The sequence below is a fragment of the Arvicanthis niloticus genome, chromosome 14 (genome assembly GCF_011762505.2).
Source record: "Arvicanthis niloticus isolate mArvNil1 chromosome 14, mArvNil1.pat.X, whole genome shotgun sequence".
Lineage (NCBI taxonomy): Eukaryota > Metazoa > Chordata > Mammalia > Rodentia > Muridae > Arvicanthis > Arvicanthis niloticus.
Window position 1 is genome coordinate 33,476,637 of NC_047671.1, and position 144,179 is coordinate 33,620,815.

Below are 144,179 nucleotides of genomic sequence, written 5' to 3' on the forward strand. Positions count from 1 at the left end.
TTCTTTAAATGTGGGTGGGAAATAATAGAAATAATTTCTCATACACAGAGAACTGGCATGTGTGAATGCTCTCTAATTTGAAGAGGGAGACAGGAAGGAAAGGGTACAAACAGCAAAATAATAATAATAATTTTATCTGAGGCTGCAAATGATATAAATTCAAACAATGTCTTTTTTTTTTTTTCCAGAGTCTCCAGGCTTGTTACTATTCAATGTTTGCTGAGCTTTAGGGAAGGCTGAATCCCACCATGGCAAACTGCCATCTTTGTCAGAACAGAGAGCTGTTTACATTCAAGGCACATAATAAGCACCATGTGAAGGGAGAACCGTGTGAGCTCTATTATGCCTGATTAGCCCATTGTACACTGTTACAACTAACATCTTCCTTGTGCTAAAAATAGCGTGAAGTCACAGGACGGAAGCAGCATGATCCATACTGTACTCTTTCAGAAGATAGGTAACAAAGGCTGCCTCTAACTTCCTTAGAAAAAGAAAAGGGCGACTTATTCACTCCGGCGTCCCATAGCATACATAGTTTATCTGAACTCTTAGGCGACGCTTCGGAAAATGACAGAGAATGCACAGCTTCTAAAAAATACACCTGCCTTCTGGGAAATTTCCTTTTATGTAGACCAGATCTTTTCGTATGAACACTGTAATCATCTCTTGGTTGTGATTAAACTTGCATGGATAGTTCATCTTCGTCACAGCAGTGGTAGAATTTGTGCATATTAGTCCAAAATACACAAGTGTTTGAAATGTCAGAAATGGGAGGGAATGGTTGGAACAAATTCTGCGTCTTGGGTCATTTCATCTCAGAGTCAATAGCCCTTCTCCTGGAAGGAGGGCAAACAAACTGCTTTCTATTCTATTGAAAGCCTGCAAGAATTTGCACCACAGTAATCCTAAATCCAGAGGCAATCTATTAAGAACTCTGCATTACCAATCCTGAGACTCAACGGATAAAGCTCAGCCTCCTCCCATTAATCCTCTTAAAGATTCTGCTAGGAAATGAAAGGGTGCCATGAAAGAGGGCCCCCTTTTTATTACAACCATATAAACTGCTTGAGTAAATGTTTCATTAACAAACTGAGAGAGCACTGTTGAACGCCCTTTGCCTCCTCCGTCTGGTCCTCTGAGTTTGGTGCTCCTGGATATAGCACGGCTAAATGTGTGATTTACACATGTTTGAGAGAAACGTTCCCACACTCGAATGCTGTCCCATGACAAAGGGAGTGGAGGGCTGAAAGAGTGATGCTGAACCTATGTAGACATTTTAATTTACAATTCTCTCTTTTCATGGGCACTAGTCCCTGTGTTAAGTGCCTTGGCCAGGTCATTTGCAATTGGCCCTTTGGAAAATATAGTTAGATGCTTGTGATATCCTTTAAAAAAAAAAACAGAGGTACAAAGAACCCCTCTTTGACTAACAGAATGACCAAAACTTTATTAAATTGCTTAATGTTTAATGATTCCTGGTATTTTGTAGAAATATGCATCCTGGCCTTTGTTGTCACTTCATTATAATCTGATGTTTTGTGTGTTTTAATTAATTTAGTAAATCTTACAGAATGCCTGTGTAAATGGCTTCTAGTGAAGTAATCAATGTCCCGTAGAACAGATTCATGATGCTCACATAACTGACCTCAGTCACTTTACTACAGTTCCATAATCCCAGCAACACTTAAGGAGCAGAGGTAGGAGGATCTCCATCCAGTCCACGGCCAACCTGGGCTACCTTGTAAAACTCTCAAATTAACAAATAATCTCTTACCCTAAAATCAGTCTCCTGAGGGCTATTTAAACTAAGACTACAAGAGAAAACTAAATTGCCATATCCAAACAACATAATTGGGCCAAGTTCTTAGAAATTAGATTTACATTGATAGTCTGAGAGATTGCAAATTTGGGGGTTTGGCTACACAAGAAAAAAACAAATGCTGCATGCAGGCCACAGCCAGAGTTGCCCAGATGAGGAAAGAATTTTATTTGGGTCAGTGTATATAGTTTTATTTCTAGCCACAACTAAGGTCTGGTTTCAGAGTGAATAGATTCATTTGGGTCAACAATGCCCAGGGGATAAAGGCTTAAATGTATTCAACCTAAGGAAGAACTGAACACGTCAATACCTTCGTAAAGCCTCTTTGATTTGTATTGACTCCTGCCTGGCTGCTAATTCATATACATCATTGTTTGCTTCATGGAGCTTTTAACATGACTTTTGATTTATAGAAATAGTGATTCAATTTCTACCCAGAAGTGGTGAGCGCAGACTGCCCCTAGATCCTTCCCTTCTCTCTAGTGTGACAAAATTGAAAGAAAAATTCTCTTGTCACAGCCTAAATTGCTGTATAACTGTTCATGTGCATTTTTTTTTTTTAAACTTTCACGGTAGCAGGTAATAGCAAAATAGATCACCCAGAGAAGGAGAATCAATTATCTAAGCATGTTATTAACGTGTTCACAGCAAAACTACTGATTTACACTCAGGCAGTCTAGCAACTCATATTTCCCCCTTCTAAAGGTTCATGTGAAGCCACAATGGCTTAGTGCACAGCTCTGGGCAGCTCCAAGTTACTGGCACCCCTTGGGCATCTGGCAAAGTCTGTGAATATCATACTTGCCCCACAGGGAGGATATAAGTCACACTCTGTGGGTTTAGTTTGTTTGAGGCCCCATCAAATGAAGACTGAAAATTCCTTTCTACACTCGTATTTTATTTTAAGCAGCTAAAATAAAAATCAGAGCTCTTTGAAACCGAATTCAGTGAGCTGAAGTAACCAGAACTGGATTTCTGGTTTACCAAGTAAATCCCGAACATACATAAGGATTGAAATATTTTGAATGTTCACACATTGAAGTCTTATTCTGAGGTGCAGTGGGATGCAAGTGTTGATTTTATCAAGAAAGGTGTTCATTGCTCAAGGAGCTAGCTGCATAAATGTAAGGTTTAAGTAGACTCAGAATATAAAAGGACAGAGCGACAGCGTGATACCTCCAGCTACCTCTTTTCGAATCAGCATGAGCCTGAACGTGACATATCCATGGCCCAGGAAAATTCCACAGTTCTGATGCAGATAAACTTGGAAACCAGAGACAGCCCAGCATCTCACAGTTAATTAAAGACGTGAGTGAAGGCACCAAAGCTTGCTCCCTTCTGCTTGAATAATTCACTGCCTTTATCCATTATTAAAACCCGTGACTTCCCCACAATGATTCCCAGCTCGAGATGGATTGGTCTCAGAACCCAGAGATAAATTGTAACATGGCCTACAGCTATATTAATAAATTGAAATGAACATTTATTTGCTCATCTAATTAGAACTGTGGTTTTCCCAAATAGTGTAGCCATGCATTACAGTGACAGACAGCAGTGCCTACCTTCTGTGAGATAAAATGAATAGGAGGGCTTTGACCCAGATTTGGGTGTCTTGCCATAAGAAGGTCTTTGGTTGATGCTGTCTCCTTTACACCATTCATTCTGCCAGTCTGCTCTGCTGATTCCAGCTTGGCAGGGTAGATGGGAACTTAGCTGGTGAGGGACTTACTTCCTCAGAGGGGTACAGAGCCAGCTCCATATAGAGCACACATTCATCTTTGTCTCTTGTCTTTTTTAAGAGTTTCTGGGAGTGGTGATGGGAGAATTTGAACATTTACCCACACTCCCTTCCTCATCTCCATTTCCCTTCACTGGGACCACACGGTCTTATATGACTCAGATATTTAATGGCCGTGGGATCTGGTTGAGGCAGGCTTGATTCCTAGCTCAGTCCATAGCATCCATAGCCCCAGTCTCTTCTGCTACAAGCTAGAATTTGTAATTCTATGTGTTCAGGCTCCACATGCAGTTTGGAGAGAATGGCTGTACATTGGGGAATTTGTAGTGGGTTCTTCATCAGTGACAAGTGCTATTATTAGCCAGCAAATCTCGCTCTTTCCCTGTTTGCAAATTAGATTTTAAAAATCATTTGATCACATTAGCATGGAGAAGTCTATATAACACAGCTAGCACTCAATCCCTGAAGGGCTAAAGTGAATAATGTGGTGTTATGTCAACACAAAGCTTGTTCCTTGTGAATGATCTCCACAGCAAGAGAGACACCTGCCTCCGCAGCTAGATGCTGAAACACCCACACACAGCTTTCCTGTCTTCTGTCTCACCTCCAGTGGGCCTGGGACACTCAGGTCGAAGTGTAGCTCAGTGTGTTCACTTGGCTCACTTGCAATGGGCCTCAGACAGGCAGATGCAGGATAGCTGGGTTTGCACATCTGGTTCACCGCAGCGAGCCTGGGACACGCAGGTGGAGGGTAGCTGGGTTTGCTAACCAGAATATGTATATTTAACTTCCTGGGAAATAAACATTCAGGGAAAACATACAGGGGCCACAGAAGTTAACACCCTCCCTCCTACAGCATCCTATAGAGCCAACCAATTGCATGCTATTGTCTCTCCAGGCCGTTGTCACACAGTCTAAATGGACTTTCTTAACGTCTGCAGAAGTTGTATTTACCACATACTTATTTCACACCCAAATCTGTTTGATTTAACACTTTTCCCTTCATGAAATGGAAATTTAATTTTTTTTCTGGGTTGCCAGAATAAGCATCCAGTTCCTTAATCCACTGTTTGCCTTGCAGGGGAGATGTGGAGCTGCTGCCGATTTCTTCTCTGACAGATCTGGCAGAGACCTCGTCATTATCTGAAACGGTATTGGACTTGGCGAGAGAGTAAAAAAACTTCTCATTCCCTTCAGCCTCTTTCTACCATTGCTGAGAAGCATGAACTTTCATATTAAACAACTTTGAAATCCTTCCTGCAAGTTAAGTTTATAAGAGAGAAAATAATTTCCGAGGAATTAGATTCCTAAGAGATCTTATATTCTTTTGCAGTGGGTCTCCTTCCAGGGCAAGAGAATAGATTTTTAAAATAAATATCAGGTTACATGCTATTTAAGTAAATAATCAAATAGACAATACCTTTCTAAAATGGGCTCTTGATTAATAAAGAAATTAATAAAGAAATTAAGAAATTAATAAGAAATTAAGAGAGCCCTTCAGTGATTCCTCATACTGTATGCTGCTTGCATACCAGTTTTTAAAGACAGTATATACTGAAACTAAACTGCTTTTTATAGATTTCATTTTACCTTTCTTTACATTATTATTTTAGGTGTGAGCATTTCCTGCAAATACATATATGCATCACATGAGTGCCTGATGTGGAGGTCGGAAGAGGACATCAGATGCCCTGGGTAAGTCACCATGTAGGTGCTGGCACTTGAACGTGTGTCCCCTGCAAGAACAGCCAGTACTCTTAACCACTGAGCCATCTTGGAACCCCCCAGAACCATCTTTCCAGCTCCCTGGGTTTTGTTTGTTTGCTTGTTTGTTTTTATAGATTTTAGTCTTTCTTTTTCTATTTTAAACTAGCACAAATTTAAGGTAAGGCTATGGTTGGAGAAACAAGTCTCCAACTAAAACAGAGGCTATAAAGGAGGAGGCCAATGGGAACAAAGGCTACAAAGTACAAGTCTAGTCTTTGCTTCTTCACACCAGGAACCTTCCAGAAACTTCCAACTCTATGAAATTATACAGATATGCCACCATTCTCTTACCATTACACAAACAATCTTGACCCATACGTATTGCTATAATCATTTTAAACTTAATATTATGTCTTGGATACTTTGCAACATCTACCTCTTTTTAAGGATTTTTTTTTTTAAAAAAGAAATTCAATATTATATTGGATTTATATAACCATTCTTCTAGTTAAGATACTTGGCTCACCTGACAGTATGTAGAATTTCGATGAAAAACAAAACTTTTGATTTGTCTATAGAAGAGCTTACAGACTGGGTGAATTGAGATGGAAAGACCCATCCTAAATATAGGCAGTACCATGCCATGGGCTAGGGTCCTGGACTAAATAAACAGGAGAAGTAAGCTGCACACCAGCATTCCTGACTGTCTTCTAACCGCAAGTACAGCGTAACTAGTATCTTCATGTGTCCTCCACAATGCCTTCTCCATTGTAACTGTGTCTTCAAGCTGTGAATCAAAATAACCTCTTCCTACCTGAAAGCTGCTTATCAGGTGTTTTGTCAAAGTAACAGAAAAGTTACTGATAGTTTATTATACCATATTAATATATGTTAATATTATTGATAAACATTGTGTTCACATAATGATTGAGTGACTGTTTTATACAGTGTATAGTTATTAAAGAAAAAAATTATTGCCTATCTTTCCTCAAAATGAAGATTTAGGAAGAGTTTCCACTATTCAGATTGCTTCTTCAACTAAGAAATGTAATTAAAATCTACAAAGACACAAAACTATTCCCTTTTAATAATCAACAGTGAATTATAATCATTTGACAAGTGTTGTGTTCACTCCTTGATTACTGATTTAGCAAACCACTTCTTTTAAGACATAATAAAGGAACTAGTGAGATGCTTGCTCAGTGGTTAGGAACATTGGCTGCTCTTCTAGATCCAAGTTTAATTCAAAGCATTCACGTGGCAGCTCACAACCATATGTAATATAAAATATGCAACCTGTCATACATATTAAATAAATTAATAACTAAATAAAAATGAAAATAAAAATAACTAATAAACTCTCAGAGAGATGCCCCTTAGATCAGACAACACATTGATTCTCCTGGAATTCATTTTCATTGGTTCAGCTGACGTTTCTTTTCTAAAACAAAATGTCTGGAGTTAAATACTTTATCATCATTATCATCATTATTTAAAAAGGTTTATTTATCACACAGTTTTTGCAATCCAAGAGTATAAGGACAAATCCTGCATGGAGCTGGTAAGTGACTCACAGACACTTGGCTTGGCCATAACAGTGGCAGAACACAGTAGAGGAGCTGGAAGAGATTGGATGACAAGACCGTACACTAGAAAACAGAAGGGGCTGGTCTTACTGTTTGGTAGCAACTCAATGCCACAGAAACTAGCTGAGGTCCCAGAAGAACTAGAAAAATCGACTCCAAAGGCAGTATCACTAATAATTTTAATACAGAAAAAGCAAGGTGTCCTTGAGTCCCATGGAGGTTTTCCTTCTGTATTCAGGTGAGCTTTAACTGAGGAGTTAGGACTTTCGACACTCATGATTACACAAAACTTCCACTAAGTCTGTGGTCTCTGGGATTTTGTCTCATGAATTCAAAGAAGGATTCTCAGACAATGGAGGCATGAGTTAAGAGTGTAATGTTATTGTAGGTTCCAAGGCTGGGAGCTTAAGAGACAGGAAGCAGAGCTCCTGTGTATCAGGAGCAGGTCCCTAGAAATGGTATACCGCTGAGTGTCTCCATCTGGGAGTTAATAAGGCTTTCTGGTAGAGGGACAGAAAGGGGTGAACTGGTCAGTCAAGTTTCAGCCTAGTCCTCAACCCATGTAGATTCCAGACACAGGAACAGACATAAACACACACACACACACACACACTCACACACACACACACACACCAGTTTCCATGGCCACTAGTTAGGACAGAACCAAAGACATTTTGGCTTAAACACTTCTGACACCTCTGACCTTGGTTAAGGACAGATGCTGTACCCTGCTTTTGATCAAGGAAAGCCTGTTTACTTTCACTGTTCCCAACCCTGCCCTAAAATGACTTGCCCGTTTCTATCACCTGTTCTCACATAGCCTTTCACCTCCTGCTAGGTTCTGTAGTGGGATATTTTCCCACTACATTTGTATAAAGTTCTGCGATTGGGCTGTATGAGAGGTAGGCGGAGTGAGGAGGGGGAGGAGAAAAGGAAAGGAAGGAAAGAGGAAGAGAGAGGAGAGAAGATGGTGGTGGATGTCTGAGTGTCTCTAGCAGAGGTAGTTATTAACATCAAGGTTAGGTAATTGGTTTTACAATTCTGGTTGTGTGAGCATCTTATTGATTGAGCATTTGCAAATATATAAATATTGGATAATCTTTAAGCATTGAGAGTCTTCATTCTACCAGATACAGTGGGCATGGCAGGTACTGTCTGGGGTTCAATTGAGCTTTGTGGAGACAGCATGGAGGATGGGTCTGCCGATCCCCCACGCTGGCATCTGGTGGGTGTCAGGGCCGGCTACATAGCCGGAGCCCCGTTACAGAGCAGGAGCCGCAGGAAAATGGCAGTTGTCTTGGGAACAAGCTGGACCTGGTGCCGTTTTTTTAAAAATATTACCCGCAACAAAGTTCTACCTCTAAACGGTTCTGCCCTTCCCAACATTGTTTTTACGGGCAACCAAGATTTCAGGTTCTCAATACCATCACCATCCTTTGCTTTAATTACGTAAACATGAATGCAACATACTGTTATCTTATTAAAGTTGCTCTGTTTATTTATTTGAACACATGAAGTCAAAAATAATGCAAGAATGACATTTACAAGGTTAAATCACTAGACCAGAGAAGAAAAGCAAACGTGATTCCCTGATGGCAAAGGCCACTTTCCCTCCAAAGGACCAATGAATGAAGTCTCTGGAAAAAGCCTACAATAAGTGACCAGAGACAAGACTCTCAGGCATGTATACAGGGGCATCACAAGAATGGAAGACATTATCTTTATAGGAGGGTGCGGAATTTTAGAGGAAGTCAAACATTTGAAATAAAACTCATCTGAGCTCCGGGTTTGGGTCAACTCTAGTCCTGTTTACCTACAGATAAGTCTTTCCTGTCTGACGAGAATGGGCTCCTTTGAAAAGCAATTCCCTGAAAGAGATAAAAGACCTCAGAGAACATGCTTCACGAGAGACAGACACAATAAGAGAAGGGAGAAGGTCAGGTGGAGGTCCAGAACTGACATGTGGAAGTGACATACTTGACGACATCATTTCCAGGGTCCCAGTTATCCTAAATTTACAATGATGGCTAAGCATCTCTGCTAGGAGAGTAGTCAGTTTTAAACTCTGTAAGACAAAGTGTCCATTCCGTCCCACCTCCAACAATGCTAGAAGCTGTGACATCATTAACCTGCCTGAGATGTATGTAGAAATAATGTATTCAGTTTCTAGAATATGAACCTGATAAAAGAGTATTTCCCTCCCTCTCACTGCTCTGTCAGCTATAATGAATGTCCAAGGGCTAAAAGTCATCTTGGATCATGGTAGCATGAAGAACACTTTGGAGACTGAGAAGCAAGAAGATCCAAAGCCAACCTGAATCCCTGGGCTGGCCTTGTCCAGCTATATCTGCATCTAGAATGGTATTTAAGAGAAAACAAATTCCCCGGGTGGTGGTGGTACATGCTTTTAATCCCTGCACTCAGGAGACAGAGGTAGGTAGATATCTGGGTTTGAGGCCAGCCTGGTCTACAGAGTAAGTTCCAGGACAGCCAGGGGGTCCCTGTCTGAGAGAGAGAGAGAGAGAGAGAGAGGGAGAAAATAAACTATCTGCTCACTAACTCTGCATATTGAATCTTTTGAGTATTGTTTCAGATTCAAACATGTCCAGCTTATATAGGGTTCATAAAAGTCTCCAGATTTGGGAATTCTTATTTAATTTCAGTATAGGACTTATGTAACTTCAATGTAGGCTTAAGTCTCTTTTATAGCAGTATAATGTTTTCTTTCGCAACTGTTTATTAGTTGTGCATTTCGTGAATAGGCCCATCCTCCTTTTTTGCAGCTTTCTTCTTGAAATAGCAAGAAGTTCTAGCAAATGTAGGCACTCCGTATCTAAAAGTCAGTAGCCTGCTTTCCCAGAGTGCAACAATGATTTTCTCAGTTTAGTGCACATACTGGAGTGTGTGCCTTCACCCTCCCACTGATTCCATTAAGCAGATTCACATTTAATGTCCTTACTGGAAGCCCTTGTCTTCTACAGACCCATATTAATGTTGATACCATGTTGTAGTTTAGTTAAGAATTACACTGGGCACTAGGCACGGTGGTACATGCATTTAATCTGGCCCTTGGGATGCAAACTCACAGGCAGGTCTCTGTGAGTTTGGGATGGTCTACATAGTGAGTTCCAGAACAGCTTGGCTAATAGTGAGACCATATCTCAAAACAAAGAAGGAAGGAAGAAATGAAGGAAGGAAAGAAAGAGGGAAGAAAGGAAAGGAGGAAGGAAGGAAGAAAGGAAGGAGAAAATACAAAAACAAAAAGGTTTACATTCGGCTATGCAAAACATAGATAGAAAATCCATGGTATAAGTAGCGCACATGGTGGGTGCATCACTGGACGTTCACGTGATCGCTCTATTATATTATTCTCTTCAGTTTCTTTGGTCCATGGTAAAATGGCTAGAAGGTGCCAGTGACTATGAGGACAGACAAGACAGAACAAAATGAGCCACTAACCGCACCTCTCCTATTTTTAGTAGCTTTAAGTAACTTCCTCTTATGTGTCATTGGCCAGAAATGTGTTATGTGACCATATTAACGGCAAAGATGTCTGAGTCTGTGGTTTTCTTTTAATCTGAACCCTAAACCACTTCCACCAAACCAATGTTTTTGGAAGTCAAAATGGTTAAAGCCAAAGATGGGGTGGTGGCGACAGTCTAGGAGATGGCTCAGTGGGTAAAAGTGCTTTCTATATAAATAAGATCCTGAGTTTGAATCACCAGCACCTACATACAAAACTGTGTGTGAGCCCACTCACCTGTACCACCAGCACTCGTGAGGAGCAAACACAGGAGCCTTATTTAATGACTGCTTGCCTAGCTCCAGTTCAGCAAGAGGTCCTGTCTCAGGGGAATAAAACAGACAGTGATACAACATAACACCCCATGTCCTTCTCTGGCCTCAGTCTGTGTACCCACATAAATATGCACATATCACACACACACACACACAAAGAGAGAGAGAGAGAGAGAGAGAGAGAGAGAGAGAGAGAGTCAGTGACAGAGAGACAGAGACATACACAGAGAAAGACAGAATAGAAAGCAGCAGATAGTTTTATTTTACAGCAATCATGATCCATTCTAAAATACTAACATTGAGAGTTTAGCTTAGTTAATGATTTGTATCCTTCCATCTAAGAAAGAAAGAAAAAAAGAGGAAGAAAAATTCCCCTTACACACATTAAACCCATTAAAAATAGCCTAAATAATGTACTTTGGGCAGCAAAGTCTTTCACATGAGCATATGTTCCAGTAAATTCTAAAGAGGCAGACATCATCCAGGTATCTCAATTTGTTATCATGTTTCAAAGGTAATAATGTTGTGTTTAACAGAACCATCAGGATCTGGTGCTGCCATTGGGTGAACCTTCTCTACACTCTGAGAGATGTGATTCAAGAAAAATATAAAAGGAAAGTCAAACTACAAACACTTGTGCATCAGATATGTGAGGAGTGTCTGCTATAACAAGGAATTCTTCTGGGGACACCAAATGTGTATCCTATAACCCATTGATTCTGGTTACTGCCTATCCTTTGCACCTGGAGAGAGCATGTCAGGTCCTATAGGTCAGGGACCCAGTCCTGCAAGGCAGTTTCCCTACTTGCAATGCTGATGGGAAATCAGGATGCCCCCCCCCCCCCCCGTGTGTGTGTGTGTGTGTGTGTGTGTGTGTGTGTGTGTGTGTGTGTTGAAGAGTTCCCTGCCATATTTTTGATAAGACAGCACATAGCTGAGGGAAACATGTAATAATGTCTATTACATTGGATACAGATCAAGACACATGAAGAGATGAAAGAGTGAGGCCCAGCATGTGATTTTGGGGCAGGTGCAGCTTTCATGCCTTCTTTGGGAGAACCACCTTTTCTGTGTTTCCATGTGTTCAGAAACTGATCAAATCTTGCCATTCAAGAAGAAGCCTTAATATCATGTACTCTCCCTGCTCTCCCCTTCCCAGAGAACAAAGAGTGGGGCTGGAAGCTTCAGTATGCAGTGTTCTAATCACTTGCTCGTGCTGTTGACTGGACCCAGCCTGATACTGTCTTGGGATCTACGCTCAGTCATCTCATTAACATCCACTCAGGACTTATCAAAGATGCTTCTTCTGAACATCAATGGGTATTTCGAACACGGGGAGATTTTAAGTGCTTTATGACAGGAACCGGGGACAAAGATGCATCCTGCTTTCTCACAGTTGTCAAGCTGACTTCTAGAAACGAGAGAAGAGTAAGGCAGAACAAGGGATGTTAGGACTTCAGCTAGTGAGCTCATCTCATTCATTCCAAAATCCTAGAGTTGCAGTGAACAATTTGTTTAAAAATAAAATACTATGTTTGGCGCACATTATCAGTGATAAGCTATAACAGCTATAGTTTTTTTTTTTCTTTTTCTGGGAATTCAATCTGCACCCCATTATGCTATGGTCACCAATTGAAGAGTCTTAGTTTCCATCACGTCTCTGCCTTTGAAGCAGAGGGTCATTGCATTAGTACAAAGGGGGATGAATTCAATATGCCTGCTCACCAAGTAGGGTTGAATTCACTGAAAGGGAATGACCAGGCTTCCTATTCTGGGTTTCCATCTGGACAATCCGAAGCCTCCCTTATCCCAAACAAGAACTCCATTAATGAATATTCAACGGAAAGTATTACTTCATTGTCAGCGCTAATTGCTAGTTTTACCTTATTAGTAGAAGCTTTTCTGCGGCTGAGCCTGACATGCATTTGTTTGCACACTGTTATTAGCCAAGACTCGGTGAAGTCTTGCAATTAACACCTCTACATTATCTCATGCCGGGAAAGCAAAGACAGAACCAGATGACTCACTTTGTTTCAGCTTTGCTCTTGTTGTCTGATATAGAAGCACTTAAAGAGAAGTGTAAGCTCCTCAGAATGCCATATGGAGCCAACAGAGACCATAAAAGGCTTTTCAGGGAACGGAGCATGAAAGTTCATTACATCCGTCCGCAGCACCATGCTCAAATCCTGATTTAAACTCTACCCATCCTGCAGGTACACCTGTGTCCGTCTCAGCCAATGGTCCAGTTGCTGATGGAGGATCCACACTCCCAGGAAGCAGAGGAAATAACATTTTCTTCTCTAAACATTATGAAGTTAATGATTCACAGGACAGTTAAATAGCTTCCAGAACTCCTATCGCTTTAGAGATAAAGCAGACAAGGCAATAACTGTATTTTATTTATTTCTTAATGCTGCTCCAAACAGCCTATCACTGATATTTCTGTAAAGAATAGGGATGGAAAAATAGTTTTATTAGTTTTATATTTGGGAAGAGATCTTTCTCTCAGCACTTGGTCAAAGTCGTCATGGTTCCCCCCACCCCCACCCCCACCCCCAGGAAAAGACATCTGAAAAACAAAAACAGTGTCGCATTTTTCCTCCTTCAATTTTTGAATTCTTCCTATTTGGTCCTGTTTTGTGATTTTCAGTTTTTTGAGATAGGGTTTCATGCTGGGGGCCAAGTCAGCTTTAAAGTCAAAATTTTCTTCCTCTGTCAGCCAACTCCATGAGAGCTGAGACTACATGAATATACTACCAGGCCTGGCAATATATATATATATATATATATATATATATATATTAATATAAGTTCAGAAATTAAACACTACATTCTAAAAAAATGACTAAATTCATTTATTCACAAGTAATTCTAGATGTTCAATAAACAAGGGAAACAATAGTTCATTATTAATTAAAAACGAGCAACAAATATAACATTTATTTCTAGTTGTGAGTTCAGTGGTTAAAACAAAACATCTGTCTGTCATTCAAGAGATGAGAACCAAACATTCAAATATACTTTCAAGGAGAGTTGCAAATTGCAGAGCCTTTTGGAAAAACAATTAATTTTCTTTACAAATCTTTCACAGTTTTTCTTACATAATTTTGCTAGCAGTATATAAAGCATGTTTATCGCAATATAATTGAAAAATAAATGTCCAGAGAGAAGAACATTGCTTAAACAATATCCATTCAGCAGATGTCATAATGGTTCATAAGACTACTGTAAACCGATGTGTTCTGTGGACTGATTCAGGAAGAAGTATGGAAAGTTCTCCAAAGACAAGTTTAAAACAGTAACACTTTTGTCTTAGAAACACTAGACTTTAAAAAAAGAGAGAGATCATTAAATGAAATTCTGAAGTTAAATATGTGAAATCTACTACACTGTGAAAGGAGTCTTTGTTTCTCTCTTGTGAATTGTCATGTCTTCCAACGATACACACAAGAGAAAGACCAGCTACAATAAGAATAATAATAATAGACGCATGATGGTGCAGCGGCAACTATTGCCATAACAATAAAAAAATCTAGTTAAAGTAAAATCACTTTTACCCCAGAATTTGCCCTGGATAAATGACCAACTGAAAAACCTTATTTACAAGCGAAAATAAGGCCCATCCAATACTTTAAATGATCTCTGTCTACATGGAATTTTCAGTATTTCATAAGTACTCGTTAGAAAAAGCCAACCTAGAGTGTTCGTTTATCATCGGGCCCTTCTGGAGTCATCACTGGTGGCTTTGTCGCTGAGAATATCAGAAGGCTAAAGCCTTTTCACGTATGCATGTTTGGTAAGGAAGGGCGAGGAGGCCACGTGAGCACGCAGGTGCACAGAGGCCCAGGGGGAGTTGGATTCCTAGAAACTGAAGTTACAGGATCCTAGACATGTGCTGAGATCGGAATTCCTACGGGAGAGCATCAAGTGCTCTTATCTGCTGAGCCACTCTCTGCACCCTCATTGCATGATTTTTACATGTCCTGCTCTCCATTCATGTTGGGGCTGGTTTGATGATCAAGTCACACATATAACAGCATTGTGGTCTAATAAAATCATCAAACATTGCAGATTCCTTGTGGTAGACATGTCAGGGGTGCCGTAGCCCAACCTCAACAGAATTAGTGTAAACCAGCCAAGGTTTTTGGCAGGCAAAGCTTTGGCAGCTTATCTGCATTTGACCTCTGCCTAAAAATACTTTCATTAAAACATTTTCCCCTTCAGGCCGCTGTGTTTTGGCAATAGATAGCTGCCTAGCCCTGCCGGTCGAGTCCTGGCCTGAGGTTCAGGTTTCTGCATATCTATTGCACCAGAAGAAAGCCATCTGAAAATAGAAACAGGGGCTGTTTTGTCGCTGTTGAATGGGAAGGCTAATAATAGTGTTGCTTCATTGTTTGGCAGGGACTCAAGGCTACCTCGGCCAAGCAGCCGAACATGCTGTGCGGCGGTAACGAAATCATAAAATTCCTCCAGGGAACGGGGCAGCTATTCAGAACATGTTTTATATTCTGGGGTTGCTTGGGAAGGAAATAGTTCAGAAGTTGTTTTGACACAAATGTGGTTTGTTTCCAATTGAAGGAGGGGGGAGGGGCAGGGAGCCCAGTCAGGAGGTCAGTTGCAGAAGGGAGGCAAAAATGTCGTTAAGGACCTCCTGACAGGTGGTGATAGGGCTGTCGCTGTGAAGCCTGGGGCCTGGCGGGGAGTTTGTCTCTGCCAGGCTCCCAGGGTGCTCTCTGCTGCCTTTCACACTCCTATTATGTTTATTTCTGTTGAACTTAAAGCGTGACCTTTTCCAAACTGCCCCGCATTGTTGACCCACATGCATTTTTGAGACCTCATTTCCATGAATGCCTTGCTTCTTCCTGCAGCAAAGCACTGTAAATAGGAAGAGGCTGAGGCAAAAAGAGCCCTGGAATGGAAATCTTTCAGGCATTGAATTCTGCTTGCTATTAATAATTCAGAAGTGTTTTTAATGCCCTGATATGGAAGGAAGGTTTTTTGACACCAAAGGCATCTAAATATTAATTTCAGAGGAATTGGTTGTTACAAGCAGTTAACATCCATTTTGTTAGTTGACCTCCCCGGGAAGGTTAATGCACTAAAATCTGGTCATTAAGTATAGTAACGAATGTTTTTTCAGAAAGGTTATTACTATCATAAACTCTAATCCGTGGTTCACGGCAGCAGCCTCTAGTGTAGGGCTCTGACTAATGAAGAATTAACTATTTCTGAGCAGTTAATAAAGATTTTTTTTCTCTCCCACCAATCAACATACCCTACATGATCCTTATAATTACTGAAAGCATTAAGCCCCGGGTATGAGTGCCCACATGTCAGAGCAGACTTCTAGTCCCAATAAATGACAAATGGCAAACCTAATCCCATTTCACTTAATTTTTTTTTTTTGTAACATGGTCACCGAAATAAAAAATAATGAAAGTCCTAAGTATTTGAAAATGACAGTCTACTGCAAAGCATTTGCTGAGTATTTATTGATGAGGTCTTTAGTCACATTTTATTGCCATGGAAGATTCTATACTCTGGCTTAGAATATTGTTATACTACACAGGTTAATAGACCACCAACAAGGCTTTTTTTCCCCTCCCTTGTTTGTTTAGTTCTTCATTGCTAAAAAAACACACTCACTGGCAAGAATATAGGCAACATTTACACCTCCCTCTTAACAGCAGAGGGAAAAGGGACGCGCTAACCTTTCTAAGGAGCCTAGGGCAGTGTTTTGCTTCTCAATGGAAAGGTCTTCTTGAATTAATTAAAGTCACTTTCCTGCTGAGGACCAAGAATTAGCTTTGCTTTGAAGGCTCAAAGAAAAAAGTTGCTCGTACTGACTTCCTGGAGGTCCACGTTTAAGTCGAAAACAATGCATCAGGCTTTAAGGAGTAATCTCTTCTAGTAACCAAAAAATCTCAACAGTGACTACACTGGGGACCTAGACTGCTCTGAAGAGCTAGTCCAGCGATGGCGAGGAACCACAGAAGGGACAATCCCCTGGCTTCCCCTGAGGCAGCCTGCTTCTCATTCCAGTAAGAACAGTCTTTGTCATCCACATGCATCTCCCCTCCCCCCTTTTCTGTCATTTTCTGTCAGTGCAGCCATGCTACATTCTGTCTTTTTGGCAGCTGTCCCCTTACTTGAACACATAAGAGGAGAAAGCATAGTTAGCTGACACAAAAGAAGGGTCCCCTTAGCCTCCCCCTCTGCCCCAAAGTATTTTGTTATGTATGAAAACTTTAAGTGTGTGTGGTGAGGGTGGGGTGGGGTGGGAGGGGCTAAATATACTGACTGATTAGCTCACATTCTCAAAATAGCTTCTTTTTTTTTGTTTGGAAGATTCTCCACGTTTGCCTGCCCTACTAATCAATGGAGTTCACTAAGCACAGTCTTGCTGGGCTGAGCCTTCTTTTGGCTTAATTAGTTTCTCGTTTACTAGTGAGAGCAAGAGACTGTCTTTCTGGATGTATTTCCTCAAATGGAGAGTGATATTGTATATCTCTTTTGTAGAATAGTTATTTTTTAAAAAAAAAAAAACCCATAAGCCATGATATAAATCTGGCAATAGAATGGCTCAGAACGCACTAGTGTGAGGCAGCTGTATACAATGGCAAAGCTTTGGACATTTGACCTCACTTTATAAACGTGACTGGAATCTTAAATGCCTCTCCAAAACCTTTCGATCCTAAAGCTGGAATCAAAGGGGGCAGTGATATATTAGCCTCACTTCTGAGAACTGGAACTTTGGCTGAGTCCTGCTCATCCATCACGGCCCCATCGCCGGACACAAAGCCTTCCCTGTTGCCTCAGCCAAAAATAACCCCTCCAACTCCCGAATTCTCATTTGCCTTGTACATTTCTCATACAGTTCTTCACACCCAGTCTTTGCTCAGGGTTATTTGTAGCCAGACCTGGAATTTGTATTCTCAGCACTTGCTCCAATGTCCCCACTGCGCATGCTCAACCCGGCTGGTGAATCTCACTAACCACTCCTATGCCTCATCCGTGGGGAGGTGAGCAGATGGGTCCATGAATGACCTTGGCAATCATTAGTTCTTTGTTCAGTATTTTGTGATGTACCTCCCTTCCCAGATCCCCACATCTAATGGGAGTATCTAGAAGTGCCCCCTTCTTCTTCTTCCTCTTCCTCCTCCTTCCCCTCCCGAGCCTCACCATCTCCCCATAGGAGATCAGTTGGCAGGCAAAAATGTTTCTGAGTGGCTGGGCCATTTCTAAGGTAGGGGTTGTTCATCCGGGTTTTCCTGCACATTGACAGGGACTCTAAATGAATACAGTGAGCAGGCAGCTGCAGGATGAGAGCCTGGGAAGACAGATCAACTGCCTTTGGAAGTCCTTTTCCCGTATCTTCATTGTCGAAGCCCTCAATATAATCACAGAAGGGGGAGGGTTAACATGTCGCAACTACTGATAATCACCACGGATATACTCTTTAACCTCTTTGAATTTGGTTTTCTACCCATGGCAACATGTGAACTTACCCTGGCGACAACATAGGCTCAGTAAGCAAGCCCTTGAGATGAGGTGTGCAGAGAACTCCATCAGGGGCCTGAGGAGATGGTTCAGGGTTAAGGAGATGGTTAAGAACATTTGCTGTGCTTGGGGGGGGGGGGGCAGGTTTGGTTCCTGACACCCAACTGGCAGCTTTCAATTTCTTTTATCTTCACTTCCAGGGGGATCTGAACCCTCTTTGAACTGCCCCCAAGCTCCTGTGCAAATGTGGCACGTGCATATACACATAGATAAATTCATAAATATTTGAAAAGAAAGAAACACATCGCTGTGTACAGTGAATATGTGCCAATAACATTAAAAAGAATACTACCAGAGTCATTTCATAATGCTCTAAGTTACCTACCTTTGTGGTGAATATTCAGTAGGTTTGGAGAACAGGACACATCTGAGACACTGCCACATCAAAATGGTTTTTCTATTTTATTTCTGGCAAAAATTGAGGCTATTAATGTCATATCCACCCTTCCCCCTCCCAACACACACATTTGACTGTTACTTAACAGTAGGAAAATGGTTCCAGTGACTCTTAGCAAATGCTGAATATATATAATATCCATTCCTATCATCCATTTCTATAAAGGGGGGGGGGGTACTGGAGAGTAACTCATGCATTTAAATTCAGGGGTATCAGAGCACTGAGGACTCTCACTCTTCCCGCTCCAGAGGAAGATGGCTATAAATGCTTGAAAAACCACAGTTGGGAGAATAATTGGAAGTGGGTTCGATGTCTTCATCCTCTGAGAATGCGTGTACACGTGACTGCCTGAAATTGCTCTTTCATGAAATGTGTATGTGTCTGGATTTGAGCTTCCCTGGGCTGTGGATAAGTTTCGCAGAGGGGTTCCAACTTGCAAAGGTTAACTGCAAAAAAATCAAGGCTCTGTGCATTTCCTGCAAAGGTCATACTCGTCAGCAGATCCAGAAAGACTGCTAGACTAGCACATTGCACCCACTCTGCAGCTGAACCATGGCTCCAGGTTTTATTTCCCAAAGAAGACTACTCCATTCCATAGTTAGGTCACCAAGAGATAAAGAGGCCACTCGGTCACTTGAAATCCCTCTTGAAATTACTCACATGTAGCCTACCTTCGTGGTGTTTGACAATCACTTGCTTCCGTCTCTGCATGCCAAGTGCCTGAGCTCCAGGAAGCTGTTTAATACATGGGATAGTTTTTTGATTAATGTAGGAAGACAGAAATAGAACGTGATGTAATACGTACCTCAACAGGGATCAAAGACCAAATTAGATGGTTACAAGGGACTGTGCTGGACCAAATTGTTTTCTCCTAAGAAATGGAGCTCTGGTTTTTATAGCGCCTTGGTGGGGGGGGGCAGGTGTCAAACTGTAGCAGACATACATTCAGGGCTTGGAAACATGCCCTGTGGGTCTTTGGATAGCAGTAATACGTTGACCACACAAGAAACTCACGAGAAAGTTAGAAACTGGACATTGACTAGAAACTGGACATTGACTGGAGTCTAGGAAGGCTCTTCTCTCCCTCATTAGAAGCTGGTGTTATTTTAAAGACTAGAAACAGCAGCAGCTGATAAAAATGATAGCAGTAATATCCTGGCTGCATCTCTAAGGTCGGTTATTTAAATAACACATTTGGTTTCTTCTGAGGATCTGAAAGCCTCATGTTGCCCTATGCATAAAAGCACTAATTTAAACTTCTCAGTGGCTAAAATAATTGGAATTCAGATGGCTCTGTTCAGGCAAGATTCGTGAAAAGCAAAGCCCAACCCTTGTATGCCGAGGACCTTCTTACATTTGCTGATGAATAGTACAGTATGTAAAAGAAATTCGGGGTCATTTTTCCTAATTAAGTGAGCAATAATGAAAGGTTAAAACACACTCTGGTGTGTACTAAAAGGAAGAAATAAAAGAAACCAATTCACTGTTCTTAATGACTGTGTACTAACTCCATACTTTGTAAGTTGTTCAAAATCACTGTGGGTGATCAAAGTATACTATCCGTATATATGCATGCTCAGGGGTCAGAGGGAGCAGTGCCCTTACTGCAGATAAATATCAGTTTGTATGAAAAAAAAATTATTCATATGCGGGAGTTAGTCAGTGATAGAGTGGCTGGCATGTACTGGACCCTGGGTTCATTCTCCAGCATGGATGGGAGTGGGGTAGGATTATACATATGCATATTTTCCTACTGATAAATTTTATCTTTCTACAATAAGAATAGCCCCATGTTTTGGTTGCTATAAAGTTGTTGACTTTTTACATTGCCTGTGAGGGAAAGCCAAGATGCACATTTTGGGACTCAAGTAATTTTTTTTCCTAGAAAACTTACCTGTCAAATAAAACAAAAAAATTTCTCATAAGACGGGCAACTAATACAACCAAGGTCCAAGATCTCCGAAGAATTTGTTAGTTTTAAACTCAGCCAAACATCCCTAACCACTGACTCATTCTCCCTATACTGTTAGACATTGACAATGGCCATCAATTCACTCAGATGTCCAGCCTCACCAAACATTCTATTGTCTTTCTCTGACAAACAACAAATATAGCTGGATCTGGTTTTGAACAATCCCTTGGGCACTTTTATTCTTGAAAGAGCAGGGGAATTACAGTTAGTGTAAACATCCAGTGGAACAAGGTAAGTCCTAGAGACCTCCTGCACGGTGCATTGTGGGTATAATTGGAAATGCTACATCTCACATTTCAAAGTTTTTCTCACGGAGCCTGATACCATGTTTCCATTATTATAAAACATTATTATAAAAATAGACTTTACAGAGTGGGGTGTTATGACTTCTGGAAACTCTCAGCATAGCCTTGAAGGCAAAGGGGGTAGGTAGTTCAGCTAGGTGTTTTTCAGCTGTTATTACAGGTTAAAGTCTATCTATCTATCTATCTATCTATCTATCTATCTATCTACCTGTCCACTGATCCCTTTGAGGGTCCCATTCATGTTCATATCCTGGCCCATTCTATGCTAGACTTCTCGACTTAATGGAGCCAAGATCGGGGTACTAATTGCAGATGATTTGTATTACTTTCTTTAAGGTTGATTCTTAAGGGTGGGGTGGATTATTTACTGTATTAGCATATGCCTATTATCCCCATTTCTGTCTGAAAAACACTAGAAAGGTATGGTCTTGAATTCAGGTTTATGTTGAAGTTTCTATCAGTGTGATTGGATAGTGATAGACCATCGACCTACTATAGACAAGGTGCTCACCGAAGGCAACCCCACAAGCTGCACCTTCCCTGCTCCAAATCATCCTGCTAACTAGAAGTTTGAACAGTTGCATTTCAACACTCCTGGGGGAAAGGTGCATGGGTGCAATGTAGTTTTACAAGCTTGCTCTTTGATGCAAGCAAAACGAGCGTCGGTCATTTAAATGCCTGCCTGATGGTACAGGCCTACCAGAGCAATCCTGAACCAAAACTAATCGCTGTCACGATTCTCTGGCTTTGTGGGTTCAGTCAGAGAGATGTGTATTCAGATTTGATGGCCTTTGTGCTCACAAAGCTCTCCCTCTTTTTTTCTCTGTGCCCTGCAGAGCTGACCCTAACCTCTTTTGAAGTCTGTGATTACCCTGGATCTGATCAGATGTGCCAGAGTGAATTGGGTAAGAAAGAAGAAGGGCGGTCATTAACTGCTCAGTTTCAGACCATTTTCAGCGACTCACAAAGATTGCCAAAGGAGTTCCAACTCTCTGTTCCAAAGATATAGGTGCTAATATTTTGAGATATCCACTTTCTGTTGTAGTAACACAAGTGCCAATGTCCCGAGGCGGGGAGAAGCCTTTTCCAATGATTAAAAAATAATTGTGTCCATGAATGATATAGTCCCGAAATGTGTCACCGTATTTGCCTTTCAAGATCTTCTATTTATGACATTGCCGTGTATACATGGCACCACATTTCTGTGCGCCCTCCCCTGTCCTCAAGCTAGTGTGCCACAGTGCTTTGTGCTTGACCCATTCAAACATTGACAACTAGCTGTCTTCTATGTGCCAAGTTTTCAGATACTAGGAACTCAGATGAGAAATACAGTTATAGTGGGGGAGACAGAGAACAAATCTGAAGACAAATTAGAGCCTCAGAATGTACTTAGGACAAGAGAAGAAAAGATAAGACCACGGGCCGCACAACAAAAGTCAGCATTAACCTTACACAGGGGGGCCAAAAAAGGCCTCTGAGAGGGTACCATCTGGGCAGAGCATCCCAGAAAACAGCAATGCAGACCATGAGGGGGAAAAAGAAAAGCAAAAGGAAAGATCTTGAGGGGAAAAAAAAAGTTTTATTCTGTAATTATCTCTGTTTTCCATGCTCTGACAGAAAGCATGTTCTTTGCGAAGCAGTAATTATGTGTTTATAATAAAGTGTGCAAATGACAATTGAAAGAGCATTAATAGCTAACATCTGCTCTCAGCACATTCCGTAAAAGGGTTCGAAATGTTTTACCGTGTTAGGTGACTTAGTTTGCACAATGGACTCATGGAGTAGAAGACAAAAGTGAAGTTCTAGGTAGGAGATGAGCTGCCCAGGACTTCACAGCATACGGCTGGCCCAGAACTGGAACCTAAGCATTCTGGAGGCTAATGATAGTCACCAGTTATAAGCTGAATTTTGCAGCTCCAAGTGTTTTCTCTCTTTGTATTGCAGAATGGAGTCATGTATTCTGAGATATGATTTATGGCAATTGTTTTGTTGTTGTTGTCCTGATTTAAGACAGAGACTCACTAGGGAGCCCGGGCTTCCCTTGGTGCGAGCATCTTGACTCAGCCTCCCAAAGAAGGATAGCATGACAGGCATATACTGCCATCTTGGGCTGATCTAGACTTTTAAAAGCACACGGGGAATGCTGAAATTGTCCTAAGTAGTTTCCCACAAAGATCTTACAGAAATTAAAATGTACTCCAGCACACACACCACACATACAGACAGCACACTCCCACACACATGACATACCCCCACACATACAAGTGTATGTATGTGTATGAACACAAAACATAACTCAAATGTTCAAAGTTCGATATTCAAAACTCAAGAATTATAATGGTTTATAATCTATACTTGGGTCAGCTAATGAACTGGCCTTTCAACCTTTGCTTTTTTGCCTGCTCATTGAAAATGGATCTGAGCCCTTTATTTCCCTCTCCAAAAACAAAACAAAAAACAAAACAAAACAAAAAACCCACTGGGTACACAGCAAGAGAGTGGTTCCTGGTCCCAGTTCAGGAGTCCTTGCTGCTTCTGAGCAGACGCTTTCTCCAGACTTTATCAACTGTAGCAAAGGCCTCTTCATTTACTGAAGCAAAGACCTCTTCTCCAGCCCCTGTGATGAGAGTTCTCAGGCAATGCTCCAGCAGCGGCTTACTAGAACTCACTTCTGGAGATTTTGCATACAAGTATCCCCAGTGAGGCAGCTTTCCCTGAATCAGCAACTTAAGGCAGTGCCATGTTCAGGAATCGTCCTTAGTTTCTCAACTAGTCTTAGTGGCAGTGACTATCAGACATGACATCTTCAATCTATTTCTGTCTTTCTTCCCTCCCTCCCACCTCCCTCCCTCCCACCTCCCTCCCTCCCTCCCTTTCTTCTTTCCTTCCTTCCTTCCTTTTTTAAACTGTGGTTCTGAGATCAAATCAAGGGCGAACTAACTACATGGCCAGCAAGGGCTTTGCTACTGAACCACATACCCCGCCTTTTATATGGGCTATTGCTACTTTTTAAAGAGAGAATGCTTTGATTTAAACAAACAAACAAAACAAAAACAAAAAACAAAAAAAAACAAAAACAGGGCCTCAGAATATAGCCAAGGCTGTTCTCAAACTCCTAAGCCTTCTCCCCTGGCTTCCCCATCTGTAAGTGATAAGATTCTCAGTGCACACAACCATACACACTTCTTTAGAATGTTTTTGGTTCTGTCTACCCACACGTAAGTCCTGCTCCTTCTGTAATTAGTAATTCTTTATGGTTAATTTCCCATTTTCAAATTACTGTACCTCTTTTCTTCCACTTGAACCTTAGGTGATACAGTACTGAGCAATTTAAAATTTTGCTTGGCGTTCCAAGTTAGACTTTCGGAAAGTCGAACAGCATACTATGACATCACTTTTCGCTTCAAACCCATTAATAAGCCACCCTCTCCCATAATTATAATTGTCAGGGATGAGCACACTAAATGAGCACTTGAATACTGAGCTTTATATCACCCTAGTTTTACTTTTTATTTTGAGACAGGCTCTCCTTAAATTACCCTGGCTGGTATTGAGCTCACACTGTAGGCCCGGCAGGCCTTGAACTTGGGATTCTCCTGCCTCAGTTTCCCAAATTTACAGGCCTGTGCCACCAGGCCCAGTTTCTTTTTAGTCCTAACTAGTGTTTCTATCCTTTGTTTATTGTGGGCTGTTGCTTTATATTCTAGGACTATAAATCACACAAATACCACACATAATTATGCATAGCTATGCATTCATTGTATATCTATGTGCATGATACATGTATCTATGTATATGTCTGTGTGCATGAGTGTTTGTGTGTGTGGTATGTGTGGTGTTTATGTATGCATGCAGATGAGTATGGAGACCCAAAGTTTGTGTCTTAGGTTTGTATCTTCCCTTAACTTATCTCTTATTTTATTTTTATTATTTTTAAGTGTGTGTGTGTGTGTGTGTGTGTGTGTGTGTGTGATCTGTTCAAGGGCATGTGCATATGAGTGCCTGCAAAAGTCACTGGTGTCAGACTCCCCTGGAGCCAGAGTTACAAGTGCTTTGCTAGGAATTGAACCCAGCTCCTCTGGATTCAGACTCTTTTTGTTTTGTTTTGTTTTGTTTTGTTTTTCGAGACAGGGTTTCTCTGTGTAGTCCTGGCTGTCCTGGAACTCACTCTGTAGACCAGGCTGGCCTCGAACTCAGAAATCTGCCTGCCTCTGCCTCCCAAGTGCTGGGATTAAAGGCATGCGCCACCACTGCCAGGCGGATTCAGACTCTTAACTGCCAGGCCAATTCTCCAGCCTCTCTACCTTTATTTCTTGAGACTAGATCACTAAATGAACTAGAATGTCATAGGTTTGGCTAGGATGATCAGCTAAGGAAGCTAAGGAACTTCTAGGAGTCTCCTACCTCTACTGCCCACCCCCCAACCCCACTAGAGTTACAGAAGCCTGCTGCTACCCTAGGCTTTTTACATGGATTTTGGGGTCCTTCCTCATACCCGCATACTTGAGGAGCAACCATTGTACCACTTAGCCAGCTGTTAGCTCCATTCATTCCTCCTGAGTTTATTCATGGCTGAGCTTGCTTCAGTGCCAGTTATCCAGCTGTGGCTCTTCGCAGCTCTGGTGTCATGAGGCTCAGTGCTATCTATGTCTCTGCCAAAGGCCACTGGTTCTATTTCTACGTCGTTAACAATGGCTTGAATATGAAATCTCCTAGGGAAAAAAAAAGGATGTCAGTCCATTCCTGGATTGTCAAGTGTTGGTTGTGTTTCATCCTGAACTTATCAATCTCTCCCACCTTTCAGGATAAATTTATTCCACCGAGTCCAGGAAAAATGATATAAATTTTCATTAAAGAAAACACCATATTATGACAGCACTAAATGAATCATCTGCAGTCTCTTTTTAAAGGCTTGATTTATTTTCTGCACTTGGGAGACATGTTGTAAAAATATTTCCACTAACAAGCATGAAATATTGCAATACATATTTTTATACATACTATATTTGGCTATGTAATATTTTTCATCTTAGTGTGTATCTGCAGTGAAGTGTTTATCTGTTGTGGGGCTTTCAGGTAATTTCTTAATCACAGTTGCTTCCTTGATTAAAGAATAAAATCAAGAACAAATTGGCCAAAGAACCCAGATCAAATCCATCTAGCTGAAGGCAGTATTTTCCTGAAATGACTCACGCTTCCATTATTCTGCAGTCGGTGACGGTGACGCAGTGCAGTGTCAGTGATATGTGTAGGCTATTCCACTTAGCCTTGAGCAAACAAAGACTGAGCTGCGGGTGTGCTCGGTCCTATTTCCATCCAGAAGACATGGTTATGCATAAGAGGAGTGGGGTGAATCTAGAAAGCCGTTACCCTGTAAGAGCTGGGTTTGAAAACATGTTGTGCCACCAAGTGACTTGAATACCCAAATCCCTGGCAGAGAGTTTCTGAGCTAACTGACTTTGCAAAGAGATCAATGCTCCCCTCATTGATTTTGCTCAGTTACAAAGCCAGGATTACACACATTGTGAAGCTGTATGCCCTGGGTCGTCCAATCTGATTTCCTTGTAGGCTCTAAAAAGTCAGTGTTCAGCTGTAAAGTGGAGGTTATGAAAGTCAAACTGCATCATATCTGTCCTTCTACTAAGCCTGCATATTAAACACAAGTGCTGTCGCATACTCTTAGAGCCATGGAAGGGCGGCATGGGACAAGACAGACTGTTTGTGTGCAGCATCTAAATAGATGACAGAGATGCCAAAACTGAATCAGAGATGCCTTGTTCATATTTGCACATCTCCAAGACACTCCCAAATGAGCCAGGGCTTCACTTCACTTACTTGAGATGCAATGTAAGGAGATGGTTTCCTGCCCAACTAAAGGGTTTGGCTCTGACCCATGTGGATTTGAAACTGTCTTAGTATTTATCACTGGAGAGAGTGGGTAGTTGGAAGGCCATAAAAAATCAAGAATCTGACATTAAAAAAAAATCAAGGGTTTATTCTATTGGTGGGTGGTTTTATAGTGCAGTTAGCACAGAGTCTTGCCTTTCATAAAGTATTGGACTAACATGTAATTTAGCTTGGCACCATCACCCTGCAAACTGAAACACCCTCCAAAGGTAACTTTAGCTCTTTCAGTAGTTCAGCCTTTATATGCATACATGTCCGAGAATGGGTGCCTGAGTGCCTCTGTCTATCTGTCAGTCTAGAGTGTTACTGTGGTGACATGGATGAGAATGGCCCCTAGGGGCTCATGAACTTGAATGTCTGGTTCCCCATTGGTAGATGGTTTGAGAAGAAATGAGAGTTGTAGTCTTGTTGAAGGAAGTGTGTCACCAGGAGTAGACTTGGAGATATCAGAAACCAAGTCCATACCTTGTCTCACTTTCTTTCTGTCTTCTGTCTGTGCTTTGGGTTGTTAGCTCTTAGCTGCTACAACAGGGCCATGCCTTCTGCCAGGCTCCCTGCCATGATGATCATGAACCTTTAACCTTATGAAACTAAGGTTAAAGCTACTTACATGAAAAAGTATGCAAACCCCAGTTGAAGGCTCGGACATGGTGGTTCATGACAGCAGCAGAATGGTGACTAAGACAGAGAAGGACAGAAAAAGTCTTAGCACTAAAGATTCATACCTCCACTCCACTTATAGGATGGAGACCAGGTTGCAAGGTAACCTGGACTTCAGATTCATTCTTAAGAGGCTGGGGGCATAACCCAGTGCTGGAGCCCTTGCCAAGCCTGTTAGAGTCTCTGGATCAATCTTGATCTTGGGGAGAGATTTTGAAAAGATCATGTAAAGTAAGCCATTCATTTCCTACTAACACTAGATAAATGACCTCATAGCTCTAGGCCTTTCAAATACAATTTTTCCCCAAATCCAGGCTTGTCATATTACTCCTCTCAGTGTTAAGAATGCCCTTCTGTCTCCCTCTCACATATACTGAGCTAAGGCATTGCTTCTCACTGTGCCTTTTCTAAACACCATTTATGGTAATAAAGTCTCGGAGGCAAGAGAAAGCCACTCTATACCAAAGAATCATGGGCAGATAGAGACACTCAGGCTAAACTTTTTCCAGGTCCTAAGCTCACTGTGTAAATTAGTCTGTTGGATTTACTCTAGGAGCTAAGACATATAAACATGTTGCCCAGTTACCTACTCAGGGGACAGTTTCCTAGTGAAAGATTAGCCATGCTGGGATCAGTTTCTCCGGGGCTGAGGATGAAAAAGCACATTCTCTGTGAGATATTTCTCCAAATGACTTCCTACCTCCTTTGAGTCACTTCTATCAAATTAAAAAAAAATCAAATAGATATTACTTCCCACTATGAACTTCAAGATCAGTTGAGCTCAGTACAAGAGCAGTCACACCTTTGTTTCTATTTTTCTCTATGTAGCCAAAGACATTGAAGACACACATTTTCCTGGGACTCACTGGTAACTAAATATATTTTCCCAGTTAACCATGGCATAGCAAACGGAAGTATATTTCAAAGCATTAATTTACTTTCTATAAAACAACTTTTTTTTTCTCTCAAGTGTGTAGATCCCAAGATATTTGAAAATAAAACTGGAATTAATTCTTCTTGAATGTAAACCAATGCTGTCTTGACCCGGGCAGCTTGCCTCTTAGAACATTCTCTCTAAGAAAGACTTACTTCTGAGGAAGTTTTGTTTTTATAACTCTGTGCCTTTGATTCTGTGAGAGTCTAAGGAAATGTTCTGAAATAATCTAATGATGAGGAGTGGGAGGAGACACTGCTATTTAACCTCCACACTATGCTAATAAAGGGGTGGAGTGGACTCACCCTGGTGAGTTATGGAGCTGCTGTTCTGGCCCAGTGGGACTGTTTCCAAGGCATGGCTAAGCACTGATCCCAAGAGTGCTCTGGGGAGCCCACAGTATCTGGTTTCAGGGCATCTGTCAATGAGAATCAGAGTTTGGAAGAAAACCACATTTTCTGTTCTTTCAAATAAAAGAAAAAAAATCCCTGTATGTTGCTTTTGCCTGACTTGTTTTACCTAGGCAAAACAGAAGATGAATCTAAAAATAATAATAATTGTTAATTTAAAAAAAAGAGCTATGATGTGAAGAGAAGTTCATTCTGTTGAAATATGCACTTTAAAGGGACCATTTTCACACAGTAAGGAAAAAAAAATACGTGTTTTCTTCATAAAGCCTGGATGTGCTAAGAGATTATTATACACAACATAAAGTTAAGGCTGTTTGGACAGGGAAAATAGAAAGCATTGGTGGTCATTCAACCCTGAATACTTAGGGCATTTCATTTCTTTTTACAGCAACCATATTCAGTAATAAAAGATCAAATGCTTCTGGTTACTGGACTGAAAAGAATCAAATTCTCCGAACTTTTTAGCACTTCATGTTCCTTGAGTATTTGCTGTCAGCTGTAGCTCACTGAGTTTGCCTGATTCACCAGGGTCTATAAATTGCAACCAAAGCAAAGAGCTCCTGATATATTTTGTTTTAATATTTACTTTAAATGTGTGTGTGTTCTTTGCCTGTGTGCATATATGTGCACCAGATGCATGCCTGATGTCCAGGGAAACCAGCAGAGGATTTCAGATCCCCTGGAAATGGACATATAGTCTGATGGAAGCTGTCATCTAGGCCTGAGTACTGAACCTGGGTCCTTCATAAGAGCAACAAGTGCTCTTAACCACTTAGTCCAAAACTCCTGATTTTTTTTATTGTTGTTGTTTTATTATTTTTATTGTTGGTGGTGTTTTTTTTTTTTTTTTTTTTTTAAGTAAATCGCACCAAACTGAGACACACTGAGTTGTGGTTGTTTGTAAGTCTTCTTGCATATAGACATATTCTAAGTGACATATACTGTCACTGTTCTGCCAAGTTTTTGACAGTAATGTATTTAGTACTTTTGATACTGTTTGGTTGAAAGATGAAAGTTTTTTAACAAGCCGGAGCATGGCAAAGCCCGCTCCCACAGGTTTTGCCCTTTCCCTCTCCCCACCCCCACCCCCTGATAAACCATTAGATTACATTCCTAAAGCTCTCCTCCAAGGTCCATGTCCTTATTTGATGGCTGACTCACTCCAGAGACTCGTCACTATGGAAACACTGAGATACATCCAGCAATTTAATCAGGACTTACCAACTCATCCTCACACGGACCTCCCCCCTTTTCTCCTTAAAAACTCACTCCTGCAAAAACACCTGTTGTCTGCCTTTGCCTAACCCAGAGGCAGCCCTGCCTTTTGCTTGGCACTCTGGGGTTATAAATCTCCCTTGTGCTGAGACCTTGGTGTCTGGGTGTATTCTGTACTGACTCTGGGGAGACCCTTACAGAGGGTTCATGGACTGGAAGATTGGTCCCCAGTGTGATGATATTAACAATGTGTTCGGACCTTTAAGATGTGGGATCTAGAGGGGCATCAATAGGTACTGGGAGTATTACTTTGGAAAAGATTAATGTAATGCACAGGGACCCCAGTTTTTCTTTGAGAATAAAGTGGTTATAAAAGAGCAAACCTGCTCCATTCCTGTTCCCTGGGTTCTTATCCATGTGTATATGTATGTGTGTATGTGTGTGTGTATATGCATGCATATAGATATAGATATACATATAGATGTACATATAGGTGTACATATATACACATATAGATATGCATATAGATATGCATATAGATATACATATAGATATACATATATATCTGTTACATAAACTTCTGCCATGATGCTATCTTACATGAGTATCAGGCAGCAGCCAAGGCAACTCTCACCAGAGCCAGATGTTGGAAATGTGGTCCAGTACTGTGAAGTAAGTAAACTTTTTTTTTCAGGTTTCATTGAGCCTTGAGTATTTGATGGGCTGATTTTCTTTGGCATCACCATTGGAAATATGGTTACAAGGTGGTACTGAATGAGACTGAGAAAAGACAGAGCAAGTAGATCAAGTTAGAGGATTGAGCATTTGGGTAACAGCAAGACACATTTAGCTACAGGTTTTTATTAGATTTCCCTTATCTTGCTTAAGACAAAAATATAGTGTGTTAACAATTCTAGACACTTTACACACAGAATGTACAGACAACTGTAAATCACATATCCTTGTACTCAAGGTGACCACAGAACCTACAGAGCCAGGAAGCAGAGTTGAGCCTTGAAGCCAACGAATGTCAGCTTGGAGTTTACATACTTGTTTATTCCACTAACTACCTCTTTCTCCTTCCTAAGAAACGTTGAGTGGGGAGCTTCAGACTCAATGAAATGAGAGTGAATTGACCAAATGTGCTGTAGATATCCATGTGTTTCCAGTCTTCCTTATTATAATACAAGGTATTAGATAAAATAAAAATCTAGGGGTTGGGAGATGGCTGAGGTATAAAAGCGCCTGCTGCCCAAGCATGAGGACCCGAGTGTGGATCTCTAGAATATATGTTAAAAAAAAAAAAAAGGTGTATGTAATCACATACACATGTAACCCCAGCCCTGAGGGAGGGAAAGAGTCTGACACAGGAGGATCATTGTGAATTACTGGCCATTAGCCTAGTTCTAGGTTCAGTGAGGGACCCTGTCTCAAGGAAATGAAGCAGAGAGCAACAGAGTGAGCAGGACATCTGACATTCTCATTTGGTACTCGGGTACATGGACCTTCAAACAACATACATACTTAATTAATTGCTTAATTAAAAATGTAACAATTTCCACATTCTGGTTCCTGTGGAAGATGGATTCATTCATTCTTAAAGCAAATTTCTGTCTGAAAGGTGATACAGATAATAGTACCAATTTTCAGATTTGACTATTACTTGTTTATGTACTAAATTAGAGATCTTCAACAATTGTTGAGTCCAAACCAAGTCAAGAAAGCACCTCAATATCATCTATGCAACCCAGGCAGAGAGCATAACTGTGGTACTGTTTTAGAGTGATCCAGTTTTGCAACTTAAGGGAGAACAAGTTTATTATGACTCACAGTTGCAGGGGATACAGCTCATCATAGGGAGAAAGTAACATGTCAACAGAAATGTGAGTGGCTGATCACAGTCAGGAAGCATGGAGAGAGAAATGAATGGCAGCACTCACCATGCTTTCTCCTTTTTCTTTATACAAGAATCCTGGCCCCTGAAATGATGCTGAACACATATAGGGTTGATTTTTCCCACCTCAACTAAGCTAATCTAAAAACTTTCTCACAGATGTACCTACAGGTCTCTCTCCTAGGTAATTCTGAATGCTGTGAAGTTGACGCTTTTAGAGTTATCCATGAGATTATTGGGACAAAATTCCACTGGGGGAAAAAAAAAAACTTTAATCTAAGTAATTGTAGATCTGAAACACTTATCACAGAAAAGAGCAAGTTACCATAAAAGAGCAGTTGAGATCTGTTCTGCATCCCTGCCTTTATCTCCATGTGTGAACGTCATCTGTGTCTTTGGTAAAATTCATGTATTCAACAAATACCTCTTCAGAACTGAAGTTGTTAAAATGAGTTATACAACCCAGGAAAATCTCAGCCGACATCTTGCAGAAATTGACAATCAAGTCACAAAATTCATATGGAAACTCAAGAGACTTTAGGACAACAAAAATAATCATAAAAGAGAACAAAGTTGGAAGATGTCTTCATCTCAGTGACAAAAATCTACTAAAAAGCTTCAGTCATCAAGACAAGGTGGGAAGTCTGGAGAAATGGCTCAGTAATTATGAGCATGTGTGGCTGTGTGGCTGTTACCCCTAGTTCAGGTCTCAGAACTCATAGTGGGTATATAACAACCACCTGTAGTTCCAGTTTTAGGAAATCTGATGCCCTCCCTCCTCAGAGAAGAGAAGAGAAGAGAAGAGAGGAGAGGAGAGGGGAGGGGAGGGGAGGGGAGGGGAGGGGAGGGGAGGGGAGGGGAGGAGAGGAGAGGAGAGGAGAGGAGAGGAGAGGAGAGGAGAGGAGAGGAGAGGAGAGGAGAAAAGAGAAGAAAAGAGAAGAAAAGAGAAGAAAAGAGGCGAAGAGCCAGGTATGGTGGCATAGGCCTCTAATTCCAGTAATCAGAAGTCAGAGGAAAGTGGTTCTCTGTGAGCTGAAGGGCAGCCTGAACTATATAGCAAGTTTTAGGAATTAGAATTACAGATCAAATCCTGCCTCAAAAAGAAAAGGAAAGGGAGAGAAATGATGTGAATCATACACCTGAGAACTGACATGCCTAGAATGTGTATAAAAACCTTCTTCAAATCAATAATAGATAAGTAAATGACCTAATGCAAAAGCCAGAAAAAGATTGGAATAGTTATTTCTCCAGAAAAAGAAATAAAAATGGTCAATGCGCACAAGAAAAGATGTTTTGTGTGCTTATTCAGCAGGGAAATGAAAAACAAGCCCACTGTGAAATACCAGTATTTCACATCAGCAAAGTATTAGGATTGCTAAAAAAAAAAATTTAAATGTTGCTGAGGCTGTAGAGATACTGGAACCCTCAGTCAGCCTTTTACTGGGAAAGAAAAGAAATGTGTGTATTATCTTAAGAGTCACCTCAGGGTCACATGCATGGTAGACAAACAGTCTACCATTTAGCTATACTCCAGACTGTGAACATAAATTCTTATAACCACTGTGAAAAATGACATTTTGCTTTCTCAAATGATCAAGAATAGGATGACTATATAAAACGCAGAAACTGCACATCTATATGTCTACCTGTGGGAATTGAAAAGAATCACCCACACAGTGACTTGTACATAAATGTTCATGGCAATATTATTCATAATAGCCAAAAGAAAGGAAACCAGTGCAGGGCCTATAAAGTGATGAATAAACAAAGTATGGCATAAGCTATTATGGGATATTACTAGGTGACAAAATATCAATGCACACTATAGTATAGATGAACCCTAAGGCATAACAACAAATGGAAGGTGACAAAGGACCACATGCTGTGTTATTCCATTTACAGTAAATGTGTAAGTGATGGGCAAGGATAAACAGATACAAAGATGAGTGTTGCCAAAGGCTAGAGAGAACGGGGATGTGGGAGGTGATGGCAAAAAAGAAGAGCTTCTGTCTTTTTCTGTCTCTCTGTCTCTCTCCCTCTCTCCCTGTCTCTCTGTCTCTCTGTTTCTCATCTCTCTGTCTCTGTCTTTCTCTATACATATCTCTCTGTGTGTCTCCTCTGCTCCTGTGTGTGTGTGTGTGTGTGTGTGTGTGTGTGTGTGGACATTGTCTAGCTGTGTAACACAGGCAGTCCTCTAATATGTGATTGTCCTGTGTTACCCTTTTGGCAGAATTTCTCTTGTACACAATGACAGAATTATAAAGTTAGACTATAGCCATAGCTATGAAATTCTGTAACCATACTATAGTTATTGCACACGGCACTTAACTCTGTGAATTCTGACATATGATTTGCATCATAAGGCTGGTATTTTTTATAATAATACATCGTTCCTGTTCTCATAGTGTTTACCTTCTAGAAGGGGGTTCTGGTATATCGGGGAGCAGGGTATAGGTGCTACAAATAAAACTACATGGCAAACAGTGCTATACTGCTCCATAAACAAGGTGAGTGAGGGTGTTTCTAGGATGCTCAATTGAATCCATCATATGGTACATAGACTGTTATGAGGACTTTGGGTATTTTTGGTTTTGTTAGTTTTGTTTCCTTTTTTCTCTCCTGTAGACCTGGATGATCTCAGTCTCCCTGAGGAGGTAATGTTGGTTTAGCACTCCTGCTCTTCCTGTGTCTGCCTCTCAAGTGCTGGGATTACAGTCATGAGACACAACACCCCTCAGTTAGAACTTTATATTTTATCTGGAGTGAGATGAGACATTGGCGAAGGGGTCATAGCAAAACCCTGCAGCTATGATTTTTTTGTTCAAAAGGATCATACATCCTGCTTGGTTATAAGTAAGTGGTGGTGGGGGGTAGGTAGTGAGACTTAAAAATACACTAGGGACCTGGACCAAACATACAGCAAATGTGTCAGGATGAACTAGATCACTCAACACATGCATTCATCCTTTACTGAGATATTTCCTAAGTTTGGGGCTGGATTGAAATAATGCAAAACAGGGATAAAGAGACGGCTTGGGGTTTAAGAACACTAGTACGTTAAAAAAAAAAAAAAAAAAAAAAACAGGTTCATTTGCTATCATCCATGTGACCATTAATAGGTACTTTTAATGCTAATTTCAGGAAAACTGACACTGTCTTCTAATCTCTAGGGTACCAGACACCCAGATTGTACATGCCATAGATGCACACTAAATACTTCAACACCTAAAATTAAAAAGAAATAAACAAATTTTCATAAAAACAAAATGGAGGAAGGATCCAATTGAAATGATAAATTACACCAAAAAAATATGTCATAATCAAATAAAATACACAAGCATACCTGAAAAATTTCTATTCCAAAAGAAATCCAATCCCTGCCAAGGGAGAAAAGCAGTCAATAGTCCTTCCTACTCAGCATTTAAAGCCTTGAACTATGACAATGATAAGCACAGCAGATATACAACAGGGTACAGTGGTGGCACTCATATCTTGGCAGTAGTCCCCAACTATCTAATAGGATTTAAGAACAATTCAGGAAGAAAGTTTTGCCTCCTAAGGTAAACCTAGGCAATTACCAGTGGCTGGTAAGGTCATAGACCCTAAAGGAATACCCACTACTGCTAGTCTCCCTAGCCAGTGTAATTTGCAACTTCATTCTAAATACCTATCCTTTAATGCACAGGTAAGTGTAGCTCTTATCCTTTAGGGAAGATCCTGGCTTTTGAAATAGAGTAATTACAGAAAAACACAACAGGTCAAAATGCCAAGAACAACTGATAGTGTAGTATTCAATGAAAAATTGATACATTCACAACACAACCAAGGCACTGAAGGCTCAGGGGAAATCACAGAAAAAGGGACAGAAAAATGGTAAGAGCCGAAAGAGCAAGATAATTGCTGCTACACTGCGCTTCTAGACATATCAGAGAAGCTGCGCTAATGGAATCTCAACAATCTGGCTATGTAAACAAGACCTGAACAGTGATCACTCCAGTACACATGGCAATGTGGACACAGGAAATTTTATGGAGCCTCAGTCTGAGATTAATGGGGTGGGGCAACTAATGTCTGTTGAGAGAGGAAGAACTAGTCTTCTCCAGGCATGAGACCCTTGATAGATTATCCAATAGCAAGTACTCAATCTCTATATATATATACATATATATATATATGTATATATATATATATATGTATATATATATATATATATATCATATATATATATATATATATATATATATATATATATATATATATATATCATATGTATATATATATATATATATATATATCATATATTCTCAAAACACAGGAGGCAGGTCTCTGAGTTTGAGGTCAGCCTGGTCTGCAGAGCTAATTCCAAGATAGCCAGGACAACACAGACCTGTAAACCCTGTCTAAATAAATAAATAAATAAATAAGATGATAATGAATAAAAATAAAATAGGAATGGAACTGATACACAGCTTAAATGTATCCAAAAATGTGTATATATACACATACATGTGTGTGTGTGTGTGTAAAAAATCAGAAGCAAGAAATATAACCAAACACAATGGAAAGTCCATGACCAAACACACTTGTTTTCTCAACAAATGAGAACAGATTATATTAGTATTTCCTCAAAAATTAAAAGTAAATAAAGAGGAAAATGCTTTTTTTTATTTTATTTGAGACAAAAATCTCACTTATGTGGGCTTGGCTGGCATGGAACTTGCTATGCAGACCAAGCTGGCCTCAAACTCACAAAAATTCTCCTGACTCTGCCTCCTGAGTACTGGGATTAAAGGCGAGCACTACCACACTGAAACAATTATTAAATTCTGTCTGTCTGTTTGTCTGTCTGTCTGTCTATGTATGTGTGCATGTGCAAGTGAGTATAAGTGATCACAGCATCCAGAATAGAAAGTTGGACCCCCTGGAGTTGGAGTTGCAGACAGTTGGGAGCCACCGTGTGAGTGCTGAGAACCAAACTGGCTCCCCAGCTCCGTATTCTGACAACTTGCAACCTAGCAAGAAATCAATTCTTTAACCTCTTTTCTGGTGTGTCAGTCTTTTCATTTATGTATTTATTTACTTGAAGGGAGGAATGACCATGTTAGGTATCAAATCAAGAGTCTTGTACATGCTAGGTAAGCCATAGACTACTAGCCTATGTGCCCAGTTCTATTTTTATTTTTATTTTTATTTTTATTTTTTTTTTTGCTTTAAGCTTTTTTTTCATTCATGAATCTATTTTGTGGAGATGAGGGTGGGATATACGTGTGCTATGCACTGTGTTTCCATCTGACAACTTGCAGGAGTCACTTCTCTGCTTTCATGATGTGCTTCTAAGAGATTGAACTCAGGTGCTCAACCTTGGTGGAAAGCTCCTTTGTGTCTCACCAGCCTAATCTTGAGTAGTCTGGTTTTTGTAGTACTTTTAGAAAATATAGGGTTGCCACATATCCCTTATTCTCAAATACCCAACATCAATCAATCAATCAATCAATATCAATCAATATTGAATATGAATGAACCACCTAATGTAGCACTTTCATTACCACTGATGAACTTAACATACTAGAAACTCACAGCCTCATCAGGGTTTATTATTGATATTGAATATTCTGTTTTGGTTTAGGTTTCAGTTTGAAGACTTTAGAGACAGAGTCTATCCATGAGGGTTACACTGACCTGAGACTTGTTACATAGTTAAGACAGGCTTCAAATACCAGATCCCCCTGCATCATCCTTCCAAGTGCTAGGATTACACCAACATCACTAGCCCAGATTTTTCTATGACTTTTGATAGCTGTACTAATGTCTAAAAGCTATCTTACTAAGATAGAGAATATTATCCTACCCCTAAAAATCTTCTGTGTTCTATCAATGGAGAATATCTCACCCCGGCCTATGACAGCCACTGATAAGTTTTTTTTTATTAGATATTTTATTTACACTTCAGATGGAATCCCCTATCCCCATTCCCCCCCCTTAGGAAACCCCTATCCCATGCCCCCTTTTCCTTTTTGCATTTATACATTTTTTTTAAAAAAAAATGTTAATCATAGGCTTTATAAGTTTGGAATTGTTCAATCAGAGGTATAACCCACTGACCGACCTAGATATAACAACTATCTTTGACTGGTGGAGATACATGAATATCTGCCTCCCTGTCTCCCCCCTCTTTCTCTCTTTCATCACCTAGCTTCTCCTCTCCTTCTTCTCCTCCTCTTCTTACTCCTTTTCTTCCTCTCAGTACTCCTCCTACCTTAGCTCCTCCTACACATCACCCTTCCTGTTAAAATGAAACTTTTCTCTCAAAATACAATTAGAGCATAATTATGCGATAAGTTTTTTTTAATTGCCTCAATAGTTTTCCTTCTCCAGGATACCATGTACTGGAATTGTGCATTGTGCAGCTTTTTAGATTAGTAATTAACATTACTCTACATTCTTTCTTTTTCTGAAACTTTTAAATATGCTTTTAATTAAAATAGTTATATCATTCTCCCTTGTCCCTCCATTCCCAGCTGCCATTCCTTGAACTCCTCCTATGTGCCTCCGCTCTAATACTGACAGCTTCCTTTTCTTTGATTATTATCATTACACACACGCATGTGTATGGATGCATATGTACAAAATAAATGTAAGTACAATCTGGTGAGTCCATTTTGTTGGTGGTGTATAAGTGGTCTGCACCAGGCTAACCAACAAGGAGGTTCATCCCTAGGAGAGGTTAATATTCTACTTTATAGCTTAATCTTCTTCTTTTTGTGCCCAAAATGTCTTGCAATATCATCTTATGCATCTATTGAAGGGTCTTTTGGGTTCTTCCAAGTTTTGACAATTATGAGCTCCTGCAATACCTGCGTGCAGGTTTGTTATCAGACTCAAGTTTTTAATCCATTTCATTAAATATCAAAGAGCATGACCACTGACTCCTGCAACTAGAACATCACTAGCTTTGAACAAAATGATCACACTGACCTCCAAGTGCTATATTCTTCAAGGGATGTACCACTTTGCTTTTCTATCAGTGGAAGAACACATACCATGCCATGAGCTCTTGGAGTTCTTCTTGTTGGATGTTATCAGGAGTTTAAGTTTTGGCCACTCTCCTGGGTGTATGCTGTCATATTATTGTTGGTTTGATTCATAAGTAGGTCTTCAGTATATATAACGATGTGTGTCTATTGCATATACATATTCATGCTCTCATTACACGTATTTTGGGATGACATATGGTCAGACCTGTTGCCCATTTCACTGTATGTGTTATGTTTTATATTCTAGTTGCTAAGTTCTAAGCAATCTTTAGGTTTGTAATTATAGGTGTGTTTGAGATGTCCTTTGTCGGGTTTGTCTTTTATAAACATGGCCTCTCAGTTTGTTTTCTTTTCCCACTTTCGTTGTAGCTCTTCATTTTTTTTTTTTTTTAAGCTTGAAGCATTGGTCCACTGACATGACACACAAATGGGAGAATTTAAATATTTTGCCATAAAGTGTGCTTTATCCCCTACACATTAATTGAAGCCATGCAAGTCCCAGTCACCATCTGGTACCTCAAATTTAATTCCTTCCAAGTACAGAGAGTGATTTTCACAGTCACCTCTTTACAAGTCTGGGTAACTAGATTTCCCTTAAAAAATAGGCTTGTTATATGCCGCCGTTTAAGTGCCAAATGCCTGGTGCAAACACTAAAGAAATCTCCTTACCCATTCCCCTGTATATGGTCTTTTTTTAATGTCCTTTTCTTGATCTGGTTTCCCATTTGCTCCAGCCATTTCGCCATTCCCCTGCAGAACTATAAAATAAAATATGTACCTTAATTTCACAACTGAGGTGGAAAAAGAATTGGATGCAGTTGCTTTCACATCAAATACAGTGCTGGAGCCAAAAGCAAAGCAAATTCGTTTGCTCATTCGTAAAATCATTTTCAAGTATTAGCATCTTCGTGTTAAGAAGTGAGTCGTGGAAGTTGATGAAAGGGAAGCTCACAGGGGGAAGTTTATTTAGACTTTCAAATAGCTTCAAAAATTAAAACCCGAGTCTAAGGCTCAGTGGGAAAGCTCTGCTTTCCAGGTGTGTCTGCAGAAATGATGAGACACATGGAATTACAAGGTCTCCTGCTTCTTCGGGTGTTCAAGGAAATCAAAGAACTGTGGAAACCATTACTGTCCAGGAAACAATGTTGTCTTTGAAAGCCTCATCACTGAAGACAGGACCCTGAAGCAGATGAGAAGGTCAACAACTATGGCATGGATGGTGAAATCCAGATGCTTCAGCATAAGGGAGAAAGACATGGTGTAAATGAAAATGACTAAAGGCGACCTGCTAAGAGACTGCGTTACAGCATCAAAGAATAATGTTCTCATTCAACAGACATGTCTACGTGCTCTATACTGGGTGAGTCAGTTCACAGAGCAAGACAACCACTCAGATGGAGACGTCACAGACAAGAGCAGCTACACGAAGGAAAGGGGCAAATGTAGTTGTATGAGTTCTTCAGCGGAAAAGGCCCTCCCCGACTAGTAGGTGTGGACAGCTAGGACTTATGGAAGTGAAGACGCTGAGTAGTGGACATAGGTAGAAAGGGTGGTTAGGATGGGAGGACATCCTGAGGAAAAAGGTGGATGTCAATGTTTGTGTCCTCTGGTGTTGTGTGAGGACAGATTGGGTGAAGTTCAGACATGACAGGATATGAGGAGATGTGGAGAAGTACATGGGTTCTGAGCATCCAGACCAACAGCTTCTTGCTCTCTACTGTTGTATAAAATATTACCCATAGCCTAACAGCTTCAGGCAACAAACAATCATCATTGTGTGGCAGTCTCTAAGGGACAGCAGTCCTGGTGCAGTTTTGTGGGTCTTCCCATTTTTCTCATAGGGCTACAGTCAAAATTTTCTAAGTCTGGCCTGCAGGGGTCTGAAGCTGAGGAGCTATTTCTAAACTCCAGGAGCTATCAGTCAAAGACCTCAGTTCACTCTCATTTGGGTCTCTCCATGGCAGGTGACTTCACCTACAGCTGAGGACGGGCTTGTGGGCAGAGGGAGAGAGAAGACCTGCCTTGTTTTTATAACCTAGTGCTGGCAGCAGCTCCTCATTGCTTCTGCCAAATTCTGTTCTCAGAGATGAATCCTCTTGCAATGTGGAGACACACAAAGGGTGTTGGGGGGATATTTAGGTCATCTTGGTGTCTAACTATTACAACATCCACTGTAGATGTATACATATGAGATACATGCATCTTGGAGTGTGTTGTTCGTGTTATAATCTAATCTAGTCTGAGCAGTAGCGTACAGAAACAAGAAAAGAAAACCTTATGTCTCACAGGTGTACTTAGTGGCATGTGAACATGTTTGTGATGAATGTCAGGAAGAAGAAGAAGCATCGGGGTGAACAGCTGGAAACATGGTATAGGTGCTCCTGAGAACTAGGGCAGCCTTCGCTAGCAGAATGGAGCCAGTGGGGTGGAGGAAGTAGGCCAGAAGCTCAAATCAACAGCACAAAACCTGGATAAACAGAACCTACTATTCATCTCCAGACTAGTTCAAGCAGAGATCACATATTTTCTTTCTTTCTCCAAACATCGAAGTACCTCCTCTATGTCGGGCACTTTACCAGGGATGAGGCACAAGAACTGGCAAAAAAAGTTTCCATTCTATTTGGGGAATGATAAGTAAACAGAAGTTGACATTGCAGGCAATAAGTAGTAGGTTCTTGGGGAACAGAAAAACATGTGTACACCGAACTGGGAACCTAAGGGTTGGCATTTTAGTAGGTGGACTTTAACATAGAGGGAAAAACCTCACTGAGTCAGGCAGGACAATAGGAAGATAAACTCTGAGAACTTCACAAGCAGAGACAATATTTCTGCTCATAGACGCAGAGCTCACCAGTAAGGCTGAGATTTTTCTAGGGAGCACATGTTATGGGAAGAAAAGGACAAGAGACAAAAGACAAAAGATACCAGCTGGCATGCAATTAGACAAAAAGTAATCGAGACAACGGCAGAGATTTGGAGAGATGGAAAAAGCGATGACAGGGTAAGAGACATGTTGGAGCTGAGAATCAAAGACTGGAAACAGGAGTTCTGCAGAGGCTGAAATGTGTCAGAAAGGAGAATGGAGATAAGCACTAGAAGATATCTGCTGAGTTTAGTCATGGAGCTGTTTGCTGCTACATTGGCAAAAACAGACACCATCCCTAGCATAGTGAGTTGCAAACAACCATAAGGCGAGAGAGTACAGCCATTCATCAAAGAATGTGACAACGGGAGGAAGGAAACAGAAGGTGCCATAGCTGGAGAGGATGTGGGCCGGCTGGAAACTGCGGATACAGCAGAATGGATAATGTAAGAAGCAGTGTCTCTCCGAGATAAGGAATGGGCTCAGGACCTCATGCAGAAGACAGGCTCGAGTGTGTAAAGAGGAGAGAAGGAGAGAACAAGCCAAAAGTTACACTTCCGGGTGTAAAGAAGTGAGCCGCTTTGTGAAGGAGCTGCTCTAAAGGAGGAATTTGAAGCTGGTTGTGCTGTCGAGCTTTTGTAGTGCTGTTGCTGGCAGATTGAGGCAGGAAGGCTGAGGTTGAGACCAACCTGGGCTACAATGTGAGACTCTGGGTCAGAATAAATAAATCAGAAGCTCCAGACATCCCCTGTGTAGGGATGAAGAAGAAAGCATCCAGGGTCATTGAGGAAACGGATTAAAAAGCAGTACTGAGGGAACATCTGACCTTGTGATTCTATTATGCCATCAATTTGAGGTGACTTTTCACTTTGACTGATTCAGTAAAAGTTGATTGAATGCTTCCTATGACCTGAACAACGTTGGTGTTGGAGACTAAGGACTAATAAAAGATTCTAACAGGCACTCTGACAACACTCTTAGATACGCGTGTAAGGTAAAAGGTTCCATAAGGAATGAATCTGGAAACTGACACTCTGGGTGATGCTTTTCTCTTTCAGTAATAAAACACCCTAACCAGGGCAACTTATAAACAAAAGCATTTAATGTGGCTTATAGTGCCCAAGGGTTAGAGTCCATGATGGCAGGGAAGAAATAAGAAGAAGCAGGCAGCTGGAGCAGAGCAGCTGGAGCAGCAGCTGCTCGCACTTCTATTCATAAGCAGGAGGCAGAGACCACACTTGGAATGACACCAGTTATTTGAAACCGAAAAGCTGGCCACAGGCCACTTGACAATACCTCCTAATCCTTCCTAAACTGTTCCACCAACTGGAGACCAAGCATTCAAACACATTAGCCTTGGAGGGCTATTCTCTTTCAAACTACAGCATCAGGCAAAGGAGAGCCAAGAGCAGCAGAGCAAGCGCTATTGAAACTGCAGAGTTCGATTTGTTCAAATATGTGTCCCCACCCCCACCCCACGATGGTTACTATGATCATAGCTTGAGGAGTCGGCTCTCTCCACTTTCACCTCCATTGTTTCTACTCCATTTTCTAGGTTCTGTTTCTATTGTCTGGTTTGTGCTTCCACCAAACTCAGATTAAAATTAGGCAGGGGAAAGTATCTGTACTAAACAGGTATAGTATTTTCCTGCTCATAATTCCTCAAACAATACTGTGTAACAACGATTCAGGTAGCAATTATATCACATATCATGTTTTAAGGGGTTATCAGTGATTTAAAGAAAATATTCATAGGTTTATATATATATCATTTCATATAAGGCCTTTAGATATTCTCTGATCAATGGGATCAGCATTGTTTCTTAGAATCCCCTTCCAGATATTGAGGATGCTCTAATCAATCAGTTTTCTACTACAACTAACATGCTTGCTCTGTGAACATGAATATGTGAGAGGTGCTGAATAGTTAGTATTTAAGCAGTGGGTAGAAGGCACATCTTTCTATGGATTGAGGCAGTGACAGCACAGCTTCAAGAAACAACCATTATGAAGTCAAAGTTTTATTTCTAGTGGGTAACCTGGTCCCATAAAAGCCACAAAAATAAAGCATGGACTCCAGTGTGCTCTGTTGATTCTCTCTTTTCTGTATCAGCACCCTTTACTATCACCTGCCAGCAAGCCAAAGAGCCAGCAAACCAATAGGCCAGAACCCACACCTGCCATCCACTTCCACCCTTGGAAGACAGTCAGATAGCTGTTGAGACAGTGCACGTCATTTGAAAATACTAAGTAGGTCAAGTCGTCCAGGCTGCCGACTGCTTTATTAGTAAGAAGACCATTTATTTCCATTATTTATGTATTTAACATCTGTTTCTTGAGTTGGGGACCATTTGATGGAGATTTTGAGTCCTTCTATTATGAATCAGAGATACTTGCCTCTGGAGACCCACAAGTTATGGGAGAGAAAGACACAAGGATAGCCATGCAACATCAGTTCTGATATGCCCCAGCTCAAACAGTCCCTCCATGCGTTGTGCTTTTCCTATTGGTAGCAAAGTTCAAAAGTGGACAGGAAAAGAAAAAATCTTTTTCTGGGCCAGCATTTAGCTGCTCTGCTGGTTCATGACAGTATGCACAGTTTAGGTTTCACCCAGATCATGCTTTAAGAACTTTAAATGTTATGCACTTGTACATAGATGTGTGCTCACACACACAGTTGTGCCCATGGGGGGAAAAATAGCTAAGATTTAACTGGAATCACTGAAAATCATCCATTGATACACAGAGACAATCAAATAAAACTACCAAAATATATGGGGGAAGCAAGCAGAAGATCAGTAAACACACACACACACACACACACACACACACACACACACACACTGGCTAACAGCCAGAGATAGGTCAGTGTCACTTACAGGTTGTTCATGCTGCACATTGGAGATGCGAATGATAGTAGAAGCAGCTGAACATCACAGATCAGAGCTGCATGGGAGCAGGAAGTCAGTCAGCAGAGGCCATGCAGATGGAGATGCTCTCCAGGAAGAGAGCACCCCACTTGCTGCCCAAAGTCACAAAGAAAGATCCAGGCAAAGTCTAAAGGTAGCTTCACAAGCAGGGTAGGCAGGGAACATGCTAGTAGAAAAGTGTAAGAAATACAGTTGGGGTAGAAAACTTACATCGCATGGTTTTGTGGATGAGCCGAATAGGAAATACACCCAGAACCAGAACCTGTTCCTATGTGATGGCAGAATCACTGTCACCACCCAGTTAGTGTAGGCATTCCCAAAGCTAGCTATGTTGACACTGCTGTAGCACAGGTTTTGTGACTGTCCAATGTCTTGTATATGTCTCCTACCCAGACTAAAATCTCATGGAAATACTGATTCTTGCTCTATTTTCATTACTTAGTATAGAGCTTAGCAAATAGGTGCTGTTACATGTCTGCTAAATTAAACAAAGACTGAGAGTTTATTAGGGAGTCTGTTTATTTAGTTTTTTGTTTCATTTAGTTTTGTGGGGGGTTTTGTATGTATGTAGGATAACAGGCTGTTACCAGCAAAACATTAAGTTTGGAGGACTCTTCTGAATATTTATCATTTACCCTGCATCTTCAATCTCTTCCCTTTTCCAGTAAAGACTTCTCAGATTCCTTTCACTTTTGAATCAGAGAGAGGAACAAGAGAAAGTGAAAGTCTTTAAGTGGCAAAGAAAAAAAAAAGAAGGAGGGGTTAGTGGCAGGAGGTATACCAGCAACAGGGAATGGGGAGGAGGGGGAAGGAAGGTAGTGAGTTGTCAAACAAAAACAAAGTATATTGATACGTGCATGAGAATATCAGATGAAATCCTTAAAGGTAGAGCCAACTACTTTTCCAACATTCCTTGCAGTAGGGCATGGGCAATGGTTTGAAGCATCCATTACCTTGATTTTTAATCGGAAGCCCCTGATGCAGGAAGCCAAAGCAGGAAGCATCCCTTGAGCTGTGTGATACAGGTAGAAGTTGCAGAAACTAAGTACATGCAACACTAACACCATGTCTGCAGCAGAATCCTTGGCGATTGCTTCAGTGCTATCCATCTTGGGCAAGCACTGCAGTCCTTGTCCAACTAGTTGGGTAGCCATTTTTTGAGTACTAGTTCTATTGACAAGTTTCCCAGCCTGTTTCTGTTGCCCTTCTGGCAAGTCTGTCATTTGTATAATATCATCTTCTCAAATCCATTTTTTTCCTTTAAACCAACAAGAGGTTTTACTGTTGTTGTTATTATTTGTTTTGTTTTGTGTTTTGTAATTTGCAACTGGAAACCCTGACAATCTGTGGCTAAATCCTAGTGGACTAGATTAGAGCTTTCAAATATTATCTACAGGCAGCAGGGAAGCCATTAGTGGTTTTTTAAAGGGATTGTAATAATCTCAGAACTGAAAGAAGATTAAACTGGTAACAGCACACAGCTCCAACTGGAGGAAGATGGTTCCAGAAGCAGACAGACTAGGGAGGAAGCTTTTGTAGCAATATAGGTAGAAAGAGATACAGCAAAGAGGGGTGGAGGCAGGAGACTGGTAACTTCTGGGGTGGGAGGCATGCCGAGATACTTCTCTGGGATATCTGATTCTCATGTCTCACTGTCTTTGTACTATTTTATAATTCTAAACAGTCTAGAGAAGTGATAACATTGCAAAACCATTTCTGTCTATTGGCGTGTAGATCCTGTCCAGCAACGGTTCAGTTTTATTTCCCACTGTGAAAAAGGCCACTTTGGCCACCATTTCCTCATTAGTTTCAGTGTTTCCCAACATCCCTTGCAGTAGGTATGGGCAAAGAATTTTGATTCCTTGATTTTTAATAGGAAGCCCCTGATGCAAGAAGCCAGGGTAGAAAGCATCCCTTGAACTGTATGATGCATTTTATGAACAAAACTTTAAAAATAATCTTCTTCGAATCTTCATTCTGGTTGAAACATCAGTACAGTACAGTCATTAAAGAATTAACTCATCCAGCATAATAATAAATAAATATTTATATTTATGTGATATATACTTATGTTTTGTCTTCATTTCTTTATAAATGGTTTCATAAGAGAAAATCCGGAATACAATGGCTAGCTGCTATTTCTATTATCACAGAATGGATATAGAGGTATAAGTTTCTAAAACATGATGGAATTTACTCTTAAAGGGAGTTTAAAGAGAGTTTAGAGATGCGAAATGCTGGTCTTTCCTCTTCTATTTTGTGACCAAAGACTGTGAATTAAATTGATAAGTGACAGAGTCACTGGGGGGGGGGGGGTAATGTTGATTTCATAAGCACATGGAAGAGGCTAATAATATAAGGGGACAGTGGAAACTCTAAAGAGGCCCTTAGACCTGGAGACTCCCATACCACATAAACAGAGAGCAATAAAATGTGAAGAAAAGACAAAGCAAAGGCTGGAGCCTGGGCTTCTGTGAAGGCTAAATTGTAGGAGGGTGGGGAAGATGCATGTATAAATCTGTTGCTTCATAACCCTTGTTGTACATAATTGCATCCCCTTGAGTGATGTGTTATGTCCTGAGTCACTCTTCCTTCAGAGCACGGGAGGATCCATTTACAAGTGAACAATCCTAGCACAAATACAGACTTTCTCTAATAAAAGGGAAATCTATGTCCTGCTTTTATGCAGACCGGGGCAGTGCCAAGAATTCCTCGTGTTTACTTCAATTTACTAAGCATCTTCAGTTCAAAAGAATCTTTGTCTAAAGAGACATATCTCAAAGTAGTATATCTGATCCCCTTCAGCTGCCATGACAACATACAATGGGTGGCTTTCACAAAGCTACCCCATTCATGCATGAAGTATTTGTTACCAGTGTGTGAAATGTATAGGAGACCCAGGTGGAGGCATATGAGAGACTATAATGACAGCAGATCTGCTATGCAGATCTCAGTGTGTACAACAGATGGATGGCAACTATGTGTGTTGTGCACATCTTATGGTTGCATGCCAAGTGTCCTGTGATGAACTCCAAGCACATGACCCAATTCTTTAGTTATACTAGAACTTGATTATATGAAACGTTGCTTCAAAGAAGAAATCCATCCACTGAAAAATAAGAAGTCTTTCCATCCTGCAGTTGTTTTGGGTAAATAGGAATGGATTTGTACCAAAATCAGAGCAATATTCTAAACAGTACAAGTCACCCTCCTTTGGGCTGATGTCCTTTGTGTGTCAGTTTATTTTAGGTGATAACTAACACCCAGAAGTGTGCTCTTACCATGCATTGCAATGTGTTGTTTGGCAACATTACAGAAAAGAGTCTAATCTGCCGCAAAAAGAAAATCGGCATGAAAGTATCAACTAACTGCATGTTGCTCACAGTCTTCTGACTTGGCAGTTGAGTGAAGAAAACCACTTACTGAGGCAATCCCTCACTGTTAGGTTTGGCTTGTTGCTCTTGGCTCCAACACATAGCTGCCTTCAAAAGCAGGTGACAAAGTGACGGCTATAAAGGTTCGAGTATAAGGCCGCCCTTTGGGTCATTTGTTACTTCTGATTTCTATTTCTTAAAAAACACTTTGCAAAGCTAATAGATTCGTTTAAATTTCCTCGATCTTCCTGACTAGGACATCTCTCAGAAGGAAAACAGGAGTACAAGGACTGCAGAGCCACACTGCTGGGCTACAAATTATGTCTCTATCGTTTGGCTGTAAGCAAATTCCATATGCTTTCCCATATTTGGTTACTCACCTGTAAATCTCAGTCCTTCTGAAGACTAGATACATAAAACATTTAGAGTGAAGTCTGGTCTATATAAATATTTGCTGACATTATTAAGACTTACTTACAGTAATAAACAAACAAGTAAATAAATACAATTTAAAAGCTAGAGCTGCAGAATATTCAAATTTACTTCCAGTGCTCATGGCAGGTGACTCAAAACTACCTGTCATTCTAGTCCCAGGGTCTCTGCACACATCAGCACTCATATGCACTTAACACATGCAGGCATAGACACATAATTAAAAATAAAATAACTCTTTTAAATAGAAAAAAATCTGAGCATAGTGGCACACATTGTAACCATGGCACTCGGGCACACACGAGAAGTAAAGGCAGAAGGGTCAGGAGTTCAAGACCAGCCTCAGCCTAGGCTACATGGTAAATGTGAGGCCTGGACTCTGTGTGAACCTATCTCCACTAAAGGAAAGAAAGAAGGAAGGGAGGAGGGAAGGAGAGAAGAAGAGATGAGAGGAGAGGAGAGGAGAGGAGAGGAGAGGAGAGGAGAGGATAAGATAAATTTGGTTGAATTAAAAGCATTCTTACAAGCTAACTACTCAAGTCCAAGCTACTTTCTAGTACGTGGAAGACAGAATGTAATTCCCAGTTGCCAACAATTGGAAAAGACCAATATGTCTCTTGACCCCTTCATTCTCTATCTCCTCTGTCTCTTCTCCATTCACTACACTTCTTGGAAAAGCCCTTAGTGATGAACACACTTTGTTTGCCAGCATCTCTTATAAGATGTAGGAGAAATGTCACCCTCCATCAATGCCCATTCTTTAAGGAAATTTTCATTTTTGTTTTCCTCAATGGGGATAATGAAAACTTAGTCTGATAGGTTTTTTGGCTTATAGTTTTAGTCAATCTCATTCAAAGTTGCAATTATATGTGGGAGATACCTCATCTTCCATCCTCCTTGCTAAATAGCTAAGAATTCTGTGTGGTGCCTATACAGCCACTAGTTTGACTTCAAGATCTGTCTCAAAGAAAGGACTTCCTGCTCCAGAAAAAAAAAGGGGGGCGGGGGTAAGATATTCATGACTCCACTAGTGTGCTCTGCACAGAAATGGGCACCATCTACCAGGGTTTTGTTACTCTAAATGGGAGGAGTGAGGGAACTAGAGAGCTAGGTGGCATGGGCAGTATTCTTGCAGCGTGCATAGGTCACATAATTTTGTATAGCGTACATGCGAGATGAGAAAGAGACAGCTGGGTGGGAGAGGGAGGGAGGAAGGGAGAGAGAGTGAAAGAGAGAGAGAGAGAGAGAGAGAGAGAGAGAGATGGTGATACAGAGGGAGACAGAAGTAAGCTATGTTGAAGGCAACCTAAAGGTCAAAATTGTAATATTAAATAAATCTTACAAGATTTTATAAACCCTAATTTATTGTCTATGTGCAACTGACATTTTAGCTCTTGGTTTAATACCAGACACTTCAAAGAATTCTTGTAGAAGAATGGTTGATAACCCTCTTACACAGTATAATTGGAATTCTGCATGTTAGAACATTTGGTTTCTGAAAGATTTTTGTAAATGTTAATAGCTGTCTTTTAAAATGGTGTAAGTGTGAAATGCTATGAAAAGCAAAGGTTTAAATGTCACTCCGTCTATAATTTTCATATTGTAAAAACTAAGTTTTTCAAAATGGAAAACCCTCAAAGCTTGCTGCAAGCCAGAAGACATTAGTGCGTTCACTCTTCCTTCTTGAAATGGATATGACATTTGACTAAATGAGGCAAATTTAAAATTAAAAGTAATCTGTTTGTCCAAAACTTTACTATTGAACGTTGATCCCTAACTAAAAAGAAATTGTATTTCTCTGTCATGTCCAGCTATACTTGGTCCTAAAGACCTCAATGTGATTAGAGCTGCAAGGAAGTGAAACATACAAAAAAAGCTGAGGTCAGATGGGCTATGCTTTCTGTGCTGAAGCTGTACCAACTATCCAATATCAGAATCTCCTCACATTTATTAGATACGGTACAGAAAGAAGGAATTATATAGCATGATAGACAATTCTCTATAGTACAGTAGTTCTCAATTTATGGGTCTTGACTCCTTTGGGAGTCAAATGACCTTTACACAAGGGTCACCTGTTAGACATCCTGCATATCAGATATTTATACTACAATTTATAACAGTAATGAAGTTACAGTGATGAAGTAACAACAAAAATGATTTTATGGTTGGGGGAGGGGTCAGTCAACATAGCATGTGGCATCATATTAAAGGGTCTCAGCATTAGGAAGATTGAGAACCATTACTGTAGAGGAATAGTCTCAGGTTGTAGTCATCTTGAACCAAGAAGCTGTGGTTGCTAACATTTGCACACCCTGTCAACGTTCACACTCTGACCAGAGGAAGACTTTGCCAATTTCATTTGAGCCTCCCCCAGGGAGGCTACTCCCATGGGTCTGAGGCACTGGGGGCCTTGATATGGCTTTTGCCCATATCAAACAGTACACATTCACTCAAGATAGTCATGGCTCCCCACAGTTCTCTGCTTCTTACTACTTAATACAAGATAATGAGTTAATATCCATAGTTTTTAAATGTACCTGATGAACTAGTCAATGAGGTCAATGAGCAAGACTAAGAGACAGAGTGTTTGATATAACTGAAAAATTCTTATTAACCTTTCTACCGCCAGAGCTCAGGAAACATTGCAGAAGAAAAGGCAGAAAGAATAGAAGAGCCAACAGATGGGCAGGGATGCTCTGAAATGCTGTCCTCTGGATATGGCATGGCTAATTTAAGCATGAACTCACAGCAGCTATGGTTACCTGTACGATACCTACAGAAGATCAAGCCAGCCCAAATTCCATCCTACATGTAGTAGATGATTTCCAGGCTCCACCCAACACTACACGTTATTGGCAGTGGATACCTACTAAGGATGGGAGAATTATCATTATTAAAGATGTTGTCACTGGCATGTTTCCTTTGCTTGTGTGGATGCTTCCACATCCTTGCACATATGCACATCACTTAGACTTAATAAACTATATATATATATATATATATATATATAGTGTGTGTGTACATATATATGTGTATGCATATGTATATATATACATTTATATATACTTAATTTAATATGTGTATATGTATGTATTTATGTATGTATGTCATTATGTTGGGAGAATAATATGTTGGAAGAACATGGGGGAAATTGAAAGAAGAAAGTAGTAGTAGGTAAGATTATATTTTATTGTATGCATGATTGAAATTCTCAAAAATAAAGAAAAAATAAAAAAGAAATAATAAAAAAAAAAAGAAAAAGTTTTAAATATATCCAGTGAGCTAGCCAGGCAAACATGAGTATTCTTGTTTGAATTTTTATTCTGTACTCTGGGCAGTAGACAAGAGAAAGGGATTGAATGCTGCTGACTGACAAGTGATGGAGGCAATTTTCAAAGCATGGTTTGTAGTTTTCTTTAATCCTGCAAATTGAAACCAGTATTAAACCAAACAAATAGTAAAGGCAGACTAGAAAGAGACACTGTTGGCCAAATCTAATGTCGATATTGAGATACATTAGGAATGCAAACAAGGTAATCTTGTTTTTCCTTAATTTAAAATGGTATGACCCAGTAGATACTGTTGCCTCCTTTCTCTCCACGAACACAGGATGACTTGTTCAAAGGGACAGTTGCTGTTACTCATTTGGAACAGGGCAGTGGCTGTCAACCGGTAGAAAGTATCAGTCACCTGCAGTGACACTGAGTATAGAGTCTCCACCCAAGAGATCCTGGCTGGGAAGATCTAAGGTAGTACCAAGGGTGTGCATTTCTAGCGCATTCCCAGATGGAACTGAGCTTTCACTGCCCAGCCCTTGGCAGCCAGTGAGGAAGTCTGGTTTCTATTACTAATGCCAACAGTTTACTGGGTTAAAGTTAACCTTAAATGGAAAACTCACTAAGGTTCCCAGGTATGACTTTTACGTCTACCTTTGCCTAGTTTAATAGAAAGACCACACACACACACACACACACACACACACACACACACACACACACACACAGAGGAATTATACAAAGCCAGGCATTTTCTGCAGTGACGTGCCAAGGTGGCAGCCTAGCAAAACTGCTTAAAATTTTTCGCAAGTAAATTATTGTGAACATGATCTATTTGGAGCTTTGATTAAACATTCAATTATAATTTCTCCCTGAAAATGAAAAGCGAACAACTCCCACCTGCTCATCTCTTTTTCCAGCACTGCTGGGTGGTTTCCATGGGTTCACCTCATTCAGCCCTGCCTGCCATGAGGGAGGAAGTGCCATCATTCCCACCTGACAGAACTGAGGACATGGCTTGAGGAAATTAAAAGCACATTTGAAAATAAACACCTTCAGTATCCTCCAAGTTAATCTTGGAGTAAACAAGACTGTTCCAAAGAATTGTCACTAACTGGTTGGATCGTTTCTTTCCTGCTGTGAGACAATGGGCCACAGTGACAAAGAATCGACCCTGTAAGACATTTGCAACTTTCCTGTAAGAATGTGGTCAGGAGCATTATTTATTTCTTAGCAAAGTGTCTTCTCTGTGCTGGCAAACTACCCTCCTGTCTCGGTGCCAAGGAGAATTATGTTTTTCCTGAGCACTGGGTTCATTTCATGGGTGAATCACATAGCGAGGCACCGCGTAAGCCAGCAGTCTAGAGGACCTGGCTTTATTTACCCTCGTTTGTCATCCCTCAGTATCTCCGGGATAATATTGACTTTTAAACATAGTCTCAGTAATGGCACGACTAGACAATTTAAGGAAACTGATAATAAACTCGGTCTCACATTAATTAAACGGGTTTCCTGCAGGAAGACACCACTGTTCCTGCTAAACTGGAAGACAATAGACGGAAGTAGGAAAGAACCCTGTGGGAAGAATCTGATGCTGGAGGAGCTGGTATAGGCTGGGAAGATAAAGCCAAGCTGAAGCACGTGTACCATACCGGGACCTTGTAACCTGCCACGCCTCGAGCTTGCTATTCCCATTTCCTCCTTCTTATTTCATTCCTTATCCCCTTGAACATTTCTTTGCCTGCCTGTCATCTTCTCTTACAGTCAGGCTATGTGTGAAGACTATTCCTTGCTTGTTTTGTCAGGAAATAATTTGATTTTGGATAGGATGGTAGAGGAAAAAGGCTCTGCTTGATTCTGCCCAGGACTGAATGATACACAGTGTGAAAAAAAACTATAACTCCGTTATGTTTGATTTAGTCGAGATTTTTTTTTTTTTTTTAATTTTAACTCTTTAAGGAATCTTGAGTGAAGAAATGTTGCTCTAGGGTAGAGCACTTGCCTAGCAGGTGTGGGACCCCAAGCTTGATGCCCAGCATTGGAAAAAAATAACTAACAAAGTAAAATAGAAAGGGAAGGACATCGGTGTTGTCTACAATGGGCTTCCATGCTTCTGAATACTGATCTGAGAATGCCTCTTGAAATGCACTCATTAAATATGAAGGAGCAGTCAAAAACTTACCCATTTAGCTCTCTATCCTCCCCCATTCAAGGCCCCTAGTTCCACACAGTAACAAGGACACAAACACTACCTACCTTGTGTTATTAATGGGGGAAACATGCATCTTGAATCATGTTATAATAAAATGTCAGATAAACACAAACAGAAGAAGATACTACAAAATAAATGGCATACACTCTTGGAAACAACACCGTGAAAGACAAATGTTAAGGTTAAGAATCTTAACCATTGGTTTTCATGAAGAGAGTAAAGATCAAATATAATTTCAAATTCTCATTGAACTACTGAACACTTACTCTAAAGCGCATTATTTTGGAACATTGGTAAAATATGAATGAAGGTGAATGGTTGAATTTCAGCATTTTCATATTATCATGGTATCTCTGTGGAGTGGGCATCAGTAGCTTAGGGCATATACACCCAGGAAATAGAAAGAAAATGTGCCCATACTTTATGATTGAATCACTTATAAATATAATAATATTATAAAGATAGGACTCTCGATGTGGGTATATACTATGCTCACTGTGCATCAGAGGAAACACTGATACAGATGCAGGATGAAAGGGTGTATTCATATGTCGGTGGAAAGATAGTAAAGCAAATGAGTGAAAATGTAAAATAAAAAAACTGATGCAATTTTGTGAATTAGCATATAATAATTCTTTGTACTTCTAATACAGTGTTTCCTTCATGTTTGAAATTATCACAAATGTTAGTGCATGTGTGTGTTTGTGTGTTTGTGAGTTCTTTCTTTCTTTCTTTCTTTCTTTCTTTCTTTCTTTCTTTCCTTTAACAGAAACAGTCATAGAGCATTCCTTCCTTGTACTGAGTTCAGGAGATGAAGTGTGCCTGTGCTGTGGCAAAGAATGCAGCTACAAAACAAGGTCATTCACCTAACAAGCACTGCATACCAAACACCGCCATCTCAAGGGCACCATGTCTAGTTCTTCCCAGCACTCACTTAGCTAAACACTTAACAAAGCAAAACAACAACAACAAAACATTTAAAGCCCTAGCCATTTGCCATGGGCAAGGCAGAGTTCTCATGTAGTAGCAATGGCTAGCATATGAAGGTGTTTATATTGTAATATGACCTTTCTTCTAACCTATAGAAAACATCAAGACATACCAACACATTGCCAGTACCAGATGGAGGTTTATATTCTGTTTTCTGACAGGCTAGTGCCATTGTCCTCCAGGATGCCCAAGGAGATGTGTGGTAGGCATTAGCACTAATTTTTAGCATAGAGCAAAGCAAAAAAGAAGTTTTGTTCTGTTTCATCCCTAAGTGTTTTAATGTTGTGTGTCTCTCTCTCTGTCTGTGGGGCGCTCTCTCTCTCTCTCTCTCTGTGTGTGTGTGTGTGTGTGTGTGTGTGTGTGTGCGCATGTGTTTCTTTTCCTCAAAGAAATCATCCAGTGACCTTGAAATCTGCACTGGCATTTTGTTGGCAGGAAGAAAAGCTCTCTCTTCTCATTTGCAAAATGAATAACAATTTGATCATCCTTAAACTTCTAAAAGGTTAATTATGCTCTCTCTGTGAGTACCAAATGAAAACCTGTTTTATCTCTGCCCAAATGAAGCCCACAGGGCTCACCCTCCTTCTGACTCTGCCAGGAGACCAAGTCCTTCCGGCTGTCAATTACCCACTATCAACTCCAGATCTGTGAGAGCGGCAGTAGATTTTCTCATCCCCCAAACCATGACAGCCCTCATTTGCTAGAGCTGGGTGGTGGCTTTAAAATTTTCTCAGCAGGAAAGTGTTATCTGGCTTTGGGCATGATGGAAAGAAAAGGGAGCCGCCAGAGTGAGCAGGAGAAAGAGAGGAAAAGATGAAAGGGTGTCTGATGACTACAATTTCACTTCACTTCAAAGGTTTCCACACAGAAACAATAAAACAAAAACAACAGCAGCAACAAAAAAATGCTAGGATGACAATAATAAAAATCATTACCGTAAAGATTAAGAGCAAATTTAAAATATTAAAACTCTACCATACTGAGAAGCCTTAAATGTTTGCTGATGCAACAGCATCCTAAGCAGTTCTGTGCTCATAGCTGGGGAAGGGGCACCTTGTAAGGAAAAGTTTGGCCATCTACCCTTCCCCCTTTTGAAGCCCCTGAGCTGCTGCTATTTTGTCGTTATGCGTAGCCTCTTTAGCCATAGCCAGAAATCATTTCTTTAAAAGTGGGGTTGAGAGAGTTACATTTCATTTTTATTATAAGGAAACCACATCTTTCAAAGGAAAGTAATAGTGGTGAATGGCGGCTGTGGCGGGGGTGACCAGGGAATCTTGACTCTGCCTGATGTTCGTGGCTTCTTGATTTTTAATAACTTGTACAATCTCATGTGAGCCAATCAAACTTTATGTTATGTGGAAAGGAAAAACAGAAGAAAAATTGGAATGAATGAGCAATGTATTTTCTGCCCTGGAAAGAAATGTGCTGCTGCCATAGAGCAGGTCAGAGACTTCACAGTGATGAGGTTATCAAGACACCAAGTGGACCTGATCTCTGGTCTAGACTGGGGGTTGGGGGGCGGGGGGGGGGGGAAGAGCATGTTTCCTTTTACAGTAGCACAGTTGTAAGAAGACCCAACAAGGACAATTTTCCCATCATTCCATGAAATGCAAACTGGAGTCATTTAAAACAAAAAACACTAGAGATAGTTTATGCTTTTTGTTTCCCCTGTCTATGTGTATCTTCACATACTTGTAACATATGTAGAGACCAGCAGATGCTTTCATCAGCCTAGGCAGAAGCTCCAGCTAAACACTAACTCCCTGTGACCCTTCCCTCTAGGCCCCATTAATCTCTATTCTACTTCCTGTCTCTACAGACTCCAAAGTAGACCCTCATTGAAATGAAATCAATGTTTGTCCTGCTGCACCTTCCTCTTTTACTTAGCTAGTTGTTCCCAAGATTCAGCTGTGTTGTAGCCTGTACTGAAACTGCATTTCTCCTCTGAGATTGGCTATCCCCCTCACAGTGTGTTATCCACTCATCTGCTCATGGATATTTGTCTTGTTTTCACTCAATTATCATGAAGAATGGCGTTAGGACCACTGGTGCAAATGGATCTTTCTGCATCTCTACTTCCAATGCCTTGGTGTGTGTACTTAGAAGTGGAATTATCAAGCACTTGCTTTTTATGTACAACTTACTGTGACATGTGGGTTGTGACATATGAGTAAAAAAAATATTTTATTTAGTAAATATTGGGGAATAATTTTGTTTGGGTTATACTCTAAAATATTTTTTTCTTATTGTCATTGAGTTATTTGAACACTTGCAGAAAATTATTTAGTATTTATTTATTTATTTATTTATTTATTTATTCTGAATTTGTCTTATTTTAGTCAGAGTGCCATCCCCAAACCCCACATTTTAGAAAAGCTTGGCTGGGTGGTGTACAAAGGAGTCAAATGTAGGTAAACATCTGAGTATGGCTGTCCAGCCACCTAGCCCATTTCGTAAGTTCCAAGCCAGTGAGAGATACTGTCTCAGGAAATATGTAGCGGTCACAGGACAACTTAGAGGAGTTGGTTCTTCTCCTTCAACCATGTAGATCCAAGGGCTTGAGCTCCGGCTCTCAAGCTGAGTAGAAAGTCTTTTTACACACTGAGCCATGTCACTGGCCCAGAAAGGAGAATTTAGACAGAATAAATTCTGAAGCAAAGGGCAATGACTTTAATAAGAATGTTGTTAGGTAGAATTAGGTTTAGAGTGGACACGTCATTTAAAATCACACAATGTTAAAATTTTGGAAGGAAAAGAGAACGGAAGTAAAGGAGACAATAAAGAGACACTAAGACACATCATATGGATGGGTACAGACTCTGTGTGAGTTACAAATCTGTTGGTAAGAGGGGCCTGTGTTGCTGGTACCATTTCAAGGTCTTCCAATAAATTTCTACACCATCAGAAACTGAGTTGGGTTGCCTGAATTCTGTATCTGTTCCCTGAGGTGTTTTGTTCCCTGCCCTCCCACCCCCCACCCACTGCCTTGTTCTCATTCAGTGGAAGCTGGCTTGGATCTTACTACAAGGCTGAGGATGACCTTGAACTTGTGATCTTCTACCCCACCTCCCCAGTGCTGACATAATGAATATGTGCCTCCTCCCTTAGCTTTATGCCGTACCTTAGGTAAGGTAGCACTCTATCACCTTAATTCCATCTCAAGCTGTTTTGTTTGTTTTAAGTTATTTTAGATGTGTTTATGTATTTTATGTGTATGGAGGTCTTGCTTGAGTCTATGGGTGTGGAAAATATATGTAGCCAATTCCCTCAGAGGTCAGAAGAGCATGTTGGATCCCCTGGAACTGAAATTTTGGAGTCATCCTGTTGGTGTTGGGAACCAAACCTGGGTGCTCTGGAAAAGCAAATGATACCTTAACCATTGAGCCAACCTTTCAGCTCCCCAAACATTTTATAACTGAAAGCTCCTGCTGCTTTTTCTCCTACATCCACCTCCTCCAATATCCCTGTCTGTACTTCTGAGTTCCCTTCTTTTTTTTCTCCTTCCTTTTTTATGGCCCGATGTCTCAAACATACTGATAGGCCCATCCATATGGAAGATCTTGAAAAGCTCATGGGACTAAAACAGCACTTCTAAGTAGCAGCTTTATTAGAACGTGTTCCAGGCGTCACATTTATATTTGAAGTGCACAGTTCAGTGTTTCTTCACAGAACTGTGCAATCATCATAGCCATCTACTTTTGGAACATTTTCATTATCCTACAACAAAGCTCTTTACCCATGAGTAGTAAGTTCTCTATTCCTTCTTATTCTTCCTCCCAGGAAAACCACTTCCGTACTTTCCATCTCTGTAGAACTGTCTACCTAGATCTTTCACATATGCATAACTTGCAGAAGTATAACGAAGCAGGACAAACTGTTGTTTTGTTGTTGGTTTGTTTTCCCTGGATATGTTTTTGCTGTGCCAGGTGTGACATAGTCCATTTTACCACTGACAGGCTTTTATATGAACATATTTTTGTTTATTATTTGGTAGTTGGGTTGGTTCAAGTTTTAAAGATTGTGACTAATCCTTCTTGAACATTTATGTACAGGTGGCTTCTTTTCTTTTAAATATATTTATTTTAGCTGGGCATGGTGGCACACGCCTTTAGTCTCCAGCACTCAAGAATTCGAGACCAGCTTGGTCTACAGAGCAAGTTCCAGGACAGCCAGAGCTACACAGAGAAACTCTGTCTCCAAAAGAATCAAAACAAAATGTATTAATTTTATTTTAAAATGCATGTGTGTGTTTAGGGAGCAGGGTACAGCTGCCCACAGAGGCCTGGACATAGGAACACTCAGAACATTTGTGAGCTACCTAATGCGGGTACCTGGAAAAACAGTGTGCACTCAATGAGTGAGCCATCTCTCCAGCCCTGAGCAGTTCTTTCCTGAAGTGGGTTTTTCTTAGAATGCTGGAGAATCTCTTGGTTCTGGTGAGCTTAACTGAGGAGCTTAAGGTATCAGATAATCAAATGTCACCAAAGTCACCCCGAGTCACTGGCTTCTCAGTTCATTGTCTCAGGATCAATACGAAGAAGAAAGGTGGATAAGTAAGTAAGCAAGCACAGAAAAAAAAAGTTATTTTTATTCAGGAAAAACTCCCTCCCGAGGGAGAGTTGTCTCAAGACAGGGGATACTGGTTGGTGTTCTGCTTCTGGCCTTTGTGAGTCTTATGATAGGAATCTGATGGAGGCCATGGCATCTTTATTGAGCCTGATGGTTCTTTGATCACCATATTCTAGACTGACCCAGTGAGTGACTTGCACACACTTTGCTTTTCACCTTGACTCAACCAGAAAGATGACCATGTATTTATTCTCCAATCAGAGAAGTGGTCATATTTGTCCACTCTCCCCCAACTTCTAGATGTTTTGCAGACTACTGATGACATCACTTGTCTTTCTTGTTTCCGGGCTACATAGCTACCTTGTGATTTACCAGGGACGCTCATCATTACTGCCTGTGCAGAGTCAAGTCCTGTCTCACCAGGTATCTAGTCCCCTTGAAGATAAACCTAAAGCCTGAATTGCTAACCCTCTTGAGAGAAGGCAGCCTACTGAGCTTGCCCTCCTCACATTCTTCACTTTCTCTGTGTCCTGTGTGAACGGCTCTGCAGGCTTTGTTCCTGGCACTTGGGCATTCTTTTCCATGTTTTTCATCTTATTGTGTTTGCTTTTATTGTATTATTTGAGTTCATTTAAATGAAATCCCCCTAAGTTCCTTTCTTTGGTAGCTTTTGTGGCATACGTTTTATAATGCCTTTCTCTTTCTCCACCTCCCTTAAGCTTCAGCAAAGCCGAGAGAGGAAGGCTTCTGTGGAACATAATTGCATGAGTAGTTCTATGCGAAATGACTTGGGAAACAGAAGGGTGTAGTCAAGGGTGCACAGATGGAAGATTGTAACAGCTCAGATTTTAATGGCCATGCTGGTCAGATTTTCTCTGCTGTATTCAGCAAGTCTCACCAAGAGGCTTAATGGTGGTTTGTAGTCCCTTCCATCCATCCATCCATCCAAACAAAGCATAAATACAATGTGACTCACAGATAACGGCCACAGCTGCAGCTGCGGGGTATGTCACCCTCAGCAGCACTAACCCTTTGCCTCAGGCAGCATATGGACAGTGACAGGCTGATCACCCTGATGATGAAGAACTGGGTAGACGGAAGATGCCTTTGAGTTGTCTGGGCCCTGGTGCCTCCCATTCATTGGATGGCTTCTGTCTCCTTCACACCGTAAACTCAAGTCGGTTCCAAAGAGGTTCCAATTTTGCTCAGGGAGATTATTCATATTTTCGAACTTTTTTTGACAGCTGACCAATTAAAACCTAGATGATGCCATTAACAAGCTCTAAATAAGCCAGGATTTTGAGCAATAGAAAGCACCAAAGTCACTATAGTCGCACCACACGCAGCAGGAGCTCGAGAGAAATTCAAAGATAATTACAGTTGATGCTAGTAGCCTCAGGGGTACTGGGCAGGACTCAAATCATTAACTGTGGGGCAACAAATTCTGTGTTTTATACATATCTCCAGTGAGTCATTTATTTATCCACTTTAGGATTTTCTTTTTTGGTCCCCAAATCTCTGAGATTTTCTCCAATTCCAGTTAATGATGTACTCTCACCCAGTATTCCTAGCTTAGCTATCATCACCACTTTAATCCTTTTAATTATTATAGAATGTTTCACTCAGTCTGAGCCCCACGCCTGGGTGAGGAGGCAGGGTGGCCAATTTCACCTGTAACTTAGACAGCATAGTTGAGTCAATTTTCCGTCCGATCCCATTAACCTCTCGGGCCATGAGTGGTGAAGCCAGGCTACATGTGCAATGAGAAAGCCGCATGAACATATTCCTAAAATCCACTTAAGTCGCCATTTTGCCAAAGCTCTCGGAGCTTTCTCATGACTAAACGTGATATAAAGAGGCTTGAAGCTAACATGGCTTGCCATTTTTCTGAGCCCAATAATTCTGACGATGAACATGTTAAGTGCTTGGCCTTCTAGGAGCACAGTGGATGTGGATAACAATGGGGATGTTTTTATCTCTATGTGTGTGCTCTTAGTTAACTAAAATACAAAACTCATTTCTCATGAAGAGCACAAATCAAACAGCGTTTTTCTTTGTTTTTTTTTTTAATTTTGTTTTATTTTATTTTATTTTTCTCTCATATATTATATCCTAACCACAGTTTCCCATCTCTTTCCTCCCCACATACAGGGTTTTGAACTGGCAGTGCATCTTTACTTCTGAGCATGACATGTATCTGAACCAACCGGTGCTGGAGGCTGCTGGACTTCAGCATGGGGTGGGGGTTACTATTAAATAATGCATATTCAAGAGGTTTCCCATAGCACAGCATGCTGCAAATTGCTTCCATAAGCATCAAGCACATAACCACAAGGATCACAGCAGCAGTGCTCTGACTGGAGTTACCCTCGGGAGGACATAGCTGACGCATCCACAATGCTGGTAGCAACACACAGAGACCCAGCAATACACACCACGTGAGATCAATCAAGAAGCAGCTGCAAGGTTTCATGATAAGGGAAACTTGGGGATTTGGAGGCGAGGAGAGGAAATAGGTCTGTAAGCAACATTTTATTGTGTTCTTATCAGAAATGAGAAAGTCCATAAACTCTGTGTTAACAGGAAAATGACCCACAGGAAGAAGCCACACAAAGGCTACTACATCCGTTTCTTCTGCTGAAGAACTCTTTCCTTAATACTTCAGCTCTCTCTTCCCCCAAGAGCTTGCAGTGTTGAAATTAGAAAAGCCCCCAGAGTCATACCCTGCCAAAAAACACTGGGACAGCCCAAGTTTAAAGGATGCCAAACACGGAGAGTTTCCATCCAGCCCTGGCATTTTTACAGTCCCTGGAAAAATATCAAAAATAACTTCTGATTTATTTCAGGCTGTCATTTGAATCTAAGGCCTGGTGCAAGTCTCACATCCACCAGGAGCCAGTCATGGTACAAGACTTGCATCCACCAGGAGCCAGACACTACAGTCCAGATCCTCAGTGGGTGGGAAGGGCTCTTAACCTCTCCTTTCTCTCCACACAACAGTTTCCTGACATCTGCTCCCTTCACACTGAGACTCAAAGCCCTCACAATTGTGTAGCTCTGTTTTCCATTATTAATAGATATTTACTAAACACTCTCATGTGCCCCACACTGCCTGGGTGCTGGGGATAAACTGACTACAAAGCAAACATGAACCTTGCCCTTAAGTTATTAATATTTACTTATAGGGGGAAAGTAAGCGATATCGACCATGTTTCACTCAAAATTTACATTAAAAAATATGTAACTATCTTTATTCCTATCCTGAGCTCCCTGCAAATCTCTACAAAAAAAGAAGGAGTTGGAAATATAAGCAAAGAGGACTCAGGATGGAGCTAGCTCAGCAGACATTATGCTTGCTTAATATATGCACAGGGAACTGGGTTCAATCCCCAGTTCTTCATAAACCAGGGATGGGGATGCATGGCTGTTATCCCAGCACTGGAGATGTAGAGATGGGAGGATCAGAAGTCAGCCTGGAATATCAAGATCTCTCTCTCTCTCTCTCTCTCTCTCTCTCTCTCTCTCTCCCTCTCCCTCTCCCTCTCCCTCTCCCTCTCCCTCTCCCTCTCCCTCTCCCTCTCCCTCTCCCTCTCCCTCTCCCTCTCTCTCTCTCTCTCTCTCTGAAAAGCTCTAGCCCCTGCTCTCACTTTGGTACCTCAGCTGCACCCATCTCTCAGCCTGTACTCCAGAGACCAAGGCTCACCTCTCTTTAAGGTTTCCAGTCTATGGGATTCTTTCCAGAGAGCTCTTACTCAGAGGTCTGGAGGGCCCCATCTCTCAGTGCAGTCTACACTGAAATGTCACTTTATCTAATCCACTCTTCATAACAAGTTATTCTCCATGCACTCTTGTCTCTTTATTCTTTTGGAGCTTTATTCTTTCCCAGTGATGTTTATTATCTCCTGTCACATGACATATTGAGACTTATTTATGTGTTGTCTATTGTGATAGTTAATCCTAGTTGTCAACTCGATTGGAGTTAGAGGTACTTAGGAAATGATGAAGCACACCTCCGGGTGTGTCTGTGGAGGGGATTCCAGAGAGGATTAACCAAGAAAGGAATCCAGCATGTAAGTGTCTGACACTGTTTCATGGGTTAGTGACCTGCACAAGACAAAATGGAGACAGCAAAATAATGTCAATGGTGTGCCTGCATTCTCTTTTACCTTTGGTTCCATTGGCCAGAAAGTGAGCAGTTCTCTCAAGCCCATGACACCTGCCTCAACAGGTAGGGGCAAATGACCAGGGATCAAATCGGAGCCAAAATAGTTTTTTCCTTCCTTTCTTTTACATATTTTATTCATCGCAACAAAAAGTAACAAACACACATGGTTTTCTCCATTCACAGTCATACACGTAAAAACACACGCATTCATCTCCATTCACATCCACACATTCGAGAACAAAACACCCAGAGTTACCTGAGCTGGTGCTCTGGGAAAAGGTTAGGCAGAGAGAACAGCATCTGGGAATTCCAGAAACAGGACAAAGTTAGGTGTGCCAAACCACGGACAGTAAGATTGGTGGCTTATTCAATCTCACTAGGTAAATGCCACCTGGCATACAAGCAGAATCAATCCAAAAAGCATGAACATTTCCCAAGTCTTGAAGCAGAATCAAGGACAACAGAGGTGCAAGACTGAAGACTTTAAGGTGCAGAAGCAGGAAGCCAAGCCCTGTCAGCAAAGCCTCTGGTTGTTTTAAAAATCAGGTCAGAAAATCACCCCCAAATGTAGCATACTTTTCTCACAGATTTGTAGAGTGATTTTTCCTTTGGGGCAAGGCAGGTGGTGAAGGAGGCATCTAGATCAAAGATCATGAACTTCTACACTGGCTCTTTTCTTTGAAGTGCTGAAGATAGGACCCCATAGCATTGCCTAATTTAGGCAAGTGCTCTACCACTGAGCTACAGCCTAGACAGAATACCATCTAGTTACAGAAATTACACTCAACATCCATCTCATGTCTGTGGGCAAAATTCTTCTAGATTTCTAATATTTCTAATATCTAAGAATATTTCTAATATTCATAGTTGAATTCTCTGTACTTGGTCAAATTTCCTTAGAACATAGCTATGATGTCACATATTTCTAACACTTTTAAACTTAGTTTTCATCGAAACGAGTTCATTTTCAACTTGATTCTTTATTGGCTGCATAAATGTTAATTACATTTTATAATTGTGAGAGCAATTACAACCTGCATAATAAACAGGCTCAGGAAAAAAAAAAATGCAACTAGCTGCATGAAACATACAGCCTGTGGGAAGAGGATTGTTGAGGAACTCGGATTCCATTATTAGCTATGCCTCTGTGATATTTCCTCTCGACACTTGATGTCTGAGACACGAATCTAGGTTGACTCTGTTATCCAAAAGATGTAAGCAAGTTAATATGCACTCTTAAACTAGCTCTTAAACAACTGAACAAATAAATAGTTGTTCCTAACTATCGTCCTTAGCTGACATCCACTGGCTCTCTTGGAACTCATCATATGCAAAACTCCTGTGTCCATTGTCTCCATCCACCACAACATTTTATATCTGGCATGTTCATGGTTTGTTTACATTAGTTTCAACAGAAATATTTTTTAAAATGGATAAAAGGGGGCCAAGGATAATATTGACCTTAGTGATCTCTCCTAGGGTCTGGGGAGATGGCTCAGATGGTAAAGTGTTTGCTGAACGAGCATAAGAACCTAAGTTCAGATCCCTAGCACTTACTTAAAAATAAGGAGCAGTGGTAGATGCCTGTAATCCATGGGGAGATGGAGACAGGAAGATCCCTGAGGATTGCTGGCCAGCCAGTCCGGCACAATGAGTTCAAGGGGAGAACTTATCGGGGAAAAAATGAGGTGAAATTGTGGTAGAGGAAGACATTCAGTGTTGACTGCCAGCCTCCTCATACACATGCACACATGACCACAAGCACATACATGAAGACATACACACATATATATATACAACACACAGAAAGGACTTCATCGCTGAAGTTGTTCTCACAATCATCCTTAGCTGACTTCTGCTGCTGCCTATTTTGAGCACGGCATTATGCAAAAACACTTTCATCCACTGTCTCAATTCATCCTCATAGCATTTTCTTTTTCTTGAGAGACAATCACCAACCCTGTTATTTGTAGACAAATCAACTGAGGCTGAGACCTACTTAGTAACTATGACCAGCTAAAAGCTTTTGCTACCCCATTTCTTTATCCTCCAGACTGCCAGATAGCCTGGCTTCATTCCTGGCTGTGCCTCACTGAGCTCTTGTGATACTTTTTTACTATCACAACAGAAATGTTTTCTTAAATCACTCTCTCCACCCAAAGTAACTACAGAAATGAACAAGACTGAAGAATGAAGTTTTTTCAAGAACATACAGAATGGCTAGCATCATCCTAAAATCCCAAGCAAGGGATGAGTTGCAGGTACCACACATCAGCAGTCTTGAGGAAGTCTATTGGGCCATGGTGTGACCAAAGGACATTTTGTCTGAAAGCCATAATAAATTCAACTCTTCTTACTTTGGGACTAAAACTCAAATTTTATTACATCCATTGTACTTAATGGGACTTTTGAGTTTTCAAAAAAAAAAAAAAATTGAATAAAGAGAAAAAAATGAACAAGGTAAAACATTAAGAAGTGGCCATGAACAACTTCTAAGACATTGTTAATTCAATGCCCAGATTCATCAAAGGTTAAAAAATGTTATTCACTGTGCTTGTAGTTTTACAATAGATTAAATAATACGGTCATTATAAATTACTTCAGGGATACAGAAAAGCATGAGATAGAAGACGACAAAGAAGAAAAAGAAGAAGAAGGAAAAGGAGGAGGAGGAGGAGGGAGAGGAGGAGGACAGATGAAGAGGAGGAGGAAGAAAGCAGGAAAACAAAATCCCTTCCCCAGTGGAAAAAAACATTAATTTATATCTTATATTTGAAGTGCACAGATGAAGTTGTGATGTCATACTTATTTCTCTGTAAATAATAATCTCAGATTTCACCTTTGTAGAGGATGACGTACAGGTGCCAGGCATCATCTCCTGGGGGTGTTTCGGGAACACCTTCTGCAAATCCAATTAAAGTCAAGCAAACACTATGATGCAGGCTTAACTGCATCCCATTTCAAGCACCTTGGTATTTAAACAGCATGACTCATACTCTCCTCTTGTGAGCATCCGTATATACTTTCCCAATAGAAGCAGCTTCACTTTATGCTTCTACCATATAATTGATCAGGGTTTAATTAAATTGAATTTCATTGATTTATGGCAGTGTGCTAAATTGAGTTGAATTAAAGAAGAGTCATATGGGAATCACTGAGTGGTTGCTAACATCTCTCTATTCTGTGGCACTGCAGTGCCTTCAGCACCGTGGTCTTTACAATAGAACAGAAAGATTTATAATTGTTGGAGACAACAAATCCCTGCAAGTCTCTGTCCACAGTGGTGCTATTTCATCCAAATGTCCAAAGTAAACAAATTATGTTGCCACAGTTCTCTTGAAAGTTAAATCAGAGCAAAAGAACTCCCTTTTTATATGATAGGTAGGCATATATATATATATAGTTTTTATTTTGAGAATCATATCATAATCTGTGCCTGAAATCCCATTCTTCCTATGAATGGGACTTCGGAATAATAAATATTTTAAATAGGAGATCTCAAGAAGTTTCAACTAAGATTATCTAATTGTTAAGCCGTTATGACTTCTCACTAATGAGTTCTTGGGCATCACTGACAATCTTTTGTCATTCTGGTTCTTGAATGAAGAACAAAAAGATATTATTTTGTACTCTTTTGGAGAGTACAAAAAAAGATAGCATTATCCCAAATAACACAAAAAAAGGGTCCTGTCATGATAATCCCTAGAGTAGAACTGTTTATACAACAAAAAGTTTGAGAAGAACTTTGTGATTTTTTTTTCCTAACTACTTTCACAGCTGTGGAATTTTTAAAATTCTATCTCGAAACAGAAAGCACAGGTCTTTAATATGTGACATGATAAGGCAATCGGTCTGTGTTCTAAGGTGGGCTTTACACTTGAAACATAGCCTACTCTTCAAAAATAAACAAGGAAAGCCAGATGCGTCCTACTAGAAGGCAACTTCACTGCATAAAATGGGGTCTAGAAGCAAAATAAGATAAACCAAAGCCTGTTCTTTGTCCATAGAATTTAAAAAAAAAAAAAAAAAAAGCAGGAGAGAAATTATAAATCCCTATGGCTGGTAACTCGTCACCATCTGGCTCTCATAAACCCCCAGGAAGAGGAGAAAACAACTTCAGGTGCTAAATGGGACAAAGGTTATAGCCCATATGTCAGAAACCAGCACATTCACAAGTAGGCACGCCCTCTTTTACAGTTGTTTGCAGATGACAGCAGGCACAGTTCATTTGGGCTCCAGAGTCACTCTTCTTCCCTAGGATCAGAATCTTGAGTCTGTTTCAGGAGCCCAGACACAGGACTGTATTTCTCCGCCTCTCTTGAAGTTAGATGTGACCATGTGAAGATCTGGTTAATGACACAGAACCACATTGTTTGTAGTGTTTACTGAAGAGTTCCTTACAGGGCTGGGAATGAGTACCCCTTTCCCCTCTGACTTTGAACATGAAAACACAGACCCTCTCTTAGAGAAGGTAGATCAGAAAAATCAAGAAACTTGAAAGATTCCTGCTAGTCCTTTATTTCCCACCTAGTTTACTTAACAAAGAAATAAACTTTTTTTTTTTTTTTTTTACCATTTATACAACTGTTATCTGAGAGTACAATGCTGTTTTCAAGGAAGCTAATCTAAACTAATGTAGATTAAGAACAAAGACAGATTTATATAATGCCCCAGATGTATTGATCAGCCAACGTTTACACAGACTAATGAAAAATAGTGCCTAAAATTGATTGTGTAAATCAGCAAAAGAACAAGGCTGGGGGACAAGGAATACCAAGCAGAAGGTCATGAGAGGAATCAAATCCCTCTCCCTCCAGCAAGCCTGAACACAAATTCCAGAAACTTCTCAAACTAAGGACACCCTATCAGTTTTTTGGACCAAGCCCAATCTGAGACTTGATGCATGAAGTTTCAGCAAAAAATAAATATAATAATCATAATCATAATAACAACAACAACCTTTACTGTATCCTTCTTCTGATAAATGTAGAAAAGGCCCTTGCCCTTGAGACAGGAATATATTGTGAAGAATGGACGGTCAACTTCCTCAACTCTATATCCACTGAGACTAGATAGACTTGAACTTTTTCAGTTGCCCAGGTGCTGTGCATATATACATGAAGAGGCTCCCTTCTTTGTGTATAAAACCGCTGTCAGCCGCTCTTTTCTGCTTCAACAAATGGAACAGATGATACCCACAATGTGAACCACTCATGGGCTTGCCCACATTAAGAAAAATTCCTCAGCTTCTTAACCACAATTCTGTCATTTTTTTTATCCCCCTCACACAGGACTTAGAGTAGAAATGACATTATTATAAAAGATGTAATGAGGTGACAGCTTTGAGTTTGTTTTTCATAGATATTAAATAATCCTGAATCTTCATAAATAACTGTTTTTATTTGGAGTATTTGTTACAAATCTAAATAACTCTAATGTTCAGTAGCAGCTTGGAGAAAACTCATTCATTTCCTCAGTGATCTCCCAGCCTGGGAGAACCTTTCCTGCGTAGAAAGCCATTCACCAGGTAAACAGCTGAGCAGATTTCCTTGTGCAAATGAATACTGAATAAAAATCTCTTTAATGAGAATAATGAGGATGGTGATCAGAGCCAATTATTTCGAGCTTCATAATTTGTATATTAACTAAACATTCTCATAATTAAGCAAGTTAGCCCAGGGATATACCATTCATTACAAGCTCTACTTTTTTTTTTTTTTTTTTTTTTTTTTTTTTTTTTTTTTTTTTTTTGCTTCTGAAATTTCTGCTCTCAAACATTCCTATGAATGGGAAGCTGAAAAGGGGAAGTTTTAAGCAACTTCAGGCTACCATTAGTCTATTATCATAGTTATAAGCAGGAGTCTGGAGGTAAGCTAGCCAGAGTGAATGCTATATCTCCCCAGAACCGGGTAAGCTTTTCATCCCTGTGTTGTGTAAGGTGGGTTCATCTTCTTGGGATCCCAAGATGGCCACTCATTCTTGAGGGAGTTAAAGGGAAAGGCTGGAAGCAGAGAGAGTAACAAGTTGAGACACTTTCTAAAGCGTCAACAAGCTCTACTAGCACTTTTAAATTCTATAGCAGTATTCCTAAGTGTCCTGGGGTTACTTCCAGTTGCAAAAGATTATATAGAGAGGCTATAGAATCTTGAGAGCAAAGAGACAGGAGAGTGGAAATGAAAGAGTAGGCAAGCTGTCAACACACTTTGTATCTTCCAGGATGCAGAAGGGTAAACAAACACTCTAATTGACAAATTCTAGAAGTTTCTTTTGAAAACTCTGCATTCAGTTCTCCAGCAAGGTTCATCAAAACCCTATTTGAAAAACAACATGAAATAAAGACACATGCTTGGCATTGTGGACCAATGCAGTGACAAGTACCCATGTCTGTATAGAAGCACAAGCTGGACTCAGATGAACCTGAACAACAGACAGCTGCCTGAAGCAGGTTAATGGGGGGGTGAAGCCAAGGATCCTGTAAAAGATGAAAGAGGGTTGAAAGGTTGTTTCTACTATTTTAAATCATTCTGTTCCTTGTCTATACCTGTAGCATCATTGTTCAATTTACTTAACCTTCTGTTTTGTCACAGATCATAAGATTAAAAAAATAATAAAAAAAATAAAATAAAATAAAATAAAATAAAAGAGTCTGACAAAGGTATACCCCAGTGATTCTTTTCTCCTATCTTGTCAGGGCCTCCACTGCTCTGACCAGTATGGCTCTTCTTTATAAGGGCATTATATAGGTTATTTAGATATCAGATGTGGCTTGACATCTGGTGATCAGGCAATTCCTACCTCCCACATCAACAAGGACAGCAATCCTGGAATTAGCAGTTTGCTATCACTTTTGTGGATGATGTTTATGTTCCAAAAACACGCAGATTATCTCCAGGGCCAGCAACAGAAAATGTTGTTTTAACCTCAGATAGGAGTTTTAGATAGGTCATAAGTTCTTAATATTTGTGGAAAGAGTTGATGGAGTCCTAATTTATAATACCAAATGGTGAAAATCTAAATGTTAGTTTAATAAGAAATTTCTCAAAATATTTTTAAGCATTAGAAAAACATCAGAGGTAGGAGGAATGGCTCAGAAGTTAAGAACACTGGATGCTCTTCTAGAGGATACAGGTTTGGTTTCCTGCACCCACAAAGCTGCTCACAACTATCTGCAACCCCAGCTCCAGAGGATCTGATACCCTCTTCTGGACTCCATAGGCACCAGGCACCCACATGGCACACAGACATAGTACAGACAAAACACTCATATACATAAATAGACTGTTCAATTTAAAAAGAAAGAAAATGTCCAAAAATTATTTGTTCCACCCAAAGTAAAAATGACAATTTATTGATATTTATAATGATCTTCACAGTAACCCCAGGCAGAAATTATCTAGTTTTCAAGATGAACACTAGTTTAATAGTTTTTATTGCTTTTCTGTATAAAAAAAATGAATCACCCATGTTTATAGATTGATAGGTCAAGACAGCATATCATAAAAAAAAATTATTCTCTCAGCAGAACATAGTTTTAAGATTGAGATATTAGACTCCAGCTTTCCTGCTAGAATTCCTAAATGCTTATTTTCTATGGCAAACACCAGGATTCACCATTCTTTGCTTTGGGTAGTTGTTAACAGGTACCTTAACTATATTTGTCCAAAATGGAATTAGAGAAAGCATCTAGCTCTGGCAAGATCCTGTGTTCTTAAACTCTTACCTCATCTGTTCTCTGAAGTAAGTAAATACACTACCAACTTCTGCTTTTTTTTTTATCAAGTAGATTGATAAATCTGAAATGTGAAGCTACATGATGGAGCAAGTGTGTGTTCTACCTTCAGGTTACTTCATATGCTAAAACCATCATTTTCATGAAAATCTGCTATAAAGCATAGGGAGAGGGCTGAAGAGATGGCCCATCAGTTAAGAACACTGACTGCTCTTCCGGAGGTCCTGAGTTCAATTCCCAGCAACCACATGGTGGCTCACAACCATCTGTAATGAATTCTGATGCCCTCTTTCGGTATGTCTGAAGACAGTGACAGTGTACTCACATACAAAAAGACTAAAACAATGAAACAATTAGTCTTCAAACCTTCAGGGAAAACAGGTTTGTTTGTTTGTTTGTTTGTTTGTTTTCCATGCACAAAACCAAAACAGAATAGCACAGTGGTAAAGTAAACACAGAATACAATTTACCATCTTTTCTGGCCAATCTTGGTTGTCAACTTGATGGGGTTTGGAATTGCCTAGGAGATGTAGCTCTAGGAGGGTGTTTCAAGAGTGGCTTAATCAAAGAGTGAAAACCCAGGCTTGAAAGTAGGTCAGGTACAGTCCTGGAGTAAATGCAAAGAGGAAAAATTGCTTGTAAAAATTTATCACTGTTTTCTGGTCCAAGCAGGTATGAACAAGCAAACTACATATGTCTGTCTGTCTATCTGCACTCTTTCCCTACCATGATGCTCTAGGTCTTCAGACTGTGAATGGAAATAAACATTCCATTTAAAACTTTTTTAAAGTCATTTTGCATGGTGTTTTTATTGAAGAAATGAGCAAAACTATCAAATGTATCCTCTTAACTATTACCTAGCATCCCCCTCACCCACCTCCAAACCACTAGAGTGCTTTTACCTTCCCCACTCACTAAACAGCATCTTAGACTTGGCATCCCTGCCTTCTCCCCAGGATACACTTCTACTTCCTGTCTCTGTGAATTTGACTAGTCTGTAAGTGGAATCATATGGCTGGTATTTATCCTTTCCTGATTGATTTATTGAACTTAGCTTGCCTTCAAGGTTCGTGTGTGTTGTGGTGTACATTAGAAAGCCTTTTCTTTTAAAAGCTGAACATCCCACCGTGTGTGCCCACCACACTTTGTTTATTCACTGTTTATCTATAAGTACTTGAGTTGCTTCTCTTTTTTGACTCTTGGAAATCATGTTGCTAAGAGCAAGTGTGCACAAATACCTCTTTGAATCCTTGTTTTCAACTCTTCTGTTCCTGTGATTTTTTTTTTTTTTAGCAAGAAAGCTGAATGTGGGTGTTCATTTCATACGTAAGAGGAAAAAACTCCAGGAATAGTCGGAAAAACTTCATATAACTAAAAAGAACAGAGAGTGAGTGTGGGGCAATATAAAATATAGCTTTGTCTCTGGCTTCCAAGATTTCTATCCTACATGACTGGATTGCTTTCCAATTTCCTTATCTGTGAAACAAGGGCATTAATGATGTGATTATTGAGTCTAAGCACTAAGCAGCTGAGGACTGTGGCTTGCAAAGCTTAAACTATGACATTTATGCAGCTCCAGGACCGAATCCAAAATTGGAGGCACTGTTTTTAAAGTTCACTCTTCAAGGTGTGGATTTTTCCCAGTTGTAGAGAAGGAAAAATTAAAATTTATTTTTAAAAGCCTTAGGGTTTTTCAAAAGACATGGTGGAGAAGAAAATTCGGGCACCAATCCATCAATTCATCACAGGCAGTAAGCTTTCTAGAAGGAGAAACACATTCATCTGTACACTAGAGTGCTGGTCCTCAAGCTTGACTACCACCTTGTTCTTCTTAAAATAAAGCTTGACAGAGTCAGAGGGATGGATGAGCAATGAGAACACTGGCTGCAGAGCACTGGAATTCAGTTCCCAGCACCCACTTGGTGGCTCACAACTGATTATAACTCCAGTCCCAAGAGACCCAATGTCCTCTTTTGGTCTCTGTGGGCAGCACACATGTGCAAGGTGCACACAAAAAATACAAGTGGGCACACACACACACACACATAAGAATACATTTTACATATTTAAATAGAGTTTAACTGAAAGAACGTCAACATTACATTATTGAAATGAAGTTTTTCAGGGTGTGTGTGTGTGTGTGTGTGTGTGTGTGAGAGAGAGAGAGAGAGAGAGAGAGAGAGAGAGAGCAAGTGTGATAATGTTGGTGTCTAAATTTTGTAATAAATCTTCAACTTTCCCCCGCAGTTATTGGTTTATTTTACCAAATTTGGAAGACTACTCAGTTCAAATACATGAATAATTACAAACTTTCCTCTGTTTTCTGTAAAGAAAACAGTTTACTTACGTCTGTCATTCTATAATGTTATCAAGCCAACCCCCTGTTCAGGCATCAAGATCGGTGCTCCTGTACCTCTAGCCCCTGGAGGAACACCCAGTCTCCACTGTCAGGCTAGAGCAGCGAAATAGAGATTGAAACTGTGTTTCTCCACAATGAACCCTATGGCAAATTCCTCTAGCCTTCTACATTTTGCGACACCCCACAGGATGCAGGAAGGAATTGTTCTGGTTGCAGCTGTTACCCATGTGCCAACAACTGCACTTTTTATCTACAGCACTACCCATCTCATTCTGCTTCCATTCCTGGAAAATGTCCATAGCGAGCCTTTGAGCCACAGCCTGGGGATATCTTCTTAACCTCCATGTCTCAGTTTCCTCTTCTGTAGCAAGAGAGTCCAACAGCAGTGCCTTTGTGCATTCTGTAAGACAGTGATGTCGCTGGCTGTGTAAGTGGGTACTGGGAGTGTGTCAGTGATGACTGCCATTTCTGCACTCTGCACTCCTGACCCTGACCCTCTGTCAGAGCTTACCCCCACTATCTCTGCTGATGATAGAACCCACGTGTGTCTTCTAATTCTAAACCCCTTTTCTGGCTCCAGGCCCTTGAAGCTCGCCTAATGCATTCAGGCACTGATTACACAGTCTGATGGATTTCCAAACCAAGCACTGCCCTTTCTTATCACACTCTCCCAGGCCTCTGTCCTGCTTCCATGTCCAGCTGCCCAGCATGGCTCCAACACTAACACCATTTAAGGTTTGGGCTTCAAACGCTCTCTTTTTACAACCTGACCTGAGGAGACTGGCTGGGGCATGTGTGGCTTGGCTGCTGTCTGAAACCCCAAAAGACTGGAGCCGGTACAAACCCTAGCACCACTCCTCTCTCCCAGTCGGTTCTGTAATAATTTCAGGCTGAAGCCATGTCTCTTGCCCTGAATCACAGGAATTCAGCCACAGAGCCAGGAACTGGAGCCAGCTCTCGGCTTTCCCATGGTTCTGTTCTACCCAGTCAACAATAAAAGCCAAAAAGAAAAAAAAAAAAAAAAAAAAAAAAAAAGACTCAGACATTTCATCAAACCTGTCTCTTCTGTCAAATAGCATTATTCTCAGATTGTGTAAGACTTATGTAAACACTTTTGCTTCACACACGGGGTTCCATAAGTACATTATGCTATGTGTTTCTCACTCTGCAGGTTTCCTATGGATGGGTGTGTTAAAAAGTGCCAAGATTTCAGACTTAAGAAAACACTTACAGGGCAGCCGTCCAGTGGCATTACAGTCAGCTTGTGCCCAGAGGCACGGAGCAGATTGTAGCAGGACCTGCTGGGTGACACTCATTCACTCATTACCTACCGAGTAGCAGCGCTAACCTCTGGGCTGATTCACTGTCAGATTTTTGAGGTGCATTTTTGATGCTTCCCAGCTGCATATTTCTTCTTTCTGTCTCTCCTCATCACTTTGACTTTCTGCTCAGTCACTCATTCTTCACAATAGCCACTCTTTCTCCTATACTGCCCCCTCCTTTGGGTCCCTTCCTTCCTGTTAACTAACACTACTGCAGATTGGCAGATTTTTTTGAAATTCTGTCTAAGAGAGGGTATTCTCATTTCCAACTTCCCACCAACAGCCAAATCCCCGCACATGGAAGGAGTCTCCTTATATCTGATGGGCATTCATAATGTGGCTGGATTTGTATTGGATTTCATATTATTGTAAGTTGGGGTTTCCTCTGACTGTTATCAACTAATAATTATTAAATCAGCTTTCACTGCAGTAAAATGAAAGCATTAAGTTGATTATTAAACAATTTAAGGTAGGCTCACTATGACATATTGGTACAGATTAATAGGCTGTAGCACAAAAATGAAGATTCCAAATGCCTAACCCAGAGCAGCTTTAGAATGCAGCACCCATTGTTAAAATTTATATACACCACTCCAATTAAGACACTATGCTAGCCGGGCAGTGGTGGCACGCGCCTATAATCCCAGCACTTGGGAGGCAGAGGCAGGTGGATTTCTGAGTTCGAGGCCAGCCTGGTCTACAGAGTGAGTTCCAAGACAGCCAAGGCTATACAGAGAAACGCTATCTCAAAAAACAAAAACAAAACAACACAACAACAACAAAGACACTATGCTAAACAGACTTCCCAGCTTCCCAGTTATTTTCTACCCATTATATCTAACATGCAGTTCCCGTCTTCATCTTAATGTGACTTCCCATTCTTCAGGAAATGTGCAACTTAGTATAATTAAGAGCAAGAGTTCTTGGTGAACTTTAGTATAGGCTTCTGAAAACAACCTGGACCTCAGGCGGAAGGTCAAGGTGGAGCCTGAAAATTTGCATATGTAACAGGTTCTGCGTGGGACTGGCCAGTCTAGAGACCATACCTCATTAGGACCTTGAAGACTTTTCTTTTGAATGAGTCTCTCTGTGTTACCCTTCCTGAGAACCTCCTCTGAAGGTGAAAATCTTCTATTTGTTTTCTTAGGGATGTCTCATCTGTATTGAGATGGCATCTGCTGCTGAAACTGTATACCCACCCTTTCTCCATTTTGTGGATCATCCTGTAAGACCTGAAAATTTCTCCCATCTCTTGTTTTTGCTGGGTTTTTGGGTTTTTTTTTGTTTGTTTGGTTTTGTTTATTGTTTTGTTGTCTGCCATTAATTGCTCCTTTTCTATGCTACCTGTGTTATTACTTAATTATTCATAAATGTCAGAAATTGAGTTTAAAAAAGGTCTTCATCCAGGCTTATAGATAAACAGTAAAATAACTGTTTCATAATTTATTTTGGATGCTGATTTTGAAAGCCCTAAGAATGCTCACTCAAGGAGTCGAAGATTGTTCTGGTAGTACTTCAGAAAGCATCAAATTGTCCGTGTGGTGGATGAATCCACAAAACTCTCTGCTGAGTACTGAGAAAAGATCTTTTTCTAATACATCCTGAGGAATGGAAAGCTTTTCCACACCACAGTGCTTGCTCCATATAACACAATGAATCCCAGAAGCCATACACAAGCCAACCAGATTCTGATGAGAAGGTTACTTCAGCTTCCTGCGCCAGTTTTGCTATGTCTGGAGGTGGATTTACCATCTAAGTCCATCAGATTCATCCTCTACATCTGGATCAGGGAGTAACCCCAATGCCAAGCTTCTTTGGTCATTTCTCTTTGTAAGTCTTAGAAAAGGCAAAGAAAGAAAGAAAGAAAGAAAGAAAGAAAGAAAGAAAGAAAGAAAGAAAGAAAGGAGGGAGGGAGGGAGGGAGGGAGGGAGGGAGGGAAAGAAGGAATCATTTTCTTTAAAAGAAGCTACAAAACTATATGAACATCCAATCCTGGGTGACTTGGATCACGCCCTAGGGATGATCCATGTCTGTCTATGTAAAACAAGACGGGCAGGCAAGTCAGAAGAATGACAAACTCAGAAATGAATGATTACCCTTCCCCAGCTGTTGCTTTTTTTTTTTTAAATCTGAAAACACAACTCTAGAACTATTTAATCAAATGAGGACACAGGCTTTGCAATTGAAAAATTAACTGTCATCTTACTCTTTTCTGAAAATGCACAACATTAGTTTGTATGTCCATTGATTTTATGTGATTCATACTATAAATAACATTTCTCGAAACCAGGCCATGACAATTATAGTAGCAGTTACATTTGTAAATCAATGTGGATTTCTGATTGTTTGAGATGAAGTTCTTCCATTTATTGGAAGAACAACAGTAAAACTCTGAGGAGGACCTATAAGAAACATTTGAACAATTCCACATCATTAAAGAAGGACTCACAGAAAGAAAAAGCTCATATTTTTGTGACCAGACTGAAGAGCTACAATTCCTGGCCCAACCCACAATGTATCACTTGTTGGCTTAAGAAAAACATGGAGAGAAAGATGCAGCAGTAACGCACTGTCTAATTCTGCTTCCCTAGAAGACACAGGGATACAGCTTAGAAATGAGACTGAAGGTAGCTTAGGAGGCAAAGGTGCTTATTATCAAGCCACAAGGCCTGAATTCCAGAAATGACTCCTAGAAGCTGGGTTCTGATGTGTGCATCCATGCACACACCCAATAAATAGACAATAAACAATTTAATTTTGTTAAAAGAAAGAATGACCTAAAAGACAAAGCTGGCCCTTTGAAGTTTCTGGACAAAGAATGTGCTTTACAGATACTGGACTATATCTCGTGTTTACACAAATTTGTTTCAAAAACAAAAAGGAGTGTTTTCTTTCAAAGCCATGCCTTGTGAGCCATTTGTCATCACTGTGAGCTTCTGGTACTTGACCAATTCTTTCAGAAACTTGCTGTAAAACAAATGGCCATTAAACTCTTACAATGTCACAATAGAGAATTCTTATTATGACTCATTCTTAATGCAAAATTTGCTTAAATTACTATATTCATTGAGCGAGATTGCCAAACTCCATTTCATAAACAAAGTCATTTTCATAAGCAGTAAATCATAATTTAAATTTCTCTTCACTTTCATCAGATGCGTTTTTGCTTCCCATGTGTAAGATCTTAATTGTTTTCCTTCAAGCAGTAATTTTCATGAACAAAGATGTTCATTTTTAACCCTCATTCCTTGGGGAAGAAAAATGATGGAGATGAAGTGAAATTTACATTATTTGGTACATTAAAAATTAGGTATACCATTTTTAAAGCCAAGAAGCACAAGCTGTTAAAACTGGGCTTCAAGAATAGTATTTAGTAAAGCCATTACAGCTTAAGTTAAATATTTGAATTAAATAATAGCTGTGTGTTCAATCTTTGAAGCAGAGACACCATTCCATAAATGCTAGTTGAGTGAATGACAGTACATTCTAATGTCCAAAGGTTCCTTCTATGTTTTCTGCTAAGGAGATCAATAAGAAAAGACCCCTTTTCTTTCCACTAGTCTATGTAGCACTTTATTCTCTTGAGAGTAACGCTTACTTGAATTTAAAATGGGTACATGTCAGGGAAAGATCTTATTTATCTTGGGCTTCATAGAAACACAAACGTTGGCCCAGGTTAGGGCTACCAGGAAGGTAAGAAAGTATCGAGGCTAATATCTCTGAGCTGTGAGATCTAACAACCAGTTCCCCCAACATGAATTCCTGAGTTTCCCAGATGAGATACTGGTTTAGAAATAGGGATGACAGGTCTCCCTAATCCAGGCCTTCTGAATCAGAGCCCACCTTGAAACAAAACCCCCAGGTGGTCTTGCTAATACACTGAAATCTGTCTGAAAACAAAACAAAACAAAAACAAAAAAACCTGGCTGAAGGCAACAGAGTATGGTCCCATCCAGCGGGATTATTTATAGCTGACAGAAGTAGAGAAGCTGCAGGAACAAGAAATATCCCTTGGTGTTTGTTCCCTCTTCTGCCCTAAAACGTAGAGAATAAGTTTACCTTCGTGAAGATAGTCCCATCTTCTTACCAGGAAGGGGCAAACTCTTCAGACCAGAAACAACTCTGGAGTCACAAACTTGACTGAGCAAATCTTTCTAGCATGTATCTCCTAGTCATCTCCCCCCCCCCCCCCCGCCCCGTGTGCTCCCTTCTGAAGCTCAAAGCACCATCTTTCATCCTTTCTGAACAATTATTCAGCCTTTATGGAGTTGATATGTAAGCCCTTGTCATACATGGCTTGATTTTTTCAGAGCTTTCCTGTGAAGACCTTGTGCTTGCATGAACATAATAATTCAACAAGTCTCCTTTTACTTGCTTGTTTGCCATTTGCCATTTAATTTCCAGTTATCTTGAAAGAAGGGGGTTTTAGCTGGGCGTGGTTGGTGCATGCTTTTAGTTCCAGCACACAGGAGGCAGAAGCAGGCAGATCTCTGGGAGTTTGATCCCAGCCCGGACTCCAAGTGAGTTCCAGGACAGCAAGGGCTATACAGAAAACCCCTGCCTTGAAAAAACAAACTTAGGGGGCAATAGGGCCCAAAATGAAACCGAGAGAGAGAGAGACAGAGAGAGAGAGAGAGAGAGAGAGAGAGAGAGAGAGAGAGATACAGTTTTACCTCTCCAATGCTACTTTAGGATGAGTTTGTGATTTACAAAAGGGTCAACGAACAGAAAATAACTTTGGGTATTTAAACACTTAACACATTCATATAACACAAACTTGAGCCAATTAAAAGAACCCCCCCCCAAAAAAAATCACTTGCTTCTAACCCATATAGGATTATTTACATTAAATCCACCTCCCGTGCCTGAGTACATGGGGTCTCTAACTGAATGCTAGCATTTTATTCTCTAACTGAATTTTTAGTGTTTCATGAGGGGGTTGCACTCAAGGCTCCAGGAGCCACAAAAATGGCTGTGTTCAGCTCTGCACTGCCATGGTTTGCCATGCACAGACTCAAGCCAGCACAGATAGAAAACACTCAGGAAAAAGGATTTCATCTCTGTTTGAACATGCCCAAACTCTTTCTGTCAAAATACAATAGAGTGAGATAACTGTTTATACAGCATTTGCATTGTGTAAGGTATTCTAAATAACCTAGAAGTGACTTAAAGTATCTGGGAGGATGTGCATGAATTATATACAAACACTGCTGTTTTGTATAAGGAACTTGAATGTCAGCAGATGTGGGCACAAGAAAAATGGGGGAGGTTCCTGGAACTGGTCCCCTCCCACTCCCCACCTCTCGGGATATTGGAGAATGCCTGTAGTGGACTAGAGATTGCTTCTGAATTTAGAACAGAAGCTTCTGTCTTTTCTACTCTTCTAGACTTCCTGCTGGCTAAGAGTACCCCCTTGCCTCGAGGTATTGATTATAGCCAGAAATAAATCAGAAACTTCTGTGCCTGCTTGAGTTAAGAGAAATCAGACTTCCCACTCTTGACAGCTCTGCCTGGGCTGAGAGCTGCACCCAGCCAACACCAATCATCTATAAACAGAAATGAGAAAGCATTCTCCCAGCAAGGCCACAGCCATTGAAAGCATTAAGTGAAGGCAGGGCTCAGTCCCAGAATTAGCAACAGCGGCAGAGGCAGCAGCACTTGGCCACATCCAGACTTATTTAATCAGAAGAAACTTAGGGGGCAATAGGGCCCAGTAATCAGAGTGTTAGCCATGCTTCCAGCTGATTCTCATGCAAGCTAATCACTGAGCTAATGAAGGCTCTTCCTCCATGCACTGAGCCTGGCCCATGAACCTGACACATTTCTGAACCTCTTAAGTCATTCAAGCTTCCGAACCAACCCTACAAGGTAGAAACCATTTTAACCATTTTAAACCGGTTGACAGATGAAGACCAGTACAAAGCCAAGCATGAGGTATAGATCTATAACTCTAGTACGTGGGAGGCTGAGGCAGGAGAATCATAAATTGAGACCAAAGAAGGTTGGGTCTGGGGTTAAGATGATGGCCCAGCACCTACCACACAAGCCTGGAGACCTGGATTTGGTCCCAAGAATGCACATTGAAGGCTGGATATTGTGACACTCTAATTCCTTCACTTCTGCCAAAGCGTGGAGGCAGAAACAGCACAATGACCTAGAAAATCAAGGGTCAATAGCCTTGAGTATGCTGCAGAGGTAAGAGTCTTCCTGAACAAGGTCAAAGGCAAAAAGTAAAAGCAAATTCTAAAAGTTGTCCTCTGGTCTCCATAAGCCTACTATTGGTTATGATTTAAGCAGGAGGTACCTTGGCCGAGGGGAGCTAAGGAACACTGCAAAGTCACACCATCAACAGTCTCATGTGAGAGGATTACTGGGGGAGAGGGGGATACAGAGGCTGCCTTGGTCCCAGGGTGAAAAGTAAAGAGGATGGAAATGAGAAGGTACCGGCTCTGTATAAGAGCATACAGAGTGTGTCCATAGGGAGAATACAAAACTCATGGAGACAGTGGAAGTGTGTTACAGTTTCAAGGGTAATGATGACATGGCCTGCTGTCACTAGGTAAGTGAAAGTGGGCTTAGGGGTGGGGTTTTACAACAACTTTGGCTCACACTCCTGCACTTGTATACAACACACACACACACACAACCTTTTTAACCTTTTTTTTTTTTTTTTTTTTTTTTTTTGGAAAAGGAGTCAGATATGGTGGGACATGCCTTTAATCCCAGCACTTGGAACACTGATGCTGCTGGACTGGAGTTTGAGGCCAGCCCAGTCTACATTGCAAGTTCCAAGCAAAGATCCTATGTCAAAAACAAAAATAGGAAAAAAATATATAAATAGTGAAAATGGGAAAGGAGTCCAAGTCTTAGCGTTGTACAATCTGGGGCAGTTGGACTTGGTGGCCTGTGCTACTGAAACCTGCGGTGAGGAATTGCTAAGAACAAGATCAAACACACAAGAGAAGGTGGACGAGGCTCATTTGAATATGTAAAGATGAATGAGGCTCATTTGAATATGCAAAGAGGTAAGCTAAGCACTCAGAGTGCTACAAGGCTGCTTTCTCCTGTAGACAGCTGGATGATGCTGCAGCTGAGGAGAGCTCAGCTTCTCTTCACACAAGCTTCTTCATGAACGTCCCTGAGACATGGTAAACAATCCAGGGATGAAGGTAAACAAAGCCAGATTCCTTTCTCAGGCTTACAAGCAAGTGAAAATATAAAGAAAGAGACTATATCTTGGGTTCAGACTTCATCTTAGAAAACCTGACCTAAGGTTGAACTAGAATTAACTAACAAGCCAGCACCTAGTACACCTAGCACCAGTTCTAGGTTACTCCCCAGCAAGCCAGTGCCTAGCACCAGTTTGTAGGTTACTTCCCCACAAACCTACACTTCCGGGTTACAAGCCTGCCCCTGACACTTCACTTCCTAGCAACCACCCAATCGGGAGGAAAATAGAAGTTACGTTTATGATTTGGTTCCCAGCACCAGCCAATTATGTTAAAGGACAACAAAATTCTGTAATGGGCCACTAATCAGATGTGTACCAGTCTAGAAACCTCTTTGATTGCTTATCATTTCCTATAAAACCTTGTCCCACTGAGAGCTTGGGGCTTCACCCTCTTCCCCTGCTGACGAGTGTGGCCCCAGGCTCGAGCTTGTAAATAAAAGACTCTAGTGTGATTGCATTGGCTCCTTGATGCTTTTTGGGGTTCACAAACGAAGCACAAGGATACCCACTTGAATCTAATGTGGAGAAAATTTTAGTGTAAATACAGTACATATAAGAGACACAGTTTTACTAAAACAATGCCTCTGTTTCTGAAAATTTCAAATTAACTGAGCAGAGTAGATTACATTTGAGAGTCAACCTCTGAGCTGTTGGTTCAGAGGTCACAGGTCATCCTTGGTTTAAGACCCACTCTGCCCGGCTCTGGCTTGGTAAGAAGAATAGCCACATATGAGCACGAATAAATGAAGACCATAAAGCTGACTGAAGTTTAGAACATCAGATCTCTCTGCCTTGTCTCTAAAGTCTCTCTCTGGGGGTTCATTTAATTTTCCCTATCCTTCTCAGGAGGCAGAGCTATCCTTAACAATATAGGTAGTAATTATCAGAATATTATAGTATCAGAACACAAAGAATGAACAAAAGGAGAGGAATTATAAGATTTAAAAAAAACAATCAACAAGATCAGTGTTTGTGAATTCATGTGAGTGAATAATTATTAAAAATTGCATCTTTGCCTGCAATACGGCAGAAGGCTTCCAGCGTCAGCAGCCCTTGTCGTCTCTTCCTTTATGATTTTATTGATGACTGCTGTGGGGATTTTAATCAGCTTCTGTGTGAACATTCTTTTCCTTCCACCAAAAAATATTATGTAGCTTCCATTCTCAAGCCACCTAAATCATTATGAACCATTAACTTCTGACCTAATAGCATTGTTAAACGGAAGACTTTTAACATTTTGCAATATCAATAATAAGCTTGATGCATCATATTTTCCCAACAGTTTAGATTTTGGAAAGCAACAAAAAAGAAGTTGAAATGGAAATTTTAATTAATGTTTGCAAACTTTTCATCTCCTCTGAGACTTGCCATGCAGGTATTTTAACATGGCTTCCCGTGTCTCCTTGAATTTTATCCCGGCAATGTGCAACCCATAGACATCATTTTGGTTAAGGATTTTCAGAGAACAGGATTTAAATGCTTGTGTGACTCTGTCCAGTTGCACAAGGTGTCAGAGCAGGGGTAGGAAATAATTACTGAGTGTCCTAGTGGTTTGACAGTTGGGTAATAGGTCAAAAGAAAATGCTACAGCTTCCATCAAGCTATGCCAAAACCTCTAATTACAATGTACGTTTTGACAGGCTGACAAGAGGGCTGACTGGATAAGGATGCTTGGTACCAAGGATGATGACCTGACTTCAATCTTAGCACAATGACCTGACTTCAATCTTAGCACGCACACCCACACACACACTGCCCAAGGTGCTCCCCAAGGTGGGAGGACTGACTCCCACAAGTTGAAACTGTGAGCCAAAATAAACCCTTCTCAAATCTCCCTTATCAAATCAAAGCCTGGCAAAGTAGGTCATAAATACTTACTGGGACTTCTGAACCATAGGCTCACAGGTTGGGTTGCAGACTGTAATCCAGTCTGGCCGGTTAATTTAAATGTTGCAAAAACAAAGACAAAATTTAGTAAAAATTTTATCTCAAGGACGATTCTCACAAACTCTCCTCTGACTTCCTCATGCCATCACACACACACACATACACACTAAATTAATTGACCAATTGACTCATTTTTAATTTATATTTTGACACCCGACCTCCTGGAAAACTGTCCTTTATCTATTTTCTTCAATGAAACTGTATGTGTCCTCCATAACAACAACCACATAATCTGAATCCTTGCAAGAACCTGGAGACTCAGCTTTCTTACCCTCATTCTGTACTTGGGGAAAGTGATGCTCAGAAATGCAAATATCACTATTTGTACAGCCTTGAAGCTCACAGTTGTAGCATGACTCCTGGCACAGCATTTCCCTACCTCACCAGGTCTTTGTGAATCCAATGCTTGTGAGCTGGTTAGCACTAACTGTTTCTTTGTGGAACTGTGGCATGCCGATTTGCCTCTGCACCGCTTACTGATTCAATGAATTATGTCCCTGTTTTGTTTCATTTGCATCTCTGTGACAATTTAAGAGAAGAAGAACTTATTTTAGCTCCTAATTTTAGAGATTCGTTTCATAGCCAACTTACAGCATCCCTTTCAGGAATGTGATGAGAGGGGAATTCTGGATGGAGATAAGATGTATCTGTTCTTTAAAGGTGCACTTCCTGGTGATCAAACTCCTCCAATCAAGTTTACCCTCTTAGTATTTTCACCACCTCCCAATAATGTTCTTAATTATGGATCATCAGGGGCAGATGACCAGAACACTCCTCAAAGACCTCACCTCTGAGTATTGCTTGTATCATGGTCAAGCCTCCAATGCATTTGCCTTGCCTGGGTACTTTATAATGGGTACCTTATACTGAAACTGTAGCAGAATTAGAGACATAATTTCAGAATTTTTGAAATCCATTTGCTTTCAATAAAAAGTGGTTAAACATACCTGTAAATGCTTTTAAGCTGTTGTCAGAGGAAGATGGGTGATTGGGAATGGGTGTAGGCATTTCTGAGTTGTACTGTTGGTGATAGCCCAAGATAGCTGAACCCAACAATAGCCAATTCCAGGTTACTAAGGCAAAGCCTCTGAACACGGAAGTGGAAAGATATGATACAGTATACCATTTATATTAATATTTTTATCATGAAGTAGGTTCAAATAACCTCAAGAGTATAGGTAACAGGAAATAATTAAGAAGCAGGGAGGCTGATGTATTTTTCTTGTTTTAATAAAAATTTATTTAATTATAAGTTTGCATATTTTAATTTCTAAAACAAAATGACTGTTTAACTATTAACTTGCCACAATCCTAAAAAAATATAGCTAGTTCTTTCAAACAATTCTTTCTGCTTATTAGAATTTTTCTGGCTTGTGTCATGGCCCTCCAGATTTTTCCCACTGGAGAAATTACTAGTAAGTAACACGCCTCTAGAAAACCCTATCAGCATTCTGAGACTGAGAAAGAGAGAGAGAGGGAGGGAGAGAGGGGGAGAAAGATAGAGAGAGGGAGGGAGAGAGAGGGAGAATGAGAGAGAGAGAAAGAGAGAGAGAGAGAAAGAGAGAGAGAGAAAGAGAGAGAGATCAGAATGGTTCTACTTCTGCTATACAAAAAGATCAGGGCATATATTTCAGAGAAAAATATCAAAATCATTCAAGCCACATTGGATGATTTTAGAAACTTGGTGAGCAATTAAGATTTATGAAAATATTTCTGAGTTGGCTAAGTATCAAAAAAGGCAGTGGTGTTCCCTCATCCTTGTATGTATTTATTTTAATTGACAGATGAAAACAAACTCCAGCCAGTTTCCTGGAAAACATGATGGCGTAATTTAACCTATTTGTGATTATGGTATAAGAATTGAGTTCTAATTTTATTAAATTTGCATATTGAACTATAAATAGCTGAAAACATCCATTATGTTTATGATCTTCTGTTAGCTGAAATAAGTATTTCCTCAAATGAATTTTGTATAACAAGATAAATTCAAAATTAATAATAGGAGTCATTAGGAAAGTGACACACTATAAATGGACTTCCCTGATTCAAAGGAGGTTTTTGCATGTGCAGATAGCCCCTCAGCAACTGCTGGTTCCACATAGTGTCCTCCAACTGCACATGATATCCCAAACAAACAAGTGGCAAAACTGAGTTTGTACCAGATTCATACAATTGTTTTCTTGCCATTATTCCCTAGACACAGTGTTGGTTATTTATATGATATAGATACTTTATTAGATATTATTAATAATCTAGAGATAATTTAAAGTATACAGAAAGCCATGTACAGTTTCTATATAAACACTAAGGTATTTTATACAAGAGCCTAAAGCACCTGTCCATCTCTGTAACAGAAAGAAGGGAAGAGGAGCCCTGAACCCTATGAATACTCATGGATACTCAGGAACAATACCTCTCACTTTGTCAATCCATGGTTTCCAGTATGGTAAGATGTTGTTTTTGCTATTGTTTTATTGTTGAGTGAGACCAGGACTCCTATAGTTCAGCTTGGGTAGCCTTGAACTCCACTATATGGCCAGAACTTCTGATCGACCTGCCTGCACGTTCTGAGTGCTGAAATTCCAGGTGTGTGCTACCACACTGGATTTGTTGTTGTTTTGGAGCCTTGTTTTGCAATATAATTAACTCCAAAATTATCTGTTTGAATGAAACAGAAAGAAACCCCCAAAGCAATTATCCACTTCACAACAAAAGAATGCTTGAACAAGCAAGCTTTTCCAGGAGGGCTGGCTTTGCTTCTTGTTTTTTCCAAGCAGAAGGTAAAGTGTCCTTGTACTTTGTGAAGGTCATTATGTCATGGTTTTTATGCAAAAGAATTTGGGCTTCTAGAAAATCTTTTCTAGTACTTTCAGAATGAAAGAAGATCAAAAACATCCAGACCATCCTGAGACTGCCAATCCATGACAATAACACCAATACGCATAAAAACGTTTAGGGTCCTATCAAACAGGTGGCCCTGCACAACACTTTTAGCCAAAGAAGGAAAGAGAGCTCAAATGCTTCCATTGGGTTATGCCCCATCGATTAATAAGAGACCTTCATGTGCTCTATCGACAAGCACAAATGAATCCTACTGTGTGCCTGAAACTCTGTTGAGCACTAAGACTGAATACTTAGAATTCTAAATTACTTTCCATTGCTGTGAAAAAAAATCCATGATCAAAGCAAACAGGAAAGAAAAGGAAAAAAGAGGAGAGGAGAGGGGAGGGGAGGGGAGGGGAGGGGAGGGGAGGGGAGGGGGAGGGGGAGGGGAGGGGGAGGGGGAGGGGAGGGGGAGGGGAAGGAAAAGGCACAAAAAAAAAAAAAAAGAAAGAAAGAAAGAAAGAAAGAAAGAAAGAAAAAAGAAAAGAAAAGGGCTTATTTGGCATCATGTCCCAATCACACCACTGAGAAAGCCAAATTAAGGACTCAGGATAAGACCTTCAAGGTGAGAATTGAAGCAGAGGCTACCAAGAAATGCTGCATATTGGCCTTTCCCCATAGCTTGCCCAGTTTGCTTTTTCATTTACCCTAAATCCACCTTTCCAGAGCTGGCATCACCCACAATCTGAGTAGTCCCATAACTATCAGTCAAGGAAATGCCCCACCCCCTGCCTGCGAGCCGATCTGATGGAGGCATTTTCTCTTTTGAAGTTCCATCTCCTCAGATGACTCTAGCTAATGTCAAGTCGACAAAGTAAAACAACTAAGTAAAAGAACTGAAGTACCTCTCCTCACTGCAGGCTAGGGACATCATTCAACCTGACCAGGACTTAACATCGAGAAAGGGACTTACATGTTTACTTCCAGTAATGTCTGCAAATAATATACTCACAGGAATGTATTGACAAGCTTGCAGTCTTTTCTAAAGGTCAAGTGTACTGAGCTATGATTTGCATCATAGTAATTCACCTTTCTAAAGTGTAACATCAGATGAATACTGGCAAAAAAAAAAAAAAATGATTACTACCATCACAGAACTATAAGCTTGTCTTGTATAACTGATCATACTGTCTTGCCATTTTAAGCATTTTACCATTTAGTATTTTGCAAAGACAAGCTTTAAATTTGTCAGTCTAAGACTCTAAATATTTGTTAACGTTTCTATGCCTGCGTTAGTCATACTTCATCTTTAAGACCGTATCATACGCATCAAACAAGCCAGAGCATTTTGGTTTCTTATAATAAGAGATCTTATCACAATTATGTAGGTTTCATACATAGCCTTATTTTTAAAAGAAAAGGAGAAAACAATAAAAGGAGAGGGGCGTGCATGACACATTTTCTTTATTAATAATTAATTGTACTTTTCTTATTGTATGGCACCCAGTCTTCCCCAACATAAGTGTGGCAAGAAGTTAAATTGCATCATGGAGTATTGCTAGTAGCTCTGGACATTCTAAATGTAAAGACAATGGGAACGGCTTATCAGCAACCCCTCCCTGATCACATTCCCACGTTATGCTGCTGGAGAATGAGAGTTACTAAGGTCTTTTGGGTTTGGTTTTGGTTTTTTTTTTCCCCCCATTGAATGTTTACATCACAGCAATAGTCGACCTTAAAGAAACTGGTCTCAACATAGGGAGAAAGCATTGGTCACTGGGATGAATGGCCAGGCAGGATCCCATAAAAGCACTCAACAAAGATTTGCACCAATGACAGCAATGGAAGGTACATCTATTCAGAGAGTGTTTCCTCAGTTCCGTTCCCCATTCACTCAATGTGCATTGATGCTCTGTATTCTTCATTTTTCCATGATTATACATACTGATCTTTGAGATGAGTGCACAGAAGTATTCATCAGATGATATATATATAAATATATATATATATATTACAGATACTATACACACACATATATACACACACGTATATATAATATATGTATACACACACACACACACACACACATGAGTATAAAACTGAGGGTTTCTGGGAGAACTCAGTGAGTGACCTGATTATAAGCAGATCCCTTAGCTCCAAAAAGGTGTTTGATTATTTCAGTTCCTTCTATCCTCCATTTCTGAAAAATAAGTTTCAAAGCCATTCATAGCTATTAATATCCACATTTACCTCAAATGAATTTAGTGAGATCATCAATTATGCTGACCCTTCACAAGAGTATCGGGACATTCTAGAAAGATAGACGTATAGCCACCTCTCCAAGGATCTACTGCCTCATGGCTTCTTATCTCAAGCAAATAAAAGCTTTTTGTGGCAAATTCTCCCATGTGAGCTTGTCTTCCATCTAAAGCAAATCAGAAATGACTTAAGTGAAGGTAGGAACTTCGTGAATCATACACTGCTTCCTCAGCTAGCAGCTGTTGTGTGAGTCTGTATACAAATTTGACCATTTTTATTCAGTTGCCTTTTGACAGCCCTTTAAAGGGACTTAAGAGAACAAGATTTGACTACAGCCTTCAAAAATTCATCACTGAATATTTGTTAACCTTGCTCCCTGAGATGGCTAAAATGCTAAGATAATGTCCCTCAAATGGAGATGAATTACAGTCTTTCAAAAGATTATCACGGTCTTAATCAGGTTTGCTCCGGCAGCTGAACAGCCTGTGACCTTGTTAGCTACACAATACACAGAATTGATACTCTCTGGTCCTGTGGTGGGGGTGATGGGGTGGGGCTGGGGTGGGGGTGGGGGGACTGGCTTTAATCTACCTGCTTCTGCTTCAGCGTATGGAAGCAGATTTCCTTTAGTCAATGCTTCTGTAGGTGGTATGGAAGGTTCTCTCATTCTATATCAAGTTTTGTTGTTGTTGTTGTTGTTTTACAATGATAGAGATTTAATCAAGAGCCTTGTATGCATACTCTGCCACTGAGTTATATCCTCAGCCCTTGGCATATTTTAAAAGAACGTATAAAACAAGTTGGGATATGTATAATAAATTTTTAAGAGTGTTTTTCATGACCTAATTTCAGAATTACAGAGAAGCAGAAAAAGTTACACTCACATAAAGACTTGTTCAAATTCCCCAAATGTTAACATTTCATAGATAAAAAAATTTTAGTTATAATTACCTTTTATGGACGAAATGGAGGCACATAGAACAGTGGTAGAGAGAGCTCCTACTATGTGCAAAGCCCTAGATTCAATCCCCCAACTCAACCTAACAATAAGAATGATGATTCCAAAGAATATTAAAGAAAGCACATTATTAATCTCTTTGAAAGATATCAACAACTTAATAAAGTGTAGCTATGACTATTAAACTATATATTAGCAGATTTTAACATCTGGTCCAGTTTTTGAAAAATATAATTATGACAGCCCAATGAAGCTAAAAGTGCATTTATCTCAGATGTGATATTACAAGAGCCTGGGAATGTGAACATTGAGTGTTATAGAATGCCAGCACACCAGTGGTTGTACCACAGTGCCAACTTTCAAGAGAAGGGATTGAGAGCCTGAATGGTATTAATTATTAAGTGTTAACATTTAATCTTAGATCCTTATTATCTGTGCCAAGAGAAAACATCTGTGGATGCTTAGAATGGGCAGATCCAGAGCATCCACACAGACTCTTATTAGGTTTTCATGAAGCTTCCCAGGAAAGAAGATGATTTAAGACATTTACTCTCCCACTTACTCTAACAACTTCTCTGCAAGTAAATAACTGTAAGTTGCAGAAAGCGACTTAGGGACTCACCTCACAGGTCCAAGTAGAAAAGGAGAGGCTGCTTTCCCACTTCAGTCTGGCAGACATGAGCTTTGTGTCCATGAAGGGCACTCAGTATCACTGCACACTATTCCAGCCATCATCCCTAGGACAATAGCCACTCATTCTGCTCCTGACACCTTGGCCTCTCTGTTGTACTGTTCCTTTGTAAATGTTCCTGACATTTGTGTCTCTTTCTCCTAAACATTCTGCTAAGATTGTGTTTGGAAATGAATAAGGAAGAAAAGAAAAAAATCTTCCCCATTTTTCAAGTGTTAAATCTCCTGTAATGAACATAATTCAGTGCCAATTTCTAAACACTGAAGACTTTTCAAGACTCTAAAAATTCTTCCACTAACTTGATGGGAGAAAAAAAAAATTCAGAGCAGAGTTATAGATGCAAAAGCAGAAGACAGGGAAGACCTCTCATTATGAAATCAAAGTTTTAATTAATATTCTATTCTCTCTATTGGCAAGCAATGGTAAAGACATGGGAAATACATTTTTTTCTTTTAGCTCTTAAGTCTCTTGGTGTGTACATGTATTTCCTCCTGTGCTTTAAAAAAAGGTCTTTTTAAGGTAACTAAAGACTTGAAAAGATATCAATAATATTACTTTTGAGTGACAGGTCACAATTGTATATTTTGGAGGAATATTGTAGAGGTTGACATATGGATATAAGAAGGCATGGTCAAATCAAGCAAATTAGCACAATGACCAGAAACCCTCAGTTGTATACTCATGTGTGTGTGTGTATACATATATTATATATACGTGTGTGTATATGTGTGTGTGTATAGTATCTGTAATATATAATAAGCTCAATGACCTATTCTTTCTTTTAATTAGACTTCTGGAATCCACTCTTCTTTTGAAATGCACAATGCAGTGTTATTGATACAGCAATGGTTCAGGGCAAACCCCCAAGCTTACTTTACTGATCTAACAAGCTTTGCACCCTTGGTCAACCACATCCCATTTCTCTCCTTTTTGTCCAGTCTCCATAACTAAGCTTCTAGTCCAGACTTCTGGGGGATGAGTCTCTGAAGTGCTAGGTGCCAGCAGCATCGGCACGTGTTCATTATTTCAGGCTGAAAAGTGTTACCCATTTTAACAATGGATGTTGCATTGTAGGGCCCTCACATTCTGCGGTGAAAGCCTGCAAAAGGCTGCACTGTACCAAGAACAGTGCGTTTGTGGTGAGGCCAAAGAAAACACGTCTCACAGAAAAGCCAAAGTCAACTTTTAAATTTAGATTTAATTCACTGTTGTAAATCTGATTTCCCTGTTATCAGATTTCTGGCCCATGCTTTTCATTAGCTGGTGGGTAGATGTCCTGCGCCTTCCTCCATTTCTGACCTTCCTTTGATCTCTTCTTCAGATATTTGATTCAGTTTTTTTTTTTTTCCCTGATTGGGCAATACTTTAAAAATGAAAAACTTGTTGCTGAATAGCTAGAATATTTTCACTGGGTTCTATGTAGTGTGTTTATAACATTTATAAATCCATCAGCAAGACTTAAACACTTAAACCTGGTTTGCAGGTCAAGGCAAACAGTCAAAAAAAGGTAATTCCTGATCTTTATCTATGCCCTTCTTACATGCCTCAGAGCACCCAAGAATCTGGTACTCACTGCATCAACTAGATTTTTTGTTCTGTCTCTGGACTTTTGACATGCTCCCATCTGGTTGTCCCATTGGTGTCACTGTCATTGATCGATTCATAAGTTAACCTGTCTTAATAAGTTAGTGCAGTAAAGAGAGACCAAGACCATGCAACACTTATAAAAATAAATTTCATTAGTTGTGGCTAACAATTCAGAGGATTAGTCCATTATCATCATGGTAGGAAGCATGGTAACATGCAGGTAGACATAGTGCCTGAGAAGAAGCTGAGAGGTCTACATCTGGATCCTTGGGAAGTAGAAAGTGAGTTACCAGTCTGGCTTGAGCATCTGAAACCTCAAAGCCTGCCCCTGGTGACACACTTCTTCCAAGAAGGCCACACCTCCTAATAGTGCCACTCTTTGTGAACCAAAATGAAAGCCATTTTCTTTCAAATGACCACAATGTGGAGGACACATTTCTCCTGCTTTATTACTCTTGGTGAAAGTAATCACTGGATTTTTTTCACTTCTGCACTGCCAAACTGGCTAAGTGGAAAGCTCCAACTAGAGCCACATTAAGTACCTTTGTCTCTCACTCTCTTTCCTATGGCCATTAAGTCTTAGGACTCTGTGCAAAGTCCAAAGCTTTGAATCTTCAATGGCCATTTCTGAAATTGTGGTTAGGAAGAATTGGTGCCATTTAACTATGTGGCCTTATATAGACATATGCAAAATATCCTTGTCTTCTATAGAGGATTGAGTAGTATCCTCTGGCTGTCAGTGTCTGTCATAAATCTTAGAATGTTACCATGTAGTAATAATTTTGGTTTCAGAAAGAAAGGAAGGAAGGAAGGAAGGAAGGAAGGAAGGAAGGAAGGAAGGAAAAAGAAAAGAGAAGAGAAGAGAAGAACAGAACGGAAAAGAAAAGAAAAGAAAAGAAAAGAAAAGAAAAGAAAAGAAAAGAAAAGAAAAGAAGAGAAAAGTATTATAAGAATATGGTTTCCTTTTAACCCCAGGTATGAGATCTCGGGCTGCTTCTGCCCACAGCAGCTGCCTATGATTTATCTCGTGCTCTAGGAGGTGCATGATTTTGCTAGCTGCAGCTAGTTTCTGAGGTTGTATGATGTTTGGAATTCTGGAGACTTTTCAGAGGATATATAAATGTTGGTGCTCAAAAGAGATGGTGGTGGTAGTGGTAGTGGGTTATTGGTGCTGTTGATTGTTGTTGGTCTCAGTTTTGTTAAATAGTCATGCACAGAGAAATAAGAACAAAAATAAATTAGATACTCTGATAATGAAGATCACACTTACCCCACAGAACTTGACTTCCCTAATCAATAAGAAATAGTCTAATGATAATGTCTGCCCCTTTCCCCTATATCTCCCTTTCTCTCCTTTCTAGTGTTGGGGTGAAGGTGAAAAGGGGGTGGAGAAGGGTATAAGAAATAAGAATACATGAATTGGCGAAAGTCTGGCTATGTAATCTAATTTATAGAGAGACTCACCAGTTATAATTAAGAAACTACTGTGAGATCTTAGCAGATTAGAGTTGATATTGATCTAGTGAATATTCTTGGAGAAAAAGTAGACATGAGGATCCACAGGAGAAGAGTTTGTAAAGAAAAAACACTGGATTCTGAGCTATGCTGCTACAAGTCAAGGTGAGAACCCCAAGTGCCTCCACTAGTCAAAATATGCAGTCCAGCTTCTCCCCTGCATTCTTGCAAGGAGTCTGGCCCTAATGACATTTTGAATTTAGATTTTCGGCCTTCCACAGAACTTGCACACACTCACAGTTGTTTTCTAGATTCAATGTATATGAAGGAACCAGTGCATGACCAGGTTCTAGGCTCTACTTACTCACAAGAAGGACTACAATTCAACCTCACTGAGCATCATTATGTCACTTGTCAATATGAAAATCAGGGGAAATGGTTGTCCACTGCCCTGCACTGCAGGATTTCTGTGCTCGATTCATAAGCCAGAAAAATCTGACATACAAGGGAACATCAAATAAATGTAGGTATCTATGTCTTCCCCTCCTTTTACCAAATTTATGTGAAAGAGAACTATGATAACTTGGATAGTTCTTTCTTTTGAGGCAGGGTCATATATAATCTAGTCTGGCCTCAAATCACACAGTCAAGAATGACCTTGAACTTTTATTCTCCTCCCTTTACCTTCTGAGTGCTGGAATTACAAACATATGCCTCCACTCCCAGTTTATGTAGTGCTGCTCAGATAACCCAGGGCCTCATGCATTCTAAGTAAGCGCCCTACCAATTGAACTCCACCACCAGCCCCCAAAAATAATTACATCAATAACAAGAATGACCTGTTGCATGCACCAGTTCTAAAGAACTGGATTGTACTTTTGGATTGGAGCAACTGGAATTTATGAAGCTGTCGTCCTGTAAATATATTTCTCAGAAGTATAGATGTTGCCAATATTAAGACAAAGCAGGGTAGCTCCTTATACCCTGTATTAATCAGAATTAATTCATGGCCACTATGTCTCAAGATCTCCACGTCAAGGTCAGAAGCCTGTGTCTTCCAGCCTCAAGATCTGGATCACAGGTGTGCCCTCCATTTTTGTATTGTAGTTCATTCCAGATGTAGGCAGTTGACAACCAGGCATAGCCATTACCTACCCAAGCTTGACATGTCAGAGAGTACTACTGATGTGTTTTCCTTGGCATTGAGACACTTTCCAGTAAGAGTGGAGATGGATTACTTGGGAGAAAAAAACAAAGATATATGAAGTACCAAAACAAGATTATGGGTAATTGTGAACAATCTAATACATTTCAAAGATCTACAACATTGGAAGCTATGACCAAGGCTATAATTCCACACATTGGCCACAAAGACCACCCAAGTGTGGCAGGGGAATCAAACCAGGAAACTAGTGATAGGAAGCAGCCATTTATTCAGTGATCTTGTGTTTACTTCAGGCATGAGGATGGGAGGCATCTGGACATTATCATTGTCTTCCCAAGAGAATCTATGGAGAGATTGAAGCCATAAACCCTCAAAGCCAGAAGCTGTGAAGGCTACCAGCTGCTTGCCAAAGTCACAACCTAACAGGACTGCAAAAGTCCTAACGAGTTATCAGGAGTGCAGATACAAGGTTAAGTATGGTTCTGCTGGCTTTGGCTTTTGTACAGGCCTGAATGGCCTTAAGAAAAAGCTTTGGATGTCTCAACTATAATAAAGAGATAAATAAGTAAACAAACAAACAAACAAACAAACCCCTCCACTACAGTTTTTTTGTAAGACTTAACTGGTTGTATATGAAAGAACTCCGAGACAGAAGACAGAAGAACTTGATTCCTTTATTTGAGTTTCTATAAACTGGACTCCCCAAGGTAGAGAGGAGGAGGAGGAGGAAGAAGAAGAAGAAGAAGGAGGAGGAGGAGGAGGAGGAGGAGGAGGAGGAAGCTTTTTCTCATTCTATTAGCATCAAGATTCAAAAAGTCTTTCATTTCTCTAGAAATGGAACATTGGCGGTATCTCTTACAAACAGCTGGATTTTCAGAATGAGTGTCTGTACAAAGCTTCCTGTCTTTTTGCCAAACAAGAGCTAGGGTACACATGTTATACACACACACACACACACACACACACACACACACACACACACACACACTTTGGTGCTTCTGAATGCCAGTTTGCTACCCATCAAGAGTAGAGCGGAGAAATGATTTTTTTAAAATGGCAAATTAATAGGTACTAAGTTACCAGAGGGTCATAAAGCTTAGAAAAATAGAATAAAGAACGGCAAGGTCAAGAAGCTAATAAAAGGTACCTAAAATTTCGAGATGAATTAAGATTTTGAATGAGAGGTTTAGACTTAAAGAAGATGGATTATCGAGGTGGATTTCGGTTTCAAGTAACAGAAAATTCAGCTCCAAATTGCTCAAAGAGTAGATTTATTGGCTCGTATATCAGGGGACTCAGACTGAGGGCGACAGCATTGTTGTATGCTGAGCTCAATATATTGATGTGGGTCTCAGTTCTTTCACTCGTGGGTCACTGTTAGCTCAGGACAAAGGTTTTTTTCCACCTGAGTCACAAGACAGCCATAATGGTCATCATCATGATGCTTTTTGTCCATATTTGATGGGAGGAGAGTCTGCTGGTCATGCAGGAGTCAACCTCCCTTGAAGTATTCAGGCTGTGGGAGGTTCCTCGTATCTGATCTGAATCAGGCTTTTTTAGAAAGAAGCATAAACGGATCCAGAATTAGCTGTTGAGCTTTTTATACGCAAGAGTATTAGAAACGTAAGCTTTACTGATTTCATAGTGTTTCATAGCCCCCGTTTTCTCAAATGTGGAGCAATGGCACACAATGAGTAACTGAATAATGAAATCAAATCTAGATAGTTCCCTTAAGCTCAAGGTTGTAAGTTTGTTTTGTTCTTGTTAAACTATTTTATCTTAGATATACCTCACTGCAAGACTTCCTATAAGGTTAGACCTCGGGAGACCTCTGTAAACTAAAAATCTCCACATTGAAAATGTGTTGCTGACATATCTCCTGTCATGGCTCAGCCTCTTTCCCTGCCCTGCTGTTACGTACTGGCTGGTTTTATGTGTCAACTTGACAGGTGTTAGAGTCATCATCAAGAAAGGAGCCTTAGCTGAGAAAATGCCTCCATGTGATCAAGCTGTAAGGCATATTCTCATTTAGTGATCAATGGGGCAGGACCCAGCTAAAGGTAAGTGATGCCATTCCTGGACTGGTAGTGTTGAGCTTTATAAGAAAGCAGGCTGAGCAAGCCAGGAAGAACAGGAAAGTGAGCAGCACCCCTCCATGGCCTCTGCATCAGCTCCTGCCTCCAGGTTCCTGCCCTGTTTGAGCTCCTGCCCTAACTTTCTTTGATGATGAACAGCAATATGAATGTATGAATGAAATAAACCCTTCCATCCCCAACTTGCTGTTTGGTCATGGTACTTCATCGAAGTAAGAGAAACTCTAAGACACACTAGAACTCGTCTATTGCCCTACAGTTGTGCAAAGTCATCTTAACACATCCCTTCTTTTGAACGATTGAAAATTCCATGTAATTTACTGATGACAATATACTATTGAGTATGATATTTAGCTTGGTCCTGCTCCTCCTGCCTGAATAGCTGGCCAGGAGCTGAGACTAGCTGCAAACGCCCAATGATTGTAATACCGCCTTCAGTCTCCAAAGGAAGCTGAGCATTTTCTGTGGAAATCTTTTCCTTTTTATCAACAAGACACTGGTAGAGAACCTGGTGTAGCTCACCGGCAGAGTGTCTCTGCTTGTCATTATCTGGTACGGAGATCTTAAGGACAGAGACCAGTCACATACCTTAATGCTGCATACCTTAATGTGACTATGCATTGTGGGGGTAAGAGAGCACTTTGAAAAGTCTCTTTGAAGACATCAGAGGCCTTGTTCTTCCTTAACTTTATAACCCTAAGGGTCAGCAAGTTAAAGATATTACAAAGTCAAAGGTGTCTACCGTTCAAATGGAAGGTATTTTCAGGAGGGAATAACCGGTGCTCCTTCACAGTTCATTGTGGTCTGAAGGAACCACAACGGAAATTCAGTCCAACCTAACAGTCATTTCACAAGAATGAAGCAGACCATGTGTCAGCAGAGCATCTTATTGTGCTTCGCACAGGGTGCATTTTAAACAGCATGGAACTCGCCTGACAAACCCCTTCATGTGTCAGATACGCAGAGTAAGTTCCCCCTACAAGCCCCAAGGAACAATGATATTACAGTTATGTAATTATGAAGAATTTTGCTGTTGTTGTTTTTGACCATCGTTCTTGGCTCATTCTCCCTCAGCAAGGCAGGCCACATTGGCTAAATCTTCTCTTCTCCAGGTCATGTTATCAAAGCTCAAATCGTGCCTCACCCTTCTATCTTGGAGTTCCTGCCTGGCTGCCTAGCAGAGGACCACAAATCCTAAATGATAAGATCCTTATCTCAGAAGCAGGTCTTGGCTCAAGTCCAGAAGGAAGGAATGCTACACAGGACCTACAAGAATCAGGACAGACAGGCCCTTCTGAGTTTCTCATTTATACCTGTTTGCATTAGATCATAGCCCTTTAACCAGCTTCACTTCAGTCTAGTCATCCATGCTTTTTGGTGAAGGCTATAAAATAAGGAACCAAAAGCACAGAGCTCGAAAACCTTTGAGGAGCTGAAGTCTGATATAAGGATGGGGTAGTCCTGAAGGAGACAGACTTTATGAAGCTTCTCCTCTCTTTCCTCAGCCTGTATATCTCTTTATAAGAGCTTTCTGGGCTCTACAGTAAACTAGTAAATGTCTTTCGCTCCATTCTTTGAACTGCTCTTTGAGGGCATTATGGGATATCTCATGGATGGCTAGCCATATGTACAGATTTAAAACAATTATGGCTGGTACCTCAACCTAAGGAGCAGTTTGTCGGATGGGGTTCTGAGGCTGTACTCAGGTGCTCAGTGTCAGAACTTTAATTGCATTAGGGGACACCCCACGGGTATCTACTGCCACACCACAGAACTACTTACTAGATGGTAGAAAGAAATCCTCCTACCCTGTGATACCACAGAAGAGTTTTATGAGCTGAATACACCCATAAATAGTATCACAAAGTAACTCTACTCAGTAGTAAAACCATGCCATAGCTATTTCCTAGTAACAGTTATTTGGGATTCCCCAGGGAGGAAAAAGTCTTTCTTTTTTCTTAGTTTCCTGGCAATTACTGGTTTTTTTTTTTTTTTTTTTTTTTTTTTTTTTTTTTTTCTAGAATAGATCAGCCCTTTGCCTGGGTCCAGGCTTCCCAGCATGCCTTGCCTAGGATCTATGTTGCCTCTTCCAGTCTCCAAATTACATAGTCCAGAACTTGTACTCTTAATCAATCTGTTTATAAGAAAGTCATTGTGTTGAGATGTCATTGGAGGGAGCCTCAGCAAACAGTATATTCCATTACAAATCCCAGTCCCTTGAAACCAGGGATTCTCAAGTTGCTGACCAGTTGCTGAGGAAACAAACCCAGTATCCACTTATTGGCACTTTGTGGTTGAAGTGGCACGCTCAATCCCTTTTTCTGATATCTACAGCTTTTGGATTATTTCAGGATGCAAAATCATTAGTATTCTTAATTTAAAGAGGAAACCTTTGGACGACAGTCTGTGGCTATAAATCAATAATAAAGATTTACTCTGAATTATGATGTTTTTACCTGACTCTGAAATTGGATCTCTCCTCATCTTTTGTCTTTAAGCTTTTAAATTTGACTTAATGTCTGACTGTGTCAGGTTCCTGTGGTGAATTGATAATGAAATTAGAAGAGACAGGGTCCATTGACTCAGAAGACCTGTGCCATTAGTTAAGTCTTTCCACTGTTTCTGCAATTGGCCTGACACCTGCTTAGTCACTGTGGCTTTGCCACTTACCTGTGAAACTGACACTTCGGAGAGCAGGACCCAGAGTGGAGATTGGGAGGTAAATAGAAATGTTCTGGAAAAAAAAAAAATAGACAAAGGTGAAAAATCAATATTTCCATTAGCATTTAAAAGCAGACTTTCCAAAGAACACTCATTTGTTTAGCTGACAGTCATGTACCAAGAAAACCAGTTCCTTTAAAGACCAAAAATTCATGACAACAACTACAGTGAGACACATCTTTCTCTCCACATTTTGCTTAGAAATCTCATCAATGGAGTTCAGAGTTAAAAAGAAACATGCAAAAACCCTCCACCCTCCAAATATATCCACATAAAGGGTACATTTTCCAAGAAAGAAAATACAATAAAAGCCTATTGTATGTCAAAATTATTAGTAACATATCAACCCAAGAAACTGATCTCTTGAAGTTTACCGTAATGAGCATAAATTTGAATATCTCATACACACACAGACACACACAGACACACACAGACACACACAGACACACACACACACACACACACACACACACACACACACACGTTTCACGTTTCTCTGTGTTGCCTTAACTGTCCTGGAACTCACTCTGTAGACCAGGCTGGCCTTGAACTCAGAGGTCCACCTGCCTTTATATCCGGAGTGCTGGGAATAAAGGTGTTCTCCACCGCAGCTCAGCATGAGTATCTCATTTGTAAGTATCAGATGAGTCAGTTTGCTTTTCTGTTGCTGTGGAGCCCGAAGGCCACAGTACTGGGACCCCCTGAAGGAAACTCATGGAGACGAAATCGATGCGACTGCAAGAGGAGTTTACTGGACCAACACACTGGGGCCATTCACTCACGCAGAAGAAGAAGCGGAGGTGAACGCACTTGGACAGAAGCTTATACACAGTTTGAGCAGAGCAGTTTTTTAGCGATAAACTGGTTGGTTGACATCGGTGGGCTGTGGGGGACCCTCTAACGGTGAGCTATCTGCTGCCAGATGGCTCTACTCTTCTGATAACCCGTGGTTTCTCTTGAAACCATGTGTCTTCACCCTTCTTGGGAAGGGATGTATCCTGTAGTTTTTCTTTGGACCATGTGGCCTCACCCTTCTGGGAAGGGAGGGAGTCAGGAGGTAATTCTCCATTGACATGGACTTTACATGACATGGACTTTACATGGCTGTGATAAATGCTATGGCCAAAAGTAACATGGGGAGGAGAGGCTTTATTTCATTTTTCAATTTACATTCCAAGGGAAGTTAAGGCAGGAACCAAGAACAGAAATGGAAGCAGAGTCAATGAGGGATGCTGCCCACTGGCTGGTTTTCAGACTTCTGTTCAGTTTACCTATTCTTCTTGACATATCCTGGGACCACCACCCCCCCATCATGCCCAGGGGTGACCCTGCTCACAGAGGGTATGACATGTTTCATCAATTAGCAATCAAACTCTTGCCCCATAGACATGTTTCCAGACCAATCCAAGAGAGGCAATTCCTCAGCTGAGGGTCCCTCTTCCTAGGAATGTCTAGCTTTGTGTCAAGTTAGTAAAGTAGATGGATGAAATGCCTGTATTTCACTTGTTTACTTTTTATACTTACTTATTTTTATTTTACCTGTAAGTGTTTTACCTATACAAATGTGTGCACACCCTGTGCCTGGTGCCAACAGTGGCCTGAAGAAGGCATTGAAACTAGATTTATGAATGGTTATCAGCCATCATATGTTGTCTGAAAAAAACAAACAAACAAACAAAAAAAAACGAGGGTTCTTAAGTACTAAGTTATTTCTTTAACTCTGGTAATTTTATATATTTTTAATATTTTTGTTCTATTTTTATTGCCCTAAGTCTTCTCCTGGCACTGCAATGTTGAGAAACTGATTAATGTATCATTCAATTTTCCCCTATATTCCCACAGTATTAACAATAAGAAATGGTAAGTTGGCATAAGAGCTTAGCACAGGGCCTGGCTCACAGCACAGACTCCATACATAACATCTGCCACATACCTTCCTCTTTCTTTCTTGTTTTCAGGTTCCCCCATCTTGGTCTTTGTGCCCTCTGATCCATCAGGGGAATGCCTCTGGGTAAAGGAAACCACAAAAAGAGGGATGTTGGCATCGATCACTGGAATAAGAGTGACATGTAGCTTTCACCCCAATATCAGGAGACTGGGTACCTCTCCTGAGACCACCTGGTCCACTGGCATTTCTTGCTAGTGCCTATACAATCAGAACAATGCTCCGTGTGACCATCACTAAGTAATATAGGATTTGGGATCTCTCTGGTTTCTGAAACCAGAAGTCCAGGAGCAAATAAAGAAATGAAGCTTGTCAGCTTGGACATGTTTATTTTGAACTTGATTCAAAACTTCAAGAAAGAGCAGCTGTAGAACAAAGAAGGGCTAAGCTTGGAAGACAGAAGAGCATCATAAAATTCAAATGAGAAAATGGAGGTGTTGAGCTTCATTGCCCAAGCAATATAGAAAAACAAATTTTGAAAGTTCAAAAAAAATATGTTTGGTCCTAGTCCCAGGTCCAGAGGGTTTTTTTGTTTTTTGGTTTTTTTGTTTGTTTGTTTTGTTTTGTTTTATTTTTAAGAATCCGAAGAGGCCCAGAAGGAGGAGAAAATTAAATTCTAACGATACAATAAAAGTTATTAGAGATGAAAGGAAAACTAAAGAAATCAATATGGTTGCTTAGGGAACTCTCTTTGAGCTCAGCCTTTTTAAAAGCATGCTAGGAGCTCAAAGAACCTGCAGCCAAGAACAAAGCAATTCAATAACCCATCCCTAGAAGAATGGTGCCATAAAGAAATAAAGTTTTGCTCACCAACATGGCTGCCTAACCATGACCTGAACTCAGATGACACCAACAGACATTCTAACACAGAAGAAAGAAAACTCAGACAAAGATTGATAGGCAACTAAGGAATCTCAAGAGCAGGAGAAATAGTCTTGCCCAGGAGAGAGTATACTGACTGGTTATCTAATACTAAATAGGCAGGCCTGAAAACATACATACAAGTAATATTATACAGACAGAACAGGTTGTATATTTTATATTTAGGGTACACACATGCACATCCACACATGCATAAGCAAGCATGCACAGGGTAACAACAATTTTTTTTAAAAGGCCAAAAGGTGCATGGGAGAGTTTGAAGGATGGAAAGGGAAAGAAAAATGAAATAATTAGATAATAATCTCAAAGAAAGTATATAAACAAAAACAAGGCAAAGCAAGCTGAACAAGATTATAGGGAACAAGCCAGTAACCATGGCTTCTATTTCAGTTCCTACCCCTAGGTTCTTGTTCCAACTTCCTGCCCCAATGTTCTTTTATGATAGCCTGTGATTGCAAAATAACCCCATATACTCCCGTACCCCCTCCAAAAAAAAAATGTGTTCTGTTGTCATTGTTTTGCTTGGGTTTTATGTGTGTTGTTTGTTTGTTTGTTTGTTTATTTTTGAAAACTAAATGTGCCTTCACTTGGGAGGTAGAGACAGGAATTACAGAACGTGTTAGGATTATCTTTGACTACAAAGTGAGTTTAAATCCAGCCTGGACTACATAAGACCTAATCTGAAAATAAGCAAGCAAACAAAAAAATGAGGTAAAAAAATAAAGCAGGGGGATGTGTGGGTTGGGGAGTGGCTGGCAAGATGGCTCAGCAACTAAGGATGTTACTTCTCCTCCTGAGGAGTTCCCAGCATCCAAGTTAGGTAGCTCCAGAGGATCTGGTACCCTCTTCTGAACTCCATTGATATCTACACCCTTGTGACAAATTCACAAATGCACATATAAACAAACCATTCTTTGTTTAAAAAGTCAGTTTTGATGACTTTTTGATAAGGATTAAAAAAAGAAAATAGAATGCTTTACCTCTGACCTTGACTGACTTTGGACTATAAAAACAGATACGTGAAAGAGGAGCCTGACAGCTGAAGACAGACATGTTTTCTGGACCTCAGGGGGATTTCAAGCAGTTCTTCATGAGAGAATGCTGTTTGGCAGTGTGCGAGCTTATAGAGGTGGGAAACTCAAAACTAGAAACAGAGACTACCGTAATAACACATAGACCATGTAATGCAGGACAGAGGGAAGCCATGCTACAAGATATAGAGGGGTGAGTAGTGAGACTCAGAAAGTTGACTACAGAAACTTAGGATATGCTGTCTGAGGGGAGTCCAGAAGGAGAAAGGCAGCAAGACTATGGAGAAGGAAAGCTCAGAGCAACCACACCCAAACATGACAGAGATGGAGAGTTAGGTTGTTTTTCTCCCAATTTGGTCAGGGTTTAGTTTTGTATTGTGATTTTAAAATAAGACATATTAATTGTTGAAATTAATGAGTTTTATTGTAGCATTTGTATATAAGCAGCATTGCTCTCTGAGTATGTGCCCCTCTCTTCAGCTCTTTTGCCCTCTGCTCCTACACATGCCTTTAACCCCAGCCCTCAGGAGGCAGAGTATAGGGGATCTCTAATAGTGTCAGGCTATCCTGGTCTACATAGTGAGCTCTAGGCCAGGCAAGGCTACACAGTGAGACACTGTTTAAAAACTGAAACAAACAAGCAAAAAAGTCTACAACAAACATATGGAAGAGGTGTGTGTGTGTGTGTGTGTGTGTGTGTGTGTGTGTGTGTGTTAGAGGACATTTAAGGCACAGGGACTTAACACCAGACCTGACAAAATCACAAGATGTTAACCAAGGAATCAGCTGTGAGTAGAGAGGTGATAAAGAAAAGCTTAGCTCTAAGGTGCTTACCACCTGTCTTAAGGTCTATAACAAGGGCCCCACTCCTGGAAAAGTTCTAGAGGTGACTGGGGTTTTTGTTGTTGTTTGTTTTTTGTTTTGTTTTAACAAAGTTTTGCCATATCCCAATCTGATCTGGTACTGTGTGTGAATGCATGTGTGTGTGTGTGTATACGTGTGTGTGAATTTGACATGAGCTTGGGTCATCTGGAAAGAGGGAATCTCAGTTGAAAAGAATTCCTCTATCAGATTGACAAGTCTGTGGTGAGATTTTCTTGAGAAATGATTGACATGGAAGGACCCAGTCCACTGTAGGCAGTGCCAACCTTCAGCAGGGGCTCCTGAATAGTATAAAAAAGCAGGCTGAGCAAGCCATAAAAACTAAACTGGTAGGTAGCATCCGTCTATGGTCTCTGCTTCAGTTCATCCTTCTAGATTCTAACCCTTGAGTTCCTGCACTGACTTCCCACAGTGATGGACTGCAATTGCAATGTGTAAATCACAGAAATTCTCTCCTCCCCTAGTTGCCTTTGGCCATGGCCTTTGTCATAGCAAACTAGGGTAGGTCTAATGTAGGTGAAACACAGACTACATCTGGAAGAATTTGTGAATTTCTTTCAGCAATGTATAGGGATTAACTAGTTATAATCTATTAGTTAACAGTGAAACTACTACAAACGGCAATGCTAACCCTCTTTTCCCTATTAAAAGAGAAGAATCCAAAGTATTAATTATTCAATTGCAGGCTGTGAAAGTTACCAGCAGAGCTTATGCTGAAGCTTCTGGAGGTAGACTGGAGGTAAGGAAGGCTCTCTCAAGAAGTGACAGATGGTCTGAAAACTTGAAGATGAGTAGAACTTAGCCTGAAGCAACAGTGCAGGCATTGGAGTTAAGATCCATTCAGATCCAGCTGTCGAGCTTTAAGGAGACATATTGCCAAACTGGAGTTCCGTGATAAGAGAAACCAGAGACAGCTAGCTCGGAGTTACTGGCAGAGTAGAAGAACTGTTTCATCAGCTCTCTACAGCCTTACAGGAAGAATTCATTCAATTGTAAGGTACTCTGTCTCAGCAGGCAAGCTTAATAACCTGAGATTGATCCAACACACAGAGAGGTAGAAGGAGAGAACTAACCCCATTAAGTTGTCCTTGGTCCTTGCACACACACACACACACACACACACACACACACACACACACACTAATATATAAAATTAAATTTTAAATAAATGTTTCTCCAAACGCCAGGGTTGGGAAGCCAGATCCTGTGTGAATTGTATAACTTCTTAGGTATTATTTGTGCTTCCTAAGTAGTATTTGTCACTAGTGTGTTTCACACAGATTGTAGGGAGGGTGTTAAACACAGGGCTGGGATATTAGCTTACTTCTCATGGAGCTTGCCTAACATGAGGAAAGCCCTGGGTTCAGTCCCCAGCAGTGGGTAGGCTAGGAATGGTGGTACATACCTGTAATCCCAGCACTTAGGAGGTGAAAGCAAGAGGGGCCAGAACTCAAGGTCATTCTTGGCTCGAGTCTGAGGCCATCTTGAGCAATACTTTTGGTTTTAGCTAATGAATATAAAGAGTATACGTTGTCATAAAATAGCTGAGCATAATGAATGAAAATGAAAAGAAATAAAAAGAAAGGATATGACTGGTCCTGGGTTTCAACACCAAATGAATGAATAAAAGAAATAAAGAGAAAAGGACTGCTCTTAGGAATGCTGGAGGAGGAAGTTGATTGTAGATCTTTGGGAGAACACATCTAAAGGCAAGGACATCTTGGAAAGTCCAGAGTGGTCATGAATCTAAGCCATATGAGGAGAGCAGAGAGGGGAATGGGAAGGGAGAAAGAGGAACCAGGTACAGCATCCAGGAGGCCCAAATGTACAAAGATAGTAGGTAACCAAAATGGTTGGATTACATAGGGAAATGCAGCCCAGCCCCCTGAGCTGGGCAGATGAGGGTAGTGTGGCGGGTATGCCAGCCAGAGGGATGCAGGGAGAACCTGGTGGCCATCATTTGTTTAGGTATGTTAAATAGGTGCCTCAGCCATTTGTCCCAGGCCTGAAACCGAACACATATGTCATTGTATATCAAACTATGTTTTTGCAATTCAAGTTATTAAATGATGCAACTTAAAAACACCTGGAGGGGTTTGGAGACATAGCTCAGTGCTAGATGTCCTTGTATGAACAAGGCTCTAGGTTTGATATCCTAATAATACAAAACAAAAACAAAATAAAATTGAAAAAAAAAAAAAAGTTCCTGGTGTTTAGCCAGAGGTCACCTGGAAAAAAACAGCAGGTGTTAGCTGCTTTGGATAAGCTAACACATTGGGTGATCCAGCTTACTTACTTACAGACTCAATAACTTCACGGGGACTTTGATATGTTCCTTCTAGTAAATTATTTATCCAATGTCCTGAGGAACACCTCTTGGCAGGAAAAAGTATCTGTTTTATAGATTCACAGAACCGTGTGCCTTCAGTCACACCAAAGGCATATATTTAAATCTCTGTTGAGTCTAATCCTGGGAAAAACTACCTGTACAGTTTATAAGGTCAAGACCACAGCATTGAGCTTTCAATAAGCCTTCATCCAAAATGTTTGATGAAAGAGTTTTAATTTACTACCAAAACCGCTGTGATCCTTTTTTAAAACACTTGTCATTGGTGAGCCGACTGTACTTCAGTTAACTTGCAATGAGAATCTGTTAGAACTCTAGCAGTTTCTTGTGTGTGTGTGTAGGTATGTATGTGCGTGTACATATATGTGTGCGAGTGTGTGAATGTATGTGTGTGTGCATATGTGTATGTGTGTGTGTGTACATATATGTGTGCAAGTGTGTGAATGTATGTGTGTGTGCATGTGTGCATATGTGTATGTGTGTGTGCGTGTGTATATGTATTTGTGTATAATGTGTACATATGTATAAATGTATGTATGTGCATTTGTGTATATGTGTCACATGTGTATATGTATTGTGTATATACGTGTACGTGTGGGTATATATGTGTGTGCTTGTGTGTATATTTGTATGCATGTGTACGTAAGTCTGTGTGTATGTAAGTGTGTGTGTGTGATTATTGTTGTTTGGGTTTGGGATGGCTTGGTGTTGTTTTTCAGGTTCCAGAAGATTTCTTCAAAATCCATGCTGTCAATGAGAGGCAATGATGAAATAGTTAGTGACTCATCTGGGCTCTCAAACACAAGAAGAATCCAGAGAGACCTTTACAGGAGTGTATTGGCCCAGTTTGCTAAGAATGCAGCCAGGCTGATTTGCTCAACGGTGAAAGAGTAACAGCAACTGCATTAACCACCAGAATGGTCAGTGCAATTAATGCAATTAAAGTAATTAGTCCTGGCAGCTGTAAGGTCAAACAGAGGTAGCTGTGTAGCAGCAATCTGCCACTGCAAAATTACTGACATTTCCAACCAAATTATATTCTCTAAATTGTTGCCTTAATGATAAATAAATAAAGTTATGCTAATGTAGGGACTGATTACAGATTGAAATTAGCACAATTGCTTGTTATACAGTCTGCTAGGGTTAACATTTTTTTAAAAACATAATTAATGGCCTTTGCTTACTGTCTCTGGTTATAGATCCTGCAGCTCATTTGCATTCTTTTGCAATATGCTGACAGAGCTAAATGTCTAAGAAGGGTCTCATCTGCAGGCAGAAAATGTGTTTCTCACGTCATCAAGCTGAAACTGGTTATGGCCTCAGAGCTGTGTCAGCCACAAAGATGACCAGAAAGGAAGCAGCTAAGAATGAGACTAGGATGCACTTTTTCTTTTCCGTCTTGTGATCCAAGCCTTTTCTGGAGTCCATGAGAAATGTAATTGCTCTTTTGACTCCTATCTTCCTTCCCTCTAGGTCTGGGGAAAAGCTACACTGGTTGATTATTGAAGGAATGAAAGGCACTTTGACCTTGTCGACCAAACGCCTTGCTGCTTTCAGCATTGCCCATTATACGGAGAGCAGGCAACTCCTGGAGAGAGGCAGAATCTAGAGCGAGCTGCTCCCGGGCAGCCTGCCAGAAAAGGCTTCATCTGCAGCAGTTGAGACAAGACCAAACAGCCCGGGCAGTGAAGGAAACAGCGTGGGGGGGGGGGGGGGGGGGAGGAGAAGCCTAGTATATCAAAATATTGTTAGCACACACCTCAAGGGCTCTCGGTGTGCTAAGACTGCCCTGCCTCAGGCCCCTGAGCTGAATTCTGGCCTGGAAATATTTGGTGGGGAAAAAAAGAGGATACATAATGTAAAGTACACCTACTGATTTGCTTAGATGGACGGTTGCTTTTGCAGAAGCCCTTATGGTGAAACTCTATGCAAATCAGAACATGGAGTGATTTTTTTTTTTTTCCTGGCAGAAAGTAGGTTCAGGTATTCACTTACAACAATTGCTCTAGATTCTAAATTATTCACTACTCACCTGCCTGGGCTATTTTTAGAATACGTGGTTGGAATAAAGGTTAGGCTACAACCAGTCAGGAAAGGAGCATGCTCCTCCCAAGTGCTACAGTCAAAGGAAGCTTTGTTTAAAATCAGCTAAGGTTCGTTTGCATAGCTAATTTAGCACCAATCAAGTCTATTCAATAAAATGTTATTAAGTATTTATTATGGGCTTAGGCATTGTGAGAAATATAAATGACTATATGAAGTACCCTACGTATTTAAGGAGACCAATCAGATGCATAAATTGTGCCATTCTTTTTATTGCCCCACTTTGTACCCAAGACAGCATGGTGTTGGGTAAGTCTGACAATTTTTAGATTTGTCTTGTAACCCCCACTTTCAAAGGCACAAATTTTTCTTTTAATTTTTTAATGATTTGTTTTTATTTTATGAACTTTGGCATTCTGCTTGTGTGTATGGGTGTGTGTATTAGATCCCCTAGAATCAGAGCTACAGACAGTTGTGTGTTGCCATGTGGTTGCTGAGAATTGAACTCAGGTCCTTTGGAACCTGAGAGCAGCCAGTGCTTTTAACCTCTGAGTCATCTCTGCAGCCCCTCAAAGGAGTAAGCGAATGGATTGCAGCGCTCTAGACTTTGACACCCTAAATTACTCTGGCTTGAGTTGTTATCTGTTTTAATCTGTTTTCTGTTGTTATATACTAAAGTCTAGGTAATTAAGAAGAAAATGTGTATTTTGCTTACTGTCCTAAAGGTGGAAAGTCTTTAATGGGGTGTCTGCCTCTGCTCAGCTCCTGCTGAGAATCACTGCCAAGGTCACTTGGGCACATGGTCCAGAGAAGGCAATTAAACTTGGTTTTTGTTGTTGTTGTTGTTGTTTTGTTGTTTGTTTGTTTCTTATAATCTCATACATGGATATACAAGAGTTATTTTTACCTTCAATTTCTTTCCCAGTGAAACCCTTGATCCCGACAAGCTCCATCCTACTTTTATGTGTGTTTGCTCCCACTGAGTGTAGGGGATGGCTGCACACAGAAGCATGAATGGTGGCTATTTACTGAAATAGAACAATTGATCAGTGGTACCTCCTGTCCCAGCCCCCATCATCTGCCTGTACTCCTTCAATGGGTGGGTGAGTTTCCCCAGCTCCTCTACCCTGCACCATGAAATGAGAATGTGCCTAACCTTGTAAGGGCCTTGGGTCGGTCACCCAAGCTGTAGTGAGTTCTTGTGTGCAATGGATGTGTCCTGTACAGACTGGCCATGAACTTTATGTAGTCAAAAAGAACTTTGAGCTTCTGAGCCTCCTGACACTACCTCTCCTCTCCACCTCCTTTCAGTGGAGATTATAAGCATGTGTCACCACATCCAAATAAGAATCTGTGCAAACTTTAAAATATTCTACATTTCTCTCATCTTTGATTAGCCTTGGTACTGTAATAAGAGGAGATCAGACGAACTTCAGGCATTTTCTGTCTTTATAGGTCCGTGGAAAACACTGTTTTGCAACCACATATTCCAGATTTTCTGGAACATTCTGACCCTTGTGTTGTGCACACATAAATGATAATCCTTGTCAACTATTAAGTTCAGAAAACCTAACTGCCCTACCTAAAAACATAGAGAATTACTACAGCTGATGAAAATGATAGGTAAAGGCTAAGGAGAAAGGTATTAAAAGATCATTTTTTTAAAAAGGGTAAAATCATGACCTTCCTACAGATATAAAAATGAACACATGTTCAAGATTTGCTTCTGGTCATTAATCAAAGAGGAGCCCAGGAGATACTGTCATGTCTTCAAGAAAATCAAAAGTGATGCTTGGAAAGACAGAAGCTTAAAATACGAATGGAGAGGAACAAAATACTGGGTTTCTCCTCGCCCTCATCTCCCAACCCCCACCCCCAGTGATAGAAGAGTGAAGTCAATTAAATCTTTACCAGACAGGGAAGATTTGCATGTCTATAAATTACCTACAGAGATGTAAAATAACTCCAAGGAAAGGGAAGACCAGCTTCCCAGACAGAATGGGCAAGGAATACAGAGATGCAGATTTTTCACCGCAGCAAGGAGTTCCCACGGAAGCCTGACTTCCTTTCTTTTGGAATGGAAAAGACATTATGGGATCAACGACACTCTAATTTGAAGCATGACACCTTGGCATACTAAGCATTTTAAGCCAAAGGAATTTGAGAAAATGGTGTTGGAAGGTCTTTCTTCTGAACCAAGTGAGAAGACCTAGGAAGGATTCCTCTACAGACCATAGGATCCTCACATGAGAGGAACTGTTCTGGCACCTTGGTGCAAGGAGCATCCTCACCTCTGAAGACTATAGAAATCCAAACTAACAAGTGTCTTGGTTACCACTGTTGTAATAAAATCCCCTGACAAAAGTGACTGAAGGGACCAAGGGCTTTCTTTTGACTTCAGGTGTAGAAGGATACAGCCTTTCGTACCTGGAAAGTCACAGCAGCAGGAAAGGAAAGACAAGGGGTAGCAGGGACAAGAGCCTGGCTGGTCACATGACAGCCACACTCAGGAAAGAGTCAACAGGAAAGTGGGGCCAGTCTGTAAAGCCCCAAGGCCCACTGTAGTGACCCACTTCCTCAGTGAAGCTACAATTTCCAAAGTTTCCACAACCTCATCAAACTGGCCAGTTGGTGACCAAATGTTTGACCACACTAGCTTTTAGGAGCACTTCACATTCAAACCAAAACAACAGGCCTGTCTGTGACCAGGAATCATCACCCATTCCTCCAATCTTATTTTACCACCACAGGGCATCCTTCTTTAAGTCTAAGCAAAAGACTCTGCAAGTTAATCTGCTTCTTCATTTCCTTATGAAGGCCTTTGGGGTCGCATAAAATATGTAGCAAATCAGTCACCTTGGGTTTTAAAAAACTCTTACTGTAACACAAGTGACAGACAATAGAAGGAAGTGTGTGTGTGTGTGTGTGATCCCTTCTACAAGTGACTCCTACACTGAAATACATCAACACAGAAGAGGGACACTGTTATCTTTACTAAATCCTTGAGACTAGGGATACCAGAAGAGGAAGAAAAGCACCATGCTTGTCTACATGACACAGCACAGATGGCCCTGTCAACTTCCGGTGGGCCTCACTCACTGTGTTTGCTAAGTCCAAAGGTTAAACAAACTAGCACCATGAAATAAATGTGAGTGAGGCCTGCATTAAGTCAAAGTTCCAGATAAATGTCCCATGTAATAGTTGCTTTGCTTTTCATTGTTTGAACCTCAGGGATTAAGAAAAATGCATCAATGTCAGGTTAGTTTTTTTTTTCTTTTTTCTTTTCTTTTCTTTCTTTCTTTTTCTTTTCTTTCTTTTTTTTTTTTTTTTTTTTTTTTTTTTTTTTTTTTTTTTTTTTTTTTTTTTTTTTGACAGTCTGTTGTTGTGTAGTTCCAGTTGGCCACAAACCTGTAGTCCTCTTGCCTCCAGGTCTCCAGTTGTGGTATTATAACTATAAGCCACAGTGACAGGCAAATCTCATATTTTAAAAACAAATAAACAAAAAAAATCTCGTGATAGCTATGTACCATATCCAAAAGAAAACAATAGTAATAAAAACATGTTAAGAGAAAAACTAAGGGTTGGGGGTAGGCACCCAGAAAGGGGCATCCCTTTTGAGAAGGGAAAGGTGGAATGGGAGGACTGATGCATGGGGGTGAATACTGGAAGGAGAGGAACCGCTGATATTGGGTTATAAAGTGAATAAATAAATTTAATTTTAAAAAAGAGAGAGAAACCAGTAAATCCATAGATGCTCCCCTCTAATATGGTTAGGGTTCAGGGTGTACTACCCCAAAATACAACACTGTAGTATGTGGACTATTTGAAAGTGAAGAGAGTTAGGTGAACTCCAGAACAAGACAATCTCTCTCACTTTCTCCATTTCTTCTCTGGACATGGTTACAAAGCCTGAGGAAGATTTTCTGACCTTCTGAAGCAGGTCCCAGGACATCAGCTGGGAAACACCCCCTGAACCGGAAAGAAAGAAACCTTCTTATTTCAGAGCAGAGTATCTTAGAGAAGAATCTCAAGGAACAGATCTAGTGAGTCAGTTTCTTATTATCATTAAGTTGTAGTCTGTGGTCTATCCATATTTCTCCAGAGCTACCCACGTCTTCCTCAAAACCAGAGCTAAAATGCTAAGAGCTACTTGGTTCTTTGGATCTTCATTTCCTTATAAGCTCCCATGTTCTGTTAAATCTATAATAAGTAAAGATGTGTACTCTGCCTTTCAGCTTCTAAAATGTTTCTAGTGGTAGGGGGCTGTGGTGGTGCATATGTTTGATCCCAGCACTAGGAAGGCAGAGGCAAGTGGATCTCTATGAGTCCAAGGAGAGCCTGATCTACATATTGAGTTACAGGCCAGCCGAGGTACATCGTGGTAGTCTGTACAAAAAATAAATGACAGGAAAAGGCATTGTCTTAGGATTTCTAAAACTACAATGAAACACCATGACCAAAAAGCAAGTTGGAGAGAAAAGGGTTCAGTTTAAATTTACATATTGCTGTTCATTATTGAAAGAAGTCAAGACAGGAAATCCAATAGGGAAGAAACCTGAAGGTAGGAGCTAATGAAGAGGCCATGGAGGAGTGATACTTGCTTACTTCCTAGAGGGTGGGGCCTTCTCCCTTCGGTCACTAATTAAGAAAATGCCTTACAGCTGGATCTTATGGAGGCGTTTTCCCAATTGAGGTTCCCTTCTCTCTGATGACTCTAGCTTGTGTCAGGCTGACATAAGAGTAGCCAGCACAGTCATTTTTCTTTCTCTAAATGGCATTACTTACAAAGGAACTTTGGAGTTAGTATTCTTCTAGTCTTCGCAAGAAGCTCTGAGATATAGAAGGTACACCAACATTGTGTTTCATCAAAATGTCATGTTTTAAATAGTAACATATACATGCCTTCTGAGTTTTCAAAAGCCCAGTAAATGTTTAAGTAAATGCAAGTTAGCAGAACGAGCAAAGAGCACATTTCTAAATTTAGCAACATAATTACTGTCATGTAAATGACCTCCTCTATAAAGTCTTAGAACAGGGCAATAAAGGGCTTATCTTGACAAAGCTGAGATAAGTAGAGAGGTGGACATGTTCTGAATGTCCATGATTTCTGTATTCATGATGTGGCATGGGGAAGCCCCCTTTCATTTCCTTTTTATGTGGGCAGCTCTGCATGATGTTAAGTTATTGAGATTATATGTCTATAGGATCAGATAAAGGTGAAATTGCTGATTACCCACCTGTAGGGCAAGAAGGCAAATGGGTTCTGCCTTCTCCCCATTAATCTACAGAGCTGTATTTCAAACCTCTCTGTTTCTTCTCATAATGAGGGAGGAGCTGTTTCCAAATTTTCATAAAGACATTGCAAATTGAGTCCCCCTGATTTCTTTTTCTAAAGTACCGTTCAAACAGGGAATTTGACATCCTCACAATGTCTGGTCAGTCTATTCTACCTATTACTTGAATGTACTTGTCATATAAAAACATTCAGGGCAGTTTAATTTAGTTATCACTACGTAGGTATTAGATATCTTCTCTGTGGTGTGGAAATAGTAAACAACATAAACTTCATTTAAAAAAAAAATTCTAAATAGAAAGGCAGAAAGTCAATCTAGGTTCCCTGGAGCCAGCCAGCCAGCTGGCTCAGGAAGCGAAAGAAAGATCAAGAGTTCAAGGTCCACATGGGCAATTCAGGAAGACTCTGCCTAAAAAATCAACTATACAGGGCCTGTAGAGATGGCTCAGAAGTTAAATGCCCATGAGTGCTCTTGCATAGGACCTATATTTGATTTCCAGCACCCACAATGGAATTCATAACTATCAGTAACTACAGTTTTAGGAGATCCAACACACACACACACACACACACATACACATACACACACACTATATATATATATATATATATATATATATATATATATATATATATCTAATATTATTATATTATATAATATATATATATATATATATATATATATATATATATATATATATCTCAAAAAATAACAGATAGGGATAAAGAGGTGGTTTAAAGCCATACTCCTCAATGACTGAATACTGAAGGGAGACTGGTAGGTGAGTGGTAAGTACAGAGACCTGTAGACTGAAGTTACAGAGTAGAGATCACTTCTGGTCTTGTATCATCTTTAGAGAAACGAAGGGATCTTCCCAGAGTCCTCAGAGGGCAACCATTTCCTACTCCCAAGTAGAATCCAAAGACTAGGAACCAGGTCTGAGCACTGAAGCTAGAACCCAGAGCAGGGATATAGGGAACTCAGGGATATAGAGACCAAAGAACCATTTTTTTTTCCTCTACTGATGTGTCAGTAACTGGATCTGCTGAAATAACATAGCAGGAGAGAAGGGATGCAAATGTATTACTGAATAATGTGAAAAGTAGCACACACAAAGAAACTGAAAGAGAGTTAGATACCTTCTTAGCTTCTGCAGACAGGAGGGTGAAAGGAGACTTGGGTGAGGGGAGAGAGAGAATATGTGAGGTTAGAGGAGTCCCGTGGACCTGAAGAAAGAGGGTATAACCTGGGAAAAATTTCTTTCAGCTCTAAGTGTAGCATCAACTCCACATGTCTTTAAGATACATGTCTGTCTCCTCTGCTAATGAATTGCCTTGGGAAGGAAGTCACAGCAATTGACTGTCTCCAGGACAATCTGTCCTCAGAGGCCCAGAAAGGAACTTCAGAGGAAGTCAATGCCTGCATCTACTGCTCTTCTTTTGAAGCTGACAGAGGTCAATTTTCAGAGATCATTTCCGAGCCTCAACAGAGGCTCTGACAGGCAAACTGGGCCACTGATTTCTTTCTTTCTTTCTTTCTTTCTTTCTTTCTTTCTTTCTTTCTTTCTTTTTCTTTTCTTACAAACTTTCAAAGTCTCCATAACGGGGAAATTGTGTGAGCACAGCAAAAGTACAGGGAATAAGCATCCCACAGTAAGGGGACTACAGTCATTAAGTACAGTCATTTTTATGTAGTGAAAACCAATATGGAAATGCAGAGCAAGAAAGACACTATCTCCAGGGAATGTTCTAAAGGTCTTGGGGGCAGAGAAGCACTCCTTTGGTTGACCAGAAAAGGCTTAGTGACCTTCTGGCAACTTCCTGTAGCCCTCGAGACCATGCCTTTCCCTAGGGTGAAGAAGAGTGGGATCTAGAGAGAACAGCAACATCCCAAAGCTGAGGTCAGTCTTCTCTGAATCATCCAGAAACTTCATCACTCCAGGCTGACCATTCACATCTTCTTCTTGTCCATGGTCAGCACAACCATGCTGTGTGTGGCAGTGAAATCTCTCAGGCTGAAAGAGAAAACCCTGAGCTTCTTCCTACACAGGGATCCAAAGTAACTATGAAATAAAGTTTTGTAAAGACAAGACATGGTGAAGCCAAAATGCCATCTATAGATGAATGGATAATGAAAATGGGGGACATTTACATAAGGGATGTACAAAAAAGATTATCCAAAAATATTATATTAAGAGAGGTGACCCAAACTCAGAAAGACAAAAAAATAAAAATAAAAAGCATGAAGCGTGCTATCACTCATATGTGGATCTTAGCATGTATGCTTATATACATACACACGCACATGTACCCGCACACACATATACACATACATACATACATATATACATACATATATACATACATACATACATACATACATACGATCATTAGCATCTATGACGAAACCATTGTAAGAGAAAGGTGGTGGCTGCAATGAGAAACCACCTGCAGCTGTTTGCTCCTCGGTGAAAGTCCATTAATTAATAATCATTAACATGAGAAATCAATTATGAAAGGGCAACACAAAAACACTTTCTAAATGTATTTTCTTAAGCAAGGCATCATAAAATATTCTAAATGAAGACCACAAATGAAAGCCATTAAGGCCTGTGTGTGGCCACCCATAACTCTGATCCCAGCTCTTAGGAAGATGATACAGGAGGATCACCTGTTTGAAGGGAGCCTGGGCTACACAGTGAGACCCTGTCTTTAAAAGCCAACAAAGGGATACAGAGAAAACAAACAACAACCCTTTGATCTAAACTAGGGAACACTTTCCTTCAGATAACAGACAAACATTATTGAGTAGTTTTGACCATGACCAGCAACCATGTACCATCAACTTCTTATGTGTTAGGAGACTGAGACACAAGTTGGGACCTGATAGCCTTTATTTTTCTTTATTTTCTTTATTTTCCTATATTATTTATAGAACAAGGACACTGACAGAGAGAGGGGGAAAAGGGCTGAGAAAGGGTAGAGGGAGAGAGGAAGGGGAGGGGGAAGGGAAGGTAGAGACAGAGAGAGGCATAGACAAAGAACTAGACAGAGATACACAAAGAGACAGAGACAGACAGAGAGGCTGATGACATGTGCAAATATATACTGAGGAAGGCAAACAAATTACTAAGGATAAATGGGAAGATTTCCTAATAGTAAGGAATACAAAACTAAGATAAGAACAGGTCAATGTCTACATTTTCTCAAGACAAATTAAATACAGTACTGACATCATCCACAGTCTTCGAGTGAAAGAAAATTACTTGTACTGAAAAATGGTTATATTCTTTAAACGCTAAGCAAAGAAATAATGAAACCATTGAAGTAGCTAGCAAATTTCTAAATCATTGCTTGAAAATAGAGAGAATTCTTAAATATGCGCCTGCCCAGGTCAGTAGGTTAAATACAGTCAGCCCTGCCATTGGTTCAGAGGCCCTGCAGTGTTCCTAGGGGTTTAATTCTGCAAATTGGAAGTACTCCGAGATAGTGTTCCTGCACAAAACACTTGAGTTCGCTTGACAAGTGCTTTGTGAATCTGAGGATATAGAGCAAGTGAAAAAAGAAAGCAAAACCAGATTACCTGAAAAAATCTTGTGTATTCTAATAAAGCTAGTTACTAAAAACACCCTCAACACCTCGTTAGCATTAGACATTCAGTTTAGCAAACATTTCTGGGCACACATAGATTTGAAGCACAGTAATGGACGCAAGGTACAATGTTGGTGGTGTGGGTAATGGTGGTCTTGATGATGGTGGAGGTGGTGATGGAAATGGTGTTGATGGTGGTAGTGTTGATGTTGGTGTTGATGGCGGAGTAGTAATGGCAGTGGTGTTGGGGATGTTGGTGATTGTAGTATTGGTGATAATTATAGACATAGTTTTTTGGCTACTTTATTGGGTTCTATTAACTACCACCCTTCAAACCCTTATTTCACACCAATCCTTTCCAACCCTGTAGGAGATGTGAAGTCAACCTTGTGAAGGAAAAAATTGGGATGGAGACCAAGGCGCCACAGGGCCTTGTGACTCCGTGAAGAGACCTGAATTGCAGTACACTGCATTAGATCAAAATTGGCTCCCAATACACCAGTGAGGCCAACCTCACAAGCAACAACAATCTCCCCAGTCCTTCTGAGTTACCTCATTACGCAGGGCTTTCATTGGAACACGGTGTGGCAATATATGATTAGCCAAGGATTTAGGGGCTTGAGACTGATTCAAACACTGTATAGAAGCTTATAGGCTGGGCAATAAACTCAGATCTGCACCCTGGTGCTGGTCTCTGGAGTCAGATTTCCTGAGATTTATCATGGGACTCTGTTGCCTCTCATCTCCTATTCTCAGTCTTGTTCCCACACAACCAGGTAGGAGAGAAGGAAGATTAGAAAGGAAGTGGGTCATACATCCCTTTAGACTACCTCTTGCTGATTAGGGTTGTCAAGTTCCTTGGGGGCAAGTCCAATCTCCATTGTCAGGGTATCTCCAACCAGCAATCCAACAAGACAGCAAAACAGCAATCCAGCAATAGGGAACACAGCAGCAGAAACCAGCAGTGGGGGTGGTGGTGGATGGGGGTGGGGTAGGGGAGGTGGTGAGCAGCCACAGGCCCTCTTGGGCCTCTCACATTTATACTCCCTCTAAAGTCCCCAGAATTCCAAACATAAACTATCTGCAGCTGGCAAAAATCACACCCCTTCTAGAGCATGAGACAATCATAGTCTCTGTAGACAATATGAAGCAGCCCCATATCCCACACCAGATAGTAAACCAAAAATATATTCACATAACATAACTGGGTTTTTAAAGAAACCAAAATTCTCACTACAGATGATGGGGGTGGTAATGGTGTTGTGAAGGCAGTAGTGGTGCTGGTGGTGGTAACAGTAGCCATTACTCAAAAGGACTTATTTTGCATGAAGTATTGTTCAAAGCCACTGGCAGACCTCCGTGTCGTGTCAGTAAGTGCTTCTAACCTTTTACGGAGATTTAAATCCAAGAGTACAGGTATGGAAACTGAGGCATAATGGTTCGCCCCTCTGAATATGAGACATGAGATAATGAAAAACAAGTTTTAAAGAAAAGCAATCTCTCACTCTGCCTCCTTCTCTTTCTCCCCTTTTCTGCATCTGACACACTCTGTTTTAAGACAGGGTCTCATGTACCCCAGGCCCCAAAGTTAATAAACAGCCAAAAAGTAGTCTTGAACTCTTAATCAACTTCCCTCCACCTCCCAAGTACAACCTGTCTCTTTTTTCTATTAATTACATTGTAGTGTGTGTGTGTGTGTGTGTGTGTCTGTCTGTCTGTCTGTCTGTCTGTCTATGCTGTATGTATGTATGTGTTTGTGTGTGTATATGTGTGTGTAGTCCATGATATGACATAAATGTAGATACCAGAGGACAGCTTGTGGGAATCAGTTTTCTCCATCCACCATGTAGTATCCAGACATAAACCTCAGGTTATAAGGCTGGGTGGCAAGTACCTCTATCTGCTAAACCTTCTCACTGGCCCAGAAACCAGTCTCTTACTTTAGAAATGGGTGGATGGAAAGGTAGCTCCAAAGTCATCAGACAAATGAAATTATCACTTAGGTAAAATCTAAATCATGATTTAAAAAAAAAAAAAAACAGACCAATTTAGCTGTATTACATTATGTTAAATTCTTTCATATTATATATATTGCCATAAAGATATATTTAGAAATCAGCAAAGCTTTAAAAAGAACTGTTGTCTTTCCATTGTTGATAACATTGGTTAGTGGGAACCGTGGAAGCCAGCTGGAAGCAGCTATATTCAGTGAATTTTTTTTTTTTTTTAACATTAAAATGTCTGCTGATACTGTGAGTGCTGCTGATGGGAATATGGGTGTGAATGTGTAAAAAAACACACAGTTGTTCACATTTTAATTGAATCTATGTTTTTAAAAGGAGAGGGGGGCTGAAGAGATGGCTCAGCGGTTAACATTCGAGGCTCCTACAGAGGACTGGAGTTTGGTTGCTAGCACTCATGTTGGGTAGTTTACAGCTACCTTTAATTCCATCCCCAAGAGGTCCAACACTTTCTTCTGGCCTCTTTGGATACCCACATAGTGCATACACACACACATACACACACACACACACACACACACACACACACACACACAAATTAAAAATCCTTAAAAGAAAAAAAGAGCAGAAGGGAGTTTGCCTACTAAAATATCATATATTTATGTTCTAAGAGAGTTTCTACTACCCACACTGTAAAGAACCACTTTCATACTGGAGCTATCCCTTCATTAGCATGCCCAGCTATCATTCCGTATAATTGCTGGCATTAGGTTTCTTTTAACTCCATTAGGCACATGTGTGCTACCGATTGTCGCTTCAAGAGTAGAGTACACATTTGTTATGCCACCCAAAGAGAAAAGCTTGACAATTTCTCCCAAATGCTCGGCTTACTTTATTAACATCACCTAAATGGTGACACAATTGGTGTCCACTTGCTGCTGCTGCCTGGGAAATATTGAAACGTCATTATACCTTAGCCCTTCACCCCAGCTTCATCTCTAAAATTAATGCTTTTAGGCTCAATTTATGCCTGTCAACAAGTAATGATCATGGATGTGAGCTGGCTCAAAATCCAGGGGTAGTAAGTTGCAGAGGGTTACCATGGCAACTGTTTTATTGCATTTTTCTCTTCTTGATTTAAGGCATTTGACAATCATAGCAACTGTTTGCCAGTCTTCACACATCATAAAAAATTCAAAAACACAAACAACCAATACGAGGAAGAAATAGAAGAAAATTGAAAGAGGAAGGAAAATGTTCAGCTGTTCTTGGACCTCAGTAGAAACATAAAAAAGAAAAAAAAAAAAAAAGAAAGAAAGAAATGACAGCCTAATATTTAACATGGACCTTTTGTGAATGCTTTATCTCTCAGACAGTCCGGGTGTGTTGGAAAAATTCAATCAGTGGTTAGTCACGGAACAGGCCTGTCTGGTTCGTTTTGTTTATAACATCATGTATCTTTTATGATCTCTGGGACTTTAGCCTGAAACAGCATTTTCTTTAACAAGGGCTGTGTTCCTTTAATGTTGTTTACTACACTCCAACCATTGGAATCATGGGACAGTTCCCAGAGAGCAAAGATCTGCAACAGAATCTTGCATGAATGTGTTTATTTAGGATCTAGAGGTTTTTTCTCTCTCTCTCTCTAAATTCCTCTTTCAGGTCATATAACATTAATCACTTTTCAGGTTCAGCTGAGGTCATTGAGACATTCTCAGCAGTATTAAAGCAAACCCAGATTAATCACAGACATTAAACCTTGGAAGAGGAGCAGGTGAGAAGGGCCTAAAATTACACATTTGTTCAAACACAGAGAACAGACAAGCAAAAGGGGATTGATTAGCTGACTATAGTTTGTCTTGGACATAGCCTGCCTGCCTTACTACATGTGGTCATATAATCCCCCACACACAAACGCATAGGCCCCCTTTTTCCTATTTCTGGAAGCTTATTGGTCAATCTCAGGTCTTTTCAAAGATTTGAAATGAACATTCACTCACTTTTTTTTTTTTTTTTAAAGTACATACACAACAGCGGGCACCACTTATCCATTGTCTGTGCAAAGATGGAGACACAGCTCTCCTCCTTACCTCCTCCAGGAAGTGTGTCATCTACATAGATAGACTGTTACCAGGCATGTGTGAAAGGCATAAGGTTCAGTGGGAAACAGAAGAGAATAACTTAATGTGGTCACCAGTCAGAAAACACTTTCCTAGAGCTGACTTCAGAAGCCTAGGATGTAAAAAGCAGTCAGTCAAAGGGAACTAAAAAAGCTTAGGGAGTACTGGTGGAACACATGATGCTGGGGACTTTCTTGATGTCATAGGACAGGAAGAGCACATAAATGTGAAAGAAAGTGGCTGAGATTAGATTACAGTGGAGATTGGAGGCAAATTACAGAGGTTTACAACCATGTACCATATGTAAAGAGTAATGGGAAGTCTCCGAAGAATTTTATATGGAAAAAGTGGGATAGCCTGATTGTATGACATATTGGCTGTAGTTTTAGGACTAATGGCAGAACAGGTGGCCAAGAACTAGAATTGCGATCACTAAAGAGGAAGAGACCATCATGCTGAGAAGTTGTCATATCAGCTTCACTGTGAGCACAGAATGGAAAGAGAAACTGGGAAGATGGGAAAGGACCACTTACCTGAGTTCCTGAATAAAGCCAGTGTTGGGTATGAAGAAGAAATCAAGCCAAAGTGACTGTAAGCTGGTCCATTGGGTTAAATGTACAGATGGCAATGTTAATGGCCAAGACATGCAGACAGAAGAATAGTTAAGTGGTTGTTTCCATTAGGGTCTTGAGCCTGGCCTGGTATTGGGGCACTGATGAGGGACAGAGGGTCTAAAAACATTGACATACATTTGAGTAACTCATAAGAGAAGATAAGAATATTAAAGCCATAAAAATAGAAAGAAGGAGAGCCCAGGAAAGAAATTATGGGAGAGAAACTATTTTCTATTTATGTGATAGTTTTTTAACATTAAGAGAAAAAAATATAGATGAAGGATTTTTATGTTTTTATCTTGGTAAAGTTGGCGAGTAGTGCAATATTTTCTGAAAGACAGATAAAATTCAAAAACAAACATTAGATTAAAATATTTTCCAGTGTTTGCCTATACACGTAATGCAATCTGTATTTAAGATGCTAGTGGGTTCATATTTAGAGAGTAATGTTTCAAATAAGAAGCTTAACATTATCTTGAGCCATGGCTGTTTTAAATGTTCATAATATGCATATTTAAATATGTACTTACATTGCATATGACAGATTCACACACTTCCCGTGTCAACTATCATACACTTCCATTAAAGATTTATTTATTTTTTAAAATACGTTTTATACTCCCATAAAAAAGGGAAATTGAATCGTAAAAATATACACGAAGTTAGTGTTTACAGTTTAACTGCAACTCGACCAAGATTCCTGAGAGTCCGGGGATTGTGTCTCTTGTTGAGTATGAGCAAAAGTGTGTTGTTCTTGCTTGTAGAACTTTTTGATATCTGGATTTCCTTCAGACTTACACAGAACAAGCTGAAGGCCGCAGTGGTTTTTATTTCTACTTGGCCTTATCTTCATTACCACTGGACATATAAGAATAGGTTACTGTCCAGTGGAAATAGATTATTGAAAGGTTAGTTCTGTATGTGAAGACCCAGACAGGGAGCATATACATTCCAAGGAGTATGTTGTGGTCTTATATAGTAACTCATTCATTCATATAGTAATTTGTTCATTCAGATGATAACTCATGTATTTAACAATTATTCACTGAACTATCATGTTCTAGACTCAGTATATAGCTTTAGGATGCATGTATCTATGTGTGTGTATTTATGTGTGTGTATACATGCATGTATATGCATGATCCACAAAACATTTGTACAGATCAGAGGACAACCCTTTAAACCCATTCTTTCCTATTATGTGGAGCCTGGACATTTCACTCTGTCTTGGCAGCAGGCATCCTTTCCTCATCTCCTGGCTCCACAGTCAGGTTGATTTTGTGATTTATTGTGCAAGCTATGCTTTGTACAACTCCTGAAAAGGCCATTCACACATAGATTGTATAACCCTGACTTCAGCCAATTGGCTTTTCCATCATTCTGGCACAGGACCATGTCATCTCCATAAGAGAATCTTAAATCCAGTAGTAAAGGGACAGGGCACCTTTCAGCTCAAGGTTGATATACTTGCTTGGAGCCTTCAAATATTTTTTTTAAACATTTGATTTCTTAAGAATAGGCAAATAACTCTTGACAGGTGTGGTTTGTTTTCTAGAGACACAAGAGAGGGGGCTCAAGGGACTACTTTCCAAATATAGGACCAATCACATATCTTTGGTTGACAGTTTTAAAAGGCATTGATCTTTTAACAAGAAAACAGTCTCACCATACAAAGGTCTCTAGAACTACTCCATAATTTAGGACATTCAGTACCTGCATGAACATTCTTTCTTTACTCACACACAATTAAGCTCATGAATGGCTTTTGGGAAACACTGTTGGGTGGGTCACAGGGTGATATTTAATCTTAACTGGGTTGAGAAGTGACTAGGAGATGAGTCAAGCCCACTTTGTGTGTCTCTGAGGAAGTGTCAAGATACTATTAACTAATGGTTAATCTACTCTGGATGTAGTGGCGCCATTCCCTAGGCTGGAGCCCACATGTGTTGAAAAGTAGAATGGAGAGGGACAGTTAGTTATCTCTCTCTCCTTCCAGGCCACTATAACATGGGGCACTGTTTCATCTGTCTTTCCACCCCAATGCTCCAAAACCTCCAAAACTGTGAGCCAGAAAAGCTCCTTCCTTTCTTAAGTTGCTTTCTCTGGTATTTCATCACAACAACGAAACTGACTCAAAGCAAAGAATGGACAATGTGGTCCGGAGACCTCAGCTGGGATGTGAGCTCCAACCCTGTGAGATGTGAGCAATTCTCCAAGTCCCTTCTCCATCACCTCAAGCAATTATTTGTTGCTATGTTACAAAGAAGTCCCAAACTGAGCAAGCTTAAAATAATCTCCATCTTATGACTGAAAATTGCCTGGGCCAACAAGTTAGAAGAGACTTCACAAGGTGCTGCTTATTCATGTTGGGATCAGACATGAAGTCATTCAGCCATATGGTCAATTTGCTGAGGTTACACCATCTAAATGTTACCGTTTCCCAACCTGTGGGTCATAACCCCTTTGGCAAACCTCTATCTCAAAAAAAATTATGTTTTACTATTACTAATAGTAGCAAAAATATACTTCTACAGTGCAATAAAAATAATTTTATGGTAGGGGGTCACCACAACATAAGGAACTGTATTAAAGGGTCAGGTCACAGCATTAGGAAGGTTGAGAATCATTGGTCTGAAATATCTCATGTGTCTCTCTGAGCTCCTCTTTTTTTCTCCCCACTAGTGACAAGCCAGCTTAGACTCATTTATACTGTGAACTCAAGGTTACAGCCACAAACAAAGAGCTTATGGCAATGTGCAAAACACTTTACACTGTGCTTTCATCATCAGTTAATGTCCCATTGACCAAAGGGAAGCTGGAGGCCAAGCCTACATGTAAAGACAAAGAAATTGTACCTCAATGAAAGAATGGAAGCACACTAATAAAAGAAGAGTATGGGGATAAGACCCAAGTTAACAGGTATCATACAAACAACAATTCTTGTTGTTTATGAAATGGCACTAATAAAAGAAGAGTATGGGGATAAGACCCAAGTTAACAGGTATCATACAAACAACAATTCTTGTTGTTTATGAAATGGCACTAATAAAAGAAGAGTATGGGGATAAGACCCAAGTTAACAGGTATCATACAAACAACAATTCTTGTTGTTTATGAAATGGGGATAATGATGTCTGAGGTACAATACATTGTGATTAGTAAATCACAACGGATTACAATTACTAAATAAATCCCCTCCCTCCTTTTTGTTGCCAAATCACTGGGACATAGACATGGAAAAGGAGTAGTCCAAGACTGATTTCAGTGTCATGATAGAAGGTTCTCCGTACTTAGTTGAGGCATTGTAACTTACTTGAAGGATCAGGAGAGAGAATAATGTTCTTTGCACATTGAGGGGCACGGTCTGAATTTATTTAGGAATCTATTCTTATGGTTATATAGAGAAAAGGTTTGATGATTCAGTTTCGGTTGATCAAAAGTAATAGCTATGGCTGCAAGGAAGAAAGCAGAAAGGGTAATAAGAATTAAAATCCAAGGCAGTAGAACGAAGGTCAGAGCTACTGAGTTGATTTTTGTGGGTAAAGAAATGAACAGGATCAAAGGCTGCACTCTGTGTACCAGAGACTTAATGGTCTGATAGCAGAAAGGCAAGGTGTCATAAAACTCTTATTTGACAGAGAAATGGAGCCTCTTGTGGGGATGGCTAGAAGACTCTGAAATCTCAGAGTAGCTGTTTTGTGAATAAGAGACTGTGGTTGTTTGAATAATAATGTCTCCCCTATGCTCATATATTTGAATGCTCATGGAGTGGAATTCTTTGAAAGGATTAGAAGGATTATGAGATTTGGTCTTGTTGGAGGAGATAAGTGTTTGACTCTGGGAGAGCTTTGAGGTTTCAAAAGCCTATACCAGGACTGTTTGGATCAAGGCATATGTCTCAGCTACTGCTCCAGCACCATGCTTACCACCATGCTCCACCATGAATGTAAAGGACTAAACTTCTGAAATTATAAAACTGTAAGCAATGCTTTCTTTCCCCTTTTTTGTTTCATTTTGTTTATCAAGACTGGGTTTCTCTGCATCATTCAGACTGCTCTGTAGACCAGGCTGGTCTCAAACTCTGAGATCTACCTGCCTCTGTCTCTCAAAGATTAAAGGCCCAAACCACTTTGGTGGTTTGAATATGCTTGAACTAAGGAGTGGCACTATTAGGAAGTGTGGCCTTGTTGGAGCACGTGTGTCATTGTGGGGTTGGGTTTCGAGACGTTTCTCCTAGCTGCTTGGAAGACAGTCCACTCCTGGTTACCTTTAAATCAAGATGCAGAAGTCTCAGCTCTTCTCACACCATGCCTTCATGAACATTGTCACTCACTTGCCTTGATGATAATAGACTGGACCACTGAACCTGTAAGCCAGTCCCAATTAAACGTTGTCCTTTTTAAGAGTTGCCTTGGTCTTGGTGTCAGTTCACAACAGTAAAACCCTAACTAAGACAGAAGTTGGTGCCAGGAATGGTGTTCAAATACATAGTTCCAGTCAAAGAAAGGCTTACGTCCAGGCATTCAGAAGACAGAGCTATAAAGATCTCTGAGTTTAAAGTCAAGCTGTAGAGCAAGTTCCAGGAGATCCAAGCTTAGGCAGTGAAGGAGTTGGAAAACAGAAAGCTGGTGATAATGTAACAGAACAAGATGGCCATGTTCCAGCTCTAGCAAGCCACAGAACTTGGCAGCTTTGGCCATGTGGCTCTTGCTTTGGAGTCATGAATAGAAGGGAATACTGGGACAATTGATGATGGTTAGCTGAAGCTAAGAAATTAGCAGTGATTAAGAAGAGACCAGAATCACTAATATAAAATCTTCTAGGAAGTGTTTTCTGAGAACACAAAGAAGCTCTGTTCCAGAGATAGCCAAGGTTGTACTTTGCACTGCAGCTGGACTTGGTAATCTGTAAAAATCATCCAGGTGGTATTGGTTTTGACAGCATGACGAGACCATGGTCAGTAGCTGAGGTTTAGCACTGTGAGAGGTCAGGACAAGCCATTGCTTAAGGTAAGCCTCAGTTGCAGTTGATAGCCTAGGACTGAAGGAGTCAGGGAAGAAAGCTGAGGCTTGGCACTATGAAGGGAGTCTATGAGAGCCTATTGGTGAAGCCTAGTTGCAACAGAAGACTCTAGTATATTGGAGATGCCAGTAATATGGGATGATGACCAAGAACAACAGCAGCAGTGGATTAGAGTCAACCAGAGCCTAGAGTACTAGAGAGGACAGAGCTGGAGAAGTGACCGAAGTACTAGAGAGGACAGAAGTGACCCAAGTCCTTTGGAAGAGTCCAGGAGATAATGCGTGGATCCCAGACACTGGAATAAGAAGCTATAAATAGTTGAAGTTGCCTTTAGAGATCCCAAGATGTAAGAGATGCCAGAGTCACCAGATACCTGCTGAGAAAAGACGCTAACAAGGAGTGGAACCAGCCCAAAAGAACGAAGTTTGTTGATGCTGAATGACATATCTACTCCATTCTTAGTTAGGGTTTCCATCGCTCTGCAGAGACACTGTGACCAAGGCAACTCTTATAAATGCAAATATTTAATTGGTGCCGGCTTACAGATTCAGAAGTTTTCAGGTTCCACTATCATCATAGCAAGAAGCATGGCAACATGAAAGTAGACATGGTGCTATAAAATGAGCTGAGAGCTCTGGGTGTTGATCCAAAGGCAGCCAAGAGAGGACTGTTTTCTAGGCAGCTAAGAGAAGGGTCTCAAAGTCCACCCCCACAGTGACACATTTCCTCCAACAAAGACATACCTCCTAATAGAGCCACTCCCCAGGTCAAGCATATTCCAACCACCACAACCGCCAACCCCTGGCTTAAATGTCTTCTTGCCTTGGAGTCTTTTCACAGCAGTGGAACAGTGACTGGGAAAGTGAAAAAAAAAGTGTTGATATCTAAAGGAGTTTTGACAGCAGTAACAAATGCCAAGTTTCACATCATGTATCAGAGTGACATCTTACCAGGAAAAATAATCTTTTATCATACTGAGCCTTTTTATAAGAGAAGATTCCATGTTTTGTTTGTTTGTCTATTCGTTTATTGGCGACAGAGCGGGTTAAAGAAGTTCTTGCTTTGTAGTCAGGGGTGGCCTTGAACTCAAGATCCTCTTGATGTTGGAGATGACTGGCACGTGTTGTCAGTGTTTATTTTTAATGTGTGTGAGTGGATCTTTTTTTTTCTGTTTAAATTTAAAGATCTTTGTTACAATAACAGCTGTTTCACATCTGCCCACCTCTGTGGAATTTTTTTGTTTGTTTGTTTGTTTTTTGTTTTTTACCTGAATTTAATTCTCCCCTTTATCCTTTTTATCTGATGGCTTTTGCCACAATTACAGTGTATGGGGTTTTAGGCTTTGTTTATGGAGCCTGTCCAGTACACAGCCTGGAGCAATGCTCTTATCTGAGGTCCTTACCAGCACCCCCAGCATCCAGGCCACCAGTCACCTACCTTGGATTGTGGTTCTGGCCCTATCTTCTCTCCCATCTCATTTCCGCATACCATCTTGCCTTCTGTCTGGTCCACAATACATTCTTTAGATAAGAGCCCAGCCAGTATTTTAAGAACAGAGGTCAGATCCTATCATTTCCTCTTAGTACTTTCCAGTGGTTTCCATTTTCACTTAGAATGAAATCTAGCCTCACACATGGCCTGGGAGAGCCTGACTGACCTCATTCCTATCCAGGTTTCTAGCAGCAAATCTCCCCACCCTTCTCTGCATTTCCTTTGCTTCTGTGTTTCTCTGCCTCAAGACACCAAGCCCATCCTTTCCTTATGACCTTTGTATAGACTGGTCTTTCTGAATAGAGAGCTTCTTCCCGGATTTCAAATGTTCTTCCTCTTCAATGGGGTTTCCATGCTTCATCCTTAAGTATTCTCTGGCCTCTATCAAATGCTGCCTGAACCAGCCCTCTCTGTTCTTCTATGATTTTATTCTCTTCTTAGTGATTATCACTCTATAAAAATCACCTGTTTAGTTGCTTTTCTTGTATTTACGATCTATTTTCATCCATTCAGTTTTAAGTATCAAATGATAGAGTATCCATTTTGTTCCCAGCTCAACAAATTCCTGATCAAATGTAGTCCATGTCATTTCAAAATTCCCCCTGCTGCAAGGTTTCTAGATTTTTCACTTCAGACACCTATACCATGATGCATAATGTTCTCTGGTCCTCAACATCCTTCAGGACTTAGCATATTCCTCCTCCTGGATTTGATGACAGTTGGAGAACCAAAGTATTTCCCAGTTCTTCCTTTCACTTGGTGGGGTCTAAAACCGAATTTACAATTGATATGAAAGTTACGGAAAGTCAAATCTTCTATGATTTTCTCTCATAAACCTATCCCAATACAAATCCTAATTCTGTCTCCTCTACAAAGTGTCCCTAAGAACCCTAACTTACAGACTATTTGTCTTTGTTCAGTTTTCTCATTCCCATCAGTCTTATCCTAATTTGTCTGGATCCATATTATGTCAACAAGGACATCTGCTTGCTTTCCTAGTGCTGTGTCAAATTTGATAATCACTTTCCCTCCCCCTGTCTTCTGCAAAGTAGATGACAAAATATTGGCTAAAGAAGTCTTTGGATGGATGTCTGCCACTCAGAGCCCTCTAAACATTTCTCTGGAGCACTGATCAGTCACACGTCAACCCGAGCCCCTCACTGGCCTGGTGTCATCTCTCACCCTTTCTTAGCACGTCATCTAGAATTTATCTTACAGCTTTTTATCATTAACATATCAGGTTTTTACAACATTACTTTTTCTCTCTACTTCACAAGTATTATTTCTACAAATGAAAACTGAGGCAAGGGTTGTAGCTCATTGGGAAAATGAATGCCTAGTACTTGCCATCTCTGGATTTGATCTCTACAAATGAAGAACAGTTTGTTTTGTTTTTGTTGATGTTGGTTTGTGTGTGTGTGTGTGTGTGTGTGATTTGTTTTTACCGCCCCCTCCTTTTTTGATGGATCTCTTTATCAGAATAAAAATATCTGTAATTCAGGCAACAATTCATTCTTCCCAAGGACTTTATTTACCTCCGTGCGTCTTCCTGAAGACACAGGCACCTCATGCATTCTGTAACATCAGTCTCCTTTCTTCCTGACATCATGGTCAAACTCCTGCAAAGCCGCCTCTTAACATGAATGACTCAAAGTCCTCTTTAGAATCCAGATTCCTGCATTGCATTCCCAACGTTTTCAACAAGAATGTGGTTGAAGTCAAGGTTTTTCATTGCCATTAAGTTCCCAGATCATGCTAAAATAGCTGGTCTAAATAGCACTTAACAACCTAATGATTGAGATATGTGTGTTTGTGTGTGTGTGTGTGTGTGTGTGTGTGTGTGTGTGTTTGTCTCTTTCTGTATCCCTGGCTATCCTGTAACTTACAATGTTCCAAATGGAACAATAGGCTGGCCTCTAACTCAAAGATCTACCTACTTCTGCCTCCTAAGTACTGGGACTGAAGGAAATAACCAACATATTTCTTCTTTCTAAAAACACAACAAAAGTCTCCTTTGATTTTTGCAGAGACCTCTAAATGGCCTCTGGAAATTTTTTCCTTTATGGTTCAACTTGCTCAGTTTCCATCCTCCCCTTTTCCCTTTTCTGGGTTCATCCTGATACCATGTAACCATCTCTTAGTGACTTCCTCCATGGTCCTCTGGTTGCCAAGTTTCAAGGTCACTTTCTTCTCTTCTCTGGCTTACTCTCAGTTCTTTTTTACTCTACTAAGATTTATTCTTCAAAATGCTTTCTTCTTATCAGTTTGCAAGTCACCACGACGTGCTATAAAAAGTAGAGTGAAGGAGCTAGAAGCTGTATTGTCTGTTGGAGGAGTTTTGCAATGGGATCCAGTCATAACCAATGTTTCCAGGGCCACACAGAGCCCTGGGCCTCCTTATCAGGGGTTCTCCTGGTACCTCTGTCTCATCATATTTTGTTTACTTCACTGGACTATCCTTTCCCTGTAACACAGCAAGCATCTACCTGTCTTGTTTGCTGCCTTCCTGGTCATTTGTTACTCTCCAGGTCATTTTGCTCCTTATGATGGCTTCTTATTTTTCACATCTGCATTTAAACAGCAGCTTGTCAGAAAGGCTTTCTCTTGCCTCTCCAAGTAGGGCATGCCATTGCTACCAACTTGGCCATTAAAGTCATTTGTGCTAGACCTTGTCCAATCATGTCTGCAAACCTAACACTCTGGAGGCTCAAAAGCTGGAAGCCAATGTGAGCTACGTGTTCATAGGTGACTGGCCTTAGACACTCTTAGTGAGCAGCTTCAAAACAAACCCAAATGACAAGTGTCAGTGCCAAATGACAAAGCTAAGTGCCGTGATTGCTTTGCTTCATTTTCCTCCTCAGCTAAAATGTGAGGCTTGTTCCACCGACGACTCAGCTTTAAGTCCCCAGTGTCCACCAAGGTCCCTGACCCACAGTTGGTTAGAAGTCAAGAAGAAATAAGAGACTGTGAGAGAGTATTGAGGACATGATTGTTTGTTTGTTTGTTTCATTGAAATCCACAACAAAACAATTCTAAAAGAGAAGAGTTATTTTGCATTTAGTGTGTTCCAGGGTTTACAACTACCATGCGGGATTTGAGAACATTGTATCCTTCTGATATCTGTCAAGCAGTTACAACCAATTCCCTCCCCCACCCCCAAGCCCCCACTAACAACTGACACTCCATTTCCATTGTTTCTGGACTTAACTATTCTGCATACTTTCCAGAAATGAAATAATTCAGCGTATGACCCTGCATGTCTGACTTCTTTCATTTAGTGTAATAGTGTCAAGGTCATCTACATTATAGCGCCTGAGTACTTCGCTCCTTATTACAGCTGACTAATATTTCATCATAGGCACATGCTGTAATGTGGTTAACCGTTTGTCTGACGGACATTTGGACTGGTTCCACTTTCAGCTGCTGAGGATAATGCTGCTGGAACACCATGCGCACTGCTAATAGGTCACAAGCTCCACTTTGCAATCCGGGGTTCAGGCAGTGCTCCTCAGAGTGCAAGTCCCTTTAACTCTTCCTCCTCTCTGACTTTCTATAAGTCTCTCGAGCTCTAGAAGGGCTCAGAGTCCTCGCGAGCTGCTTCCCACACACATCTGTCTAACCTTCTTAGTTTCTAATCAAGTTGTTTACTCCATGGATTTGGGAGGTGGGGGAGGGGGGAGCAGATTCTAAACTTATGGGGCTAGAGCCAGAACTGGGAGTGAGTAGGGAGAAGCTAAGGGAAAGGGGAAGAAATGGTAGCTAAAATTATGACTTGTTAAGAATATGCCCATTATAAAATAATCAGTTTACTCATCCAGCAGTGGACCCCGATTCGCCAGGAAGCATGAGGAGGAGCCAATGTGCGCTGAGTTAAACACTTGGAGTCCCTTGGTGGTATGTTTAATGCCATCTCCAGTGCTAGAAACTTTTAATCTGCAATTAGATATATATTAAGCCATTAAAATATCATTGCATTTTAATGATTTGAATCTATGAAAATATGTAAATTAGTAATGGCTTATTAAACTTTACAGTTTTGGGTTATTGTAAAAAAAAAATTCACATAGAAAATGTTAGGTGGGGGGAGGGGAGCCTTTGTGTGCTTTATTACATCATTCTTCAGTGAGGCTGACAAGAAGGAAAATGTTCCTGCGATCAATAATTAAAAAATATAAGAGTATTAGTCATTATGAGCAGAAAGGACCCCTGTGAAGCCAAGCGCAGACCTTGTTTAAGGCTGAGGACTTTATCTGTGTGCTCCTGTTATATCTGTGCTCTGGAAAGCTGAACTCAATTTAGAACATAAATTTCAAAATGGTTTCCTCCCTGGAACGGTTGGAAAGCCTGTAGTTATGTGGTTACTTAAATATTATTTCCATAGCTATGCTGCCTTCCAGCCCCAGATGTAATGCATATCAACAAGCTCCCTGTGAAAATTGGAAGGGAGGGAGCAAGAGAGGAGACAGAGGACACTAACTTCCCTTCTTCCGACGAGGAGGAGGTATAATGTCTTTATAAAGTAATAATTAAAAGAAAAACAATTGCCGAAGTCTTATCAGGGCTATGCAGCTGCACTACCTCCTTGGCGTTAGCAGTGTTTCTAAGGTTATGACAAACCATGAAAATTGCATCTTTAGAGGAGTTTTATTCCTTTTCCTATGATTTGATTGAAACAGACAGCTACATTTTGTGTATATATAATTAGGCAGTAAAATGGGCTTTGAAGGCAGGTTCCTTTTAGTATGTGAGTCACATGCACGGCAGCGTTTCATTCCGCAGCCAAAGACTGATCTTTTTAATGCTTCGGCTCGCTCAACGTGTTTTCTGAATGCTACATCTTACACATCGGGAGTTGGGAAGAGGAAGAGAAAGGGGGAAAAAATAGCTTCTAGCCCATAGTTCATTCTTTCTTTTCTTTTTCTTTTTTTGTTTTTTCATCTTCTTTCCAAAGGAGAAATTTCCAAAGAGCCAATCTAGGAAGTCTTTGGTGGTTTAACCTCACGACAAACTGATTTTATCATCTTTTTTTTTTTTTCCAGATTGTCGTCAGGGGCACTGCTGAATGCTGCACCAGCTCCTGGCGTGTCTAATCTTTCTCATAAAAGGCCATTGTGGCAGTAAACTGAGACCAGTGGCCTTTTCATTTTGTGCCTCTCAGCTCTTAGAGTAATGGCGCTAGGTCCCCCTCATAGAGCTTTTTTTTTCTTCAGAGGAATAGTTTCTCCCTTTAACTAGGGCAGGGATGGGGTGGGACCTGGTGGAGGGAGACACTTGTGTGAAAATCCATGCTCTTTTTCAGCTCTGTTCCCATATGCAGCACTGAGTGTCGTCTCCCCCTCCCCCTATCTTAAATCGGGGAGAGCTTTAACATGGGGCTATTATTTGAGAGGCAGTCTGTTTTTATGAGAGATTCTTCTCTGAGATTTCATGAGTACAGCGAGAACAGGCCTGGATGCCACCCCAGCCCCCTCCCCACCCTCACCTCATGTAATAGAAATCAAGTCTATCAGTTGGGCATCACTGGGACACCTTGTCTGATTAAAAAGTCGTTGCCTGCTCATCTCTGTGCTTTAGTTTGCTGTAAAAACGCTTGTCATCTCCCACTCCTCCCCTAAATGCAGAGGAATCAGATCAAGCTTCTTGGTTGATTTAGGCAATCAATAGTCTACCACTTGTAGGAGGTCTTTCTCCTAAAGACCTGAAAGAACCTTAGGTATACTATCACACTGACAGGTTTCTGCTCCAACAGAGGCAACCGCCATAGCCATGCCAATCTCAACTTCTCTGGTGATTAGTACCCTGGTAACCAGGAGACATACCTAGGTTTTCATTTTTGATGTGAATTTCAATGTCCATGCAAGAATTTCAATTTTCAACTCCAGCCTATCACTGGGTAAACCACTCAGTATTCAATTTACTTCCTGGGATGTCCCCCTGGGGAGTCCGCTCCCCAAGATGAAGGGCTTTACATGACAGGCAGGTGTATATATTTCCTCAATTGGCCTAATCTAATAAAGCTGGACATGATTTATATGTGCAAAATGTTGCCATGTTAAATAATTCAGAGTGAGACCGCCGTTCCGACTTGCACTGCAAATAGATGTCAATCTGCATTTGATGGAGTCAGTATCCCACAGGGATTCTGGATCAACTGAAAGAAATGCATTGCTTGCCCTGGTTCCAAGGAAGAACACTGGGGACAGCTCTCTAATGGAAGCCTATGGAGTTTGGTCCAAGCTAAATGAGATTTTTTCAAAGTACACCATCTCCCTTGGCTTTCATGGAAGGTGTGACAGCCATCCAGATCTCTGTGTGAATCCGATAGCAGGACTTCCTTGTTGTAAGCAAGATACCTTTCCCTCCCAACTACCCTCACCCATGGGATAAACACCTCACCTTCCCTTCCAATAGTCCTTTTCTCTCCACTCTCCTCTCACAGCCTTTCCTAGTCCCTCTTGTTTAACCTCAGGCTGAGCATTTTTACCCCCACAAAACAGTATCTTCACGGTTTTTTTTTGTTTATTATTTTCTCGGAGGCAGAGTCTTGTTACTCATGCATCCCAGGCTGGCCTCGGACTCAGCGTCTGCCTGTCTCAGTTTCCTCAGTGCTGGGGTTGCAGGCACGTACTGTTATGCATGGCAAAAGCAGCATCTGGGACCAAATTCTGTATTAAGCCCAGTGACACAATAGGAGCGTACAGAAATAAGGTCTGTATATTTCCATAGCAGTGTGCATATGAACTTCGGCAAAGGCTTTGTATTATATGCTGATGTATGGCTGTCAATGTTTCCCAAATATACATAGCCTCCTCGCTGGTGGAAATGACATGTAGACATTATAAAAATGACACGGCCAAGATTGGGAGCTTCTGGACAATAACTTGAGGACACCAGTCTGGATATTAAACTTGGCCTAATTTTATGGCTGGATGTGTTCTGTGCTTTTACTGTGTGAACTCAGCAGACCACAGTAGTGAGCTAATTCGTCCATCTTTAAGGCTGATTGGGATCCAGGCTTTGAGTTCCTGGGACACAAGTTGCTGCAAAAGGCCAATGGTGGAGTGGAAACCATGCACAGAACCCTACTCCATCCATCCCTCAAGCACACAAAGCCCAGGCATGGTTTCTCCAGGGTTGGCTCTAATAAAGGGAGAAATTTATGGTCAGTATTCCCTTTAATTAAAGCATAATTCTTTAGTTTGTTTTAAACCCACTTCTTTTTAATTTTATCTTATTTTTATTTTATGTTTTTTTCTCCTTTTCTTCTCTCTCCAGCCCCACTTGCTATGGCCCATAGGTTTTTATTTATCTTCAAACACCCCATAAGAGGGCATCAAATCTCATTACAGATGGTTGTGAGCCACCATGTGGTTGTTGGGATTTGAACTCATGACCTCCAGAAGAGCAGTCAGTGCTTTTAAACGCAATTCTTATTGGTATATACACATGCTCAGCTCTAACGCAAACCGAAGTTAAAATATTTGCCAGGAAATGGATGAGCTTAGAATGGATAATATTAAGCAAGATGACACAGTCTCAAAAAGAAAATAAATACATGTTAAATGAATGCTCTTCTCTTATATGGAAAACCTGGGAAATAATATATGTAAATATGTAAATAAATGTATGCTTAATACAACATAATGGAGGAAAAACAAGAAAAGCTAAATATCTGGGGATGAAGGAGGGATGAAGGAGGATTGAATGTAGGAAAGAGGCACAAGTTATGAAAGTGAATACAAAGCAAAGTGCTTTTCTAGTTCTAGTTCTGTCACTGGAGCTTTTGGGTTTGGTAGTGGATGGGCGCATGAAATGTGTCACACACTGAACACGTGGAGTTCAGTGTGAAGATCCAGGGCTTTGGTGCTAAATCCCCATGCTAAGGGCATAAATCAGCAGTTCTCAACCTGTGGGTCATGACCCCTTTGTTGGCCTCATATTAGATGTCCTGCGTATCAGATAGGTACAGTACCATTCACAGGAGTAGCAAAATTACAGATATGGGGTATCAACTAAATAATTTTTGGTTGCAGATCGTGACAACATGAGGAACTATGTGAAAGGGTCTCAGATTAGGAAGGTTGAGAACCACTGGTGTTGATGTTCGTTGAGCTATGTAGACCTTGGGTCTGGTTGATCTTTCTGTGTCCTGTTTTTATTTATTTGAAGGGTATTTTTTTAATAGTAAAGTTTTTAAACTTAAAGAAATCATTCTGAGGACTATTCTATGTTATAAAAAGAAGAGCCTCATGCATACATATTTTAATGAAAGGAAGCAGATAAAGAAGTAAGTTTCTCCTGACCTACTGCCCTTGTGTCAGCCTTTCCTATTTTCTTCATAGCATTTATTGCTATCTGAAATCACTGTAGTTTATTAGCTGTTTAGTTATTATATTGCAACTTTATAAAAATATAAGTCCCATTAAATAGAAACTTTGGTATTTCTCATATCTAAAATGGACCCCGGTATACTATGGGACTCATATATTCAAAAAGGGAGAAAGAAAGAAAGAAAGAAAGAAAGAAAGAAAGAAAGAAAGAAAATCAATTAACCACAAGATTTTAAAGGTGCAAGTTAACATCTGATAGATTTTTTATTCTATAATTCTGTAAATATTTAACTACTATCAAATTATTTGATTATTGTCTTGTATAAGCATTAACCCTCTAGAACTAATTGTTTGACAAAATTCTATCTACCTTTAAAAAAAAAAAAAGAAATCTATGGTGAAATGTAAATGTAAGATGCATATAAGTAACTTCATACAACAGGAGGTGTTAACTATAAGCTAAGTTACAACTTAAAGACAATTCTAGACATAGGTTCTGAGTAACTTACTGTATTCAGCCTCATTGACAGCTTGCGCGAGCCCCACAGGCTATACCTTGAGCCTTGGCTTCTCACCTGGCAATATTTGAACTACAGGTCATCTTCTCTCTCCCTACCTAGGTGACGGAATTGGAACTTCTGCAGACCAAGCTCCAGCTCTCCCATAATTGCTTGGTTCACTCCTTCACCAAAAGCAGGATCATGATTTATTGACTGATTAATTTTGAAATTTTAAGAAGAGAATTATGTGAGCTACTTAGTATCATGCCTTCAATAAAACACCACTATCATTATTCTTTCTGCTACTTCCAAACCCTTTTTTTTTTGTTAGCCAGAGTGGACTTCTGAAATGTATTCCTTCTGTTTACACTTTTCTAGTCTCTCTTCAGCTAGCTTGGATAGCTTTCTGTTACAAAACTTGCTTGGAGCCGGGCAGTGGTGGCGCATGCCTTTAATCCCAGCACTTGGGAGGCAGAGGCAGGTGGATTTCTGAGTTTGAGGCCAGCCTGGTCTACAGAGTGAGTTCCAGGACAGCCAGGGCTACACAGAGAAACCCTGTCTCAAAAAAAAAAACCAACAACAAAAAAAAAAAACAAAAAAAAAAAAAAAACAAAAAAAACTAAAACAACAACAACAAAACCTTGCTTGGTTGATATCTGGCCTTTTCCTGGAATGACTCACTCAATCATGGCTGTGCCTCAGCTTCCTTCAAGTCCACACCAGCAGTGCGCATCTTGTCTAGGGCAGGAATCATATTCTAAATCTAACTACCACCTTCACTCGGTCTCTTATTTTGAACTTGAAAACGAGTTCCAAGGAAAATTATGAGTTGCTTAAACATCAGAATAATCTTGTCACCATCCTTGATGTGCAGCTGTGCACAAACCACCTGCAAACTGAATTTCCAAGTTGTCATCTTTAAATGAAGAGTCGAGTAAGAATCTCCTCTAAGGGTTGTGAGTACAGGTCAGTGTTAACGTGTTTTCCCAGCATGCCCTGTGTTTACTTCTCAGCATGGAAGAAGAGGGGAGGAGGGGGAGAAATAATAAATCAAAGTGTGTTCTTCAAAGTTATTTCCAACTAAAAATGTTTGATTCTAATAATACAAGTAAATGTTTAAGTCTATACTTTGTAGGCTACATTTTCAAAGAATTACTACTGTAGCAAAGTATCCCATTTCACCATTTTCTCCAAAGTTCGACTACCTAACCAAGACTTTATATGTTATATCTCAGCAGCTCTTACGGGTGAGGATTTCTTACCATTTGGCATGTTTATATACACATCTATATAACAATGTGACTCCTCTATCAATTCCTACCAGAAGCACAATCTGAGGTTTAGTGTTAGCAAACCAATAGGACCTAATTTTTTAGTCCACAGTGCTCAAGATGGAGTTCCATCAGACGCCAGGTTCCATACCTTCACTGGACAGCAGAGAAAGAAACAATGATGCAGCTGATGTCGCTCTTAGCCCTATGTGACCTAGAAGTCTTCAGTAGGGAGACTCAGGGGAAAACATTTATGTCATGCTTAGGCCCAGTGAAGCAGGGTGAGCCGTGCACAACTGTGAGTGGACAAGAAGGATCAGGCCACTAGGAGCAGGCAAAGCAGTAATGGCATTTGCCTTTAATCCCTGCACTTGGGAAGCAAAGTTCAGTCGATCTCTGTGAGTTCAAGGCCAACCTGGTCCAAGAGAGAGTTTCAAGGCAGCCATGGATACACAGAAACCCTGACTCAAAATGAAAGGAAAGGAAAGGAAAGGAAAGGAAAGGAAAGGAAAGGAAAGGAAAGGAAAGGAAAGGAAAGGAAAAGACAATACATGACCTCTGTGGAAAACCGTGTTTCTTAGGTCTCAGAGGAATAAAAAAACCCAAGTGAAGGCCCTGCAGCGAAGATTCTGTGAGCTCTCCCATCTTCTGCTTTCTAACCTCCGCTCTTTCCCTAAAGCACCTTATAGAAACTACAACTTTTCTCCCTCACACCAGCCATAAAACCTGAATACCTGACTCTAACCTTCAACTTTCTATAAGTGCTGGCCATAAAGAAATTCCTTGGCCTTGTTTGACAATAAGTAATAAGACCCCATTTCAGAAAAGAGTTTACTCCACACCCAGGAGGAAGAGATTCTTCAAAAAAATAAGTGCGAGAAAAATCTCAACAGACAGGTCTTTCTCGTTGGCCTGCTCTGCCTGCTCCTAGTGGCCCGATCCTTCTTGGCCACTCACAGTTGTGCACGGCTCACCCTGCTTCACTGGGCCTAAGCAAGACATAGATGTTTCCCCCTGAGTCTCCCTTCTGAAGACTTCTGTGTCACTTAGAGCTATGAGTGACTAAATCTGGTGTGCTTTTCATGGTAGCTTGCATTTGGTTATAGAGGTGACAGCTGTAGGTCTCAGGAGGAACAGCAGAGGCATTGTTCTTTCCCACTTACACAGCTTCACGACTCAAAGTACATTTAGTCACACTGACTTCCATGACCCTCACAACAAACTAATGAGATAAGTAGGGCGAGCTTATTGTCCCAATTTATACGAGAAAAACTAGGGCACAGAAGAAAACTGAAGTGGCTTGCCCTAGGCACTACAGTTGATGAGTAGCAAGTAGGACAGGAACCCAGGATTCTAACTCCCAACCGACAGTTCTTTCCATGTTGTCTGGCCCCATTCTTAGCAGCTGACTCACCCCATGAAGTGCCCATCACCCAACCTTCACAGCAGTAAAGGATCTTTCCTATCCACTAGCCATGTGACTTTCTTTGTACAGAGCTGGTCTTAGAATCAGTCATGTAAAAATATATACATACATATGCATCCCTACAGATGAAAAGCTAATTTAGTTACACAGACGTGGCTTACAATTACAAATGTGACATGGCACTAGAGATCAAGACCCTGGCTCTGCTCTGCTTTTGTGTACTCTTATCTCCTCCAATATGTCCCCCACAGTGGGTGAAGTGATCAACTTTAACTGATACAAAGTACCAGGATTGGTTACCGTTTGAACTGTGGAGTTCTAATTGTGACCTTGAATGAACCATGAAGCCAGATGTTCACTCTTACTGACTTAAACATACCTGCCCAATTTTATTGCCGCCGTTACAATGTGGCAATTGCTGCTACTTTCTTTCAACAAAAGCCTAGTGTTTCGGAAAGTGTTTCATCCCCCTTTCAATCCAGCACCATTGCTCCTTCATTCTCTTGTGTTACAGTGGTTTTAACTCACTGTCTTCTGAGTTGTAAATTGGTAAAACCCAGGCCTGGGTCTGTAGCTCAGTGGTAGGGTGCTTACCCAGAATGCACTAGGTAAGTTTGAGCCCTGGTTCAATAAGCAATAAAGAAACTAAACACATACTAAAGAGATAGTGAAATCAAATTTTATTTATTACATATGTATATATTTATCTATTGATATGTAATCTTCGGCATGTCTAGCCACTGTTTAATTTTTTTTTTTTTTTGGAAAGAAACATAAATGGTGTAAAAAGTAAAATTTATTCACTTGAAGCCTTGAAAGACACATTTATCCAGGAAAGTACCTGTTTCCTGGATACACTGCTGCACACCTATGAGCCTAGCATTCTGGATATTGAAACAGGAGGATTGTAGATTCAGGACCAGCATCTAAAGCAAACAAACAAAATCAAATAAACAAAGACACTTGAGTAGTACATGTTTACAGTTCCCAAAATTCATATATTGAAGTCCCCAGTGTAACTATGTCTGGAGAGAGAAAGGAAGAAAACTTAGGTTAAATAAGTTTATAAGACTGGAACTTGGTCATATAAGAACAGCATCCAATATGAAGAGACACCAGAGACCTTCTCTCCCAGATCCTCTCTTTTCCTTCTCCACAGGCAGACACAAGAAAAGAAACTCACTAAGAATGGGCTGAGAAGATGGCTCTAAGCCTAAGAACACTGACTACTCTTTCAGAGAACCTGAGTTTGTGTTCAGAGATGACAGAACTTTACACAACCAATGGAAAACAAATATTTGATGTGGTATTTGCTCTCATGCTCAGCCATGGCCACTGTTACATAGATTTTTTTTTTTTTTTTTTTTTTTTCTAAGCATAAGGGTGAAAATTAAAGTTTTCCTGGAATATTCTCCATTTTCCAAATATGATAATGGTCTAATAATATTTCTATTACAATATAAAGTGTTATTTGGTATTTTTAATTAATACAATGTCTCATTCATTGAGGTATTGAATAAAATCATCAAAACATTTTCCAGACAGCCAGGAAAAACCCTTGAACTGATATATCTAAGTGAGAAATTTTGTAAGGTGGTTACTTACAGGGCTTATCCAGGCATTTATAAACATTAGGAGGAGACACTGCGGCCAAAGGATAAATCAGGGATACGCCCTTACTGAGATTTCAAGCCCAGATGGTAAGGTGTCATCAGTAATTTGAAGGCCTTGGAAGAAAGAGTCAGAATTCAGCAAGCAGAATTAACTCCCAAGGAAGAAAGAATGCAGCTAAAATAAGAGAAATTAATGCCATAAAAGATTTGAGGAAACAATGAATAGGTAAAAGGATGGGCTGGTGTGAAAACAAAGAAGACTTTTTAGAAATAAAAATGGAGATTATTAAAATAGAAGCTTTCTGTGAAGACGACACTCTGCATAGTGGATAGGCTTATGGTCAAGTTAATGAGTGAGAACGCTGAGTGCAGTTGTCTGTTGGAGTGGAGGGTAAAAAGATGGCAAGCTTCTCTGGCTGTGCATACCCCAGATCCAGATGTACAAGCCCTAAGCCCGCTTACCTCAGAGTGTGGATGTATAGAAACAGGGTCACAGACAAGGTAACTGTGGCCAAACGAGGCCCTGTGAGTGAACCTTGTTCAATTTCACTGATGTTCTTGAAACAGGATGGAATCTGAACACATGAAGAGACAGGCCAGATGTGGGTGTTCATAGATGCCGGGAGCCAAACCCAGGAAATTACCTGCTGTTCTAGAAAGACTAGTCAGTACAAGGTTAAGAAAGGACGTTCACAAGTCTCAGGTCCCAGGAACTTAAGGAACGTCTGGCATTTCCTTGGAACTGGTTATGACAGTGGGATGGTCTAGGGCAATAAGGATATGACAGTGGACTGGTCTTAGACAATAAGGATTCCATAGAAGGATAGCCCTAAGCAATGACTCTTGCCCAAACTTCCCGGTTTGCTGTGTCTTTATAACCTGCCCCCAGAATTAAAGTTTCAGAGCTTGATCAGAATCCCAGACTTGCTCTCATTCTTTGTGTCTCTTGTCCTTTCATTCGTTCGCCCCCTTCCTTAAGGTCTCATCGAATCCCCACGGGCCGGGGCACATAGAAAAAGTCTATGAGGAGAACAGAGATTCTAAGAGACAGCTTCTGTTGTATAACCTACGAAGTCTGTAGCATTTTGAGAGCTCAGCCCTAGCAAAACAATATAGGTAAAACAAAACACCCGAAAACAACCAACCAACAAAAACCATGGGAAGCCTTAGAAAGTAATTAGGAAACACAGACAATACACCTCGATTTAAAAGTAAATAATCGTTATTCAATTCAATTTCCAGGGAGGTAAAAATAAAGATAATGGAAAAAAAGAATATAATCAAGAAATGGGGACTATTTAACTATTTAACTATTTAACTAACACTAGTTAAACAGCCTTCCTCAGAGGCCTGTTTTAGTTCCTGCCTCCAGGTTCCTGCTCTAACCGAGTTTCTGTTTTGGCTTTTCTCAGTGATGGGCTGTGACCAGGATTTGTGAATCAGATAAACCCTTTCTTCCCCAAGTCATGCTTTTGACCATGGTCTTTATCACAGCCATATAAACCAAACCAGATATAACTAAAAATAACTAAATTAGTTAAACCAAAAATAAACTAAAAATAACTAAATTAAAAAAAAAAACCCTCCATCAACACAATTATCTATTTTCTACCTATGTGCCCAATGAATTTCTTGCATACAGTCCTGTAGGGAGAGTTCTTGAGCCCTCTGTTTTTTGTTTCCCATTGGTAACTTCGTGGTTAGAGCTGGATCAATGTTTAAAGGGTATTT